Genomic DNA, 128,110 nt, shown 5'->3' with positions numbered 1-128,110 from the left:
AAAAAATCCTTGAGATCAACCAGGCCGTAGGTGAAGAGTTCAAGTTAGCCTGGGTATAACTCCATTTTGAGATAAAAAGCCATCTTGACTGGAGCTGAACTCAGGTACCAGGAAATATCATAGAATGTACCCTTGGCAGACAACAAAGTTAACTCTACTAGCAACAGCCTTCAGGACATATAACAGAATAAATGCTTCATAGAAAATAGAGACAATCTCCCTGGCAATAATCAATGAGAATTGGTTGGGAATCGCCTGGGAAAATTCTCCCCAATGTTTCAGATATAGTTTAGAAGAATAGCAATTGTGATCATATGCCTTAGGCAATTGTGATTATGTGCCTTAGAGAAGGTCACCTCGCCCCTCTAACTTTTACCTAATCCTGTAAAGTCAAGGCATGTGCCCTCATCCCCGCTTGCTGTCATGGAAACACATGCCCCTGCTTGCTGTCATGGAAACCCCCTGCTCGCAGACTTTCCCTTTAAAAACCCTGCTCACTCAGGGCTTGAGGTCCCACTTCTCTACTGCTGTGTCAGTGAAACTTGGGTTCCGAGTTCGACTGCTCTCATAATAAAGCTCTCTTGCTATTGCATCGAGTTGTCTCCTGGTGGTCTCTGAGGGTCCCATGATCCTGGCATTACATAGGCAAGTCTGTAGGACATTTTCTCACTAAGTGATTGATATGGAAGGGTCAGACAATGTGGTTTGGGACAACCCCTGGGCTGATGGTCTTAGGTGCTATAAAAAAACAGGCTGAGCAAGTCATAGGAACAGGCCAGTAGGCAGCATGGCCTCTTCATCAGTTCCTGCCCTCAGGTTCCTGCCCTGTTTGAGTTTCTGCTCTGACTTCCTTCAGCAACAGTGTGAACTGACAGCTGTATGCTGAAATAAGCCCTTTTCTCCTCAAGTTGTTCATGGTCCTATTGCTTCACCACAGCACCAGAAACCTCAAGACCCCCTCTGTCCAAGCCGGCTCCATGGCTGTCATTATGGATGCAGCCTGGTTGTTGCCTGCCTCAGCCACACATGCCTGCTGTGATAGCCTGAGATAAGTGAGAAATTTTCACTCCCAGTATACATTAATAAAACAACAATAGAAATAAACAAACAAACAGGGGAGATGTGCACAGTTTGCTCTGAAGGGCAAATTGCCTACCCCTGAGACAAGCTTAATCTTTTTTAAATCTGTGTTGTTTTTATAATTTATAACATCTATGAACTGTTCTTAAGGCTTCAAAGCCTTCCAGAAGCCCATTAGCACAGCATTTGTCTTTTTGTCAACTTTTTTTCCCCTTGGGAACTCTGACTCAATACAAATCTTGCCACATTTGCCTTGAGTGACCCTGAAAGACCCCTGTGTCTGCTCTGCCCTTGCTCCATCTCCTCTAGATTGCTATAGCACTTTGCTGATGTGATTTATATTCTGGAACTGATTTATCTGTTGGTTGGTCTAAGTCATCGGATCACCAAAGCCTCCCCTACCTTCTGAAGATCAAGCCTCTCAACACCCAGCTGAGCAAAGGCACTAATGCCTCACACCCGACCTGAAGTCCCTGCTAAATTAACTCCCTTCTCAGCTCTCCTGTGAACACAGTTGCAAAGGTTGGTTTTAAATGTCAGCATGCTACAATGAAGCATCATCTGAGCAGGAAGCCTCCATATTGTCTGCATACTTCTTAGCACTCTGATCCCATCTCTTCCCATGTCCTAAAGCCTCACAAACCAGGTTATCAGAGGCTGCTTTGGGGCTCATTTAAAGTATACTTTTGCAATTCAGACAATTTAGATGTTGAGAACCTTTTAAAATTACCTTAGTTTCTTGTACTGGGTCATTATTAAGGACCCTGTTTGCAGTTGAGTCACAGACCCTCCCTTCTTCTCTGTTAAAGGTCAAGGGAGATCTACTCTCTGTTTCCTATCTGGCCATTCCTGTGGTTTCCATGTACTTCAGCTACAGCAAAGGCTCTTTAACAAGGTCTAAGGTCTAACTTGTACCTTTTCAGTCCCACATCTTGGTAAGCCAACAGTTCTCCCTCCCCCTCTCTTTTATCCAACTTACATCATGCATTAATTACTTTTCTGTAGCTCAGATAAAAGTCCAGTATATATAACTTCAAAAAGGAGCTTTCTCAACTGAAACTTTAAATGCCAGGAGACTTTGAAATGCTGTTTTTAAGTTCTTAAAGACACTCAGACTACTATGCTAAATAAAATAAATTATAGAAAAATAAAAACATTTTATGTTTAAAAAAACAACAACAACAGGCTAAAGGACCATTAAGCCAGCTCTACAAAAGATACTTGAAGGAATCCTTCAGTCTGAAAACAAAAACACATTCCTGATGCTACAGGAAAGAATAAACCACACTAGAGGAGCAAATAAGGGCCAGAAAAACACCAAAGAATACAAAATGAACAAAATTACAGGCACTGATGCATACCTTTCAATAATATTTATGACTATCAATGGTTCTTAGCTCCCCAATAACAACAGACAGACAGATTTGTTGCCTGCATCACCTCATCACCAGAGACAGATGCCACCTGAGAGTGCAAGCATGGCAAAGGCTTTACAAGCAGATGGAAGAGGGATACAAGCAGGTGTCACTTTGCTAACATATGACAAAACAGACATCAAACCAAAACCAGTCAGACTTCATGCTGATTAAGGGAATAATGCATCAAGAGGAGATAACAATTCTAAACATATCACACCCAGGTGTGCCCAATTTCACAAAACAAATACTTCTACACAAAAAGTCTAAATCTTGCCCCAACATAATAAAAACAGTACATGACTTCAGTACTGCATTCTCACAGGTCATTCCATCATCATCATCAACAACAAAGAAGCATCTGAGTTAAATGATATTCTAGGTCAAATGGACCTAAGAGAAAACTACAGAACATTTCCGTACAAACACTGCAGAACACACACACTTCTGAGCAGCCCATAGGTCTTTCTCTAGGAAAAAAAATCATATGATAGGATACAAAGAAAGTCTTAACAAACATGGATGAATTGAAATATCCCCTGGTATTTTATTTGACTACAGTGGAATAAAACTATATCAATAGCAAGAGGATCTACAGAAGACACATAGCTCATGGATATTAAGTCATGCACTGTGGTCACTGAAACAAACCAAGGAAGTGTATTAGTCAGGGTTCTCCAGAGCAACAGAACTGACTGAATGAGGGACTTATCAGAGCATCTTACAGACTGGTCTAGCTAGTCCAACAACAGGAGTCTACCAACAGACATTCCAAGGACCCAATAGTTGTTCAGTCCAGGAGCTGACTGAAATTCCAAAGAACCAGGCCCTAATACCAGTGAAGGGATGGAGTTGCCAGCAAGAGAGAGGGCAAGAAGGCAAGGAGCAAGTACTTCCTTCTTTCATGGTCTTTGTACATGGGCTGCCAGCAGGTGTACCCAGACTAAAGGTGCATCTTGTCACCTCAAGAGATGGGATTAAAAAGGGTGGGGGGGTCTTCCCACTTCAAGCAATATAATTAAATCACAGGTATACCCAGAGGCTTGGACTTCAGTTAATTAAAGATATAGTCAAGTTGGCAACCAAGAATAACTATCACAAAAAGTATTTGTTAAAAATTCCTAGAAAATGAAAACCGCATACTCCAAACAGTCTTTAGAGGGGGTTTACAGCTACCAGTGTTTATATTAAAATGTCAGAGAGATCTAAATAACACAGTGATGCACACAGTTAATATCCTAGAAAACCACAAGCAAAGACTATGGAAAGACAGTGAGATCAGGGTGGAAACTCCCGAAATGAAAATTAAAACAAAACAAAACAAAGAGCCAATGAGAGAAAGAAGCTGATTCTTTGAAAAGATAAACAAGGTCACATTGCACCACCTGGCCTCTTGGGAAGCTACGAGGTCACTGCAGTCCTGGAATAATCCAGGCAGGAGATAATGGAATCTGTGAACAGTCTCAAGAAGCAATACAGAACAGACAGGGGCGAGTCTGATTTTTGGCAGATGTGATGTATGTATCTAGCAGCAATAACAGACGTGAGGAAGGGGGAGGTCCTAAAATGTTGGACAGATTTGATTTGATCCCATGGGTGTAGAGTGGGGTCATTTACTACGAAAACAGGAAACCAGCAGGTACTGGAGGAAGAAAAAGATTCTGTTTTGTCCCTGCTCAATGTGAACCGCCTACATATTAAGCAGAGGTAACCTGAATGGGCAGTGGAATTCAAATTCTAGAGAAAGACCTTTTGGGGGACATAAGCACAAAAAGGGCATTAGAATATTTTAAACAGCTCAATTTGTCCACAGATCACATGTAAAAAGAAAGGGAAAAGGTAGAAGCAGAAACCTATGCTACTGGGAGTCACACAGCTAAGATAAGGGTGAGTGAGGTTTGTAATCTCAGGACCAGCGACAGGAGAGGAAGGGCTGCACAGCATTGCTCTGGGCACTGTTTTCCCACTCTTCGCCCATTTGGGCAGCATCAATGGTTAGAAGGAAGCAACTGACTTTTGGAGAGGAGTATCACCAGGGTAAGAGGACAAGGACACCAGTGGGGAAAGTTCAAGAACAGTGTCAAACACCTCACAGACATTACATAAAGTGGAACTGAAAGAGCTTCATAACTTCTGTAGTTAACCATATTGATGACCTTGGAAAGACTTTGTGCAAGTTATGGAAGCAGGAGTGAGAGCTAGCCCTGGACTGAGACACAAAGGAGAATACAGATCGTTTGTGGGTGGAATCTTTAAAAACAAACAAACAAAAAATCAGTTTCTCTAAAATATGATGATATTTGTGGTCATGTGACCTAGTAGACTATGGGTGTGTGTAAAGAATGGGGGCCAAGGGCAGCTTTTAGCAAAAAAAAAAATGAGGCTTGCACTGGGCATTTTAAAACAATAATCCTAATCACAGTGGTTGATGTTAGATTTCTACGGCAGCATGAAAAGCAAGAGGCAGTAAAGAGAGGACAGTCAGACCTCTGCAGAGGAGACTGTATCTGTTAGCACATGCCTTGAGGGCAGCTTCTTTCCTGTGGGAAATGGAGGAGTCTGTAAATGGAAAGGCTTTCTGGAACCCTTCATGGTGGTAATGAAGGAAGCTGATGCAGCTGTAGGGAATGTGTGCTCTGTGGTCCCTCTTTCCAGGAGCTGCTTCAGGCAAGACAGGCTGTTTCTGCAAGTACCCTTTGTGGGCAGAGCAAGGCTCCTGCAATCTCATAGGAATTCTTTTTCTTTCTTTCTTTCTTTCTTTCTTTCTTTCTTTCTTTCTTTCTTTCTTTCTTTCTTTCTTTCTTTCTCTTTCTTTCTTTCTCTTTCTTTCTTTCTTTCTCTCTTTCTTTCTTTCTTTCCCTTCCTTCCTTCCTTCCTTCCTTCCTTCCTTCCTTCCTTCCTTCCTTCCTTCCTTCCTTCCTTCCTTCCTTCCTTTTTCTTTGAACAATAGAGGCACTCTATCAGTAATAACAAGGATGATGTCAGTCCAAGGTTGACTGAGCAGGTAGACAGATAATTTTGAAGGATTTTGGTTTTGGAAGATTGTGGTTCTGTTCTGATAGACCTTAGTTAAAAACCCTTTCGTCATAATGTAGCTTGCCTTGCCTTTGTTTACTGATTAAGGTTGGCGGCAAAGTGACTCCATTTTTATTCTAATTTCCCATTTTGTCTGCATTGGTATGGAAGTCCTGGTAAGTGATCCTGGGTGTTTGGTAGCAGAGTCACCTGCTAGAAGCTGAAGGCACCGGGGCTCCTTCCCCGAGTACAGAAGATGGCAGGGTGAGCAGTGGGCAGGCTGGAGAGTGAGAGCACGCACACCCATGTGTTTGCCTGCAGGAGGAGCCTCTGAAAATGGCCTCTCTGCACTGAAAATGGCAAACTCCTTTTAGAAAGACTTTTGGTAGTAAAGTCACATCTGTTGCCCACTCATCTGACAAAAACTTAAGTGTGGGGACTTTACCTGTGACTGTCAAGAAAAAGAGAATGTCCCCAAAGGGTTCCAGCATTTGATGGTTATGTATTAAAACTATACTCCTGTTATCAAAATCAGGTTTTGTGGTCTTAGTCAAGAGTCATGCTCCAAGATATATAGCCCCAGAAAAGCCTAATTTTGTTGTGGGACCTGACCAATGCACTAGGACCTAGAAATCATATGTAAATGTCAACCAAACAGGAATGGCCATAGTTGGTTTTCCTCATTTACATATAAAACACCAATCATGACTGACCTCTTGTGCCCTCTCAGATTATGCTCAAGTGGGGGTGTGCAGGAGGAAGGAAGAATTGGGAAAGAGGGAAGGGAGTTGAGGGGTGAACTGGGTTTGTATAAGCAGCCAGTAACAGGAGCCTGGGTGGGAACTTTCTCTAGCAGCCAGCCTTTCTCTTTGGCCCATGGCCCTTCTTTATGCAAGGAAGGCTCTATCTCCATGGTTTGCAAACTATTTTCTTTCTTTCTATTTTAAATAAAGCTTCTACTTCTCCTGAATTCTGTTCTGGTGAATCTTGTTGACATACCCTAAGGATAAGTGGAAAAAGCATCTATATGAATATGCTTGTGGCTCATTATTTACAGTATTATTTTAAAAAGCGCATGTGGCTAATGGTATGGAAACTAGTTAAGTAAATTATGGAACATATGCTCGATGGATAGAATATTATGAGGTCATTAAAATTATAATTATGAAGCTTATAGCACCACAGAAAGATGGTGATGACTATAAATGGAAGATCAGTTTTCAAATTGTGTGTGCTCTAATGGCAACTATGAGAACATCCTTTCATGCTAGCATCCTGCAGGAGAAGCCCTAATAATTACCAGCTGTTGGCTGGGGATAGCACTTACATCACAGGCAATTTTTGTTTTCTTTCTCCAGTTGGTAATCTTGTTTTGAATCCCAATGTTACAGCTCTGGATCACCAAGAGCAGAGTAGCCTCGGTCTGCTGTTACTGCCTATCCTACCTATGACATCACTGATTTTCCCTGCTCTACTCTGATGGTACAGAGTAAGGATTCCAGTAGAATCCATTTACAGCCTATACTCCGATTTGAGGGTCACCAGGAACGGGTGCTTCCAGCGGGTACAGGATCCTTCTGAAAGAAGCAATATGCTTAAAACAGTGGTTCCCAACCTTCCTAATGCTTCAACCCTTTAATACACTTCCTCATGTTGTGGTCAGTCCCAACCGTAAAATTATTTTTATGGCTACTTCATAACTGTAATTTTGTTACTGCTATCAATTGTAATGTAAATATCTGATATGCAGGTATCTGATGTGCAACCCCTGTGAAATGGTCATTTGACTCCCGAAGATGTTGTAACCCATGGGCTGAGGCTACTGGAGGATATTAGAGTAAGTGAAGTGAGCCAGCATCAGAATGTCAAGCACTGCACATTGTTCTCCTATCTGGGATAAGAGAGAATGCTGAGCTCAGCAGCTGACAGTAGGACTGCAGTGCTCAGAGGCTGAAGGAGTGAAGGGAGAGCTGGGCAGGGTTGGCCAATATGCACGAAGTTACAGACACAGAGGCTTAAGCCCTGGGGTTCTTTTGTGCAACATGGTGACAATTAAACAGTAATGAATTGTACATTTCAAAATAGCTAGACGAGTTTTTTTTTTTTTAATGTTTTCATCATAACAATAATAGAAGTTTAACTCAGAGGCAAGGATTTATTAAGAAAATAAGGAGAAGCAAAGTAGAAACTATGCTTGATTCATAAAAGGACAGAGAGAGGTAGGAGAGCAGGAGAGGGAAAGGAAGAAAAAAAGAAAAGCCACACCGGCAGCCCAGGCAGCAGGACAGGCTGGGTAGTGGGTGAAGAGCAGGGCAGTCGGGTGTGGTGGCACACACCTTTAATCCCGGCACTTGGGAAGCAGGGGTGGGTGGATTTTTCAGTTCCAGGCTGGCCTGGCCTACAAAGTGAGTTCCAAGGCAGCTAGGGCTACATAGAAAATCCCTGTCTTGACAACCTCCCACCCCCAACCACCCGGAAAAAAAAGGAAGACCTCGAGGCCCATCTCCATCCCCCATGCCTCTCTCTCATCATTCATGCTGCTCTGAAAGGGTAGTCTTAGGCTCTCAGCATTTGTCTTCATCTAATCTGAATCAAATGCCTTCCATGTTTCTTCTCTACCCTGCTTTTTGGAATGTTAGCATTGATCAAACACATTTTGAAAGGACAACCAGTGTCTAGTGGTTGTCATGCAGTTCCGGGGACTGCATTTGTTGGAGATGGAAGCAGTGGAACCGGTCTCACTGGCTCTTCAGCAGGAGTGGCCACTGCGCCTCAAAAGTTTGGCTGCAAGTCTTTTCTAACCATTTGCATCTCTCATTGGGACCTGACTTAACAGTGAGATAATTGTAAGTTCAAATATAAGAATAAAGGAATAAATGAGAATTTAAAAATGTGTCTGAAATGGGTGTATCTGGAAAGATGAGTCATCTACCTGACATTGTTAGAAGGCAGAAAGGCACAGGAATCATCACGGAGCTTAAATCTAGGAGGCTGGAATTCCTGCCTCACATCTAGGGCATTTCAGTTGCTTATTCTGTTGTACACTACTCCATCTTGTGGTTAAACAAGGGTACTAATTAGGATGCTACTGTTTCTCACATAGAAAGCCAGTACAGGGTAGCTGTACATCCATCTGTGGAGATAGATTCTGAGACCCCAGTGGATACCTAAATATGGAAAGCAACCAACCACATATGCTTCCCACCCAAAAAACTAGTTATATGATAAAACACTTACAATGTTCCATAATTAAAGACCTATGAATATGTCCTTTCTGTCTACCTGTCTCTCTGTCTCCCCCATCCTCCCTCTCTCCCTTCATCTTCTTATGTGTTGCCTATCTGAATAGCCTGAATAGCCTACACTCTTGGACTTTGGAGCCACTGTTAAGATACATGTTACTTGGATAGCAGCCCTGTGATATCAGTCTAGTTGGCTTGGTAACTAACATGGCTACTTAGAAATTAACAGGCAGTTATTGCACACATCATGAGTATGCTGGACATAGGGATGGTTCATTCCAACCAGAACACAGTGATTCAATATGACATTTCATCGGGCTACTCAGAAAGGAATGAATTTAAAAATGTGTGAATTGATGTGTTTTGTTTTTTTTTTTTAATTTCCCACTTAACATTTTAGATCACAATTTCTCTCAGATAACTGACACAATGAAATGAAGAATCTCAGATGAGGGGAACTAACATATTCCATATGCTTGTATATTCTTTAAAGAATTCAAACCAAGGGCTCAGTTGGTTCAACCCCCAGCACTGCATAAAACCAGGACTGATGATGCACACCTATAATCTGAAAACGCAGGGCAGTCAGGAAGAACAGGCATTTAAGGTCAGCTATGGCTACACACTGAGTCTGAGGCCAGCCTGGGATTTATGAGACCCTCTCACAAAAATACAGCTCACCAATTTAAACTGTATAAGAACTATGAGCAAGGGCTGGAGAGATGGCTTGGAAGTTAAGAGCACTGGCTGCTCTTCCAGAGGTCCTGAGTTCAATTCCCAGCAATCTCATGGAGGCTCATAACCATCTATAGTGAGATCATGCCTCTTGTGGCATGCAGGTATACATGCAGGCAGAACCGTGTATACATAATAAATAAAATCTTAAAAAAACCTATGAACAAGATTTATAAACTTCTAAACATATATGAAGGGGAAAGGCTTTAAAATATTTCACAACCCCATAGTCTGGAGACACCTGCACACATGTGTCTTAGAAGTCAAACACATAAACATGCATATTTTATTAAAAAAGAATTTATCTAAGATTAAGAATGGTAACTGGCCAGAAGAGGGCATCAAATCCTCTGGAACTAGAGTTGGTCTCTATATATTAGTCTCTATGTGAGTTCTTGGAATAGAACCCAGGTCTTCTGGAAGACCTGCCAGTGCTAAGACATTTCTCTGGCCCCCACCCCACACCCACTTCAAATGAATCACTATCAAAACCCAATTCACAGAGGAGAGCTGGTCAATAGGTGAGCTAACAACGGAATATTTTCATGGTAATTAGGTTAAGTAGCCACTGGTTAGACAGGAACCTCTTGGTGGTTAAATACAGTTATGGGGAAATAACAATGGAATGCCATATCCAAATTCAACATTTTCATAACATTTTAGGCTTTATGTGCGGATAATGTTTTTTCTTTCATCTCCACCCTTTGGCCTTGCACTGGTCCATTTGTTTATGTTGCTTGCCTGGGAATGGATTTGGCTGGCAACAGTTGGCTCAAATGATCCTTTAACTCCCCTCTACCTGAGACATTTAACAATGTAGTTCCTATCCTTAAGACTGTTTTGTTTGTTCAAGACAAGCCATTATGGTGCCTGGTTTGGTCTTGGAATCCCAAGTTGCTTTCTCCTCTCCCCATCCACACACCCTCACCAGTGCTGGGAGCTACAGGCCCTACACCTGCCTTCCCAAGAATACTTCTATAAGGAAAGAAGTGGCCCTCACGAATTCATGGGGAAGAACCACAACTTGCCTTAGAAAGCCTCCAGGTAACACTGGTGGATGTTGACACTAACTCTGAAGTTCACTGATAGAGAGCACCAATAAAAACAAAACCCAACTCTCTCTTTCCCTCCCTCCCTCCAAGACAGGGATTCTCTGTGTAGCCTTGGCTGTCCTGGGCTCACTTTGTAGACCAGGCTGGCCTTGAACTCAAAGATCCGCCTGCATCTGCCTCCCTGAGTGCTGGGATTACAAGTGTGCACCCCCGTGGCCAGCTCTACTCTTACTGGCCTTTCTCCATTCTTAATTCTCCCAGTTTCCTCATCACTCAGGAGTAGGCTACAGTTCGGCTGTGATCACAATATGAGTTACGTAACTTATCAAGTTGGTTGTTATTGGCAGTCTCTCTCCATCAACTTACAAGGTGTGGTAAGTTTTAGATAAATCAAGAATTACTTCCAATTGACTTAAGAAATTGGCCTTCAAACCAATCTGTCCCCTTTTCTCTGCCTCCACTAAAAGCACTGGTCCAAGCCACCATCAGCGGTCACCTGACTTGGTACTTATCTATTGTGTGAGCTTCCAGATTCTGTTAGCCTTCCTGTTCCCTAAAACATGCAAAAGCAGGCTAATCTGTATTCTAGTCACACCAATGAGTCCCCTGTCACCGTGAAATATCAGAGCCTTAAATGACTTGCTGAGCTTTTGATGAACCGAGATCCTACTGTGTGCAGGCTTGGTCTTCCTAGAATAAAATCAAGGTGTGGGCTGAAGACCAGAATGCTAGTGGTGTAGAGGGCAGCCACCTAATTGATCAAATCAAGTTGAAAGGGAAATTAAGTTGTGCAGGATCCCCACAAATCCCCAACACCAGCATGGACCCTAAGCATGGAGCAGGATTCATATCCAGTGAAAAACTGTTAGTTTGGGCTTCCAATTGATTCTTACCGCAGAAAAAAGAAATCCAGGTAGTTGAGGAAGGAACACTGAGTCATCGGACAGGTGATGCTCACTTTCTCCTTAGGGTGGTTTTGAAGGTTTCAGTCAGTGCCGATATCTGGTTGGAAAAGTCTGTCCAGTATCAACAGTGTAGGGGTTTCAGTTAGGTCTTCTGCGTGGTCCTCAGAATTTTGAACAAGGATTCTGCCTCCATTTTACAGCAAGGAAGGAAAGGAGCAGGAAGGCCCAAAGACTGGCTTCTTGAACATGTACTGTGTCACATATTTTGCCAGCCCTTTCTCAGCTTGTTTACTACCAGCCTCGTGTGACAGGTGAGGTCATGTCCCTATCACCTACCACACAGGTGGAACACTCCTGTTCCCACTTACAGTCAGGACTTAATTGCCTTCTGTTTTCTCTGTGCTTGTGTTTCTCTAATTAGACTGTAAGCCCTGAGGAGAAAAACTATTTTGTAACAGTCTTGCTACTACTGACCCAAAGGTTGGAGATATATGTCAACTCAGAGAAGAGTGCAGCAGTGTAAGGTAGGGAGACTGGTCATGCTAGCAATCTGGAGACATCCGTTCATCAGCAATGTGGCCCTTTCATCAGCAGGCAACTTGTTTGCTTTCTATGTACAGGTTCTGGGACAGAATAAAGGGGAGTGGAGGCCTACCTGTATTTTGGCTGGGCTTCTAGACACACCCATGGTTTGTACTTCATACAAGCTATAGCAAATGCATTGTCTGAGGAGAGGCAAGTGAGCATAGGGCCAGTGAATAAGGCAGGCACATCTGGTCTCAGCCCTGCAGATGGGCTGCTGGTAGGGCATAGTAGGGAGGGGACAATAAGCCTGGGAGAGCAGGTAACTTGTTTAAGTTGGTCAAGAACACTCAACAGCTATGGCTTCCAGAAAGTTTAGAGCATGCTCCACAGGCTGGAACTTCTGTATTAGGATATTGCACGAACACCCCGGGGGCAGGGCTATCTGTGCAATGTGCCGCCTTCTGGGAAGATGAAGGGCTGTATTCTGGGAACTGTATTCCGCTCAGTACAAACTTTCAATGTGAACCGAAGGCAGCACTTCTGTAAAGGGGAAGGAAGTGGCGGGAGAGGCACTGGGCACTCCAGGGACACTCTGTCGCCCTCCCAGTAGGAGCCTTTCCCAATAAATGCCCCTTCAGACAGTTCAAACTGGATTTTTTTTTTAAATTTAATTTATTTTTATTTTTTTTAAGCCTATACCAGAGTCCCAAGCTTTTCTATTGTAGCCAGAGACTGCAATGCAGAACTCAGGCCTCCGGACGGACTTTATCTACTGAACGTCGCCATAAAAACAACTGCTGATGCAACTCTCTTCAAACAAGTGACACTGTGAGACAGCAAAGAAGTACCTCAACTGAATAATGGGGCTCACGGGGGGTGGTCACTTACTCCAGCGAGAGCACCATCCTTGACGGAGAAGGTAGGGCTAGGCGTGACTGGGGATGGTTCCAGGGCAGCTTCCATTTGTCTCACAGAGAGACCTCACACTGGGAGGCCAGCTCCCCTGGAGGTTTCAATCATTTTTAGGAGGGCAACTAAGAGCTGGGGAAATGAAAAAAGGCAAAAATCAGATATTCTCCTGCAGTTTTCATTTAGGAGCAGTGATTTAGGGGAAAGTGGTGTTAAGACCGAGTCCTGCCTGGATAGCACCCTGATCTCATGGGCACAAGAAGGGCTGACAATGGTCAGTACGCATTCTTCCAGGGGCCTAGGAGCCACTCCTAGGAACCATCAGAAGAGTGAGGTCTTTGTCCTTTTTACTTCTATTCTAGATCCCGTTCTCTCCTTCTCTTCACATTCAAAACTAACAAGGACTCTGCCAGGCAGGAATGCAAACCTCGGCCCTGGTAGAACATTAGTAGGACAGAGAGGCCAGAGTGTAACTTTTTATTCTTCTCGCTTTGTTATTGGATTTTTGTCTGTCATTTCTTTACCACTAAAAGGAGCATGCCCTGAATTAACACAAAATGTTCATTCTGGTACCAAACTGGGCATGAAGAATGTCAGTCACTAAATGACAAGTTTTTCGAAGGGGAAATTTTAGGTTCAAGGTGGCCCAATGTGGAGATAAAATATCAGGTCTCAGACTTATTTCCCTGAGGATAGAGATAGTTTTTTTGTTTGTTTGTTTTGTTTTTTGAGACAGCTTCTCTGTGTGTAGCTCTGGATGCCCTGGAATCACTTGGTAGAATAGGCTGGCCTTGAACTTGCAGAGATCCACCTGCCTCTGCCTCCCGAGAGCTGGGATTAAAGGCGTGTGACACCACACTCGGCTGAGGGTAGAGTTTTATAGCTGATGGGGTTTTGCCAAAGTAGGTGGCGATAATTTTTTTTTATTAACATTAGTAATTAGCAACAATATTAATAACTATATTAAACCTTGTTTCTTTCTGTAAACATCAGTATTTATAAAACAATATAATAGTCTTTCTTATAAATATCTGTATGTTCCTAATTGAGAGCTCTCTAATATGGTTCTAATGGCTGCCAGGCTAAAAAACTTTTTGTCTATGGGTTTTTTGGGGCTAGGACTAGCCTACTAGGAGAGCCATGCACATGTGACCTAAAACATCAAATTGCCCCACTGTTTACATCATTCATTTTTTTTCTGCTGTAGTCAAGTAAACCTAAGACTTGACTGGGATAAAGGGATAAAGGTCTTAAATGACTGCCATTCCACCAGCTCACTCCACCTTCTCCCTCATTCATCTCTTTCAAACGATTACTAGACAACCGTGGCCTTCTATTTAGCTTAAACATGAGACTTGACATTGAACACCAGCATTTACAGACAACTTCCCGGGGGCCAAGTGTTCACACATACATACTGAGTCCTAGCAATACTTGGGGTTGTGCTTTCTCTCCATCTCACAAGCCACTGAGGCATCAGGTCAGCCAGCCTGGCGTCATTCCATGTTACCAGCTCGGGAGCCGGGACTCTGATCTCAGCTTGGCTTGTACTAACTGCCTGGCTTGGGGGAGGTTCCTTGACTTTGCTGAGTGTCCAACTAAAATACTGTGGACAATCAAGCTAAAGAAGTCAAGAAATAGGGACTCCCAAAAGCCTCTTCGACAGCACCTGCCCACGATTCCTGGGCCCGACTTTCCCTCTGTGTTATTCTGCTCCCTCTCTTAGGCTTTATGTTTGAGCTTTTTGGGCTTCCCACTGCACCTCTTTCTGCCCATCTTTCAAATCCCCACTGGAAGAGCCTCCCTGGTCCTCAGCAGCACTCACTCCTTCTAAGTCCTGGTCTCTTGCTTTTAAATGTGGCCCAAACATTTTAGGTGCTGTAGACAGACACACAAACCCAAGCTGACCTCACTGTTTCCCTTATATTTTACCTCCCTCCCCCAACTTTTCTCAAAGTTCTATCCAATGGCCAGCCTGACTTTATTCTTAAGGTCTGCATCACCGATTACAATGGCATTATCACATCTGCCCAGATGAACTGAGAAACCATTTCTCCCTCTGAATTCTACCTCTGTGCTTGGGCAGTTTCCCCCTCCTGCAGACAGTCCCTCAACAGCATGAAGTTTTTCTGTGAACATGTTTACTCTGGGGCTGCCTAGGAAGGTCGGATTTAGTAAGACTCAGGTGCTTTCACTGTCCTATGGTGGCTCCACTTCATGTATCTTGTTAAAATCACAGGGTTGAAACTGCTGCTCTACTCAATCAGGAAGTGGACGGGGAAATTCTGCCAGTCCACTCACTTTCTCCTTTTTAGTCCTTGCGGAGCTCTGACCACATAGAGAGATGTTGTCTGTACTATGAGACCCATTTAACAAACATTTCTAGAAGTTTCCTCACAGACAAGCTCAGGAGTCTATCTCCCATGTGACATCAGTTGCATCAAGTTGACACAAGGGAAGCATATATTCCAACTTTAAAAAAAATATCTGGTCCATTTGGCTTGGATAAACCTCGAGAACATTACACTAAGTTTAATAAGAAGATACAGAAAGACGCTGTATACAATTTCACTTGGGTGTGGAGTATGAAGTCAGCGCCACAGGAAGAGTAACTCCAGCACAGCATGCACCTTAGGGGCCTGCTTGTCCTTCCACGCACACAGGAGGGAGCCATTTGAGATGATGGATGTATCATTTCTCTTGACTGCATTAAACATTTCATTATGTACATCAAAATACCCTATTGTAGACCTTAAATACATGATGACAAATTTATAAAACCCTAACCTCAAACTAACCCAAAATGGACTCAGCCTCTTTCCCCTTCTGTCCAGCAACTAAAGGCTGAACTGTGCCCCTCACTGGCTATAGCCTCGACAGCCACCCAACACTGGAAACTCAGAGCGCGCTACCTCTGCTGGGCTCCTGCTGTAACCGGCTCCCTCTACTCTTTGAATGCTTAGCTCTCAATTCCAAAAGCACACGGCAAGAACTACCGCGTGGGGCAACAAGCCTGGTGCACTGAGTTCAACTCTGCATCTGGCACCAGTGAGCACCTCATCTTTAAAATACAAGAGCTAGCGACAGCTTTCAAGTCAAATACGCAAGGTTTTGTGAACTACATTCTTGTAGTTTAGAAAAATAGAGGAGAATGAAACTAACATTCGTTTTATTATTTTTAATGGTAATCAAAGCAACACCTAACAATAAATCATGTCCTAATTCAAAACAATGCCTGCATGCGCTGCCTCTGTTGGTCAGTGTCCGAGCGTGCTCCACCGCAATCCAGGCACACAGACAGTGCTCCTCACTCTGCGTGAAAGCCTCAGCGCTTCTTCCAGGTGAACTTTCTCCGGGCGCCCTCCTGGCCTGGCTTCTTCCGTTCTCTGATGCGAGGGTCAGGAGTAAGTAGCCCAGCTGCAGAGTAAACAGAGAAGCCTGTGTGAACCACGGGAATTGCAGGCTGCCTAGACGCGTGCACTGCACACTTACAACTGCTTCTAGAAAAATCTGGAGGCACACAACCAAACCAAACCACGAGTTCACGTCACGATGCTGGCTGTTTTCTATTTTTGGAGGTACCTACCCAATTTCAGAAGCAAACACCAGCAACCCTTCATGAGTCTTTCTTTGGTTTAATACTGTTCAACTTAGGCTGAAGCCATTCTTCCATGGCCAGCCATTGTTTACTAGGCTGACATGTATTCTTCCTCATCTTCTGAGGATGAGCCTGAACTTCTGATTCTCATGCCTTTGTCTCCCAGGTGCTGGGGTTACAAGTCTACGTCACTGTGCCTGATCAGTGAGGAAGTACACTGACACCTGTTAACAGCACAGGCGAAAGCTCATACAGAAACAAACAGGGTTTGCTGAAAAAAGAAGTATCTTGCTATAATTTCTGTGAAAATTACATTCCTTATGTTTTATTTCAGAAGCTAAGTAAGTTCAGAGTTATTCTTTGGATATAATCCGTTTGTTCTAGAAGAATAAAGTTACCTTCAGCTGGAAGCTGTTGCTTGTCTAATCACCAGGAACAATCATACTTTGAGGCAGCTCCTGAGTTACTTTACTTTTGGCATATAGTCCAAAGAGAATGTTAGTCACTATCACAGACACCAGAAAAATGCAAGTGCTTACATAACACACAGTGCCACCTTTACCTCTCCTTTTGTTGTTGTGGCAGGGGCTCACTCTGAAGCTCTGGTTCATCTGGAACTCTCCATGGAGAGCAGGCTGACCTTAGGCTCACAGAGAGCCGCCTGCTCCTGCCTCACTAGTGCTGGGGTTAATGGTGTGCACTCCTGAACCTGGCCTTTTCACTTTTGCCTGGCATACCTTACAGTGCTATTTAGTAGGGATTCATGGAATAAAATAATTACTATGAATGGAATACAGATATGTCCAACATTCAATTCTAAACCAGATGCACAAAGCTTCAAAACACAGTGGTTATGTGAAACCTACCCAAGTCTCCTTCACTAGCTACCTATTTTCACAAGTTGGTGAATTTGATAAAAAGTCAAATTACTTATAAGCAAGCAATATTCCAAGAGATTTAAAAAAATTAAGTAGCTTAAGCCACACACTCCATTTCTATCAAGTCCCATTGCTGGGCCACAGGCAGAGAGTTGGGTGCCCACTTTATAAGGACTAAAAAGGATGATGTTCGAAGCGCCACATGACTGCGGAGGCTCCCGAATCTGCTGCACACACACAGCTTTTTTCCTGCACACGCTACAAAGACCCAAGACCACCTATGGCTTGAATGGTCCCTACGTGTTTAAGCAATATCCAGCAAAATCAAGTATGCTCTTTACCCTACCATATAGAGACTTTTCCATTTACTGTCCAGGTGACAGGATCACAAGGTGGAATGAAAAAAAATCAAAACTGTAATCTCAAAAAGAAAAAAAAAAAAAAGAAAATCCCTAATAATGCTGGAAAAAAATCTATTGTTTGAATATAGTTGCGCTGTATGCTGGTCCAGCTGCACAAAAGATTATGCCTCTAGGCCAAAATAACTTCCGTGGCCTTGGACTACAATTTTAGCAGAGACAAATGTCAGTGGCTGGGAGAGAGGACCTTTTGTTGTTCACTTTGTAGAAATCCAGCCTGAAAGTGACAGTTGTGGTTCTGCAAAACAGAAGGAGCTAGAGGTGTGCTCAGACCCCAAGAGGAAGTTTTCTCACACCAGTGTAAGGTAACATCAACAGGGCAGCAGCAGGGCCTGTTCGTGTGAGCATGGGCACACATACGCATACGCATACACGCGCACACTCTCGCGGGCAGATATACACACACACACACACACACACATGCACACACACACGCACACCCACACTCGCACACCTACCTTGTCTCAGCCACTCAACCTCGTCCTCGGTGATGAAGCTGCACAGAGCTTTGGACATTGCCAAGCGTATGGCTCCTGCCTGCGCTGATCTCCCTCCTCCAGAGACTGTGCAGCTTACATCGTGTTTTTCCAGCCGGTCCAGGAAGTGGAAAGGGAACATCAGCTGTTCTCTACGGCACAGCACAATACATGGGTTAAGGCTCCTATGAAGGCAGGACTTTGTGAATGGTTACACAAACCACATGATGCCTGCTGTGGTTACACTACTCACAGAAACACGGATCCTCCTGAGGTTTGGAATGCTTTGCTTATGCATGGTTCAAAGATTTTTTTTTGGGGGGGGGTATGTTTGGGACAGGGTAGAGTAATGTGCTTACAGAAACTCCTGCTGTTTATTGATTATCTCACCAGAACCTTGAAAGTTGTGAAAATCACCCTGTAAGGAGCCTTACAGCTGGGGAGCACCATTAACCTGATGAATCCACCTTTAGATTCAATAATCGGGTATAAATTAATAGGCCTTCTCAAGAAATACATACCCAATACCATTTGGCTTTCCTAAATGTTCTGTTCCTGCATAAAGTGCGATGCTGTTTTCAGTGACCGCACCACAGTGAACATGCCTCCCTTTCTCTCACCCCAAGTTACCTCCTCCCATCCTTCTCTCAGATGCCCACACAGGCAGGGCTACTCCTTCAGGACCAGCGAGCAAACCAAAGGTAGGTACCCAGGAGCAGCCCCACAAGCACGGTCCTGAGCCTCAGGTGAACAAGCACCCGCTGAACACCATTTTGTCAGTATGATGCTCACTGCCATCTCTGCAAAAGAGCTGGGTTCTGCTACTTTGCCTTTACCTCTGCTAAGTTCTTAAATTATTTATTACCCAAGGCCTCGTGTGCACTGGGCTAGCACTCTCCCTGAGCTACACTTCTGGAACTTTTACTTAGAAGAGTCCATTACATCTCTTGCTCTGTCTGCCACTGTAGCTTCTAGAAGCCCAAATGAAACTGACTTTACATTTAGCTGAGAGCTGAAGCAGCTGGAGAGTCAAATGCAACTTTCACACTATGTGAGAAAAGCTGTGGTCCTGCAAGGAACCCACAGAAGTACTTCCAGGCAATGGCAAACTGTATTTGTAATAGCACATCCAAGGATGGGCCAATCCTACAGTACATAAACCTGCCCTGCTCTGACAGAATACCTAAGCCAGCCAAACAAAACTAGCCATACCACTGCAAGCAGTAGCCATATTATGAAAACTAAGAAAACCAGAGACTGATAACCAAATTTTGCCACTGCAGGACAAGTGGGGTTGTCCCCCACATACACTGAGGAAGTCCCTGCATCACCTGACAGGAAGTGAAGTGCAAAGAAATGAAGCTATAAAAGAGGTGTAGACAACCATTTGTTTGGACCATCAACATTTATCTGTCTCAATTTTTTTAATTATTTATTTTCACTTTTATGTGCACTGGTGTTGTGCATGCATGTAAAACTGTGTGAGGGTATCCGATCTTGGAGTTACAGACAGCTGTGAACTGCCATGTGGATGCTGGGAATTGAACCCGGGTCCTCTGGAAGAGCAGTCAGTGCTCTTAACCATTGAGCCATCTCTCTAGGCCCCAATAACTTTTTTCTTTTTTAAAAAGTATTTAATTATTTATTATTTTGTATATGAATGCTCTGTTTTCATGCCAGAAGAGGGTGCCAGATCTCAGTACAGATGGTTGTGAGCCAGCATGTGGTTGCTGGAAATTGAACTCAGGACCTCTGGAAGAGCAGCCAGTGCTCTGAACCACTGAGCTATATTGCTCCAGGCCCCTCTGTCTCAATTCTTAAGGTTTTAATATTCCCAAACATATGCTTTATATAAGCACTAGACCAAAATTCAGAGAAAACAAATTACATAATAAAATTTCTGGAGCTACATTAGAGTAATGGAGGCAGACTGGTTAAGGTAAAAAAGATGACCAAGAGTCTGCAGAAGCTGGAAGTTGGGATACTACGTGGAAAAGACAATCTACGAACCTCACCCAAAACTTTAAGAATTGGAAATAATGGTTCCACTGTTGCCAATTTTAAGGAAACGGGATTGTAAACCAGCACATACTACCAGATCCATCAAAGGAAATGACTTCACAGCTCTGCCTCTTCTCTCGGGAGCATCTATGAGCTCCTTAATTACAAGAAGCACACTTTGTTTTGGCTGTACGAACTGGCATACTTCAAACAGTTATAAATAAACGGTTTCTTCTGAATGCTACTCCTCTGGTACCAAACACAGACACTTATTTTTGTGTAGCTGCTTTAAATGCAAGCCTGTTCCTTCCGCTACATGGTTAGCACATATATCAGAGTACTGCTTTCCAGAAAGGTTATCAACTTTTCTTTATCCCAAAGTACCTCACACACATATCAATCCATGTTTGAGCAAATAAGAATTTTTAAAAATCTGATGACACTAGGAAGGAAAATTAGTTTCCTCATAATCCACTTTCTGTCTGTAAAAACAGCAGCCCTTACAGAAATAGCCCTGGAAGGATGAAGGGTCCAGTGACTTTAAGATGAGCAGCTCAGCGCCCTCTGCCCAGCTGGAGGCTCCCTGACTGAAGCTGCACAGCTAAGAAACAGGCCCTGATCCTTGCTTCTGTTGTCTCCATTGCTTAGCGGTCTTTCCACTGCTGACTAGTAATGACCAGCTCTCCTTCTCTAAAAAGAGGCTATTTCATGGCTAACAGGGTGTCCCTTAGTCCCCACAGCTACTTCAAGTCAATCAGAGGGTCTGAATGTCCTTCCCCACTAAGAGCAGCGCCAGACTTCCCAAACAGAAATCCTTTCAGATGGCACTGAGGTCTAGTCCATATCTAGGACAAGACAGAGACACTGCTGCTGGCTGACTTCAGACTAAAAGCTGAAGCTGCCAGGAGTGGTGGATGTGCCTTTAATCACACAGTGTTTGAGAAGTAGAGGCAGGAGGATCTTTCTGAGTCTGAGGCTTATCTGGGTCTCAGAGCAAGTTCCAGGCCAACCAGAGCTATGCAATATCTCAAAAGCACGAGATATGAGGGAAGCATGAGTGGGTGTGAGTGCGTGTGTAAAAGATGCACGCTGTAACTGAAGCACGCTGAGCCTTGCTGTGAAACCATCAGGAACTGTATCTGAACACCAAGTAACAGACAGGCCACCCATCAACTGCCACTCCTTGCTGTTGCTAGTGAAGTCACCATTCTGCGGCGTGGGCCCCCGGCCTTCCCTAAGCTTCTTCCATCTATTCCAGTGTGGATGATCACAGAGTAAAGAACAAAGTCCTTCTTGACATAGGAACATACAAATACAAGAAACGCACATTTCCTGAGGTAGCTACTCTGTCACTTCAGGAGAACCTTTGCCCTTATGCATCAGCACTCCCCGGAAACAAGAGTAGAAGCAAGGAAACAGGCCTTAGCTCCTGCTACACAAACCCACTCCTGGAGTGATAACCATCATCAGGAAGAGCTCTACATGGCGGCTCCCTCAGAGCTCCAAGGGGAGGAGAACGAGCGGACCAAAGATGTCCAGTGCCTATTAGGACAATGTCAACCTCTCTGGGATAACACACGCAGCATCATCAATGGAGCAAAACTTGTATTTTGACTTTACACACCTCAGGTTTCTTTGCTTCCTCTATACATGTACAATTAACTCCCCCAGCAGGAGAAAGCGGAAAGGGACACAGCAGACATTTCATAATGTTTTCTTTGCAGTGTAAGCCACAGAGACCTGCTCTTACTTCCCCTTGCTTTGCGGCCTCGTCAATTAAGGTGCCAGAGTTGGTTGCTGCTTTCTGTGAACACCTGTCTTCTCGTCAGAAGGTGTGCTTTCCTTATGTTTTGGCATACTCTGCATTTTAGAACGTGAGATAAGCCTCACAATATTCAAATTCCAGTGGGATCCGACAAAATGAGTCAATTAATAGGGGCTTCTAGGAATGTTTTTCTAAAAATCTGAAAAACGACCTAGAAAAATAGCAATAGTTTCTGTTTAGCTGGTTTTTTAGTACAGAGAAATAATCCTTCAGATAAACATTCAGAAAACTGCGGGTCTTCTTAATTACGATGATGAATTATAAAGCATGCTTTTCTTAAAAAGCAGGAATCAAACCCACACCTGTCCTGTGTGACGGGAAAGTAAAGCAGATAATCAACTCCGTTCACGTGGATCTTCCCACTTCCATGCTCATAGACAACGGCCTCTGCTGTGGCGCTCTTCCTCCTGCCTGCAGGGATGGAAAAGCATGAGTGGTTCAGGGTCCTGCCTCAGAGGGCCAGAGTAAGACCACTTTCCCTACCATGTGAACCTGCAGAGAGAGAGTTCTAGGTAACAAAACCGACTATGAGGCGACTATGTTCTTCAGCTCCATTTCAGAAACGCAAATGATTTAAAATTTGTTTCAAAAAACCAAGTCATTTGCATTCATTTGTCTTGCTACAGAAACAGCAATCACCTCATATTACGTTTCTTATGATAAAAATGAATCAAGCGGGGAACAGTGATGTATGCCTGTAATCCCAGCACTCTCGGAGACAGAGGCAGGTGGATTTCTGTGAGTTAAAAGCTGGCCTGGTCTACAAACTTAGTCCAGGACAACCAAGGCTACACAGAGAAACCCTGTCTCGGGGGGGGGGGGGGGGAAGAATCAAGACAAATTTTTAAAAATATGTGACCTCTAGAATGCAACACAACTGGAAGAGTGGAAAGGAATCCTTAAGAGAGGTGACATTCAAAGGTAACTTGAAAAATAAATGAGGTTAAATTTTTAAGAAAATTTCAAAAGAAGGATCATGTCTACTACCATCCTCACACCCTCCTAATCCAGGAGAGTGGGAGCTGAGGCCTCGAGCGTTCATGTTAAATGTCTAAATCTGAAACGCAGATTCACCGAGCATTTGCAGTTTTGAGAACAATCCCTTATCACAAATATTCTGTTGATTCTACCAGTTGAGAACATGAAGTAGTTTAATGATTGCACAGCTGTGGGTCCACTCTTTCTCTTGCAACATTCTAAGTTTAGTTTAAAAAACAGCCCCCACCCATAGGATCTTAAAATTAGGAAACCAAATGTAGCAGTAGCAATGACCAACAAAGCAAATCGGTCCTGGAGAGCAACAGCATAAGAACGAGCAGCGTGTGAGTCCTGACTGGAGAGCCGAAGCCTTGCTGTGGAGTGTCATTACCTGTGCTGGTGCTGAAGGCCATGCCTCGCCCGTCATATTGCACGGGTTCAATCAGTTGCTTTTTTGATTGAATAGTTATACTTCTGCGGAACTTCTGCACAAATTCTTCTTCGGCAGGACCACATGGCAATGTCAATAACTTTTCCAGCAGTCGAATGAACTGCGCATACTGCAGACAATAGAATTCATTAGAAGCAGCAAGTGTAATTGCATTTGCTAAAGTTTTGCTATTTTTGTATACTTGATCTTTCCAATGCTGCTTGTCTTGATGAATTTTGACAGGATGACACTTCTGCATCTTCATGCTGCTTTAAAACAGCGTGCGGATGCATCCCTTTCTCCATGGGTCTTTAGTACTTAAGCTTTCCTCTCAAAAAACAAAGGGATTTATCATTCAAAAATCTTTTTCTCTGCATTAGGAAATTATGAAATTGATATTTAAATTTATTTTAAAAAATATTTAGATTATCTTCAAAAGAATAACTTCTATTCAGTCAATAAAAATGCTTCAAAAGGAACATTAGAAATATTTTCCAGTCAGTTATAAATAGCAAAAGTCTGATTTTGAGAAAATGTTCTCCTTAAGTTATATTTCATAATACATTTGGCAAATATATTTTTGGCTGTTCAAGCTGTGTTACTTTAATGTTTATGATTTCCTTTAAAACCGAACAATCAAGCTATTTAAAAATTCAAGAGATACTTGACTTAAAGGGCAACCTCTTGAAATAAATTATCCTTGCTACTCTGTGCATTTTTTTTTAATAGTTCTTGAACATGTGATTAGAAAGTAAACAACTTGGTATTAACCCTTAAAATTAGAAGTCAGAATAATCACTCTGGAGTGTCTGTGGAGAAGGAACAACTACACTTAAGAGCCTTAGTTAATATGGATCGTGGAGCCCAGATTTTGATGACTTATTTGTTCCTTGCCAACCCCAAAGTCACACCCAACTTTGCCACACTCGCCTTTCAAAAGCCATCAATGACAACATGAAATATTTAAGAATCTCACCATTCTGATGAGAATTTAAACAGCTGTTGATATACAGCGTCCTGGAGACAGGAATAAAAGGGAAGGCATGTACATTCCAAGCCAGGGTCCAGGGTCCATGCTGCTAGGCTTTCCAGCTTCCCCAGTTACACAGCTGTGTCTTTGCAGTAAGCTGTTCTCAAAGTTCCTTCTCAAGGACCTTAAAAAAACCTTCAGTGGGTCACTGCGTATGACACAGCTTTGCTCATGAACTAGGCTACGGTTTAGGAAGCCACAGTCTACTCCCACTACCCTCAGCTCTATCACAGACACTCATTCCAGGACTTCTGTTAATACGTTAATACCAGACACTCTGAAAGCATAGAGGGTTACCACCTAAGCTGTGGTTTGTTCTCATAGCTATATGCTTAAAGAACTCCTTAGAGAACTTCCAAAATGAAAAAAGCAGACTAAAATCACAAATTTTACAAAAATCAAAGTGGTGGCTGAAAAACAGGAAGAAAACGAAACGATGCGTTCACTGAAGAAGCAGATCTTTCCAATTCAGTTCCTGCACAGCAGGGCTCCGCAGTCAAGACCCTACCAATCACTTCCAGAACTGCCACCAGCAAAGTCCCTGACACCTTGTCTAAGCAAACTGCAACTTTCCCAGCCACTGACATCTCCAGTATTAAATGAGAACAAGCACTGGACACAACTTAAACCCTGTAGGTTGGCAAGGCACCATCAGTACTAGCCACTGGCACAGCAGGGCCTGTTGGGTATAAATTTACATCTAAATATGTAACACGTCCAACCTCCTCTGATAATGCTGAGCGACACTAGAAAACTCAACACAACAAACACAATTAAGTGTTCGTTGCCCCTAAAGTGGGGCCACGAACTTTACAGGGCACAGTCACTGAGGGAGTTTTTTCACCTTGGATTCCTGGGTGGCTCTCCAAGGATTCTATGTCAGATCTGGGGTGAGTTTTAGAAAGATGCAGCCATGAGCCAGCATTCTAAGTGTCTGTGAAACAGCTGATGTGTAGCTCCCAAGATAAAAACCACTGCCCGTGTAGACCAGGCATAAGAATGAGGTAAGCCAGGAGGTTACAGATGACCGAATCCTTTTCTACTTGATGGCTCCTTGTATTCATTATTAGCTTATAAATAACTACTGGCCTTACGGAAAAGACCAAAAACCAACATCTGCTTTGCTCCCTAAAACAACTGGTAGAAGACATGAGAGCACTTTCAGAAGGAAGAGGAGGATCTGGAGACGCGATGTGACACTTTCCTGACTGCAGAATCAACAAGGGCTGTATAAGAACAAGGGTAAGTGTCTGGGGACACCTGGCTCTGAGGAGCATCACTATTAGGATCTTAATACAGCAATTGTCTGCATTCTCATGACACAGGTCCCCTTAAATTAAAAAGATTAATTACTCACATCTTGATCTGACAGTTTTTCCACTAACATTTCTTCTAGTTCCTCCTTAATCAGCCATCTGCTGCCAATCAGGTCTCTGTTAAAATATCACATATATTTTTAATTAAGCATGCAATTAGAGTTCTATCACAAAAGATTCTACACACAGTAGCAATTTATGATGCGGAGACAAATTTTCATGTTATTCAGGAGTACTCCTGCATACACCACTTTGGAGAAGTACTCCATTTCCTCAGTCTACTTTAGAAAAGACACTGAGCAAACATTTTATTTTAAGCGTTTCATGTGTTATTACAAAACTTCAGTTAAAAGTTACCAGACTCCCTAAAGCTTGAAACTGTGCCTATGTAATTTACTCAGAAGACATACACAGTACAGTGCTTTCCTATCAACTGAGGTAGTAATAAAGTCCCAATTAAAACAAAACAAATAATAACAACAAAACCCCAAAGCCACAGCCACAAGCTGAACAAGTCAACTAAGACATCTTCTGTACAACAAATATGTGAGTAGGTCCGTCCAAAGCTGGATGCACGGGTCGATGGAGCTGACTGATCAGCTATATACAAAACACTGAGTACATCATAATCCAAAAGAATGATTAAATATAATTTAATCCACATATTTGTAATGAGGTAACATAAAAAATAAGCTCTGCATGCTTCCTCTTAAATAAAAATCACACATTTAGAAGCTTAACTTTAGTGACTAATGCTGAAATACTGTGCAAACTTCAGGCCTCATGTTACTAATGGAAGACAAGAGCTTACCTGAACTCAGTTTTTTCTGAAAGTGGATCTCTGCGCTTTTCTAGCTGGAGGACCTTTCCATATACTTCCTAAGGCAAACAAGATACACAGCTAACATGAGAGGGATGGTACAATGTTCTTGATAATATATTTTGTCATTTTTGAGTACCCCTTATGCTAGTGCCCCCTCCTCAATCTAGTTTCAGAGTATATATGATGAAAACGTGTTTTAGTAAAACTAGTTCTCCTCTGAACAAAGGGAAGTAATTTCAAATGAGAGTTTACAAGTTACTTTAACTAACTTAAAAATGTCTATAACAGCTTCCACATTTCACCTCCCCGAGTACGGTTAAAATAACAAAACTCCTGAAAACTATGTCTTTTCCTGCAGTTTCACAAATAGGATACAAATTTTTCTTAAGAAAAAAGTCCTAACTTATGTAGCTATATGCCCTTTATACTTAGACCCAGTGAATTTATGACACCTATAGCTTAGGGACTAAACTCAGAGCTGATCATGCCAAGCAAATGCTGTCCCTGGGCTTCTCCACAGTAACACAACATGCTAAAACAGTGTTTCTCAGCCTGTGAGTCACAAGCCCACAGGGACTGCTGAACAACCCGTTCACCATCAGAAAGCACAGGTATTTACATTACAATTCATAACAGCAATGAATTTACAGTTAGGAAGTGGCAATGAAGACAATTTTATGGTTGGGGACGGCATTAAAGAGTCACAGCATCAGGAAGGTTGAGAAAAACTGCATTAGGGTAAAACTCCATGTAGGTAGCAGACCGAAATGTTTTCAGCCCACTAATTTCTAAAAAGCAGTTCTCAAGACTTCAACACTCTCAATAGGTTAAGCCTTCCATGACAGGAAGTTCCTCACGTTTACCAAGTGGACAGACAGCATGTCAGTGTGCGAGTGGCACTGCCTGAGCTGGTGCTTCAGGCAAAGAAGGAGTCGGCTAGTTTTGGACTTGAGACTGCAACGGCTGGAGACATGACCTTCAAAGGTAGACAGGGATATGTGACTTATGAGAACACTAGGTCAGAACACACCTTTCTCCCCGAAGGGGTTTCTTTAACTTTCTAGATTAAGCAAGACAATTACTCTAACACTAGCTGTAAGACTGCAACACTGTAACACGGTAGCAAATGTAACATTGAAAGCAGTGCAACACCGTAACAACTGTAAACACAGCAACTACTGCAACACTGTAACTACTGTAACACAGCAACTACTGCAACACTGTAACAGCAACTACTGCAACACTCTACTGTAACAACACAACTACTGTAACTATGGTAATAATACTGTGACCACGGCAACACTATAACTACTGTGACACTGTAACACTATACCAACTGTAACACTGAAACTACGGTACCACAACTACTGTAACACTAACTACTGTAATAGGCAACACTGTAACATGGTAACACTGTAACTACCGTGACACCTGAACTACTGTGACGCTGCAACTACTGTAACACTGCAACTATGGTAACACTAGCTGTAATTACTATAATCACTGCAACACTAACCACTGTAACACTGTAACTACTGTAAGACACCTCACAGCTGAGTTTCAACTCAAAATTCAGGCTGGTGAATTCACCATTTTCAATGGCTTTCAAGCAGTTTTCACTAATTTTTTTTTTTCAGATTTCTATGCATTATTGTGTAAGCATGTGTGTGGCTGGTATGTGACTCCATGTGGGGAGGCCAGGGGATGCCTCTGCAGAGCCTGCTCTCCCTTTCCATTTCCACGTGGGTTTTAGAGATTGAACTCAGCAAGTGCCTTCACTCCAAGCCATCCTGTCAGCCTAATTTTCACTTTAAGTCTATATTTTTCTATGACCATTCTTTCATGACACCATTTCCTTCTGGTGATGTTTATACCCATAACTACTCACACATGATTTTGTAAAGAAATGTAAAAGAAAACATGGCAAGTGTGCATTAAATGTCAACCACAGTGAGTTCTGCTCACTGATGACCAATGTCTGGACTGGGCAAAACCCAGTAACTTTCTGCTCCTTGGGCTTCCTAAGCAAGAGGTTCTGGGACATGATTCCAGAGCCTCTAGCACACAGGCACATCTACCCTGACCTACTCTCCCAGCTGCATACACTCTTTTCACAAGAAAAAGAATGCAAAGAACTTAGCACAGTGCCCAGCCTATAGCAATGGCCAAAAATGCTTCCAACAGTCAAATCAGTGAAAGCACTGTTGATGTTCTACTTCCATGGATTCTCTTAGTGTTTGAAACGGTTCTTCAGAGTCTGCCTTGTGGTTAGCTAAAAACATCGGTTCTCTGGGAAGTAAATTCTATAGCTTCAATTCCCTGAAGAAACGTGTTCCAATTTGCATAGAAAAATCATTGGGGGCATAAAATATGCCAGGAACTGTCAACATCACATATTATCACTGGTAGCTTTTGGTATATTATTACATTTCCACTTAATTTTTAAGGGACACTAGAGAATTAGAATGACCCCACCTAACTAAGCTTATATACTGTACTTAATAGTGTAATTTCAAATATGACAGGAATAACCCAGATGTGAAATGCTGAATCATTAATCACAGCTATGATTAATATTTCATAAAATCAAAGCAAGCCTATCCACCCCTTGTGCCACCAGATTTCCATAATGTATGAGTCAAATTTGGAAGGTGCCTTAATTTGAAAATACCAGATGCTCAGGGTGAGAAAAGAAATTCTTAAACCAAAAACCCTTCCTGGAGCCTGAGCAGTATGACTCTCAGTATCCTTCCACAATTTGTTTGGGTTATACTAATCATGTGGAAATTCCAATTTTAGGAAGGGGAACAAATACCAGTCCACTGGAAGGGCATCGTCGGAAAAGTCAGTTGTCTCTGGCATACAAAAGAGTAAGAACAGTAATTGCCACTGCAGACTGCTCAATCACTGACAGTTCATACTCTGTTAAAGAATCACAGAGAATTAATATTTCAGTAATAATCACTTCAAGTGTTTTGACCGCTGGTGTAAACAAAAATTACACAAAATAAGCACCAATGTAATTCAGAGAGGTTTTGAGGTACCTCAAGTTGCAATCGACTCACAGACCTGTGCCACCCTCTGTGAAAGGTCCACCTATCCAAAAGACCATTCAAAACGAAACCACAAGAGTCCTCGCCACATGTGTCGCTCTGCGAAGTCCACTGCCAGCAGCGAGGACACCAATGCTTACAACTAGCATCCCACAGACTTTTACTTCTCAAATTAAAGCCATTCATTATAATATCTGTACCACTCCAAAAGAAATAATCCCATCAAATTAACAGAGGCAGCAAGTTAAATCCTATTTTTAAAACATTATTTTCCTATATGCACACTTTGAGTATATAAGCGATACAATAGAAATTATTCATATACTAAGAAAATGTACATTAAAGGTACCTCTGAGTACTGAACACACACACACACACACACACACACACACACACACACCCAAAATGATATACAGCTTTTTAAAAACAATCCCTCCATGCAGTTGTTAAACAGTTACTTGGTCACGGCTGTTTTTAATTCCATTTTTAAAGACAGCAGCACAAGATCCAAGAGGTTTAAACATTCACCAAATGGTCACAAGGAACATCTAGAAACATTTAAGCCAAGTACAAAAGCCGTAGCACCTTGTCCTAGGACGCTGGCTTGCTGTCTATAGTGGCCCAATCAAGCAGCCCACTCTAGAGGCAGAAGAACTGGGGTAACTTAAGTTGTCAGAAAAAAACCCTGCAGAATCTCTGAAATGCCAGTAACTTTTTCACAAGGCAAATGGACCCTGTTTATGTAAAACGTATACAGATCAGAATGACAGCTTTTCATTCTTCCTTTGTACTTCTTTTTTAAATTTAGCCCAACAGTATAAGTATATATACTGTAGACATTCTGCAGCAGCCCCATATAATATCTTTCATTTCCCGTGTGTGTGTGTGTGTGTGTGTGTGTGTGTATGGGGGCAGGGGTGGTCAGGAGCCACGAAGTTCCTTCAATTTAAAGTAGCATTCTGAAAATATTCCATTATTTCTATAAAATTAGCTGCAAAATATAGGTGAAGTTTCTACATGATACTAAGTTTCTACTCTGGTTTTCACAGTTTTATGTCTGGTCTCCCCTAAAGGTCTGAGTGAGCTCTGCTTATGTAAAGATTCCTGAATGCTGAGTTATAGCAGGCCTAAAACCAAGGGTTTATCTCCATGCTTTGGAGAAAGTGTATCTGAGTAATGATGGCAAGCACAATTTACAGATTTCACTATTTTGCATAACCTGTCCTAGCATAGGTTTCATGAGATATCAAAAGCGTATGGGTACAAAGGACTGCAGGCCATAGCTCTCGAGGTTTAAGACGTACAGATCCCTTTATTCACAGTCTTTCCTGAGGTACTTACTAGCACCCTCTTAGTAGACGTCCCCGGCGTACAACATGCAACACTTCCAAAGTCTACTAAGTCTCAAGTTCTTTCTTGACAGCATTTCAGGGAAAGGGCACTCCAGCCATGTCTTAGTAAATAAATCTGACAAAGGGGCCCCGTAGTGAGAATTTTGGTTTCTTTGAAATCACAGAAATGTTGTATGAACATGTTTTTGTTTTAATCCCAGGTGTGGGATATGGGGCTGCTGCAGAATGTCTACAGCAGCCATGATTTGTCTTGTGCTCTGGCAGGGGTGTGATCCTGCCAGCTGAAAACAAGTTTACATTTGGAATTCTGGGGACCCCGCAGAGGCCTATCAATGCCAGAGACCCAAGAGCAGCTACTGCCACCCCTGTTGCTCTTGCTGGCTGCTATAGTGCTTGTTGCTGGGTAGGGATAGCCTGAATACAAAGATCAAACTTGCCCCAAGGAGCAGGAAGTAACCTCTTTTCTCTCTACTCTTCTTTCTCTCCTATCTTGTGTTAGGAGGTTGGAAGGAATTGGGGTGGAGAAGGGTAGTAGGAAAAGGAACCCAATAAAGTAGCCAAAAATAATTCCTGCAGGGTCCCCATGTCAGTCAGATAACCATCTCCCATAGTGAGTAAAATGACTTTGTTACAGTCTGGATACTATTTTCTCCGGCAACCCAGGGCCCATGTATGAAGGTATTGTTTCCAGGGTGGAAGGTGACACCTAACGGAAGCTACGGAATCGACTCTGAAAGGGACCATAGCTCCTGGTCCTCTTTATTTTTCACTTCTCTATTGCAAGATGAACAGTCCTTTTGCACATGTCCAAAAGAATAGTGGTCAGCTTACCATTGACTAAAATTCACAAAATTGTGCCAAAGAAACATCTTCTTGTTATCATAGCTAAGTTAAACACACAAACAAAAAACAAAACCCCAAAAACCTAACACAACTCTCAACTTCTAGTAAGTGCTCTCCAAAACACAGTCCATTACCACATCTGCCACCAAGACAGTAATCCTGGGCAGGCTTACGCTGTTCCGGGAAAGCAGGGCGGAGGCGACAGGCCACAGCAGCCTACACTCCTGGTCCAGCCCTCTGACCATCTCACTGAGTCATACATACAGGGTCTCTCGTACAGATATGCCATGGCTTGCATATCTGCTCTATAGCAATTCCATTTCGCAGTGTTAGGGAGAGAGCCCAGAGCCTCACATTTATTAGGTAAGTGGTGTGCCACCAAGCCATGCCCTACTTTCTTTTTTCAAACAAACACATAAAACATCCTTAGAAATTCTTCTCTGTCCTATAACTTTGCTCAGCTTTTTCAGGAAAATTCTTTTATTTTCTCTCTTTCCTTCTGTTCTTGAAATCTAGGCTGCAGCTTCTCATGCCTGAGGAGTATACATGTCTTACTGTTTAAATGGCTGCTGAGGGAACGGAAACCATAAATTTTCAGTAAAGAAGGCAGGTCCAGGCAATGCTAGGCCCTTTCAGCTATTCAATGCCACTCTGCAAAACCCAGAAAGTCTCTTACCTTTTGAAACCACTTTTTGTTGTTTAAGAAGTTGTGTCAAGATTGTTTTATACTTCTTTATTAAATATGTACATCTTGCTAACTGGAGAAGTCCAATTGACCTATAAATGAACCCTCAGAGTATGACACAAAGTAGGAGCATCCCACAGATCAGAAAGATTTCCTTCACTTTACATGTTTCCATCATGTTTCATTTACTGATAGGAACAAATAAGCTACATGCTTCTTTTCATTGTCACATTTTCTCAAAAATTTCACTACTTCCTAAAAAATTGATGAGCCAACTGTACATGAACTGGAAACAGTATCCACTAAAGAATCATATACTAGCCCCCTCTTTTAGATTTGAGACAGGGTCTTGCTAAATTTCTCTGATGGCAGACAGACCAGACTGACCTTGAGTTTGCAGCAATCCTCTTGCCCCTGCCGTATAAATGCCGAGGTTATATGCATGTGTCATGCATGCCAAGATATATACTGCTTTTACTCTTTTTTTTTTAAAAGGCAGCATCTTTCTATATAGTCCTGTCTAGTCTAGAACTCACTATGTAAACCAGGTTGGCTTCAAACTCAGAGATCCACCTGCCTCTGCCTTCCCAGTGTTGGGATTAAGATATGTCTCACCATGCCTAGCTTATACTCTGTTCTTAAATGCAGTGTGCATCAGGGCTGTCTTAGACTGGTTATAAAGAGGTATACATACTTACTATGCAAACAGCCTTCTATACTAAAAAGACTCAGCTCGACTGCAGGCAATAAGAAAGGTTAATGGAACTCAGAAAGGTCTCCTCACATAGCTGCACAGAGGCATGAGATCAGTTTCCTTGTCAAAAGTCTGACCATGGACTGCCCTGCCTCACACAATAACAGCCAGTCACAGACATGAATAAGAAAGGCTGTTTGGCTGAGTGTCTTTTTCCCTGTCATCCTCACAGAAAAATTGTACTGGCAAAACCAAATGGTAGCAACACAGCTTCATTCCTGAGGCTTTGCAGTCAGCCAGTCTACAGAGGCTGTTTCCCGTGCTGCCTGGGGACAGAGGGAAAATATCCCCATGCAGGACGTTAGAGAACAAAGGAGAGCAAGCCTGCGAACTGGTCTGTTTCAGTTGGCTGTGGTGTGCAGTGCTCACTTCAGCATGAAAGTGTTTCTGCAGGCTGAGCCGTGAACATGCAGCTGTGATTGCAAAGTCCGAGTACCTCAGACGCTGCTGATTTGTATGCTTTAAGAGACGACATGGGTGTGACTGCAGCTCTAATTAATGGCATCTGCTGTAAGTAATGCTGATGTACCTGGCCAACATTTAGAATTTCCTGAGTTAACAATATTTAAATGCCCAAAGAATTCTTCTATGAGGAATAAAACCCAGCCCGGTCCAGGGGAAGAGCTCTTATTAGTCATATATAATTTGACATTTTGGTCAAAGTATGGTAAAATTCTATCTCATCAGTTTCTAGAGCAATACCTTTTAAAGCACACAAGCAAACTAAAAATAAAGCCACCTCTTACACAATGTGTAATTTCTTCATTATGATGGAATGCAACAGAATATCTTGCCCTTGGGTTGCTCCATTTCAGCCAAAACAAATGCAAATGGCTTGCCAGATGACAGCTGTTTGATAAGGCTCCTCTGTGAGACCTGTGTGCTTTACTTTTTTCCGTGAAACTTGGGATGAAGGCAGAAGGCAGGAAGAGAATTAATGTAGCATACAGTCTAAAGGCAATGCTACAACCGTGATTAAGTAGAAAAGTTAAAAGGCACAGATTTTCCACAGCTTCGCTGCGTGCAACCCATCCGTGTAACAAGTTGACAGGCCTAGCGCGTCAGCTCCATCATCCCCTCCGACAGCTAAAGCGCAGCACTGCATCCCTTTTCAGGGAAATTTGCGTCTGCACCATGAAGCGTTGTACATTATTTCTTAGCACTGCAGGGGGCTCAAGTCCATATGGAACCTTCACAAATATTACCACAGATCAAACCAGCAGCGTTTGGAGGCAGATTTGACATACCTATTTAAATGAGCAGCAGGGGTCCTTGGGCAGCCGCAGGCTGTGCGCGGAGACTCCATGGAAGCTGGAGCACAGCCCCATTACTCAGCAAAGACACACTCTACATTTGTCATTCATTTCATTTCTGCCAGGGCAAGAAGCTCATTTGCCCAAGGTCAACAAAAAGTGAAAAGAAGGTTTTCTTTTTTCCCTCAGAAATAAATGTACCCGACAAGTGGGATTTTGTCCTTTGGGTTTGTGAAGCACAAGTAAACAGCAGATAGTCCAAAGGCTGAGGAGTAAGTGCAGCGGCTACAGCCTCTGACCGAGGATGGGGAAAGCCCCATAAATATTTCTATAGCTTTAAAAATCACATTATGGATAAAACAGAACTTGACATTATGTTCTAAAAATAAAATGGTTCTGTCTTTTAAAAAATGGATACTGGCATCCAACTTTTTTCTCAGTTTTGGGGACTGCCCTCAAATTCGCACACTATCAAACAACTCTCTCTGATGGCAGTAAACAAGTTTCCTAGTATACTCGAAGCACGGCAGGACATCAGCACCTGGCCTGCTGTGGCCCAGACTCTGGCGCACACTGCACTGGCCAATGGAAGGCCCAACTTTAACAGGGGTAGCAGGAGTGAAGCAGGGCCTGTCTGGAAGCAGACAGGCCCGGCTGCACCAGGCTCAGAGAGGACTTGAACCTGTGCACATTCGACTTTCTCTTACGGATGAACATTCTGATGCAGTAGCAGAGGCAGCACAGGGGCCTCTCCTAGCAGTCTCACTCCAACAAGCCCATTTTGAGATCGCTGACACAGAAGAAGCCTCCAGAAGAGCCGTATAGCTTATAACGAAGATACTCACATGCATCAATGAATAGTATGACTGTCTGCCAGTATAGAAGAGGAAATGAAACGGACGGCCATCTTCTCCCCACTGGATTGCTAATAAAAACAAACATGCAGAGATAAAGCAAACTTTGAGTCTAACTACAATATGGGATACACTTGTGATTCAGATTAGCATATCAAAAGTGTCTAAAATATCAAAAGTATTCATACTCAAAATTCATTATTTAGCATATTTTATATGTAAATGTTTAGGAGTTACTGTTTCTTATCAATTAGCATAAAACGATATATTTATTAAATATTTTTATTTAAAAATAAAATAGATTTTATTAAAAAATAGATTTTTCATTTGTTTAAAATAAAATCTTATAAGAAAACTCAAATCACTTTATTAGAATAAAATACTCAGGTCCCACATCTTCCAGGTGAAAACTGGCAGTGATTACATCCGGACTCCAAAGGAGGTCCACTGCAGCTCATCTGCTTGTCCTGTCATTTATTCCAACGCCATCATCACCAACCACTCAGAGCTTAAAGCAGCCACCAACAGAAGGGGCCTCGAAGGAGTCATAGCTGATTCCTTTCATAACCACCGGACAAATTGAGACACCAAATCCCAGTCTTTTGTCTGCTCGCTGCTGAGGTACTTCTGAACCTTACCTGGGTGTAATCCCAGCACTTGAAGCACTGAAAGGAGGATCTGAGTTTTTGTGGCCAGCCTAGGTCGCACAGGAAAACTCTGCCTCAGGACTTGGTTCTCAGCACTCACACGGCAGCTCTTAACTGTATATAACTCTAGTACCAGAGGGGCTGATGCCCTCTTCCAGCCTCCATGGCACTGCATGAATGTGGCACACATACACACAGGCACATTCAGACTTATAAAATAAAATATTACTAGCTGTATCATCTGTCTATGGTTCTAAAGAGTACATTTTCTTTGATTGCCTTTTTTTTTTTTTTTTTTTAAGGTGGGAGATGGTTAAGGTTGATATAGTACCTCTTTCTGTGGCCTAGGCTGACTTCAGATTCCTGGTAATCTTCCGGCCTCAACCTTCTGAGTTTTGGGACTGTAAGAGTGAATCGCCAGTTTTGGCTTCAGAATTTGGCATATGTTAATGTCTTAATTTAGATTTCATTGTCTGGAAACATCATGGCCAATATTTTTTTAAATGGATTAAAAACCACAAAATTTCCCACATCTACACGCATATATAAACATGCACTACCATAGTTTTTCTAAGATGGTTTGTATCTCCCCAAATAAAAAAAAAGCAAACTCATGGGCTAGCACCATATCAAACCCCATGATTTTTTTCCCTTGTATGATTTTGGCCACTATAACGTTACTGTGTCACTGGGTGGCCATATCCTCACATAATTTCCCTGTTTTACATTTCAGTCTCAGCTCCTCTGAGGCATAAGCACTTTTATAAAGAACATGACTTAAAATTTTCAGAACAATTCCATTTTAATGTTGTGAATTCAGACATCCAAATAATAACTTAACAGTAATGCTCCAATACAGGTTTTTGCTTACACTTTATCAGTTTTTCTCGGCAAGCAACCATAATCTATGAACAGTAACTGGACTTCCTGGCATTCCTGTAGTTTGTTCTGCTGCTAAGGACCGGGCCCAGAGCCTTGCACATGCTAGGTGTGCTCCTCATCATTGATCTACATCCGTAGCTTTTGTCTCCTGTGGCTTTGAATTTGCCACATGGTCCTGTGTGCCATTAATTTCCCTAATTATTTGGTTTTGACCTATTCTTTTAATACAGTTATTGTGTACATGGTGCTGGGGATGCTAGGCATCTACAGCTGAGCTGCATAAACACCCAGGCCTGTGTGTTTCCTCTAAAATTATAATGGTTAAGCTGCCAAAGAACTGTTGATAACTGATGTATGCTGTATCTGAATGCAATGGGATTTAATGACATATTTAAAGATTTGATGTTTCTATTTTGTCATGAAAAGTCCTACTCAAACCAAGAAGGCTTCTTTACATTTGTAGTTGAAACCTTTTTACCAAAAATAAATGGCTTCATTTTATTAATTGTTTTCTCTATGTAAATGTTTTCTCCTTGAATCAAAAGAGAATTACATTAATACATCAACTGGTGTTAAGCCATACTTAAAATTCTGAGAGAAATGCTCTCTGGTAGTCTCTTAAAGTGTTCTACTTGTGCACTCAGGAGGCAGAGGCAAATCTCTAAATTTCAGGCTAGCTGGTCTACATAGTAGGTTCTACGTTAGCTAAGAATATACAATGAGACCCTGTTTTTCCAGGGGTTGCAATGAGGGGTAAGGAGTTTTACTTACTTTTTATCTAATTCCTGTCACTACTTGAGCTAAGCTACATGCCCAGCCACTTCCTGTCTAGGCAAATGGGGCAAATAATTGTACCTAAAAAAGCTGTTATGAAAGTTTTGAGATAAAACATGAAGCACTTAGAATTGTGCCTGGCTTACTCTAAGGTTCAATAAATGCTGTTGTTATATGTTAGAAGAGTTTTCCAATTTGCATGACGTTACTGTTTTATATTCAGACGGTTTAGCTAGCTTATGTTCTTAGAGCAGCCTGTGAAGGCTGCCACTTAAAAATGTTATAGTGGACCACAGACAGCTTCATGGTAAAGCATTTGTCTGCCTGGCATACAGGAGACCAAGGTTCACTCACACATTCTCTCTCTCTCTCTCTCCCTCTCTCTCTCTCTCTCTCTCTCCATTTCCCCCCTCTCAATGAGCATATTCTACAGAACTTGATGGGAACTGTGAAATACTTCCAAAGAGTGTGTAACTGCAACTTTGATTCTTTAATCCAACAGTGATAGAGTTCTATTGATTTTAAATCAGAAAACTTAACTGATAAAACTTCTACTCTTGGGACTTTATTTTTTCTCAATGTTTTATTTCACTATGCAAAATTATATTACTATTCAGTAGCCATCTGCATAGAAACCATATTCTTTGGGTTTGTGTCTACAACTACAAAACCATGACACATTATTTGAATTCTTTAGCCTTATTTAACAGCACTGCTTTCTAACCTTTCAAGGCTAAGTGCTTGGAACAGAAAGGCTCAAGGTCATCAAAGCCACTACTGAGCAACAGGTTTTAACAATACAAACTAACACTCGTGTCTCACTAAACCATCCACAGCCTCCTCCAATTCCAGGTTGTCTAGTATCAGTGCCCCTTCTTGGTTCTGTCATCAACCTGGTATGTATCTTTATTCTCCCCTATATTTTTACCACTTTACAAGAAAGGTGCTTTACGTTAACTCAACCTAGATTCTTCCATCTTTCAATAAACCAAGTGGTACAACTACCATAATCTATCTAAATCTAAAGTTCATTGTTACTTTTCTAAATGCCTACAAACTGACTTATTGTATAAAAACTACAATAAATTGACAGCAGAAAGCAGAACTTCTGCTATTTCTAAAGGAAGACTGTTAAATACACTTAGCTGCAATGTCAGACAGGTCTAGCAATATTGGTGTGCTTTCAAAAAACACACATGGGCATTTTGCAAGGGTGGCCTGAAGCTTCTGTGTCATATTCCAGCTGCTAGTAATAATGAGAACATAATACCGAGAAACTGGTATGATTTCAAGGATCCAAGAGACCTCAGAGGGCAGAAGAGACACAACTCTTAGAGACATGCTAAGAGAACTAAGAGATGGAGAGAAATAGGTGGGAAGCCTAAAGAATGGGAGCAAAGAGAAGACAGCAAGAAAGGGAAGAGTAAATTGCCGCTAGTCCAAACATTAGTCCGAATAGCCACGAGGTACGAGTTACTGTGTTTCATACAGATTTTGCACTATAAATGACAGCACATCTTCAAACTTCATGTACACAACATTCACTCATTTCCCAAAGCTACTGTGAAACAAATGTTAAATATGTTGTAATCAGTCACATCTAAGAAATGAGAAATAGGAAATATAGGACATTTAGAAAGAGATTTAAAATACTTATAACAAATCCGATATAAAAGTTACTTGAAAGAGCAAAGAGAGGGCTCAGTGAGTAAAGCATCTGCCCTCAAGTCTGATGACCCAGGTTTGAGCCCAGGAACCTACTTGGTGCAAGCAGAGAACCAATTATTCCAAGTTGTCTGCAGATATCCATGTGTGCATGCCTGTATGCTTATGCAGATGCCTAAACACACACACACACACACACACAGACACACACACACGTTTAAAGCTACTTTAAAAGAATAAATGAAGCACTAGGACAGAAAGAGTGTAAGTAGAGTGGAGCCAACAGAACAGGCCTGTGACCCCTCTCTACACAAAAGGCTAAGGCAAGGAGCTAGAAGAACAAAAAGGATTAACACTATATTCAGTAAAATTATGTCTCTAAAAAAGAAGAACAGGAAGATTTCACAGAAATGAGAGATGAATGAGTCATCAGCAGATCTACACCCCCAAAAGCTTTCTTACAGATGCCGAGTGGGATGCAGAAGGCAAGTAATTAGTGTGTCATTAACACACACACAAGCTTTAACTTGATCTAACTTTCCTATCCTACGCAGAATCTGCAAACGCAGGCCACTAATTATTATACAGATTATTTCTGACCTATGTCACATCCACTGTGAGAAACTGCTGATGTGTAACCCAAAACTGTAGTAAACAAAAAACAAGACGAATCATCTCAGTCTTGAGCAAACTTACCTCTTTGTTTTGGAAAAATTTGCTCAGGATGCTGTAAAATAAATGTAAAGTGTTATTAGGCAGCCTGTATAACACATAAAAGACATTCTTTAATAAGTATTTCGGATTACCTTCATTATTGGCCTGGCTCGCTTCTCAAACAAACCACTTGGGAAAAGGTAAGCAATAGCTCTCTGAAAACATATACAAATGTTAATTAACAACTGTTATGAAAACACAGTCAATTTATACCAAGTTATGAAATGCTTACTGTATACCATACATTGGACTAGGATTTCATATATGTTTTATCAGTTCAAATGGCAAAGCAAAATTACTAAACATCCCAAAACAGGTAATTATTAACCTGGCTACTGACAGTTTTCAAGTGCCAACATCAAGGGTACCACTCCTAGGATGGGCTATCACAAGAAGTCCGCCTTTGCAAGTGCGAACTAGAGGTGCTGCTATCCAACCCTGCGGCCTGCGCTCAAGGGTCGTCATTCCAACTCCAGGCCAGGGCAGAACACTGCAACAAGCAGGCTTGCGTTTCATCATTCACTGACACTGGAAAGAAACAGTTTAAAGGACAGATTTATCTTGGTTCATCCTTTCAGTAAGGTGTGCCAAATCCACTGTTTTGGCTCTAAGCAGAAGCAGAATATCATGCTGGAAAGTGGGGCAGAGACTTTTACCTTATGGTGGCCAGGAAGCAGAGAGAAACAACTAAAGGGCTGGGGACAAGGCTTGCCAGCCTCACAGCCTGTAGGACCTACTTCTTCTAGCAGGGCCCTGCCTCTAAGAGTCCTACCATCTCCTTCAACAGCCCTCAGCTGGGACAGAGCTCCCAACACATACATCTGGGGTCAGTTCCACTCAAGCAGGCGGCCACCATGGCTCCCTTGGTGTTTTACCCTGAGATTTTACCTTGATCCTGAGGACTGAACATGGGCCTTCATTCACACTGGACATGCACTCTAAACTGACCAACCCTGGTCCTGCTGAGACTTTAACCTGCATTTTTCAAACGAGTCCTCCACTGCAGATGTGCTCTCCCACCACACAAGTCTCCGGAGACTCCTGGCTCATTCCCATTTACACCAGAGCTTGGACAAATGACACCAGCCCCACCCCCAGGACAATCTGAACAAAGAATGACAATGCCCTACAGCACACTCAATAAGCAGGAGTACAAATATGTAAGTCTAGTAGGCAGGTACACATACACACTAGAGGCAGGGTAGAGAGAAAGAGAAAACTGCTTAACAAGCAGTACCAAGTATAAAAGTAGAAGAGATGGCACAGGTAGAAAGCCCATTACTTTACAATTTCCAGGTCAGTCATAATTCAGGAAAAGATCACCAAGTCCCTTGCTGACAGGTCATCAAGGACCAGAAAACTCAGGCTGAAATATTACCCTACTTTGTTAGTTGCTTTCCCATTGCTGTGACAAAACACTATGACAAAGTTCCAAAGGGATAAAAGTCCATCACCACCATCATTAGGGGGAATCATGGCAGTAGTAAGGCATGGCAACTAGTACAACAGCTCAGAGTTCATATCTGAAATCACAAGCATGAAGCAAGATCAAACTAGCAATGGCACAAGTCTTTTAACTCTTGAAGCCCACCTCCAGGGACACACTTTCTTCAACAAGGCCAGATCTCCTAAGCTTCTGAAAGTGTGCCACCAACTGGGCATCAAGTATTCAAATGCCAGACACTATGACAACATTTCATTCAAACCTCCATACCTCCAGATTACGTGCTAGGGAAAAAGAGAAAAGTTAATTTCACAAGAGTTCTAATGGAACTACTAAGGAAGTAAAGGACAGTCACATCATCAACAGTGGAGAATCTGCGCACTTTCCAGGGTGAAGATGAAAGGGTATCCCAGCTAAGGATTTCTTTCATGCATTCTACATCTGAGTGTGAGGAAGCAAGCTCAACTGCACAACTCCAGAGTATCTAACAACTGAGCAGGGGGTCTAGAATCTAAAACACTAGACAACTAAGGACAATCTGGAAAATTTAAATATAGACCATTTACATAAATGACATTATAGAATTGTTATATTAGAAGTGAAAATTGTACTGTAGGAGACATTGGCATAAAAGGTATATCTACTTCAGTGTTGAGGAGTTCAGCTTGTAAAACCTGATTTTCCAAGGGTAACTCAAAATTATTCTACACAGAGGCAAAGAAAATGTGAAAAACACTGTCAGATTTAGCTATATGAATAGCATGTATTCAATAAACATATCTCATGGAAATTTGAAACATTTCAAAGTTAAAAGGTAGAAAAAAAATGTCAAAAACTTAAGATTTCCCCACACCCAACCTGTCTGAAGAAAGCCATGGCTGGCCTGAAGTATCTGTGAGGCCTTGTCCTCACATCCACAACGCGGCTCCAAGGCTCTCGGCATTGCGGCAAGGCCCAGGCTACAACGGCACAGGCACAGAAGATTAAGTACGCCTGTCAGCTTACACGCCATTCATCCTCCAATGAGCAGCAGGCTATCGCTGGCATCACCTTAAAGCACAACACTGACTAAATCACGTGATCACTGAATACCCCTAAAGGGAAACGGAAACGCAAGAATTCCATCACACTTTTATACTGCTCAAGCATAGTAAGAAGTGGAAAAATCATGAGAAAGTGAGAGACTGAAAAGATTAAAAATTAGCAGCCATTATTAAGGCCTGAACTATGCGGGTGGAGAAGTCTAGCCTTGAGGGGAAGGACCGCCTTACTGCATTCTTTCCCCACCCACTAAGATACAGTTGCTAGGAAACTGGCCCATTCCCCTTGGGAGGGACACCAGCTCATTAAGGTCTGCAGACCTTCCTATAGCCAATCAATTCAAAATGTAGCATCTTGACCAATAGATGCTTGCCAGGCAGGAATTGCCCCTGCCTTGGGCATGCTGGGATGGACCAGAATCTTTAAATCACCCAACTAACCTGGGCACGGGATTCTCGGCTCCCACCGCTTTGGCAGTGGGGGGTGTGGACCCAAGCTGCAGCTTGTAATTCGTAATAAAAAGAACCTCATGTATTTACAGCGGAGTCTAGTTACTCCTGGTCTTTTGGGGTTCGTGAACTGGTCAGAAAAAAAAGTTAACTGATAGAGGGCAGTTTAAAAACACCTCTTCAAACATAAGAACAAGTGAACAAAGAGCATGATGGAAGTATTCTGAAATTCAAGTGAAAAGTGGCTCTACCTTAAAGAGAGAAACCCAGTATATAATCTAGCTAAAAGATAAAAAAAGGTGGGTAATAGATAATAAATAGAATGAGAGAGAACGGTAAATAAAACAAGCCAATTGTTTGTAAATCAAGTTAGCAACATCCCAAATATTAAAGAAAGTTCTCAGCATGCTGCCTGCATGTGCTTAGCATGCAGAGGACAGTCCTGACATGACCTAACCTATTATGCCCATTTGGCTCCTATGGGTATTCTATGCAGATTTCCCCCCACAAATTCTGAAGCAAACAAAGGACCCACTGGCTTTACTGAGAAAATAATTTTGTTGCTTTCTGGGTTCACTTAACTACCACTTAGCACACAGTTGTTAAAATGTAAGTGAATTCATTTTTTAAATAAATAATGAATAAGAACAAGATTTTTCGTTAGTGTGGTGTTTGGAACAGTTTTGGGCAGAACAGTACGTGCTATAAATGGGAAAACCTTGACTTTCATTATACTGCAGAGAAAGGAAGCAATGAACAAGAACAGGATGGAGAAAGAAAAGCACAGAACCTGTGTGTTTCAGACGCCATCACTAGTGATCTGGCTGCTGGTTGTAGGGCTAAAATACCTTTAAAAGGCAGTGCCAACTATGCACTCAATGTTACATAAATACAAAATCTCCAGTTTATAGAAACCATCGTATTCCTCATATTACTTTAAGGATACCTCATGTATTTATTAACTCTGTTTTACAGATGAATCCTCAGTTAAGTAACAATACACAGTCCAAAACCACTTGAGTCAGAGCTGATACCTGAGTTAATCCTGACATATGCTCTTCCAGCATGCTCAGAGTACAGACTTCATCTTCACTGGCTTTAAAGGCACACAGCCATTAACCAGTAAAATTAACAAGAAAATTCCCAAAGAAATGAACTATTTACCTTGGTAAGGTGTATTCAAGAAAAATTTACTCCAACCTGGTTCTAGGCAGTTGACAGTTTAGAAATAGGAGTTAAGATATGGCCTCCAATTTCATTCTGTCAGGAGACAAAAGAATCTGTACTGTCATATACAGGAGCTGCCATCACATAGAACATTGAGGTAGCCAAACGGTCAGTTTGCTGCTACAGCAGCACTTCCCACCTGGCTCTCTTTCCACTCAGTTCCTCCATTCTAGCCAGGGCCTGTGCTTACAGCCTACCACACTGCAGTTCCACTCCCCCTTTTACACAGCCATGCAGCGCTCCAGAACTGAAGCAGGTGCGCCCCTGTAAACCTCCGGCTCAAGTTACTTTTCCTTACATGGAGTGTCATGTGCTCCATTCTCCATGCTCTGTCATTTCTGTCAAAGAAACATCCTCTTCCCCACCCTGTCACTGTTGTCTCCACAAGACTTACGGCTACACAAGGGTTCCTTAACTTACCAATTGCTGTGACCTTTGTGAGCAAACTAATGTGAACAAGCCATCTAAATAGACTGCACAAATTATGGCAGCACCTAGACCAATATACAATTCTCATGTCCCAACCCAAGCCTGTCCTTAGGCAATGCTACTTCCCATAACAGCCCTCTTTCCAGAGGTTTCTGTCCAGCCTCACCACTCTCTCAATCCTTCAACTGCTTCCATGCCACGAGCCAAGACAACTTATACAAGGAGTTTATTTGATTTTTAGTTCCAAAGAGATAAGGGTCTGTCGTGGCAGGGAAATGTGGCAGCAAGGGGCAGACCTGGCAACGGCAGCGGGAAGCTGAGGGTGCGCATCTTGAGCCACAAGCATAAAGCAGAGGGTGAACTTGAAATGGTGAGTTTTTCAAATGTCAAAGCCTTTCTCCAGCGACACACTTCCTCCAGCAGGCACACCTCCCAAAATTTTATCTAAGCAACCTACACTGAAGATAATTATTTAAATTTACAAATAATGGGCCCAAGTGAGTACCACACCCAGGTAGTTATTTCAAATAAAGTAATTGTTACAAAGAATAATAAATATGGTTGAGGACAGAAAGCTGTTATCAAACATTTATTACAGTTTATTCACTTTGTATCCCAGCTGTAGCCCCCCTTTAGCCCCTCCCAACCCCTCCTTCCCTCCCTCTTCTTCTCCCATGCCCCTCTCTAAGTCCACTGATAGAGGAGGTCCTCCTCTCCTTCCTTCTGACCCTAGCCTATCAGGACTGTCTGCTTTGTGTCTTCCTCTGTGGCTTTGTGAGGTGCCCCCTCAGGGGGCGGGGAGAGCTAATCAAACAGCCAGCTACTGAGTTCATGTCAGAAACAGTCCCTGTTCCCCTTACTAGGGCACCCAATTAGAGGCTGAACTGCCATGGGCTACATCTGTGCAGGGGTTCTAGGTTATCCCCATGAATGGTCCTTGGTTGGAGTGTCAGTCTCAGAAAAGACCCCTGGGCCCAGGTTTTTTTGGTTCTGTTGCTCTCCTTGTGGAGCTCCAGTCCCATCCAGGTCTTTCTGTCTCTTCCTTCTTTCATAAGATTCCCTGCACTCTGCCCAAAGTTTGGCCATGAGTCTCAGCTTCTGCTTTAATACACTGCTGCTTTAATACACTGTAGAGTCTTTCAGAGTCCCTCTGTGGTAGGTTCTTGTTCTATTCCCTGTTTTCTCCATCTTCCAAGGTCTATCCCTTTTGCCTTTCTGAATGAGGATTGAGCATCTTATCCAGGGTCCTCCTTCTTGATTAGCTTCTTTAGGTGTACAGATTTTAGCATGATAATCCTATGTTATATGTCTACTATCCACTTATAAGTGAGTACATACCATGTGTGTCTTTCTGTTTCTGGGTTTCCTCACTCAGGACAATCTTTTCTAGTTCCCACCATTTGCCTGCAATGTTTTCCTTTTTTTTTTCCCATTTTTTAAATAATTTTTATTTTTTTTATATTAATCACAGGTTATTTACTTGTATCCCAGCCATAGCCCCCTCCCTCATTCCCTCCTAATCCCACCCTCCCTCCCTCATCTCCTCCCTGCTCCTTTCCAAGTACACTGATAGGGAAGGTCCTCCTCCCCTTCCATCTGACCCTAGCTTAATCAGGTCTCTTCAGGACTGGTTGCAATGCCCTCCTCTGTGGCCTAGCAAGAAGATAAAGAAGAAAGAGGGCATTGGAAGTAGCAGGGTTTCCTTGTTTTTAATTGCTGAGTAGTATTCCACTGGGTAAATGTACCACAATTTCTGTATCTATTCCTCAACTGAGGGACATCTGGGTTGTTTCCAGATTCTGGGTATTATGTATAAAGCTGCTACAAACATGGTTGAACAAATGTCCTTGTGTACTTGAGCATATTTTGGAGATATGCCTAGGAGTGGTATAGCTGGATCCTGAGGTAGAACTATTCCTAATTTCTGAGAAAGCACCAGATAGATTTCTAAAGTGGTTGTACAAGTTTACATTCCCAAAGCAACGGATGGGGCTTCCTCTTTCTCCACATCCTCTACAGCATATGTAGACCTCAACATAAAACCAGACACACTAAACCTGTTAGAAGAAAGAGTGGGGAAGAGCCTTGAACCCATTGGCACAAGAGACAACTTCCTGACCCCACCTACAGCACAAGCTCTTAAGATCAACAATCAATAAATGGGACCTCATGAAACTGAAAAGCTTCTGTAAAGTAAAGGACACTGTTCAGAACAAAACAACAGGCTATAGACTGGGAAAGGATCTTCACAAACCCTATATCTGACAGAGGGATAATATCCAGAATATATAACAAATCAAGTAATCCAATTAAAAAATGGGGTACAGAGTTAAACAGATTTCTTGATAGAGGAATATCAAATGGCAGTGAAATACTTAAAGATGTACTTAAAGATGAAATATTTAAAAATGCTCAACATCCTTAGTCATCAAGGAAATAAAAATCAAAATGACCCTGAGATTTTCTTATACCCATCTAAATGGCTAAGATCAAAAACTCAAGTGACAACACAAATAAAAATTTTAACTAGGATAAAGATTATGTTCCTCCGAAACATCTATATTGGCATAACAAATACTATAAAATTTCACTATCATGATAGGTAAGTCTGGCCAGCCCGAAGCCCATCCAGGACAGTGAGGAAGAAAATGCTCTGCTCATGAGCACTTCCACTGCACAATGGCTCCCAGAGCTGGTGGAGTTAGCAGTCATGACAGAGTAAGTCCCTCAAGTGTCTTAAAAAAGGGGTAGGTACTTCATTTCTAAATTGTGATTTAAGTCTAACTGGATCACGTTCATCAACTACTACAGAACTAACCAAAATGTCGTAATTTTCCTAAGCAATCTACATTCAAGATACTTACTTAAACTAGGAAATAACAAATCTTCCACGCAAAGAAAACTGGGATTGTCAGCTGGAACTCTGCTAATGATTCTTCAAGAAGCCTCTAATGGCACTGCTGGCCAAACACCTGTCTGTTTCTGACTTCTAACGGGCATTTTAAGGGACTCCATGTAAGAATCAGACTCTGGGCATGGTCTTCATTACATCCACCGCTGTTCAACAAACTCCACTACATATGTACATATACCAAAACAGTACAAAACCTCTATCTATTCTACAATTACGGCTGCCAGTTTTAAATTCATCCAAAGAAAGCATTAGCTAGAGAAACAGGAAACAAAGGGTGTTTTCTTGTGCGTTCTAAATAGTTCTTACCTGAAGTTCCAATTTGTATAAATTTAAACTGGCAAAATTCTTTGATGTTTTAAACTAATGTCACATGTTAAGAAATTGTTACATATAAAGTTTAGGTTCAATGTCTGGCTGCCCTCCCCTTCCCAACACACACACACACACACACACACACACACACACACACACACACAGAACAGATATTTAGTTTAAGCACACAAAAACCCTTTTCATATTTAGTACACTATAGTATGACATGGATGTCTAATCCAACTCCCCCAAAAAAGGGCCGATCAAAAAGACAAAGAATGTAAACTGCAATAATTTAAGTGATAAGGTTAACATCATTAGTAAACATCCCTTTTCAAATGTGTAATTTTTGTTTTAACCATAATATTGGTAATTCTGCAGTTTCCTAAAATGAAGGCACTCTATCTGACCACACTCCCAGGCTTCAGTCAAAAGTACAAACGAACTGCAAGCTTAGCCCAGGAGAAGCACCGGGTCAGGAATGCAATCTCTATTAATTAGATATCCCAGCTGGGCAGTGGGTCTGCAGCTGTTAACTTGATCAATGACTTACCTAAATGTCATCTCTACTGATTCGCTTATAAATTACCAGCAAGTGAGACTAATGTACAGGTGCTAATTTATTTAAACTGTTCTCCACAGTTCTACATAGCTTTATAAACTGCATCTGGCACCTAATGTTAGCTGTCAGTTGCACTTAGACATGCCTGTCCTAACGACTCTGTTCATTAGAAGTGAGCACAAATTATGAAATATTGTGAAAAATGATACATCAAACGGAATGGGCACAGCAAATCAATTAGAGAAACTTCATACAGCACATTCACACTGAGGAAAATAAAACACTCTGGTTTTAGAATGAGGTCTATAATACCAATTAAAAAGTAATTGGTAGACTTCAGCAGTGCTATACATCAGTTTGCTGGCTTTCTTCCTCAAATCTACAGTAATGCAGAGCTTAACTCTTCACTCCCAAATAAAGGCATCAGTAAATAGGAACACACATCTGTATTCACCATAGCTAATATTAACTGTCTCCTACCATAAATTCATCACTGGTATGTGTTTAGTGTAAAGGCACACAGAGCATTCGAGCAGGGCTGTAACACAACAGTGTCTGATGCAGATGAAGATGAAGAAGCTCACCAACACACGGCAGCCTGGAGACAGCAGCCCCTGCTACTCGGGTCTGCTCTAGCAGGACAGGGCGTCCCAGCGTCCAGAAGATCTACAGGTCTTGGACCCACCACTCACCACTTCCTGCCCTGGGTTCAGGAAGGAAGCCGGACCTGCGCTGTCAGGTGTTCCATCCTCCCATGTTGCTAGTTCCCACTCAGCTCCCTGCTCCACCTGATATACTCCTGCTAAAATCATGAACTGCTGTAGACAAAAATAATTTTACACACCCATCAAAATGTGGCAGTAGCCTGTGGTTTACATCGTGAGTTCTAGAACAGACAGGACAATACCACACACCCCACTAACTGTTTGCACATATCTAGACTTCTGCTTTAGCTTCTGAGGGTTCTCAGCAGCCCAGACCCACTCAGTGGGTGAGAGCCAAAGGTTGTTATACTTCTTTTCAATGCACCACTGAAAGTTAGTAGGCAACAATTAAATTACTATATTGAAGTAAGGGGAAATCTCTGTCAATCACTAACTTCATTTTAACTTGCTATTATACTAAGATGATGGCTGAAAGATAGCTCAGTAGTTAAGAGCACTGGATGCTCTTTCAGAGGACCCAACTTTGATTCCCAGCACCCACATGGTAGCTCACAACCTTCTGTAACTCCAGTCACAAGGGGATCTTCATCCTCAGTTAGCTTTCACAGGCACCAAATGTACAAATATACATGCAGGCAAATCACTCATACACATAAAGCAAAAACAAATAAGCCTAAAAAATTAAAGGATACATTTCTCACATAAATTTAATACAAAAATTAAGAATAATTGTAGCAAAGTTTTTTAAACTTTTGTTGTTTCAGGCAGGGTCTCCTGTAGCTCAAGCTAGCCTCACACCTGGAACAAAGGAATCCCTTTGGTTTTCTCTCCCAAATTCTGGGATTTGCAGGTTTGTAGCAGCATAGTTAGAAATTGCAAGTAATTAATAAGAAATTCCAGACATATACTACTGTAGCCTTAAAAATAACACATCTTCCAAATGGTATAATTCTAAAGTTAATACTACTAGTGTCAAGAATTTTTTTTTAATTCATCAGATTTCATTTTTACTAAGACACTTAGTATTCTTTAAAATGTCTTGCAAGAAACACTAGTGAGTATTGGCTGAAAATAATTTTCACACATATACTTATATGTGACATGCAGTAAAGCCATATTTCTATTCAAATTAAATTCTCTACAGTAACTTTGTAAACTAGAAATCAATTGCTCTCTTATGTAATTCACATTCCTAACAAATCCAGTTACGCCTGAACCTTAGCCAGCAGACACAGCTAGACCTGGGTACACAGACAGATGCTCTACAGGAAAGAGAGGGCAAGAATCACTAACAGAGAGCAAAGCCTGACCACTCACAACAGGGACAGCCCTGCACCACAGGCCGCGCAGCCAGGAGTCAGCAGCCAGAGCGGAAAGGCAAACACTACGCTCACTCTGCAATTGACTTCAGAAGCCATCAGTATTTGCTAACCCCAAATACTGATCTTGAAAAGTGTACAAGCACAGCCTTCAGATAAAGGCTACTCACAACTGAAGACACTTTAGGGCTGTTTGTGAAGATTAAAATGTGAGAGTGAGTCAAGGTCTTGACAGCACCTCACACACAGGTTTTTGTTATGTGGCAGTTCTTTCCCTTCACAAAACTCCATTTTGTGAAATATTAAACTCCTGATCATAGTAAAAAAGGGAAAATTTACAGTATTTACTTTTAATTAATATATTAGAAATAAAAACATATTAGAGAAATGTACTAAATGTCTACATAACAGTAAAGGCAGTGGCTGATTTTTATTTTTATTAATTGTTCTGTCTTGGAAATACCTAGGCAGCTTTTCACGTGAAATTTGCCAAATATAGCCCATCACCTACACGGTGTCCCTTCCAGGTAATGCCTCTTATAAAGATAAGAGGAAACCAGAAACCGTACTGAGTAGATAACAGCAATGCTTTGACGGAATGGTTGTCACTGTTTCTGCTTTTACGTCTCCTTCTAAAATGTCAAAGCGAATCCACTAAAATTAGTAAAAGGCCGAGTTAATTGTAATAAAATGTGAGACCCAGTGAAGCACACACAGCACAATTATATCAACACTATCAAGGAAATGGCAGACACTCTCTTCCATGTGGGCTTTTGGATTTGGAGCCAGGCAGGCCTCATCAGCCTACACAGGAGACCAGGCGCTCTCCCTTTAAATCCATCAACAGTAATCACGGTACTCAACAGTGTCTCAGGTACTCTGTCAAACACAGTCCTGAGGAAGGCACAGTGTTGCAAAGGCAACTGGGGCATATGTCATGGTTCTAGCTGCAGCAGACTATTTCTTACTACTGATAGTGATAAGAACAGTAACACCGTGTTGCTTATGTTCCTTACATTCTCAGGAGGAAAGCAACGTGACCTGTTCAGCATCACAGCACTAGAGACACTGCAAGGAACCTCCCCAACCCAGGTTCTACAGCTTCCTGTACTGATCAACTCTAATGAGTTTATCACAAAGACAACATTAATGTAACATTTACATTCTACCTGCTGTACATTTATATTCCTTACAGAAATCCAACTCCATTTTCAAAGAGTCTATTTTTTAAAGCAATGGGATGTTTTTTCATATTAATTCATGATTTCATTGCTTAATTCGATAAAGCTAAATGTTAGTAAAACAACAGACTAAATGGTCTTCAAATGTGTATCTATCATTGACACCTCAACAAAAACATCTTGTGATTCTTTATTCCATAAAAATTGTTTTAAGTCTTAAGTATATTTGCCTAACTATATAACATAATGTTTGGGTTCCTGCTATTTTACCACTGGCAAAGTAGTATGAAAAATAATTTCAAAGAAAATATATAAAATAACTAGTAGTAGTCTCAATGTCACTTAATTTACGTATGTTAAAATTACAGTTAACCTAAACTTTTAATGAGGCAATTGAATGAAGTTATAGGACATGTCTACAATAAAGTAACCATTCACAAAAAAGTTTTAATTTCCCAAACTAATATTCAGAGTAGACATTTAAGCAATGAACTAGCAACTCCAGAAAACATAATTAATTTTTAATATAGTATGAAAATGTTTCTCTCCCCCTATGGATAAACCCTCTGTTCATTTAATTAAACAAAGTCCAAGGAGACATTGGCTTTGGTTTGCGGCCACAGTAGCTGGCACAGCACCTCCTTGCTGCTGCTCTGAGGACCCCGGGCACATCTGGAATGATGTTCCACTGTTCCTCACTGTCTGCCAACCTTCCAGAAAATGCTTATTCTTTAAACAGAACAATGAAACTATGGAGTGATTTCTTCCTTTCAAAAGGCTACTTATGTTCCATGTACAGCAGAAGGTAATCAACATGGACAGGTTAGCACATTATCTATAATCTGCCAGTGGGGAGGCTGAGGCACGTGGATCTTGAGCTACATATAGAAACCCTGTCTCAAAAAAGACCCCAAATCCAAAGAGCTATGAACTAGCATCAGACACAAATATACTCAACAAAATGCTCACAAACCAAATCCATTAAATACATAAAATTACACAAACTGATGGAGTGGAATTATCTCATGAACACAGAAGTTATTTTAATATCTGAATACTAATTAGCATGATATACTAGGTGGATTAATAGAAGAAAAGACAACATATGGTCAGAGAAAAAGTGTTAAGCAATATTCATCATGTTAACAACAAAAAGACTCAACAAACTAGGTATGAAAAGTAACTTGCTGAATGTGATAAGCACTTGTGGCTAGCTTCCTGCATAAGTGCAGAATAATGAACACTTCTGAGCCCCATCACAAGATGGGCATGTCTGCCCTCACATTCTGTTCTGCTAGAAAAAAGCAGATAAGAAAAAGAAATCAAAAGGCATCAGATAGAAAAGAAATAAAACTATGTACTTCCTGAAGGTGATACAACAGAAATGCTAGGAAATCAATTAAACCATCTCAGCAATACTGCAGATTTAAGATCAATTTACACAACAGGTAACTCTGTTAAAAAAAAAAAGCAATTACACATACTTGAAGAACAGAGAAAGAAAATAATTATATTTACAAAAAAAAAAAACACACAGAAAGAAAGAAAAAGAAATAAGCTTAACAAGCTTCAAGCTTAGACTGTGGAAACTACAAAACACTACTAAGAGATGCTAAAAGTTTAAGCTAGCCAGACATGCTGTTCTCAGAATTTAACCTTCAGGTGGCAATAGTTCCAAAACTGATCCAGCCATTCATCAGAGTTTCAAACTACAACCCTAGGGGGCTTTTTGCAGAAAGCGAGAAACTACAAAGATTCAGAGGCACACAATAACCAGAATTATCTTAGGGGAAGAGAGGCAGAGTTACAACAATCAAAACAGACTTGCACTGGCAACAGAATAAAAATATAGATAATGAGCAGGGCTGTAGTAGCTTTAATCCCCACAGAGGCAGGCAGAGCTCTATGAGTTTAAGGCCAGCCTGGGAGGACTACACAGAGAAACCTTGTCCTGAAAAACAAAAGAAAACAACAGACAGACAGACAGAATCAAGGATTCAGAAGTAAAACCTTCACATGTATGTATACATGTTAATTTTTGATAAAATGACAAAAGAATTCAATGGATAAAAACAATTTCTGACAACAAATGATGCTGGAATAACTAAATATCAGATGTAAAAGAAGAAGCTGGACCCCTTATTCAACAACTTAAATGTAAGTAGTAAAATCATAATAAAAACCCCAAAGTCAAAACAGGAGGGCAAATCTTCATGACCCTGGGACATCAATGACGTAAGTTGATATCCAAAAGAAGTATGACCCATAAAAATATGTACTCACAGCATGCTCACAGCAGCAGTGTTCACAGAGGACAAAAACAGTTCAAATGCCCATCAACTGATGAGCAAGTTATCCATCCCAGCAGCAGAAAAGTAGTAACACAGAGGAACCAAGCTGCTGTTACAAATTCAGCAAATCTTATGCCAAGTGAAAGAAGCCAGTCACAAAATACTGACTGCTGTATGATTCTATTTATATATGTCCAAACAAGGAAATGATAGAAACTTGGGAGTAGGATATATGGCTCAGTGGTTAAGAGCATTTGTTGCTCTTACAGAGGACCTGGGTTCAGTTCCCAGCATCCCAATTGGTAGCTTACAACTATCTGTAATGCCAATTTGGGGGAATTTAATGCCCTCTTCTGGCCTCCACAGATACCAGGCATACACCTGGTCACATAAATAAATGCAGGCAAAACAGTCACACACACACAAAAAAATCTTTCCAATGTACATTTTTAAAAAAGGAAAGGGATGCCTACAACTGGGGGTGTAGAAGTACCTATGGCTGTGAGATGAGGCCTATACAAGGAAAGACTACTAAGTCTGAAGTTCTGAAAGCATCTTCCTTTTTGCATGTGTGCATAATGCCTAGGCATCAGGAAAATGATGCAACAGCTCTATTATCTGAGACAAGTGCAATCACTTCATCTTCTCAGGTACTTTCTAGGTTACTGTAGGACATAACTATAAAAGGTCCCTATCCTGAATCACCTACAAGGCAATGACATCCTTTGGGGCTGGATGTAGCTCTCTCAGGTAGAATGCTTGCCTAGCACACATGAAGCACTAGGTTTGGTCCTCTGCATCTCATAACCAGGCAAGGTGGAACATGCATGTAACCCAACGCTCAAAAAGAGAAACAGAGGATCGGAAGTTGAAGATCATCCTTGGCTACAGGGTGAGTTCGAGGTCAGCCTGCAATATATGAGATCCTACCTCATACAGTCAGTTAAAAGGCAGTCTTTTAATGTCATTTAAAGAATGTCTTTTAACTGAATAAAAAATGCAGGTCTGGAGCTTAATAAGGTACTCTGTACCATTCAAAAATAAAATAAAGATCTTTTTAAAAAGAAATTAAACCAAAACACAAAAATCATAGGTTAAAAATAGCAATCCAGCCAATTCTCTGTTTTAGAGATTCAAGTACCATCACATCTGTGCAAAATGTGCATACTCTTTCCCCCTTAATTATTATCTAAATACAACATACTAAATATGTAAATAACTTTTATGTTAAATAAAGTTGGTAAGTGACCTAGTGATCAATTTAAAGCACTTAGGAAGGTATACAGGCTATATATAAAATGCATAACCATTTTATGTGAGATCTGGGTATCAGTGGGGATTTTGAACCAATTCCCATGGTAACTGTATCAGTCACATGTTGAATAATAACATTTCAGTCAATGGCAGTGACCATATATGAATATGATCCCATAAATTATACTGGCTGATAATATTATAACCTTAGTTTGTATAAAAGCACTTTTTGCAAAATGACAGTTATCTAATGACAAATTTCTCAGACTATATTCATATCACACAGAAAGCTAAATTCAAAAAATGAGCAAGTAAAATGTTACTCTTTAGTTAAAATGTAAAACAAGTTAGATTTTGCTTTTAAAAAATAAGATCCGGCTTTAGAGTTGATAAATTCTCCTACCATCTTTTTTGGGATATCTAGCAAAACTAAAAGTGTTTCCCAGCCGGCCATCCCCACAGTCCATGGCCAGCCAGGGTCTCCCATCTGATGTACCAGCCAGCCTGAAGGAGCTTTCACCCCTCATCAAAGAGGCTTCTTTTTGCAGCAGATGTAGACCATTTTAGAGATCCACAACTGGTTAAAATGTAGGAAACAAGTGGCCATGGACACAATCCCAACTGATGCAATTAAAATATGAGCCCTACCCTTAGTGCTTAGAGAATACTGTGAGACAGACAGTGGAAAGACCCTCAGGGCCACGGGGCCAGGGCACCTGGTGTAACAGTGTCTTCCAGACACGACAGGGAAGTTGCACCTATGAAATCTCAACAGCATCACTGATAAACAAGGTTGGCTAACAATACCACCAGTCAACATGCCAATGGAAGAGGGAGAATTTCACAAGGCCCATGACTATAGGTAGTCAGAGGCTGCTGTGGGGGTAGGCAAAAAGTGGGGAAATGAACAAAGAGGTCAGTTTTTCTTCCAGGGACAAGCCTCTGATAGGTTATTCAATCCCAAATGGTCAGCCCTAAATTAAGTACATAAAAGCAACACTAAACAGACTCAGTAGGGAAGCTGTGTGTGTTTGTGTGTGTGTGTATACACACACCTGTCTGTACACGTGTGTGTATACACACATTTGTGCACATACATGTACATACTCCCCTCTGGGTATGTGTAACAATAAAGAAGTCTTGAATTTGAGAGTAGGGGACATTTGAGGAGTTGACAGGGGAAAGGGAAGGATAGAAATAATTTTAATATAGTACTCACATGCAAAATTCTCAAAAAGAAAGATGGCTCTGCGGTTAAGCGTACTTGTGAGAGGCCCCAAGTGCAGATCCTAGCACTCACATGGCGACTCACAACCACTGTCATTCCAGTTCCAGGGGATCTGATACCTTTTCCTAACATCTGTGGGCACCAATAGTGCACACCAGAAACACGCATACACACGGGCGAAGTGCTCATACAGAGAACACCTGCTCATTTTGAAAATTCAAGTATATACTGGCCAAGACCTATTAATGGGATTTTACTTGACTCTACTTCTATTACCACACATATGATCATCTAAACTACACAACAAAACATTCCCAAATACTGTACAAGTTCTCACAGTGGCTTCTATGACCTTGAATCAAAAAATCAAGAAAACCACTCATTTCCAGATATGATCTAAAACTTAACATACTCTCTGAGGCTTCAAATAGAGTGGCATGTCTCTTTGAAATTATCATTCCAAGTATTATTATTTTTTTCTCTAGCCAAGGAAAAAAGCACAGGGAAGAGAGAAAATAAAAACAAATAGGAAATAAGCCAAAGTAAACTAATCAAAGCTGAAGTAATTTTAAAAATTACTCAAATAATGTTAAGTCTCAGAAAGGAAGAAAAAGAAAAGATATGCTTCCAAAGTGACACAATAGAGGCATCTTCTTGTATTATGATAACCTGATGTAAACATCACAGAGCCAAAGAGTTTATGCTAATAAGAAAAGTGCTGTCCACAGCCCTGCAGAACCACTTTCCCATGGGAGTCAGCTGTACTCACGTCAATATCCTCTTCAGTAAAAGTTTCGGGGTCTTCTCCCATCATGTTGGCTAAGTGCCTCTTCCCTATGTTGAATTCTTCAATCTGCTTCTTAATAAATTCCTGTGTATACGACTGCTGTCTTGAGACGTGGGCATTTTTCTTTGTTGTTACCACTGTGGTATGTATTAGCTTTAATAACTAAAGGACATAAATGGAAAGAAAAGAAAGTATTTGATATTAAACAGTGAATTAACAGGCCACTATCTCTAAATAAAACAAAGTATAATTTGTCATCCTAAGTCAAGAGTCATTCAGAAACAAAGAAAAAAGGTGCAGCACCAACCAAGGTGCCAGAGCTAACCTCTGCCCCAAACCTTCCGAGTATATTAATTCAGTAGCAACTCAACACATCAGAGTCAAAACAGCTACAAGCAGTGTGCTGTGCCTCTTGACTGTAAATATACTCGGTACTGTTTGGTTGCTGACAGTGGGCTGTCATACTGGATGCATAAGAAATAAAGGAAAACTTACCACTTAAAACAAACAAACATACAAAACCAGGCAGCACACCATTAATCAGAACTCAGAAGGTAGAAGGTGTGTGTGTGTGTGTGGGGGGGGTGTCTCTAAGTTTGAGGCCAGCCTGATACGCATATCAAGTTTCCAGACAAGAAACACACCTCAAACAAACAGACAAGTGCATCAATCAAGCAGACAAGAGGGTTGAGGATGGTACTATCACCTTGTGGACACTCCCCTTGTTTGAAAGAGAAACAAAAAGTGTAGGTTTGGTTTAGGACTGAGAACTGACGTAATGAAGAAAATGACCCTATAATGACTCAACACTAAGACTTTTGGTAAACGTGGCTCATGCTGTATAAATGAAGCCCCCCCGCCCCGTCTTTCCTGGGGCAGCAGTAATCGCACACTGGCTACCGTTCGTCCTCCTGTGCTACAGTACAAGGAACTTCCTCCCAAGGCAGTAACACTTGCCCTTCAATAAAGTGTCACATAGTAAAAGAAGACACACCTTTCTAGTCTTTTCTTAAGACCTGGCCTGAACCCTTTTATCTCTGTCCCAGCAACTTTAAACACTACCAATAATAGTCAGACTTCAAAGTCGCAATCTTGGTAATACTCTCATTTCCTGTCTCTCACACACATTAAAAATCTTATAAATTTTACAAAACTGTGTATGTTTCTCAGTTTCTCTCTTAACCTGGCTATCACACAAATAACTGAGACTTTTACATTTGTTTAATAATAAGCTTCACAACAAAATAACTGAGCAGTTATGACTCTACTCTTAACCTTCTAAACTAATCTGGTTTCCTCCCAGCATACATCCCAGAGATACTTGTACTTTGTGTTCCGGTGCTGAGCTCTCTCCTGGTCCCTCCTGGACATCTGCCAGTAGCTGAATCCCCTTCTTCCTCCTCTAACTCCTCCTTCAGCTGGCAAGAAGCCCAGCCCTATTCTCTCCTTTGCGCAGTGATTGGCTGTAAGCTGCTTTATTGGCATATCAGGGGACAATTGGGGAGCAGTCTTTACACAAAACTGTGACAGGAGATTCTTAGAACAAAGACTGCAACCAGACCGGGGTGTGTGTGTGTGTACAGAAATCAGCATCTAAATTACACAATAACCTTATGCCTACAATCGCCTTCACACAAACAAGCCCATCCCTCCTACATTTTTCTCCTTCACTTCTGAGAATCCTAAATTCAGAACATTCTACAGTAATTTGCCACTACAGTTGCAACAAAAATGAAAGAAAAAATTGAGAAAACATTATAATAACCAATTAACAGTAAAACTTACGTTCTGAACAGCCTCTGAATAAATTGAGTGAAAACTATTTTAACCCAGTCTTTAATGGGTAAGAAAGAACATTTAAAATTCCATAAGAACCTTAGTTTATTTTTGCTTATAAGAAGAGAGCTTCTTCTTTGAGAAATAAGTACTCAACAATGATAGTCTCATACAATGCTTTACCAAGTGTTACTACTAAGTAAAAGCAAGACCACCAGTGGCTTAGGTTCACAGCAGTCCCTCTTGTGTAGTTTTGCCTTTCTTGGTTTCAGTTATCTGAGGATAAAGGATGAGTGTGACACAATTATTCTGAGATGGAGAGAGACATATCCACCTAACTTGCATAATGCTACAACTGCTGTATTTTGTTATTAGCTATGGTTGTAAAGCTCTTACTGTCCCTAATTCGTAGGGTAAACCTTATCGCAGGTATGTAATGGGAAAACTACAGCATATGTAGAGCTGGGCACCGACCGAGGTTTAGAGCATCCAGTGAACTCAAGGCATCCCTGTGGAAAGGGAGGGCGACCATGGTCAACCTGTGTTAGAGACAGCCTTTCTGAATACCATGGCTCTTAGTCTAGTGCACCCATGTCTCCACTCTGGGAATTCTATTATACAATGTGTTTAATATTTCACATACTATTTTAGCTGGTTGTTTTTACGATTCCAAGTCTAATTTCAGCAATGAAGAATCTTACTTCCTATGTAGGCAATTTAAGAAAAAAAAAAAGAAAAGCTTTTTATCCAGGAAAAGGCATAAACTTGGGGGCAAAAGCAATATAGTAGATTATTCTTTCAATTGTCTCAGTACCAAAAGGATTCATACACAGTACAAACAGATGTTCTGACTATGGTGAGGACAGTGCACTCAAATGTCTTGAGGGTCAAAGCAATCAAAAAGACAATCTCTTGGGTAACCACCACTACCCTTCCCAGCATCCAGCATCCATAGGCACCAGATCTGAGCCTCAGCTGAAGTGGAGCCACAATCAGGGTATTCTACAGTCCAACTACAGGACAGCTGAGGCTGGATGTCTGATGAGCATCCCAGAAAGCAGATAGTTCTGTGAATGTGCGAAGGAGATCTGTGATGGGGGTATGTACCTGTTGAAACCTACTTGAAGTTGGGCGTGGCAACACACACCTTTAATTCCTATATGTAAGAGGATGCTGTATAGTGAGAATCTGTCTCAAACAAAAAAACAAAAACAACAGCAACACACACACAAGAAACAACTTGGGTTGGAGAGATGATTCAGTTATCCAGAGTGCTGAGGGCTAGGCTGATCCTATGCTTTCCCTGAGGCCCTGATGTATGGAGAAGGATGTAATTCCTCCTCTAAAACCAGGAAAACACTTGGCAGAGCCAGTAATGGCCAGAATCCAGGGCCTTAAGGTAGCTATGGCTTCAGATCTGAGATGGCGACTCTTCCTAAGGGACTGATTATCAGTTCCAGGGCCCTGTGCTCCTCTCTGAAGTCCTTGAGACAGCCTGTGCTCCCCTAGTAAAACACCTTTCAACTGGCTTCCTGCTGACTTTTAGCCCACTGTCAGCTTTTTGCTGACTCTGTCCTATTTCCCCTGCAATATAATGAGAAGATGTTCTTAATAAGGTTGCCTGGCATAAGATATAGTTTATTCAAGATCTCCTGATCTCAAACTTTTCTACTCCCTTATCTTCTGGTCCCCTGGCTCTCTCAGGACCCCGTAACTGAAGAACAACTATTGGTCCATATCAGAGTCCCAGAGTTTAGTTCCTAACACCACATCAAGCAGCACACAGCACCTGTAACTCTGGTTCCAGGTGATCTGACACCCTCTCTGGCTTCCTCAGGTACCCACATACACGACATATACTCAGACAGACACATAAACAAAAGTGAATCTTAAATAAAGTGTCATAACTGCTTGACAGACAGATGATGCTCACACCTTGGAATATGAAAAATGGCAGGCATGAATTAACGTTACAGCAATATAACTATACCATTAAAAAACAGCTTGTATGTACTACAGAGCAACAGTAATAAAAACTGCATGGTACTGGCATAGAAACAGAATGGTGGATCAATGGAATGGAATAGAAGACCCAGAAATAAGCCCACACATTTATGGACACCTGATCTTTAACAAAGATGCCAAAACCATACAATGGGGAAAAAATAGCATCTTCAACAAATGATGCTGGACTAACTGGATATCTACATGTAGAAAAATGCAAATAGATCCACACTTATCACCCTGCACAAAACTAAAGTCCAAGTGGATCAAAGACCTCAATATAAAAACAGACACTCTAAACCTCTTAGAAGAAAAAGTGGGGAAGAGCCTTTAACTCATTGGCACAGGAGACAACTTCCTGAACAGAACACCAACAGCACAGGCTCTAAGATCAACAATTAATAAATGGGACCTCATGAAACTGAAAAGCTTCTGTAAAGCAAAGGACACTGTCATCAGAACAAAACGACAACCTAGAGATTGGGAAAGGATCTTCACCAACCCTATGTCTGACAGAGGGCTAATATTCAGAATATATACAGAACTTAAGAAGTTAAACAGCAACAAATCAAGTAACCCAATTTAAAAAAAAATGGGGTAGAGAGCTAAACAGAGAATTCTCATTAGGGGAACATCGAATGGCAGAGAAACACTTAAACAAATGCTCAACATCCTTAGTAATCAGGGAAATGCAAATCAAAATGACCTGAGATTTCACCTTACATCCATCAGAATGGCTAAGATAAAAAAACTCAAGTGACAGCACATGCTGGAGAGGTTGTGGAGAAAGGGGAACCCTTCTCCATTGCTGGTGGGAATGTAAACTTGTACAACCACTTTGGAAATCAATCGGGTGCTTTCTTAGAAAATTAGGAATATTGCTACCTCAAGATCCAACTATACCACTCCTGGGCATATACTCTAAAGATGCTCCACCATTCAACAAGGACATTTGCTCAACTATGTTCATAGCAGCTTTATTCGTAATATCCAGAAGCTGGAAAAAAAACCTAGATGTCTCTCAGCCGAGCAATGAATACAAAAATTGTGGTACATTTATACAATGGAATAGTACTCAGCAATTAAAAACAAAGAAATCATGAAATTTGCAGGCAAATGGTGGGATCTAGAAAAGATCATCCTGAGTGAGGTATCCAGAAGCAGAAAGACACACATGGTATATACTCACTTATAAGTGGATATTAGATATATAACATAGGATAATCATGCTAAAATTTGTACACCTATGGAAGCTAAGCAAGAAGGAGGACCCTGGGTAAGATTCTCAATCTTCATTCAGAAAGGTAAATGAGATGGACATTGGAAAAGGGAGAAAACAGGGAACAGGACAGGAATCTACCATAGAGGGCTACTAAAAGATTTCACCCAGCAGGGTACCAAAACCTATGCCGAGATGCATAGTCCAACTTTGGACAGAGTGCAGGGAGACATAGGAAAGAAGGGGGAGACAGACCTGTAGGGAACAGGTGCTCCACAAAGGGAGCACCAGAACCAAGAAATCTGGGCACAGGGGTCTTTTCTGAGACTGATACTCCAACCAAGGACCATGCATGGAGATAACCTAGAACCCCTGCACAGAAGTAGCCCAAGGTAGCTCAGTATCCAGGAAGTTCTCCAATAATAGGACCAGGGACCATCTCTGACATGAACTCATGGGCGGCTCTTTGATCACCTCCACCTGAATGGGGAGAAGCCTTGCCAAGCCATAGAGGAAGACAAAGAAGCCAGTCCTGATGAGACCTGATAGACTATGGTCAGATGGAAGGGGAGGAAGACCTCCCCTATCATTGGACTGGGGGAGGAGCATAGGAAAAGAAGAGGGAGGGATGGTGGGATTGGGAGGGCATGAGGGAGGGGCTACAGCTAGGATACAAAGTGAATAAACTGTAATTAATAAAATGAAATAAAAGTTAAAAAAAAAACAGCTTATAGCCAAGGGATTATAGGCAGACAGGTAAAACTACACCTTAACACTACTGTTTCCTTTGTGAAGTAGATAAGGTGGTCTACGATGATTGAGAGGGAAGAAGTAATGGGCCAAATACTTCCATTCAGAAGGCAGTGATACGGTGTCTAAAGTACAAAGAAAAAAAACTACACGAAAGCATTTATACCGTTGTGAACCAGAGTTCCACCCACACTGTGTAATAATTTCTCTGTAAATGATCTTTTCCCATCAACTTACATGCTGCAGTAGTATACCCCTTGTAACAGCTGAGGAGAGTGGCATGCTAGGGCACATGGTGGCCTTCAGCACTAAAGTTTCCCACTCTGTGAAACATTTCACCTTAGCTGGATCATAATGCCACCCTGTCAGGCTCCTACTTATGCTCGCTTGGAATACCAATGCCTGAATTCTAGGCTTCTAGGGAATGTGAGCGAGTGTATGTGTGTACATATGTGTGTACACACGTGTGTAATCAATGTAATACATGAAAATATCATGCTTACATTATTTTAATAGCTGCTATCTCATCTTTCATCTTTACATTTTTTTATGTTTTCTATCAACTTGGGAAATTAAATAATACCCACTGAGTTTTCCCCTAATATTCTGCATTTCAGTCATGGCAATGATCTTTTCATTCTATATAAAATTTCCTGCTCTGTTTCTGCCTTCTGCACAGTTCTTAAATCATCATTTCTACTGCCCTCCCAGTTTCTGCAGCACCAGTTTTACTTACTGTGGCCACAGTCAATCTTTAGCTTCACAGCTGGTCTTATCTTCAGACTCCATGCCCCACAGCTTCCCTTAAGCACACCTTGTCATGCCTGATTCACAGGCTCTCTCTCCCACCCAAAGGTTCTAAGAATGTCCTTGACAATGTGAAATGGTTGTGGTAAAATAGCAGGGTTTTTCAGTTTGTTTTTTTTTTTTGTTGTTGTTGTTGTTTTTTCCTTCTGTTTTTGTTTTGTTTTGTTCACCTCTTACCTAGAAAGAAACATTCCAAGCCCTAGGGAGTAAATGAAACCCCAGACAGGTAAAAATCCTATCTACTATTTCCATATATGCTTAACTGGTAAACAGGCACAGTAGGCTAGGAATGGTGGTCTGGCTACTGAGAAGGGCTGCTGTAATGCTTCCACTCTGCTGTATGACCATCCCCTTGTAGGCACTGTCTACCTGGGCCACTGTTCCTTTACTTTGGTTCTAAAGTGAAAGAGCGGATTATTGACTTGAAGATTTGTCTCCTCAGTTGATTTGTTTCTTCACTTGTCAACCATAATCTCTGGAGTTTGTGACATGAGATGACAGCTTTCCTAATTTTAACATAAGTGAGGCCTAAATATACTTACAAAAGTTTTTACTGTTTACTTAAAAAAAAAAAAAAGGAACTTTCAGAGATGCTCCCAATTTGATACATTTTCCATAAAAGCTCTTCAGGATCTTTTCTCAAAGACATAAAAATACATAATACTTGTGATAACATAAGAAATAGCCCAAGGAATACCTTTCTGTTGGAAGGTTCTAAACTACTCTAGCAATGAACTTACATAAAAACATGTATACTGAACAGAGCCCACTATTCGTTGGTACAGTCCATTAAGGTGAGGATGAATGAAAAACAGCCCTTTAATATGCTCTAGTACACAACAAGGACATCTGCCCAACCATGTTCGTAGCAGCTTTATTCGTAATAGTCAGAATCTGGAAACAACCCAGATGTCCCTCAATGGAGGAACAGATACAGAAATTGTGGTCTATTTACTCAATGTAATACTACTCAGCAATTAAAAACAAGGAAATAATGAAATATGCAGGCAAGTGGTGGGAACTAGAAAAGATTATCCTGAGTGAGGTATCCCAGAAGCAGAAAACACACATGGTATATACTCACTTACAAGTGGATATTAGACATATAATATAGGATAATCATACTAAAATCTGTACACCTAAAGAAGCTAATCAAGAAAGTGGACTCTGGGTAAGATGCTCAATCCTCATTCCGAAAGACATCTGAAGGGACAGACATCTGAAGAGGGAGAAAACAGGGGAACAGGACAGGAGCCTACCACAGAGGAACTCTGAAAGACCCTACCCAGCAGGGTATTAAAGCAGATGTTGAGACTCATAGCCAAACTTTAGGCAGAGTGCAGGAAATCTTATGAAAGGCGGAGAGAGAAAAACCTGGAGGGGACAGAAGCTCCACAAGAAGAGCAACAGAACCAAAAATCTAAGCCAGGGAGATTTTCTGAGACTGATACTCTAACCAAGGACCATGCATGGAGATAACCTAGAACCCCTGTACAGAACCCCTAGACCATGGCAGCTCATCCCTAGTAAGGGGAACAGGGGCTGTCTCTGACATGAACTCAAGGGTTGGCTCTTTGATCACCTCCCCCGAGGGGGGAGAAGACAGCCTTACCAGGCCATAAAGGAAAACAAATGCAGCCAGTCCTGATGAGACCTGACAGCCTAGGGTCAGAAGGAAGGGGTGGAGGACCTCCACTATCAGTGGACTGGGGGAGGAGCATGGGAGGAGAGGGAGGGTGGAAGTGGGAGATATGAGGGAAGGGACTACAGCTGGGATACAAAGTGAATAAATTGTAATAAATAAAAATATAAATAAAAAAAAGACAAGAAAAACAGCCCTTTAGCCAGACATGTAATTCCGGAAGAGAATTTCTTTGCCACTAAAACAATCCCGACAGAATCACAGAATCGGCTCAGGTTCCATCCCCAACGACAGAGTGGTGATGTCAGAATTTTCATCACTTTTGTACAATGAATATAGACACAATGTGACAAATTTGTTTCTCTTTAAAGATAATCAGTGGGTCAGACAACTATAATTTCAATCAAGCTAGCTGCCAAAGAGGCAGACACATCCTGACAGCTATGATGTCCCAAATTTGGCCAAATGCCAGTGTCAACATTACTTTAATGGTATTATAGCAGTATTAGGCGGTTTCTTTTTAGTTTAATTGGATAAAATGAAACAAAGAAGACAGTGCTGCTAATCTGAAAGGAAAGGCAAAAAAAAAAAAAAAAAAAAACCTTCAAGGAATTTTTAAAAGAGGTAAAAACTGAATTTACCATAGAAAAAAATGTGAATGAAAGAAACTATATAAGGACTCCAAGAGAGAAATTACAGTAACCTCTTTGAATAGATGTATAGTTATATCAATTGGAAGCTTCTGGATATAGGCAAAAGAAAAGGTATCCATGCTCCTATAAACAAACCTAGCCAAACTCCCTGGGACATAAAATCAAAATAAATAAAAAACAACAAAGTATAAAAGGACTGCTAGTTGAGAAAAGGAAGGGATAAGTGGAGGATGTGAGGACAATCAGCATTCATTAATCATGTGTATGAAACTGTGATAACAAAACCTTATCATGCATAATTAATATATACTAACGAGCATTTTGTTTTGTGATTTAATAAAATCGTGTCTTGCTTGTCTGTCTGCTTGCCTGCATATACACACCCATGTGGGTACCCACAGCTAGAAGAGGGCACTGGATCTCCTGGAACTGATGTTATAGGCAGATGTGGTCACCCTGTGTGCTGGCAATTGAACCATTTACTCTGCATCAAATGCTCTTAACCCCTGAGCCATCTTTTCAGCACCATAATAATAATAATAATAATAATAATAATAATAATAATAAATTAAAAAGAGACTACAAAACTACATGTAAAAACAGGAAGGGTCTGAGGCAGATTCCAATGATCCACAACGTTCAATAAGATCAGAATGCAGTCATTCAAATTAAATGAGACACAATCTTGTCTCATGTTCAAGATCTCAAGAGAGGTATTACCTTAGGAGTACTAGGCTAGGTCAGGTGCTCGGGGTCAATTCTTCAGGAACAAAAACAAAAAAAAACAAACAAAAAACCCCAAACACCGGATTCTTCTAGAGGTTCTTCCATGAAAGGGAAATGGATGCTGCTTAATTTTGCTACACTGTACACAAAAAATTCAGCATTCATTTTCATTACACAATCATCTATATTAAGACACTCAAATAAAACATGCAGACCATATCTGAATAATGACTGAAACAACCCAATAACTATAAAAAGTTATGGGTGCAACTGTCAGGGAAATATGACTATGGCAAGCATAAGCAATGCTGTCAGAAAAATCATTACTCACATAAACAACAAGGGCTGCATGGAAACTATGTTTAAGGGAGAAAAGCACCCTAATTCTGTTAGAGATGAAGTATTCAAGTGTAAGTCAGATAACAGAATGTGTGGACTTACTCTAACCACCCCTGGGGGACAGACCCGGTGTGTAAGGGAGAGAAAGAGAAAGACAAACATGATGGGAGGTATGGATGATGGTGACATCTGTTATCAAGCTTTCTTAAAACAAACTTGTAAATTGCTACATAAGGAAAACATAAGTTTTAACGTGCAGATACTTTTTATAATTAAGGCAATGAGGAATGCACTAGAGTTTATCCAACACAGGATGGCATCTTAAAGAGAAAAAAAAAAAAAAAAAAAAAAAAAACAAACAAAAAAACACCTTGCAAAAGAGGCTATTTCTCCTACTACTTAAACAAACAAACAAAAACAACTACAGTTAAAAAAGACAGGGCAGACAGAGTATCTGATTGACTATCATGCACAAGGCCTAGAGTTTGACCTTTAGCATACACACCACAACACAGATACACAACATACATGCATGTATATATGTACTTGTGGCATAAATACACAATATATACATATGTATATATATGTATACACACATATACTTGTGTGTATGAATAATAATGACATTCAAAACTTTTCTAAGGAAGATAACTTACAAAACTGAATACAATTAATCGTTAAGATGCAAGTCAATTTTAAAATGAATCATTCAAAGTTCTGGGCACTTGACTAAATGTAATTTTTTAACAAAGTCCTTACTGTAGACCAACATGGTAATATGTTAAATATAGAATGTTACAATTGTTGGGAGTTCATGAGAAATAAAATGAGCAGCTATTTTACATAGAGACAAGAACAAATTTACTATGAAACCATAACATACAAGGATCAAGCTGTCAAATACCAGTGATTATTCTTCTCTGACAGACCATCCATCAGCAAGGGCATCAGGTTGGGTTCGGTGAAAATTAAAGATTTAGGTACTAATAAAATTCTTAGTAGAAAACAAAAACCAAAAAGGAATCTCACCAAAGTAACAATGGGTTTTACCACTTTCATTTAAAAAGACATAAATATATACAAATCAAAAAATAGCATGCCCACTCTATTAAAACTACAATCGAAGACAGTTTTAAAATTCATAGGCAATGTTCCAGGAAGTTATCAACTGTCCACATTAATGCCAACACTATTTTGGTTACTTGTGAAAAGTTAAAAAACAAACAAACAAACAACAAACCTTCGCTACCTAAACGAGCAGCACACGCTGACAGGCACCATTTCCAATCCCTCTGATACAATGGGGACTAAAGGGAAACTAACCCCCTCACCCCATGTGCCTTCCGCTACTTGCTTTAACCACCAATTTAAGAGACTAGCTAAGCAGGGTACTTTTCTTGCTTACATATTACCATATAACTACAGGTCACAAGATTAATGCTGCTTTTCAAGAGCTGGGAAAAAACTCAAATCTGCTGTAAATAGCATCTTTTTCTTTGTCTAATAACAAGTGACCTTTTGACTTCTTGCTAATATGGCTAATGTGCTGATTAGTTTTTGTCAACTTGTCACAAACTGCAGTCATCTGGAAAAAGGGACCCTCAGATGAGGAACTGCTTCCACCAGAGTGGCCTGTGGGACATTTTCTTGATTAATGATTGATGTGGTAAGGCCCAGATCATTAGGGGTGGTGTTACCCTCAGGCAGATGGTTCTGGGTTGTGTGAAACTGAACAAGCCATAAGTGAGCCAGTGAGCAGTGTCCCTCTGTGGTCTTCAGTGCCTGCATCAAGCTCCTGGCCTAGCTTTCCTTGAAGGTGGACTGCCACTTCTCCTCTCCTCCCCAGTTCCCTTTTGGTCATGGGTTTTATCACAGCACACAAAGAAGACACAGCTACTTTCTGCAACGAGGCAGGAAGTGGATCAGACATGACAGACCATCATCACCTATGCACTTTAGCCACCTCCAGTTACCTTTCCTACATCCCAGAAAACCATATCCTTGATCTGAGGTGAAACTTGCTCTCTCTCTCATGACCAGGGGTTTGAAAAGTAAACAATCTTTCTCAAACGCATTGTTTCAGTGAATCAACACAAAAAGTAGTGGCCATAATGTGCCTGGTTTGGTAACTCCAATCTCTGACTCAGTCCCTAAGCTCTAACCAATCGTTTGTTGTTGCCAGAACTTACTCTGATTAAAAGTACGCTTTATGCCTTTGTAGAGGACAGTAAGTACAGAATATTTATAGATAATACATCAATAGCTCACACAAGTACATTCTTAGATATGAAATACCAGTCACTGCTCCAGCTTCCACTTTCCTATCACGTCCCCTGGGAGCTGCCTGCAATAACCTCTGTAACTCTCTACTGACTCTAGACCAAATCAGGAAATGTTTCTATGGCTCCTCTCTATTCCTTTCTGTAAATCTCTCACAGCACATTACAGATTCCTAATATGTGTGGGTGACATTTATGAAAAGTTTGGTCACTCACATATACAACTGCTGTCCTTAACCAAATTTAGGACATGCAGAGATTTAATTGTATAATGTGAAATAATGCAAGAACAAATGAGGAGGAAGCCAGCCAGCAAGGGCCCCAACTGAGAACTAGGAGTCACAGAGAAGTAAAACTTCCTTCCTTTTCTTCATTGCATTAGTGTTTCTCAGAATGTTTTACTGTCACCCACAGTTTGCTTATATCACTACCTAGTATTCACTTACCAGTATAAACAAAATGCAAAAGACCACTTTATGAAATGCATTTTATTATTCTATTACTTCTATTCCTTTCAAGCTGTATATGACCTATGAAGAGGTTCCATAATTAATGGTACATGACCCATATGAACTGGGGAGGGAAGTTGGTTGGATAGTGTTTTATTTGCTCATGAAGTCATTAAAGTTTTTTGTTTTATAAAACACGGGCCCCAAGAGAAATATAGGTATTAATGCTGTATGCAAAAGTGGGTGTTTTTTAATATGAACATTAAGAAACATTAATATTTCAGATAGGCACTATAAAAAAAAGCTTTCTAATGTCTTTTGTGTGTATATACATACATAGTGTATATGATTGTGTGTGTTGTTGGAGCTTTGTCACAGGGCAATAAGCTTTGAGGTTCAAAAGCTCATGTCAAGGCCCAGCTCCCTCCTCTCCTGCTTATCCTCCTCCTCCCTCCTCTACTGCTCTTTCTCTCTCTGCTGCTGCTGAGGCTTGTGGATCGGGTGTAAACTCTTAGCTACTACCCACAGTCAAGACTGCCTCTCTCTATGACAATCATGACTAACCTGAAAGTGTAAGCAAGACCCCAATTAAATGCTCTCTCTTATAAGTTGCCTTGTTCATGTCTTTTCATAGCAATAGAAAAGTAACTAAGACTGTGTGTGTGCATGTGGCGTATGGAATGATTAAAGATCTAAAGTAGTTAAATTTTTCAATTATGATTTAAGATATACTTCATGTGGCAAACCATATGCTGTGATAATATTAAGGAATATGAGGATCAGCCCCAAGAGAATCATTCCTTGAGAATGCTACGGGTCAATTTCATAGGTAACTGTCTACCTTAGAGTATTTGGCTCAAGAGAAGTACTCAGTAAACACTGGCATATTGGGGTGGATGGGTCATTTCAACAGTAGACAAAGAAATAAATATATTTGCCATCTTACACCATTAACAAGAAAATCCTAATGAAGGTAAAAAAAAAAAAAAGGAGCACATCTTAATGATGAAATGAGAATTGTACATAGCCTTTGGGGACAGTGATATGAAATACTGAAATTTAATGGCAAATAACCAGAGCAAGATGTTTCCTTTGCTAGTACTAGTGGAAAGAAAGTAGTATGCTGCAGAATGTGCTTTGGAGGTAACAAAAGACTGGCGTAGATTTCCCATATAAGTTAAAAAAGTAAGAGGGAGCTGGGCAGTGCTGACACATGCCTTTAATCCTAGCATTTGGGAGGCAGAGGCAGGCAGATTTCTGATTTCAAGGCAAGCATGGTCTATATAGTGAGTTCCAATACAGTCAGGACTACACAGAGAAACCCTATCTCAAAAACCATTAAAAAAAAAAAAAGTAAAGGGGATGTGACCCAACAAGGGCCATATTTTTTATTGTGCATGTTTACACACAACTATACCAAAAAACAAGTAATCCAACTTAAAAAAAAATGGGGTACAGACCTAAACAGAGAATTCTCAACGGAGGAATATAGAATGGCAGAGAAACACTTAAACAAATGCTCAATATCTTTAGTAATCAGGGAAATGCAAATCAAAATGACCTGAGATTTCACTTTACATCCATCAGAATGGCTAAGATAAAAAACTCAAGTGACAACACATGCTGGAGAGGTTGTGGAGAAAGGGGAACCCTCCTCCATTGCTGGTGGGAATGTAAACTTGTACAACCACTTTGGAAATCAATCTGGTGCTTTCTTAGAAAATTAGGAATATTGTTACCTCAAGATTCAATATACCACTCCTGGGCATATACTCTAAAGATGCTCCACCATTCAACAAGGACATTTGCTCAACTATGTTCATAGCAGCTTTATTCGTAATATCCAGAAGCTGGAAAAAAAACCTAGATGTCCCTCAGCCGAGCAATGAATACAAAAATTGTGGTGCATTTTACACAATGGAATATTACTCAGCAATTAAAAACAAAGAAATCATGAAATTTGCAGGCAAATGGTGGGAACTAGAAAAGATTATCCTGAGTGAGGAAACCCAGAAGCAGAAAGACACACATGGTATATACTTGCTCATAAGTGGATATTAGACATATAATATAGGATAATCATACTAAAATATGTATACCTAAAGAAACTAATCAAGAAAGTGGACCCTGGGTAAGATAATCAATTCTCATTCAGAAAGGCAAAAGATATACCTCGGAAGATGGAGAAAACAGGGAATAGGACAGGAGCCTACCACAGAGGGACTCTGAAAGACTCTACCAGCAGTGTATTAAAGCAGATGCTGAGGTGTATAGCCAAACTTTGGGCAGAGTGCAGGGAATCTCATGGAAAAAGGGGGAGAGAGAAAGACCTGGAGGGGACAGGAGCTCCACAAGGAAACCAACAGAGTCAAAAAAATCTAGGTCCTGGGGACTGTGCAGAGACTGATGAATTCAGTTAAGGACTATGCATGGAGAGGACCTAGACACCCTGCTCAGATGTAGCTTATGGGCAGCTCAGTCTCCATGGGTGGTCCTAGTAAGGGGGACAGAAGCAGTCTCTGGCATGAACTTGGTTGCTTGCTCTTTGATCACCTCCCTCTGGTGAGGCAGTCTTACTAGGCCACAGAGAAAGAGGATCCAAACAGTCCTGATGAGACCTGATCGGCCAGGGGCAGACAGTAGGGGAGGAGAACGTCCCCTATCAGTGGACTAGGAGAGGGACCTGAGGGGGACAGAGGGTAGGGCCAGCAGGAGATGAGGGAGGGGGCTACAGCTAGGATACAAAGTGAATAAACTGTAATAACTAATAGTTATAAATAAAAAAGAATATGGAGAAAGACTGAAGGGTAGACACTAGTTTCAGAATGTATGAGATGGAGAGAAAGCAACCTGCCCCATATAAATATTACTACGAACAAAAATATTTTGTATGCTATAGTTCCTCTCATATGCAATTATGTTTATCAATACATATTCAAAGAGATGTATAGAAGTAAACACATCAGCATATTTGCAATTTACAACAACAAAAATCCCCAGATGTCTGATGAATCAATGGACAGATCGGTTTATTGTAAAACATCAAATAACACAGAAAATGATAGCCCCAGTTGTTTTGCAAAAATAGGTTAAGATTCAGTATTTAACTTCTCTGCTATATCTAGTGCTAGTATTTCTTTACCAATATTTGGTACTCTTACCCTCACTTCTTTGGCAGCATATTCTCAATCTCCTGAGGTCTCTCTTTTGGCTGTTTGTCCTTCAAGGCCCTGTTTCCCCGACTACTGCGCTATCTTCTGAGTTTCAGTTATCACCTACAAAAAAGTCAGGTCGACCCCCTGTGTCACAAATACACCTACCAAAGGGTCTGCTGGCAGTCTCCGCTAGCCAAAACTACCCGCATAAGCGGGTAACATGCAAAGCCTCCAGCTGGAAATCACAGCTTCACATTGGCCTCGGGACTGAGTGAAGCACACAATGCCCTCCAAATGTCTGCTGACAAAGTTTTGGGGAAAATTACGAAAACTGGAATTCCAGAAATGCAAGGCCCTTGTAAAAACTCTCCGATCACTCCATAGGGTAGTCTTGCCCCACGACGTCTTCAGGGTCGTGGCAGAGCTCAGCTCCCCTTGTCCCCTGGGACGACGGATCACCACACCTAGGCAATCACCCAGCTCCATAAGCGGAACAACTCTCCTAGCCACACTCCTCAACGCCCAGGAAGAAGCTGCAGAGGATCGGCCCGCACGCGAACCCATCCCCCGACTCCCAAGCGTGACCCCCGACCTCTAAACACCTCAGGCCGGGGACCGGTAGGAACACCCAGCAAAGTCGGCCGGCCTCACATCACCTTACCCTAAGAACCGTCATCTCCAGCTCTCAAGGCCGTACCTGGGATCTGGGCCCCGTCTGCCAGTCAAAGGCCGAGGTTGTCCAGTAGCCGGGCCTCTGGCAGAGGCTGGCTCTAACCGCGTGAGAGAGCCGACGGGAAAGCACTCGGCCGCAGGCCACACAGGGAGCAGCCATGTTGGCCGGGAGAAAGACGCGGGCGGGAGGGGAGGGGGCGGTGCCTAGAGGCTGCGCAGGCGCGGACCGCCCAGGCGGAAGCGCTTCCCTAGCAATTGGAACTCACGGGCGCGTCCTGAAGCCCGGCCTCTAGCCGCTGAGTGGGTGTGCCGGGCTTTGGCTGCAGGTTGGCTTGCACGTGGCTTTTCAGCCTACAACTAGCTGTAGTAGGAAGTATTGCGCCCTCGCCCCTCCTTCCAGTTCCTAGCTGAGTTCGTGGTACCCACCCTCAGACAAGCCTTCCACAGTCCGAACATGCTTTCTAGTCCGGACTCCTGCCTTCCCAGAACAGCATCCTCCTCCTCTCGAACTTGCCCATTTTCAGGAACCATGTCAAGACCTTCCTTCAGCTACTGACTTAAGCTCTGTAGCTTTCAACTCACCCCTGTGTTGACTCTTAGCTGTATAATAAAGCATGTTTCTGCTTCACAGCTCTCCCTGTGGCATTGCCTCAGGGCCTTGAACCCATAAGAGTGGCTGCATAGACATGAATTGGCTTTGCCTTCCGAAACTTGTAACTCCTGGCAGTAATTCCCAGCGTGATTTCAACCAAATACAAGCCAAGTGATGGAATAAGCCACTCTTAAAAGGGTTTCCATCCTGTTGAAAGGATCACTAGAAACATACACAGAAGACCAAGGTCAAGATGAATAAGTGAGAGGCGGAAGAGGTGGCTCAGCAGTTAAGAGCACTTGATGTTCCCGTAGAGGAGCTGGGTTAGAGGACCTGGGTTTGGTCCCCAGCCCTACTCTAGCGAATCACATCTGTCTGTAATTCCAGCTCTAGGCATCCGACATTTCTGTTTTTCAAGGGCATCGGTCACATCTGTGGTGTACAAACATACATGCATAATACGTGTAAAACAGCAATCTTTTTTAGGTGATGAAGTAAGTGCTGGCATCGTGCTATAGTCATCTCACAAAACAGAGTTCGAGGGAAATAGATACAGTTTCTGAAGGAAAAAAAGAAAGTAACTTTAAATGGGATGCTTGTAGTTAAGGAGAGAAAAAAAAAATCACTATTTCACCCTTTGTTGCTACCCTTTACATTAATGAATGTGGGGAAGAAGCAAAAGAAACTTATTCTAAGTGCTACCATTTCATCTTCAGACCCCATTTAATCAAAGGCAGAAACTAAGTTCAAGCTCTTGGGCCCTAGAGGAGCTGGGGACTCCCCAAAAGCAAAACAGGTTTTGTTGTAACACACAAACACACACATACAATTGTCCAAAGTCCAGCTGTCTCAGGGACAACTTGTAAGGAAACAGTTGTCTGAGTCCAAATGTCTCAAAGACAACAATTTCATCTTGCTGGCAGGGTCAAACTAAGGTCACGTTCCCAGGCAAAGGAATCTGCTCCTATCCTGACTGATGGAAACTCCATTGCTCAACCCCTTATGTCAAAATATGATTGAACAAGGTTAAGTTCATCCCTACTCCCCACTGCTTTATGGTTTCATCCTTGAAATTTGCAACCCTAGCTCCTGAGTCTGTTCTGCGGCCCTGATCAATCAGTAGGGGATTAATTACAATAAATTTTTGTCATTTGCATTGACCTGGTATGTGAGTTATGTTAGATTTAAGTGCACCCCACAACAGAGAAAATCTCTTTAGTCAGTGGCAGAGGTCCAGGACTAGTATTTGGAGAACAGGACTGATTAGACATTGTGATGCTGTCCAGGGAAGCAGGTAGGCTAATTGCACATCTTTACCTGTCCCTCTGTTCCTCCAAATCCAATCCCCTAGTCTCATCTCCAGCTCTGTAGCAGACCTGCCCTGACTTCTCCTCACTGTCTGACCCCATTCCCAGGTCACTAAACAGGTACTGGTGGAAGACCCTGCTTCCCTCCTTCTGTAGACCCTCCTCATCACACTCTTATTACATTCTCATTTCTAAAAGTCAGCTTCCAATACTTAGAAACATATTTTATCTGGAATCCCCAGTGGCCACCACTGGCAGGATCTCAGAAACACTCCCCACCAGGCAGCATGAAGCCACCACACTCTCCTAAGAGACGGAAAGGTCAACAGAAACCAAGGAAGAACAGCCACCCAAACAAAGACCAGAAAAAAATGAAACAGCATAATATAGCAAGAGGAATAAATATTGTGAAGGACATTATGCTGGTTTACAAGGTCAAATCCAGTCTGATATTGTCATACTTGAACAATGTCGTACTGCAGCTTTAGGAGCAGGGGACATGGTTGAGGAGCCAGAGGTGGGGGGAACACCTCCCTTACTAAGATAATACAAGGCGCTTGGAGAAGCCTTCACTGAATCCTTACAGAGATTGACTTCAGATGTCAATAGGGCTTATAGGCTTTTACTTTTTACCTAACCTACTTCACAGATAGAAATGTTTCAGAGAACCTCTCGGGGCAACCTAACTGAGTTTTGCTGCTTTCACTGACTTGTCCCGCTCTTCCGATTGCTGCTCTTCTATTGATTTATGTTGCTGCTTGGTATTGGCATTTGGCCTGGACTGCTGGTATCTGGACAACAAAGAGTGTACTCATCCCAAAGAACTACTTCAAAGAAGGTCTACAACTCCCTTTACTTAATAATCTTTTTTGCCTACATCTTGTTAGTAGGTGGAAGAGAGGTATAAGCTTCGTCCCTTCACCATGATAATCATTGTAGCTGTTGACCAGCTTCTAGAACAGCTCACACCAAACTCTTCCAATCTTGGTAAATAAGTCCATTTTGCATAGCCCAATTATTTATTAATTGTTTAAAAAGTGGTGAATGTGTCCCATACCTTAAAATAGACTCTTTAAAATGTTTTAAGTCAAGCCACGTCATCTCATTATAAGCTTCATCATCATCACTAGCAGGCATATGCTACACAAAGACCGTAAAGGCTGATGGTGCCTGTGCAGCCCTAGGCAACTCCTCCGGCAGCGCACTTAGCTGGACAGGAACCCAACTACCCTACTCTTCCCTGCCCCTTGCCTCATGGAGGTGATCTGGGCACCTAGTAGCAAAAATGCGTGGAGCAGGGTGGGGTGGCAGCCTGCCTTCCAGCCTAGTTTGCTTCCTGCATTTATCATGAGGAAATTCCCTGTGTCAGACTCCAAGACGGAACCCTGTCGTTCTCCTCCCACTGCCTCCTTTTGCTTTCCAAGCACCTCAACCTCTATGCAACTCTCTAGGTGCATAGCCAACTCTGCAATTCTTTCTAACACCAAAGAATCGAGTGAACCTTCTGAGTTTTCAGCTTTCCCCCCAATCTTTTTCAAAATGGAATATATGAAGACTGCAAAGCAAAACCAGAAAACTTCCTCTGGGAGCAAGACAGGAGACCACCCAGCAGCAATGGCTGTTATTTTGCCAACTGCCTTAAACAACATCGCCAAACATAAAAACCCGACAATTGCTCCACTACATTAGAACTGAAGTTACCCACTGTGCCTAAACCCACCTTGGGTGCCACCTGTTCATGTTTTTCACCTGCTTTATTTAAGGTTCTTAAACACTTAATACCTCCCTTCTACCCACTAATCAGAGGGAAGGGAGAAAGAGAGTTATTAGGTAAAGGGGGTTGTAGACGTTCTTAGAAGTAGTTCCTTGGCATGAGTCCACTCTTCATTGTCCAGATATCAGCAGTCCACTCCAAAGGCCAACGGCAAGGAGCAAAACAAATCAACAGAACAGTGGGATCCAGAATATTGGGACAAGTCAGTGAAAGCAACAAAACTCAGCTGGATTGCTCCGAAAAGTTCTCTGGAATGTTTCTCTCTGAGAGGCCAAGTGTCGAAGCACAACGCTGATCCAAAAATCAATATCTCACTGTCCGTGTGCTTCTCTATATCTCCTCTCTTCAGAGGCCACCCACAGATGTTCTCGGCTGGCCAAAGTCACACCCCTCACACGAGACAGCTCACAGAAAAACATCACAGGCCCTCTCACAAGACAGCTTCTAGCAAAACATCACATGACTCAACTGAGTCCTCAAAGAAACCAGAAATTTCCACTTCATGTACTTTGGCTTCCCATCTCCTCTTTTTCTCCTCAGGGATCTTTTGGGGAGAACCTGGAGGTCATATCCTGAGGTAGCTTCCTGCTCTCAGAGATCCAACTAGTGAGAAACTGGAGATTTCTGCTAAAATCCATCCCAGAAGTGACCCCTCCAACCAAACCTTCCTAATGGCCAAAGCCCCTAGCCACATCTAGATCTGCCACTTTTGGGGCCATCCTGAGTCACCTTAGGTACTTGAGTAACATCACTGTGAGATGATATTTTAAACCACAAAAATAGCAAGTAATTTTTATTGATAACTCATCAACCATGGATCTGGATTAAGATGCAAGTCCTTCAGTCTTCCCTACAAAACTCAGAACTGGTTTATGCATTTATAGTGTACTGTGAGATTCCACTACACCTTTTATTATTAATTATTCTCATAAAACATAACACAGACATTATTTTAATCATTCTAAGCATATAATTCAGAGGCATTCGGTATAGTCTCCCTATCATGAATCTGGCACCATCATCATGTTCACAATTTTTTCACATTCCCAGACTGAAACTGTCCCATCAAGCACTGACTTTCATTCATTACATCCCGGGGCCCCTTGAAACTACCATTCTTTGGTTTGTATGAGTCTGGCCATTCTGGGGACCTTATATAAATGGAATCATGTAGTGGTTGTCAGTTTATGATGGTTCCACTTCACTTAAAACAAGAACAGTGGGCTGGCACTTCAGCCACAGTGTAGCATATACCAGAATTTCCCTGCTTTTAAGGCTGAATAATGTTCCCTTGTGTAGATGTACTGTATTTTGCTTGCCTAATGGTCAACTGATAGGCCATTTAAATTCTTGTTAGCCTTTGAATATTGAAAATAATTCTGCTGTGCACATGGGAATATATTAACAAATATCTATTTCAGCTCTAGATTTTAATTCTTTGGGGTATACACATAGTAATACAATTGAAGAATTTTTGTTTTTAATTTGAGGAATTTTTTTTTTTTTTACTTCTATCAACATAGGCAACACCTACAAAGGAGACTATTTAAATTCTATTTAAATCTACAGTGTGAAAAGTCTCTCATTATTTCATTCCCCAATAATCCCTAAATTCCTAAATAATCCCTAAGTCATTACCATCCAGCTAAATAAACAGTATATGTAAAATAAGAAAATGTGCAGTGTAAATTTTTCTTAAATGTAAAATATTTAGGAAACAATTTCAGTTTAGAAAGACTGTATGCCAAGTTTCTATAATAGTTTAAAAGTGAAATCTTGTCTGAACCTACAAATATGTTCTCACAAGATGCATGCATATTGCCATGTTAATTAAATTTTGATAAATTGAAAATAGATACTTGTTCTATTTTTATTGTTATTTATATTCTATGGTTTTATTCACAGTGTGGCCCACATCCATCCTCTTGTGCTCCTTACCTATGAGCTGTCAATTCTGTTTGCTCTGAAAGACACAACACACACAGGGAGCTGTCAGTCAGTGCTGTTGTGATGCTTCCAGCATCATTTCTCCAGACATAGTTATCCAAAATAAAAAGATAATGTGCAAACCCAAGGAAAAGTAAACATGCCACTTTGCTATGTGATGAAAATAACTTCAGTATGTACAAGTTCAGAGTTGATGTGCTTAAGCCCAATGATTCCTTAACCATGTCTATGTTTCCTTTGCATAGGTTTTGTCACTTAGAAAGATGCGTTTTGGGTGTTTACCTAGCATGTGCAAGGACTAGAGTTTGGGATTCCTGCATTATATCTCCTCCCGCCCCCACACAAAGCGTGAAAGAAGTTATGACAACCAGGGGACCAGTTTTAAAGTAGTTCCAGAGCTGGGGCGGGGCAGGTGATAGATCATTAAGTGCTTGACCCACAAGCGTGAGGCTCTGAGTTTGGTCCCAGCACTCACGTAGATGGCCAGCCATGTGCACACATATTCAAGTGTGCATAATGGTGCATATTTGCAATCCTAGTGTTGGGGAGGTGAAGACAGGAGGAACCCTGGCCTCACGTCAGCTTAGCTGACATGGTGAGACACAAGTCCTAATAAGAGATCCTGTAATAAAATCAAAACTAGATGGTTTCAAAGGTGTGATATCCAAGATACTCCTCAGCCTCCTAAGCACACGCGTGAGTAATTCCTCTACTGTGTTAAAATGCATCCTATCATGGCTCTCTCTCTCTCTCCCTCGCCCTCTCCTTCTGTCTGTCTCCCTTTCTCTCTCTCACTCCCTGACTCTCCCTCTCCCTCTCTCCTTCTCCCTTTCTTTTTTCTCTCCCTCTCTCTCTCCCTCTCCCTCCCTTCCTCTCTCTCTCTCACACACGCTGGGGATTGAACTCAGAACCCCGCTCCTTCTAGGCAAGTGCTCTATCACTGACCTATACCCCAGCCTCAATAGATATATCTTTATTGGGTCCCTGAGATGAACTGGATACTCAACTCCAATGTGACTGTGGTTGATGTTGAGTGGATGTAAAGATGATCCAGTAGAAGAGTGCTATGTACCAAGACTGCAGACCAGAAATACTTAGGATATGGGGACTTTACAAATCAAAAGAGAAATTGATATAATTGAAATCAGTAAAATTACCAAAGACTTGGCAAAATAGACTTAATAGTAAAATTCCAGAAAACTGTAACCTAAATTAAAACCCCTTGAGGCCTAAAAGTCTATTTTAGGACAAATGGAGGAGGTACCACTTTACACAGCAGGGAAGGTGACTGAAGATGGACGTTGCTCAGAAGACATCATGGCACCTTAAGATGTAAACAAGTAGGAGGCAGCAGTCCAGACCTGCACAGTGAGAACCAGTCTCAAGTACGACTTTTGTCTCAGCCCTTAAAGGAAGTATAGATAAGAGCAAGAGGGATCTGTGTCTCCTTTAGAAACAGGATAGGGATTTTAAAAGACCGTAGGAACAGGACTAAGACATGCAAAAAAGAAATATTCATAACCACACATGATATATATACTTATATGTCTATATATGTCCGAAATATCTATGCCTATATATACCTGTTATATAGTTATCTGATATATATGTGTGTGCATATCAGTACAAACAGAAAGAACATTGGCTAGGGCTTAGAGAGATGAGGCAATAATTACGAGCACTTGCTGTTCTTGCAGAGGTTCAGCTCCCAAACCCTACATTAAGGTTATGGCATCTGTAACTCAAGTCCCAGGGAATCTGACACCATCTTCTAGCCTCAGTGGATGCCAGGCATGTACATGATGTATGTACCTACATAGATACATACATACATGCATACGCACACATGCATGCAGAGGAAACACTAACACATATAAAAATAAATATTTTTAAAAGTGTTTTATAGCATTTATTGAACACTATCCTAAGTTCCTTAAAAGTTTATTTCCTGTAGTTCTATAATGTTTTCCTTCTAGGGAAAGTTCTATGCATATCTTATCTAGAAGTCGAGGCATGGGAATGTTCAGGTTAGAAGGGAAGAGGCCAAATGACATGTCCAGGATTTGGAGCACACATAACCAAACCAATACTGCCTGTTGCCAAGTATGACCAATGAGCCCTCCTTCCTCCCAGCAACTGCACACCAGCACCTTTCTTTGCAGGGACCAAGTTCACCACCCTTCTGTCTATGTAGCTGCTCTTGCTCTCCTGTGTCAACTACTGTCAGAGTCCTCTCTGCTGCCTAGTCAGGCCATTATAATTTTCTGGCTTGCTCTGCAGTGGTCAAAACTGGCCTCCTATTTTATACCTTCTTTGTCTGAGAGAGAGAAGGGGGTTTCAAACATGAGTGCTCTCAGCTGATTACACACCACCTCTACCACGGCGCCCTCATCTTCCTCCTTAGTGTCCTTTATCAGGCTGGTCTCAAGTTCAGGTTACACCATGTTTTCTGTGGCCTGTCCTGAGTGGCTCGCACTCATTTCACATACCTCCAGGGACAGACATGAACCTCAGAACTTCTCAGACTTTGCTTATCCAGAAAGAATTAGAATTCTGAAGTCCAAAGGATTCTTCTGGAGAGGCCCTCCAAGAAAACGATTATTTCATGATTGGACACATGGAATATCCTGACCAACATTTCTGCTGACCTGGCTGCCCAGCTGGCAAATGCAAGTTGGTTGTTTCAGAAACTGAAGTAAGAGGTTAATCTACAAAAGGTCTATGTAATCTTTATCAATATGAATGGAAACATATTTTTGCAAGACTCCTGTGACAGGAACCATCTGGGTAGTGAGATGAAACCTGCCTTTCAGAGGCTTATAACCTTATAGGGGAAAAATATATTCACACAAATATAATTCTAGAGAGACCGTGATAGAATCACGAAAGAATTGCAAAGTAATTTAAGAAAGCCAGAAGGAAAACATTGCTTCCTGCCAAATGGATCAAGATGGCTTTGTTTCCTAAACGTTTTACAGAGCTGCAAATCAAAATAAAGAAACTGTCTAATTCATTTCTCTACTTTGGTGCAGAACTACTTCTCAACTTTCCAAGAGTGATCCAACTATCCCATTTTGATGCCTACAAGGTAGAATTTTCTGTCTCAATTCATCAAATCATGTGATTAAAAATTATCCTTCAATATCCTGAAATGACTCTTCAGCATTTGCATGCCACCTTTCCTATTTCCACTGAATTCCCATCCATTTTCCAAGTGTTTTTCCAAAATCAAGAATCAGATCTGATGTCTGAAATTGTGTCCAATTTCAAAGATGGTATCACTGCCTAGCATGTGATTAAACTCTTTATGAATAGGCTTTGCTGTGATTAAGTTGTAAACACCTGCATGATGCTATTTTGACTGTAGACTGTCTTAAAGGAACACTTTATCCTGAGAAATATACATTTCTTGAAATAAGCATATCATTTTTCAGCCAAGATGTTAGGAATACATTCTTAATGACCCTTGAAGCTTAGACATACTTACATTTATATGATAACTCCATGTTTTCATGTCATCCTAATTATATGTTGAACATACTATAGATATACATGGCTGACCTCGGGGACAGCAGCTGTCAAATAGTCATTACTTTATCATTTATTTTCCATTCAGAACAGTATGTTTGTGTTCTTAAAACCAGAAATTCAATTTAGAAATTGACATGCCAGTACTGTTTATAGGGTGATCAAACTGATAACATGAATTTGTATAACTTCTACACTTTAAAACAAATGTGCACACATTTGGCCCTTTGTTGAAAAGAGAGGTCTTGAGAAACACAATGGAAATCTAGCTTTTGACATTCCATTTGTGAATATGGTAATAACAAGAATGGTAATGAGGGCTGTGGGATGGCTCAGTACGTAAAGGTCCTTGCTTCTAAGCCTGATGACCTGAGTTCAGTCCCTGGAACCAATATTTTTAGAAAAAGGAAACTGACTCCCAAATTTTGTCCTCTGACTTTCATATACACGTGGTGGCACACACACACACACACACACACACACACACACACACACACACTTAATAGAAATGGAAGCAAATGTAGATGCATGCTTGCTGGTGGCAGAGAGGGGCTCTTGCTGAATGATGGGTGTGCGCATGTCTTTAACCACCTTGTATCTGTGGCCAGTTGGAGGCAGCAGAAAGGACTCCACGTGCTTGCAGTAGAAAGGGATAGTCTACCACCCACGTGTCCATTAGCTTGCATGAGCTCTGAAAAGGAAGGTGGCCCTGGTCACAGCTGAACCTTGGGAGCACCTCCAGTCCCTGCAGCCTCATTGCCATTCACACTGACAGGGAGAGCTAAGCTGAGCCCCCTGCTCTCAAGCACTGAACTCAGCTACGATTTCCAGTCTCATCTGAGCATCTCTGGGAGCAGGCGCGAAGTCACATGTGGAGCTCTGTATTCTCGTGTTAGCTATACAAAAGAAGGAACTGTTGAACTGTTTTGCTTGCTGTTCCAGTACAGACCATTTTCTCAGAAGTATCCAGAACTTGAAACATGTCTGTGTGTGTGCACATGTGTGCATTCATGCTTATGAAAACCAAAGGACAACCTTGTGTGTTCTTCCATAGGAGCTGTTCATGTTGGAATTTCTTTTTTCTTGAGATAGTATCTCTCGCTCTTTGAGCTAGTCTGCCTGCCACCTCTCTGGGCTTCCCATTCCTGCTCCCAGAATGCTGTGGTTGCCAACACATGCAGCCAGGCTTAGATTTTCACACGGATGCTGGGGATGAAATACACGTCCTCACGCCTGCACAGTAAGCATTTTCAACTGAACCACCTCCTCAGTCCCGACCGATACTTGTCAAGGAAGGACGTCGGAATGAAAATTGGAAACTAACCTACAGCTTTTGAGACAACTGCTTAATGAGCACACCGCAGAGAGGCCTCCAAGGATCCACTAAATGAGATGAAACGAATTTGAGGTCCTTGTAAAGACTTTAAGACTATGTTGGCCTAGATATTTCAACAAACCTATTTTACTGAGGGTTCTTACATGCTTCTACCCACTGACCAGAGGTAGGGGAGGAAAAAGGTTATTAGGAAAAGGGGGTTGTAGACCTTTTTTTAGAAGTAGTTCTATCGGGTGAGTCCACTCTTCATTGTACGGATACCAAAACAGTCCAGTTCAAAGGCCAGCACCAAGCAACAGTGTGAATCAGCACGATTCAGCAGACTGGAATGAGTCAGCGAAAGCCGCAAGACTCAGTTGGATTGCCCTGAGAACTTAGTTCTCTGGAACATTTCTCTCTGCAAATTAAGTATCAAAGCACAAAGACCAGTGTAGCAATGTCGGCCCCAAAACTGTTGTCTCACTGTGTGGGCTTCTATATATCTCCTCTCCTCAGTGTCTACCTAAAGTCACACTGCTTGCAGGAGACAGCTCGCAGCAAAACATCACATGCCCTCTCACAAGAAAGCTTCCAGCAAAACATCACATGACACAGCTGAGTCTTCAAAGAAACCAGAAACTTGCACCTCAGTTCTGCATATATGGTATCCCTGATGAGTTCTAGTTCTGCTACTATCTAGGCCGTCGATAAATATTTCTTTAAACAAGAGTTTACATAAAACCTAAGTTGTCCTTTTCTCTTAACTCCACCATCTTTCAGTGACAAATATTCATCTATTGATTATTCTATAGCTTTTGAAGTCCTGTGGATATTAACTTATGATTTTGTCACTTTGTTTCTTTACCTGAATTAAGTGCGTGTACAAATTGAAATTTTACGACTCCATTTGTGTGTGCTTTCTATTGAAACTGAAAAGTAAATTATTGGGCAGTCCTGAGCAGGACTGGCCGTTGCAGTAACAGTGTGGTTACGTGATTAGTTTTTCTCCTGTAAAATTCGTTCATCTATCTACCATCTCTCAATCCATGCATCCATCTCTACAGTACAGTAACGAAACCCTGTGCACGCTACCTATCATTTACTGCTGAGCTGGACCACTAGCTCACTATTTCTATTTTTACTGCTTGAAAAAAATATCAATGAGGATGTGAAAACCTGAGAAAGATGCCTTCCTTTCAACCTTAAATAAAAGTGTCTTACCTCCTGAGGCATGCTGAATGCAGTATGATGATTTAGACAGTGACAGTTATGGCACACTTGATGCCTGTTAGCTTCTGTTGGCATGAACTGGAGGAAAGTGTTTGTTTTAGCCCATGATTTCAACAAGTGGATGCTTGTACCCATTGCTTTGGGCCTAAAGCAGGAAGTACGTGACAGGACCTAGCTGCTTAGCTCATAGTGGTCAGGAACAGAGAGCAAAGAACTGAAAAGGGATCAAAGTTCAGACATTCTCAAGGTTGCAATCCAGCATCTTCATTCCCTTCTTTCAGTCCTACCTCCCCATGGTGCTGTCAGCTGAGGAGACATCGAGATCCACACTCACATGACTCTCTTTGTGTGATGTGGGCTGAAGGATAACAGGAAGTGCTTGTAATGTGGCAAATGTCTCTCTCCTATAACCATCCTCAAAGTACAGGCTTCCTTGTGGATTCCCACACATTCATTGGAGGGTCCCTCTCTATTTAGAGGTTTGTAGAAGCCTTTGATAGAAATAAAACGGAATGAGCTAATGGTGAGACGAAGTTATATTGTATAAATGCAGGTTTGTTTATTGGGAGCAGTGCCAGAGGAAAAGGGGAGGAAGAGGGAGAGGCATGCATACAGAGAGGACAGAGGAGAGATACAGAAAGAGAGAGGAGAGCAGAAAAGAGGAAAAGGAGGGGAGAGAGGAAGGGTGGAAGGCAGAGGAAGAGAACATCTAGATTATTTAGTAGAGGGCCTCTGGGAGAGATGAAGGCCCCATTCTCACAAGAAGAGGGTAAGGTATGCCAGCCACACCCTGCAGTGGGTTGGGACCTAACAGGCCTTCAGTTTGATTTTGTGTGCAAAGACAGCATTTGTGTATTTCTGTCGGTGAATTATTGTGAAAATTATTTAATTGAAGTCCCTGAGTTCAGAACCTTTAGGAATTAAAGTGAATTTATTGTTCTTTATATACAGCATCACATTTTATTTTGGAAATTCCCACTTACTAAGATATTTTTACAAATTAGATTATAAACTATATCTAACACAAAATTTATTTATTTAATAATTTGTGTTTTCAAGGTGGTTTTAATGCATTTCTACTTTTTTTGATTCTCAGACCAAACTAACTATATTTTAAGTATGCCGGATACTATGTTAAATTTGAATATGCAGGACTGTATCTTTTAAACCAAATGCTAACAATGGAATGAATTATTTTAACATCAAAAAAGAAAAGAGAGAAAACAACCACCGTTTAAATACAATCCCTTTAAAGACCTCAAAAGAGAAACAATGTTATCAGGGTAGATTGGCTGTGAAGGCAGAATCAATTGTTACATTTTTTACATGTACTTAACTTCTCTTTACACAGCTCTGTGACTGATTGCATATGTCATGCACACACACACACACACACACACACACACACACACACACACACAGTAAATCAGAAGATCCTACATAGGATGAGATGATCCTTTACTAGTCTTTGACATAATTACATTGCTACAAGCAGTAATTTTTTCTAAGTGTTTACACAAAGTTTCATCTCCTTTGGGAAAAAGTTTAGTCTCCTGGTTTGAAAGAAGAGTTAGGATAAGCAAGGACCTGAGAGGGCAGTGGGTATTGGTCTCCCTTCTGTCTTTCCTTGATATTTTTTCTTTGTTGGATTAGCACCCTCTTTGAATAAACCTTTCTCCCTTAACTAGGTAGTGGTGTCTATATATATTTTTTGATTGTGATAAAATGTACTCGACAGCAGATTCACATATTAACCACTTCAGCACACTGCACTAGAGGTGATAGCACACTCTGCGTGCACGCCATCAACCTCTGTTCACAACCTCTATTCTTGTAAAACCTGAAGTATAAGGTCCCCTTGCTGAAGACAACACCACCACCACACACTGAATGGAGTCAAGTTGGTGCTTATGTAGAGTGTCTTGGTACAGGAAGGTACTCTGCGTGTTGCCAGAGGAGAAAACTAAACACTGAGCCAGCCACAACCCCTTCAGTGGTGTCCTGTCGACAAGATACTCTAGTGCAATGTTGGCAAAAACCTTGTGGGAGTAACCAACCAATATCTGATTTGACCTAAGGCCCACTCCACAAGATGCCAAACCCCAAACTGCTTGGGTGACCAAGGACCTGACAGTAGATAGCCCAGGAACCTAGGGTAAGACCAAATACTACTGGTATTTAAAACAAAACAAAAACAGCAATGATATCCTGCTGTACTCACAAATCAGTACCTTGTTCAACTATCATTAAAGAAGCATCCTTCTGCAACATGTGGGAAGAAATACAGAGACCCACAGCAGTTTTATGGCAAAAATAAATAAATAAATAAAATAATTTAAAAATCTCAAACATTTTATTTTACCAATAAATACTCAGGAGCCAGAAAGACTACGCTGATGTGTCAGAAGGAAAAAAAAAAAAAAAAAAAACTTTCTACTCAGCTCACATCCCAGAAGGAAAAAGGCCTTTCTCCTCCACACTGCCTTAAATACCCTTTCATTCAATATCCTTCCTTCCTATGTTTACTTACGTTTGCTTCCTGTCAGCTAGTTACTTGCTCTGCCTCTTGACCTATAGGTTGACTTTATTTAGCTTTTGGATGGATTAAAGGTGTGTGCTAGGGCTGAGCCACACCACAATTAAAACCTTTTGTTGTTGTTGTTGTTTTGTTTTGTTTTGTTTCAGTTCACAGTCTCAGGGTTCACAATGGAATCAAATATCCTGCAACTCCACAGTCAGGCATTATGCAAAGAGAGAGAAAGACATTTGAACACTCAGCTCTAAGTGGGATGGAATGTCTCCATCAAATCTGTCACCTCAGAGTTCAGGGAACCCTGCTGGAGAGGATCCAGAAAGAGTGTAAGAGCCACAACGAGGGGATGAGGGACACCAAGAAAACAAGGCTTCCTAAATCAACACAAGCAAAGTGCACAAAAGTTGAAGCAGTGTGCACAGGGCCTGTTGAGGAAGCAGCAGGTCCTCTGCATATGTGTTTCTGCTTCCAGTTTAATGTTTTTATGGAATCCTGAGGGAGTGAATGAGTGAGTCCCTGATTCTTAAACCTTTTCTTGGTCTCTTTTTCTTCTGTTAGTTTATTTTGTCCAACTTCGATGTGATGGATTTTGTTTTATCTATTATATTTTATTATTATCTCTTAGAAACCTGTTTTTTAGTGAAAGACAGAAAAAGAGCAGAAGGAAAGGTGGGAGGAACTGGGAGAAGTAAAGGGGGGAATGTAATCTGGGCATACTGTGTGAAAAAAAGAATTTACTTTCAATAAAAGGAAAAACTTCAATTAAAAAACCTGAGACATGAACACAAAATAGTAGCAGTCCATTGCCTCTCCCTGCGCCCCTGGAAACACTCCTCTACTTTCGTTCTTATGAATGTGACTAGGCCCCTTGAGAAAGGAAAACAGGAGCTGGAGAGACAGCTCAGTTGTTAAGGATGTTGGCTGCTCTTGTAGAAGACCCAGGTTTGTTTTCCAACACCCACACTGAGCATCTTACAACTGATTGCAACTGCATTTCAGATCAGTGCATTCTTCAGGCCTCTGCAGGCACTATACATAGGTGCTACACATACAGGCAAGTAGGTACACAAACACATTTTCAAGTAAATAGATGATATACAGACAGATGATAGATAGATAGATAGATAGATAGATAGATAGATAGATAGACAGATAACTTGGAAGGTTTTTTCCCCCTGTTTTGTTGTAGACTAGGCTGGCCTCAAACTCACAGAGATCCACCTGCCTCTGCCTCCTGGAGGGCTGGGAGTACAGGCGTAGGCCACTGCACCTGGCTCTTTTTCATTTTTATTTTGAAAGGTAGAGTTTCTCTGTGTACCTCTGGCTGTCCTGAAACTCTCTGTAGTACAAGCTGGCCTAGAACTCAGAGATCCATTTGTCTCTGCCTCTAGAGTGCTGGAATTAAAGACCCGGGCCACCTCACCTGGCTAAACTATTAGTTTTTCTAATTGCCCACATACACAGGTGGAAATTGTGGCTGTGGGTTATGGGTCCCTGACGCCTCTCTGTAAAGAGGAATGTCTTCATTATTCCGTAGTGCTTTTCTTAACAGCACCTTTCCCTGAGCATACATAGTCACTTCCTAATTTTCTCATACACATTGTGACTTTTAAATGCCCTAGTCTTCAGTATCTGGCTCAAGAACAAACCACAGGAAAAAAAAAAAAAAGAAGAAAAAAGAAGCTAAAAAGTCACTGGGCTTTTGCACTCTCAGAAGCTGCTTCTGAATGAAGGGAGGAGACCTGAGGCAGCCCGCATGGATAGCTGCTGCTTCTGTGCCTGCACCTCCAGGATCAGAAGCCTCTGCATTTGAAGGATACATTCTTATTTCCCACGCTTGCTCTTGGAAACTGCACGTACAGTCAGCATACACATAGCTACAGTCTGAGCTGATATTATTGCAAGCTGAAATTGACTGGAGATAAACCACAATTTTCTGGAAGCTTGAGATCTTCAGTGGACTCCAGGGTTTCAAAATAGCTACATCTGGGAGATCCTGACAGGGTCGATTTAGTTTAGTTCTGTCATGAAGACATGAACAACATGCTCTGATGGACGGTTGTTTGCCACTTAGCGCCGTGCCTAGCCAGGAAGCAAACACTACAGTGAGTTAAAACTGACCTAAGGCTTCTCTAAAGGAGTGATCCCTTCAGGGCAGAAGGCAGATGAACAACATCACAAGAGCCACTCTCTCTAGACGCAGAGGCTAGAAATACACCTATGTCTCCACCACTGTAAAAAATGCCCAAGATAGTAAACTTACAAAAAGAAAGGTTGTTGGGGTAAAACCACCCATCTGATAGCCAGGAAGAAATGCAAGAATCAGGGCCAGGATCTATGACTTCCTTTTAAGTCTGACCCCAATGACCTAAGGATCTCCCTCTAGGCCTTATCTCTCAAAGATTCTACCATCTTCCAATAACTCCACCTGTTTATCAAGTCTTTAACACGTGTGCCTTAGGGGACGTTCAAAACCCAAGCTAGCATACTGAATCAAAGGTTTCATTTTCCGCAGTTGTCAGTCTGATGACTTTCTTGACAATTAAATTTACTGAAGAATTTTATAGGGAAGAGAGAGGGATTTAAACAAAATGTCCAGATGTCATCTGTTAAAAAATGTTTTATTGAGACAATAAAAAATAACATCAACAAGCACTAAAATTTTAATTAAAATATGATTTACAATGCTGTTCTGCCCCAGCACAAGCATTCTTATTGATAGAAAATAGCTTTGCTCATATCCTTAGGACACTCCAACACCTCATTTGACTTTTCCAGTCTTCCCAAGAACCGTGCTCTCCTCTCTTTTCTATGCCCATGAGCACGGAATTCTCTCCAGTGCTTCCAAATCCACTGACACTATCAATTCCTCCCTTTCATTGCTGGGTGCATCACTCAATAGATGTGTATTATGTCCTCTTGCCTTCTGCTCCGAATATTCCAAGTATTGTGTTTCTGTCAATCCATTGATTGAAGAGCTTCCCTCACAGAATGTTGACAGCTGTCTCAGACATTTACTAAATAACTCGGCTAACAGCTGCAAACGGATTGGCTAAAGAAGATTCGGAACCATGTCATTAGCATGGTTAGCATTCATCAAATGCACACATTTGCACTGAACAGCCCCTTCAGCACAGACATTGACTACCAGGAAGCTGTTCTCAGGAAGCTTGCTGAGTGTCCAAACAGACAGTATTTCGCTCTCTACTAGCTGGCTTGAAGTGAGGAGTATTGATGGACTTGCTGTTAAGTAAGTTAGGGTGCTGCCTATAACTAACTTTACTTTCATTTGTCTCCTTTGTCCACGTGAGCAGGAAATGGAGAATTAATGTGTATCACACACACAAATCTAGGGTGCTGGCTCACTGAGCTGGGTGCTGGTTTTGTATAATGCATTGTAAAACCCTTGTACTTGAGCAGATGGAGGGCTCTACATAGAAAGTGAAAATGACCTGGTTGCTTCGCTCATCAGCTTCCTGAATGCACAGAAGTATCTTCATGGGAAACAAAAACTAAGTGTTTTAGTCACCATTATGCTCAAAAGTCTACTAAAATTCTACAAGATAAGCACCCAAGTACTCCTGATAGGTATTTAGTGCGGACAATCTTTCTTTCTTCCTGTATGATGTAAATACTTTATTTGAATGTATAATTCTTTTATAATTGTAAGAATAAATTTTAAATTAAAATTCTTTTAGGACATAAAGGAAACTACAAGTCACCTTCAGAGGTAAAAATCTTTACCTCTGATACTTTAACTATCATAACAGGACCTTCATTTTGAAAGGAACTTTCCTAGGAGCTGATCCCATAGATGTATAAGTAGATGACGTAGTATTTGTTGCATAAACAGTGCAGAGGCTTGAAACAAATTAATAAGCAGTAAGGAGAGAGTATTCTCAAACACAGGTTTGTATTTTTAAAAAATGATATGTGATCAGTAGTGAAGCTGCAAACCTGAATATCTGTGCAGCCAAACTTAAGATGCATAAGGTTCAAGTGTTTTTAACTTGGTCTGTCAGGTTCCAGACATCAGCATTTGTTCAGATGGCTCAGTCAACAAGAATTTATCTATCCTCACCTTTCCACTCAATTTGTTTTAAGCACTGCTCCTCTGCTCAGGTCTTTTCTAATTCCTGTACTGGGTATTGACCTACCCTTTGAATCTTTCTTACTTTTTTTTTACTCCGTTTATACACCAATTTGGATCTGGCTTCATCCTGTCATCTAGCCTGTGAGCCCTTGACATGGACAGCATGACCACACAATGGCATTCATCTTAATTTTTACCTGATACCATTGACTGATAGTTGTCTGCTTCGGTAGCCTTATTGGGGTATGATTGACATAGATAAATTGCATCTAGTTAAAGAATACAACTTGATGCATTTAAAACAATCTCCATACCTATGGAAACCCTCGCAATAGTCATGATAACAAGGATGGCCATCACGCCCCTAAATTTCCTAATGCTGGCTGGTAATCTTTCCATCCAGCCCTGGCCCCAGGCAGCCATTGAGTTGTTCTCACTATGGGAGAACAACTGCATTTTCTCGGATTTTACGTAAATGCACCCATGTTTGGTGACAGTGGGGAGTGGAACTGGTCGTTTTAATAAAATTACTTCTAGCCAAGCATAATGGCACGTACCTTTAATCCCAGCACTGAAGGAGGCAGAGGCAGGCGGACCTTTTTGAATTTGAGGCCAACCTGATCTACAAATCGAGTCCATGACTGCCAAGGCTATACAGAGAAATCATGCTTGGAAAAAACAAAACAAAACAAACAAAAAAATCATTATGAAAACTAACCCATGTACTTTAATACAAACAGTTTATTCCTGTGTAGTACTGAATGGCGTTCCTGGTAGGAGTAATCATAGTTTTTGGTTGATCCACTCATTGGTTAGTAGGCACTTGTGTGTGTGTTTCTCAGGACCTCCTTGCAGGAACTCTGACCTTGCCATGTATTGTCTGTCCTAAGAAGCCTTCGGAAACCTTGGGATAAGCCTCTGTGATCCCTTCACAGCTGTATCTTTCATGTACAACTTTATGGACAATGTTGCCAAGTTCTGCTACTAGCTTGAGATTCAGTGGCTTGGACCACAGTTGCACCATCCTGGCTGTGCTGACCCTGGAGAAATAGCTCCCTCCATGGTGGTTTTGAGCAGGGAATCTCTTCAGTGACGTCTTAGTTCTGGTGTTCTCCTTTTTAACTAGTTTGCATCTACACGAGGTGGAGGCTTGCGTGATCAAGTTCTTATTCTTTGGCACTTTTTCTGATGTTCCAGTATAGAGCACAATATTTCTTTCTAATGATGCTCATCTCTTTAATGATTACAGTGGTTTCCCTCGAGCTTACTTTTTTATAAGACTTTAAACTCATTTCTTTACATTTAACATTTTTTTTTTACGTTTAACATTTACACTTAACATTTTCACAATTTTCTGTTACGCTGTTGCTCTTAGACTTTGGTAGAGGAATAAGCACAGCCTGAAATCTATTCTGTTTTGAGGTTTCCCCTGACAAATACATTAGTCCATTGCCTTTAAATTCATTCCCTATAAAGTTCTCAGGACACAGGCAGAATACAACCAAAGTCTTTGCCAGAATATGACACAAAAGGTTTTCAGCCCCTGTTCTCCAGAGTCCTGGGGTCCTTCTGAAAGGCTCTGAGTTGGCCTTCTACCAGCCACGGTTTTCTCATCAAGCTGCACTTTTGAACTTCACAAGAATCGTTCTTTAAGTTATGTTCAAGTATTCTAGGGATTTCCTAGGCCCAAATTCCAAACACTTTCACATTCCTCCCACAACTCCATTCCAAAGTCTTATTAGGTCCCACAAGGTCAGGTTTACTGTAGCAACCATCCACTCCAGGAACCACGCGTGTCTGTGTGCGCATGTGCACATGCACATCTGTTCATGCATGTTAGTTACTTCTCTTATTGCTATGACAAAATATCAAGGAAAGAAGTGTTTGTTCTGGTCACAGTTTGACGGTATGTCTTGCTGTCAAGAAGTCACAAATCAGTGTATGATTCAATGAACACGGGCAGGAAGTGGCTTCAACATACAATCATAAGGCTCACCTCTAAAGACCTACTTCCTCCAGCAAGGTTGTATTCTGGAAGGTTTCACACTCTTCTAAAACAGCACCACTAGCTGGGGAGCAAGGGTTTAAATACACAACTTTATGGAAGGCATTCCACACTCAAACCACTGCAAATACCCCCTTTCTGCTAAGGTTACCAAGCCTCTATGTTGAATATACATATACATATACATATATTGTGCCTGCTGCAGTTTTGTTCAGATCAACCCAGTTGGAAGTTTATCAGCTTTATGGACTTTGTGAAAGAACCAGCTTTGGTGTCTTGGCTTTTTACAGATTGTACTTGTATAGCTAGTTCCACAGCAATTGATGATACTTTTTCTGAATTTAGAGAGTTAAAGAAATATGATGCCTGAGACGCTGTATATCAACTTCCAACAGTCTATCTCATTATTTTGTTAATGTTTTTTGAGGAATTTGTAACTAATTCTTTACAAGGTGGGCCTGAAATAAATGAGTGTCATGACACAGAAAAACATTCAGCTCACACAAAATTACTTTCTCTCCTGACACCAACTGCAAATTTAGGGGGTTCTTGAAAGTAGCCTGAAGTTCAATATTTGCTGGAAAGGCCACAGAACTGATTTCAAAATGTTAGCACAGTTTATCATGGGGAAGGATGCAGACAAGAACTGGGCACAAAAGAAGCACAACAGGTTGACATGAGGAGGGCACAAGTCACAGAGATTCTGTTATCCTCTCTGTGATATGAGCCAAAATTCCCTGAAAAAGCCCTATCTGTGTTGTAGATTCTACAGATTGACAGTGATTATGAAGAGGTGGAACATTGCAAATTAAGAAAAAATTACCTTAAGCTAACTTTGATCTCCTTAATAGCCATTCATTACTAACTTACGTCTCATACCTATCATCTTTGTGATTATTAGGTAAAAGCTTGGGAAATTTTTAACCTACCAGGCTACTAGTTTTCACAGACTCAGGGCTAAGAAATTTACAAGACAGCATGGGAAAACTATAGAAGAAACTCCTGCATTCTGCTATAATCCACCTGGTTAATACTTCCAGCAATACTTTGGTAAATCCAATTGTTTATGATTTCCTTTTGCTTGAAGACTGTTAGAGTCTGTGTTTTCTCTTCCACAATGGGACATATGTGTCACTCAGGTCAGCCTCCAACCATGTCTCCATCACCTGCCTTTTAGACCTTGTTTCTATTTTCTGTTGCTTGACTCTTTCTGGAGGAAGAGTCATGCATCAACACCTGTCCCTAGATAGGTCACTAACAGACCAAAGGAAACAACTCCATACAAGCCTAGCTTGGTGAGACCAAGGCTTTACTTAGAATTATATGATGAGGAGTTCACTTATAGGAGCTTTGTGACCTCCTGGAACTACAACAATAAGAACTCCACCATAGCAAGGGCTACGATTCATAAAGATCTATATCCCAGGAGCTCTCTGTTCAATTTGCAGGCAGTTCTACAAAAATGCCTCATCTTCACCAGCACTTTTCCTAATTGCTGCCTCTATAAGCTCAGGGAAGAGCCTTTCAGTCTTGTACTATTCCAAGCTTCGAAACTCCTGTGAGTTCACGTAGCTTCCTGAATCTTATGAGCATCCATCCTTGCTCCAGTAGGAATTGTTTCAGTTCAGAGGACACCGCTGTATAGCATTCTCTTTGAAGAGAGAGTTGTGTTTTTTCTTGACAGAGGTCAGGATGCATCTGTCTTCTAGCACTGATGTGTGGCAATAGGCTAGAAGATTGCTGGCCAGAAACATTCCCCCAAGCTCAGGGCCCAAAGTTCCCACTAGAGATCTTCATTACATAAACAGGACTGATGATTGCCCTGGTTCACCTAGAGGAAAGGAGGTAAAAATGTAAGAAGGGAATGGATGAAAGGAATGCTGGTTAAATTCTGAAACTTGTGTATTGCTTGGAATATAGAAAGTAATTAAAGCTCACAGTAGAAAGATGATTCTATTTGTATTTACTTATTTATCTTTTGAGACATAGCCTTGTGTCATCTCAGGTTCACAGTTTTCCTGTTTTAGCTTCTAGAGAACTGGGATGACAGATGCAAATCCAATGCAAAAAGTCTTTTTAACAAAGGAAATGGCTAATGAGAAATTTAAAGTTTTGCCATGTAAATATATGGTAACCCCTGTCTATAAATGGTTTATAAAGATGGATACAGTTGTGGGCTGAGCTGTGTTCCTCTCAGAATCACATTGAAAAGACCACTCCTAAGCACCAGCACTTCAAAGTATGGTGGCACAAGGGACAAGGCTTTAAGGTGGTAGTTGTACTGCTTTGCTATCCATCACTGTGAGAATATATCACTGTCAATAAAAGGAACTTGGGGAGGAAATGATTGATTTCAGTGTACAGCTTAGAGTCATGAAGAGAGCAGGAACTGAGAGCAGGGTCATGGAGGCAGTAACTGAAATGAAGTGTACAGAGGAACACTGCTTACTGGCCTACGCGCCATGAGCCACTCAGCTCAGTCTTTTATACAAACAACCTACCCATGGGTGCCAGCACCCACAGTAGTCTGAACCCTACCACACCAACCACCAACCAAAAGCGTGCTCCCACAGACTTCCCTAACAGTGCACTCTGGTGGAGATATTTTCTCAGTTGAAGGTCCTTCTTTGCAGATGATTCTATCTTGTGTCAAGTTGGGGGTGCTCAATAATTAAAGTGGAGTAATTAGGTGGTCTCTAGTATGATATGTCTGTTGTTCTAAGAAGATTGAGACAAACATGCTTAGTGGGCAACCACCTGAAAACACGTAGAGGACAGATGTCTCTATGCCACAGTGAAGGACCTCGAGAGAACCTGACCCTGATGACACCTTGACTTTCACCTTTCTACGGTTCAAAGAACCAGCTCGTCGTACTTCCTAACGACACATGTAACAAACTCACATATTTATCAAAAATGTAGTTAATGAAGGTGGCTTAGTTAGGGCGTCAGTCACCGAATGAGTTCCACAGCAGAAGCAGGCTGTTCAAAGCAGCACTCTAGAGCTGAACACCACCTTGGGAAATCTCAGAATCTGTAAGAAGCTTTGGGAGAGATTTGCACGAGCATGGGAAGTTGGGGCCATGTTTGAAGACTCAGCTGTTGAGTAGGCCTTCACCGCACTTCCTAACCTAGAAGACAGGAATCTGCTTTGGCAGATGCTTGCTTAGATGAGGAGTTGGAGACATATGAGGCAAACCTTGCTCAATGCTTTTTTGTAAATATATACTATCACTACAGAGGCCTATGGGCATGTGGGTCCATACCCTACTCAATTCTTATAAATACCGTGTCTCTGGTACACAGCCAAGCCTGTTCACATACCTGTTATTGTTGGCTGCTTTCATGCTCTACTGCCAAGGCTGGATAGTGGGAAGAGAGACCCTCTAAAATCTAAAAAACGATGGAGAAGGAGAGAAATCACTTTTATAATAAAGGAACACACACACATTCGGAGGAAGAAACTTCCCTGCTAGGATGTTCTTCTGGCTGCATCTCACCTACAGTCTCAAGCCTTGGACCATCCCTCTCTTCATCATTACCTCATCTTTCACTTCTTTTCAGGCTTCTCCCTTTTCACTTGCTTTACTCAGTTCTTACAGTACTATCAGGGAATCAAAGACACGCTACTTTGTAAAGAATAGGGATTTCCTTAGGCTGGTGATCCTGGAAGTGCACAATCCAAATAGCATGGTGTGGGCTTTTTGAGGCCCTCCAGGCTGTACCATGTCATGGCAGGAGTGTGTGGTTCTATGTGGTGAATTTCTCTCCTTTTATAGACCCGCCAGAATTCGATGGCTCCACCATGGGGGCTACATGCCAATGACTTGGTCTAATTTAATCACTTTCCAGTCAGGTTAGGTTTCTGCCCTCTTAACATCATTAACATGAGATTTTGAGTATCAGACATTTTTGTGAGTTCTGGGGAGAGGACTCATAATCTAACTGTGGTAGCTCATGGAAGCCAGAATTCCCCTCTGGGTTCTATGCTGACCCAGTCAGCTATTCCCCTTGATTTCAAACTTTTCTACTGCCTTGTAGCTACCAACAGCATTGGCAAGAAGGTCACAATCTTTAGGTTCTTTGTGGGTGATTTGCCTTCTTCTGTGCTCATTTTAAGAATTTCCAGTCAGTCTATGTCTCTCAAATGCTCCTAGTGAAGTTTAACCTGATGAGCCACTCATGAAACTTCCTGGGGTAGAAACTATTCTAGAACGTAAGCCACACACTCAAGTTCCTTACTGCAGCAATTGTAATCCTCAAACTTCTTTGTACTTCTACTTGGTTTCTTAAAAAATGTTAAATATAATTTAATGTATTTTCAAGAATGAAGGAAACATGAAATGTTCCATAGGATAGATAATAAAAGTACAAACCTGATACAGTACAGTCAAATCAAAGAACTTCAGGCCTCTTACAGAGATAAGGTTTTTGTAGCAATAGTGCCATGCTTGCGGCACGTAAATTCATTTGGCGGAACTGTTGGGCTAGTTTCATTACCAAATGAGAGTAAGGGATCTGTCTCCTCTCCTTCCTCTCCCTGTCCTTCCCCCCCCTCCCGTTCTTCCCATTCTGCCATGCTGAGTGGTGATGGAGTCAGGGTCCTAATGCGCCCGCAAGTGCTCAGCCACTGAGCTCCAAGCCCAGCCCCCCACCTAGTTTTCATTTTAATCTTGAATAAGTAACGAAAATGTGACTTTTGTTATTGTTTTAAGTTAGATGTTCTTAATCATAGCAAGGAGGTACCATTCAGGTTTGAGTTTTCTACAAGTTGATGCTTTTATTGTGATTAGATATAAGGTTTTAATATCTACTTTCTAAAATTGATGATGTGTGTATATCACTGGCTGATGCTTTTGATATACTGTTGGTTCTGATTGAATGCCACTAAATTTTTTTCAATCCACACCCTTCACTTACTAGTACATGATGCCTTAAATTGTCTTGTGATAAAGGGCCAAGACTCAAAGCCAGCAATTTCCCTTGAATCCTGATTGAGGTTTGACAGTTCTCACACTTATTTCTTAAGAGCAAAACAGATAAAAGATCACCTCTGTCTACTCTAATGATCTGAACAACTTACACAGACTCTCTCTTGTCTCCTAGCTGGCTTTTCCCTTCTGCTCTTTATTTTATTTTATTTTATTTTATTTTATTTTATTCTATTCTATTCTATTACTTCCTTTTTTGAGATTATACTATAATTTTATTATTTCCACTTTCCCCTTTATTCTTTCCCATTTTCTCCCTCCAAATCCTCCAATATACCCCTCCTTGTTCTCTTCCAAATTCATGGCCTCTTTTTTCATTTTGCATATAAATATACATTTATGCATATATATACATCTATATATATTATGCACATATATATTTATATACATTATGCATATACATACATCTAATTCACTTTATATCCCGATTGTAGACCCTCCCTTGTTTCCCCCCAGTCCTATCCTCTCTCCCTCTTCCCCTCATTCCCCTCCCTTAGTCCACTTTGAAAGAGGGAGTCCTCCTCCCCTACCATCTGACCCTAACCTATCAGCAGTGGAAGAGAGGGAACAATACAGGAGCCTATCATAGAGTCCTCTGAAAGACTCCACCCAGCATGGGATTGAAGCAGATGCTGAGACTCATAGCCAAACTTTGGGCAGAGCTCAGGGACCAAGGACCATCCATGGAGGGGACCTAGACCCCCTGCTCAGATGTAGCCCATAGGCAGCTCAGCATCCATGTAGGTTCCCTAGTAAGGGGAGCAGGGTTATCTCTGATATAGTCAGTTGCATGCTCTTTGATTACTTCCCCCTGGCAGGGCGGTCTTGCCAGGCCACAGAGGGAGAGGATCTAAGGCAGTCTTGATGAGACTTGATAGGCTAGGGACAGATGGTAGAGGAGGAGGACTCCCTTCTGTTTTTTTAAGGAAGCTGCTGCAGGCTCAACCCACCTACCTTTCCCCCTCACCCTGTGCTATGGCTTCTGTCTTCTGATGAGTTAACTCTCTCTCATGATATAATGAAAACTAAACTTACCCTGAATTATTTTTCACTTTTGAAAAGAAGATCTTTTCCTGGACTAGTTATCCCTAGGATGTGCAAACTAAGGAACAAAAGGGTGGAAGTTCAGGCTAGCATGGACTCCTTTAATAGAGTTTATGTGTTGTTGGGTATTCACTAGAGAAGACTGCTCAGACATGGGTTTAAGCCAATAGAATGTCTTTATTAGCTGGCAAGAGACTGCATTGGCTTTTCAGGATACCAGGGTAGCTCCAGGGCCTTTCTTAGAGTGAGCTTTTAAGCACAAAAACCATATCTTGGGTTGACTTACTTCATTTAACAAGAACAGTTAGTCAGAAGCAAAAAACTATAGAAGCAAGTTTAATATATTTAGAGACTTTCCCACAACTATAGACTTTGATGGATTATGCCTTTGTTTTAATTTTGGCAGGTGGTACTGTCTACCTGATCAGTTTTACAGCCTGAATGGCACTTTCATGGTGGACTCAGTTGTGATAAGTTCTCAGAGCCTGCTAAGGCCTGGCGCCCTGTTAATGTGAGTGTTCTCTCAGACTTGACGTCTCTCTAGATACACAGAAAGATCTGGCCTCTTTCTTTCCTCCTTTTCTATTTTTATTTTTTTGCATCTGCTGTCTGCATGATGCAGACAGTATCACCTCTAGTATCACCTCTCAGCTTCTAGAAGCTCTCCATCAATCTGAACCCATGGGGGCCAACAATACTTACAGTAATTACATAGACTGTGTAATGCAGGAAGCAGCCTCACCTAGAACTGGAAGAACAGAGTGAAGAGCTGGAGGCTCTTCAGACCTAGACACAGTCCTGTGGGGAGAGGTGCAAGCCAGGGGGTGGTTGACATTTGGGAGGAGATAAAATAAGTGGTTGAGGCTGTGTGCACTTTTCCCTCATCCATTTTGGTCTGTCTATTGTCGTCCTTGTTCAGATCATGTTTAGGCAGTCATGTTGGAGAGACTTTATGGGTGTAGCTTTTGGCATTCCTAGGAGACGCAGTCTCACAGAAAGCTCCCAGTCCTCTGGCTTTCACAGTCTTTCTGCCCTCTCTTCCGCAATGTCCCCAGAGCTTCCCATCACTCCTAGCTCACCTAAGGCTTTTCTGCATGAAGGACCCAAGAAACAGGAATGCAATGCCCCTCTCTTCACGCTACTTCTGGGGCTTCAGAGAGATCAAAGCTGAGTGGAGAGGGAGAGGAGACTTCTGGAGAGCATGTGCTCTCTGCTGCTGGCGGACTTCAAATAGTATTCTTTATTTCGCAGGTGTTTCTGCTTGAGATCTCATCACTGGCTTTTAGTTTGTAGTGTTTTCAACTCACAACTTTTTTTGGTTTCCTGTGGCTAAGGATATTACAGCTCTGAGAAGGAAAGGCTTCCATGATGCAAGAGTTTACAGGTTTGAAGGGAAAGCTATCCTGGCAGTCATGAACCGAGGAACACCACAAAGTGACACACAAAATAAACCTCAAACACATTTTTATTGGCAGAGGCACCAGAGGGTGTCTGCCTCTGCTCAGGTGTTGGTAAGGGACTTTCCAGAGTAGCCTGGAATTGGAATGACTATGTGGGCTGATCTTGGGACAAGCTCAGGGTTTGGTGGGATTTTTTTTTCACTTGGATGTCTTCTTAGATCTTTACCCTACATCGTAGGTGAGAGTTCATTTTCTTTTCTTAGATAGTATACCTTTTCCAAAGAAACTTTTCAGTGTTCACAGTTCAGCTTGTCCCCTTAGGATAGATCAAGCGGTTTCTGACAAAATCAATTGTTATCAGATAAGGAATGGTGTAGGCAGTGTTGCTTTAATGGGAATGAGGAGAAGGAGGCCCTGTTGGCGTTAGGATAGGGCATACATGCCTTTCCACAGGGCACAGTCATTCTCTGTAAGAAATTATCCTCAAACCAGGCAATTGGGGCTGGTCGGGGGAGTGCCTTGGTCTGCTCCTTGTCCAGCTCTCCTGGAAAGGCTGTCTCGTTTGCTTAAGAGGTTGAGGAGGGTGAGGCAGCTGAGGAACCAGGTTCTTACCCAGGTTCTGCTCCTTCTAAAGCAGTGATTCTCAACTGTCCTAATGCTGCAACCCTTTAATGCAGTTAGCCATGTTTTGATGACTCTCAACTATAAAATTATTTTTATTGCTACTTCATAACTGTAATTTTGTTACTGTTATGAATTTTAATGTAAATATCCGTGTTTCTGATGGTTTTAGTTGACTCCTCCAAAAGAATCATTCAACCCCAAGGGGGTCCTGCCCCACAGGTTGAGACCAATGCTATAAAGGCCAGCCTGGGCTTGTTCTTAGGTGACAAGAGGGTTCCCTGCTCCAAGGGTTGTATATACTATCAGGATGGATTCCAATACACACAGCCTCACTTCTGCTGCAGGTAATGAGCACGCCATATTTGAAATTAAGAAAGCAGAGAAATTAAGAGTCACAAATAATGTCTGGATAATTTTAGTAGTTTACACAATGCTTTAACATCCTCAATAGCTTCGTCTCCACTGTACCAGGAGAACTAGCCAAGAAACAGAAAAAAAGGATATAGGCAGGAGCCACACCAGTGTATAAGCCAAACTTCTCACATCATCTCGTGACCCTCCAGTAAGAATGTCCTGAGAATCAGACATCCTTACTCTGGACCAGGGCAGTCAGTGAGATGAAGAAGATTAGCAATTAATGTTAATTATGCTTTGTTTCTTGGCCCATGATATCAAACAAATAGGCTTTTTGTTTTCTTTTATATCTATCCTATTTTAGAACTATTTAATCTGGACTCAAAAGACTCAATCACAGCTCAAGCTATAACTGAAACTATTTTATAGTAGCAGCCGCTGAAGGTTCAAGGTCAAGCCCAGACCCTGTAGAGATGCTCTATGATACCTCACATATATCTGATGTTCTGTGTGCCAGGAGGTTCGTGTGGCATAATTAGCAATTCCCAGTCATGTTCCTCAAAACAATATTGCTCCAAATTGATTGTACTTAAGATTTTAAGATGTTTGAATTTTTCTTGACATGTATCCATTCTAAGTGATACTTTGAAAAGAAAATCTAAATGTATAGAAATGGGCTTTTACCTAGCTCTCATGTGTGCAGGTGAAGGTTCAGCATAAAACAACATGTCATAGCAAAATGTAGTCTAATTATTTAAAACTGTTTATTTTGGAACATTTTTATGGTTTCACTACATAAACAAATTAGTTGGGAACAGTAAATTTTTACCCATTTCCCTCCACCCATTCATGTGGAAGAGCAAGTTTATTTTTATAACTTAAGAAATGAGTTATTTTTCCCAGGAAAATGAATGGGTGGAATTTTTGAGGCATTTTCCAGTGCTACACCTGCATCCTGGACAGCAGAAAGAGGCTCTTTGTGATTCAAGAAGGAGGGAAACACCAACCACCTAATATCCTGTGGCTTTTGCATAGCTATGAGATTAGTATGACATGTATTTAAATTATAGAGCCGAGCCTGCATTTAGGCATGTGGCCAATGCATAGTCACTGACATTATTGCTGAAACAGCAAGATAAAGCAGTAAGATGTGATGGACACTTGATCCAGTCAGTGTTCATTTTGGTACTTTGTTGAACACTTGCTCTGGTGGCATCTCTGGGCCGATTAGAGAATTGTGCATATTGTTCATGAAAAATATAACAAGGACATCCTTTGTTGCTCTGACTGTGACATGGTCACATTTCGTAGTGTTGCTGGGCAAATCCAGTCTAGTGGCAAATGCTGCTTCATTTCCTTGCTGAGATAAAGCATTGTGACTAGAAGCAAGCTGGAGACAAAGGGTTTATTTCCTCTTACAGGTCACAATTCATCACTGAGGGGAGGCAGGCAGGAACTCAAGGCTGAAACTTGAAGGCAAACATACTTGCTATTCTACATGGCATTACCTCTACCAGGAAGTCATGCACAGACAAGAAGTACAGTGGGAGCCATGCAGGATGCTATATGCTTGCTCACAGGCTCCTGGTTAGCTGCCTTCCTTAGATAGCCCAGGGCTACCTGCCAAGGAAATGGTACAGTGGGCTGGGCCCCCCCACATCAACTGAGACAATCAAGACAATCCCTCACAGGTATATCCACAAATGCTCTGATAAAGATTAATGGGGACTGCTTTTTTAAGTGAAAAGGGTTGTGTCAAGTTGGCAGTTTGGTGTTAGCTAGACACCCACCGTCTTACCAGTGGGATTGGTGATATATTTGGATATCATTGCCAATTGTTGGCCAATTGCAATTAACAGACAATTGCTGTTGTGGGGGCTTCTTTTAAGCCTTCTCAAGATCCCTGTTCTGACTTCAACCAGCTCCACGGACCAGGTGGACAATGACCTCCGCTTTGTAACTGATGATGTGAATTTTCACTGTAACAGGTGAGCAGTGTGTGAAGGGACTCTGTCCAGCCCAGCCTGGCAATCACGGCTCTGGCAGGCCTTGCCCTTCTCCCCCATTCCCTCTGCCTTGCTAAAAACAAACAAAAACAAAAACAAAACAAAGCAAAACCCTATCAGATTATATTCCTAATCTAGCCACCAAGGTCTGTTCTCTTATTTGGCCACTCCCTCTTCCTGAGGCTGATTGCCATGGTCCAGCTATCAAAGTATTGAAGTTCAGCAATCAAATGCCTCCTACCTATAACTCACATGCTCAATTAAAATTAAACACCTCATCCCAACACGGGCTTTTCCTTGTACCTTTGTGAACTGCTATGTTCCTGGGTGCCGTGTGGTCTCCCCTCTATCCAGAGGCTGTCCTTGGTCCCACTCCAAACAAAACTCCTCCTCCCTCTTCCTTGCTTCCTTCTCCCTCATTCTCTAAATCCAGCCTTTGTCTATCATTCTCTCCCAACCCTGCTCTGTTCTGCCAGCACTGGCAGCAGCCCTTCAGTGCACAAATGTAAGATCATGGTCCTCTTTCACTTCTCTATTCTAACCCCTGTTCCAACCCATCAGGGAATCCAGTGAGTCTACCTGAAAAACAAAGCTCTCTTGTCACACCTACTATGTGCATCAATTCAATTTAAGCCACTCTTGCTTCACCTGGATTGTGGCCATATCTCCCATGTGAAGTCCTTGCCTGTATTGCTGCCACCTTAAAATGTTAGTAGGATATGACATTCCTCTCCTCAAAATCTGCCAGTGGCTTATCTCTTGCTTAGACTAAATAATAATAATAATGATAATAATAATAATAATGCAGCCACTCCTGATGTGATCTGATAGACTAAGATCAGAAGGAAGGAGAAGAGGACCTCCCCTATCAGTGGACTTGGGGAGGGGCATGTGTGAAGAAGGGGGAGGGAGGGTGGTATCAGGAGGGGAGGAGGGAGGGACTTTTGGGGGGATACGAAGTGAATAAAGTATAATTAATAAAAAATAAAACAAAAACAAAAACAAAAAAATACAAGGAAAAAAACTTTTTAAGCTTGTAAGATTGCTTGATCATTCTGTAACAGTTTCCTTCCAAGAGTAAACAAGTCAAGTGGAGGCCAAGGTGCAAAGACTCTCAGATGATGAAAAGAAGGCTCTGAGATCAAATCATCTGCCTGGGAGGCGCATGGAAGAGATTCAGCTCAACTGTGGAGGCCCTGGAGAAGATGCTCTCTGGCCTGCTGAGTTGCCTACAGGCTGTGCAGTGTGTTTCAGGTTTCCAGCTTTTGTGAGTGTCACTAATGCTGGGGTTGGCTTTTTGATTCAGTTACCTTTGACTCATTTCTTCTCCTGTTGTTGAGAGCAAGCATTGACTTGGTGTTTGAGTTATATTGGATTTTGGCAGACCACACAACACTGTAAGTAAACACTCACCCATATTTCTGTAGGTAACACCAATAAAACTCATGGTTCACCAGGCTGGAATTTGGTGGTATGCCTACTTTTTGCCTGTCATGGGCTCCATAGCTGGTGTGAGTAGACTGCGTGCTGCAGCCTCCTTCGGAAAGTCTCATCAACTCAACAGCCTTTTCTGACATCATCTCCTGTTCTGCCTTTGCTAACCTGTCTCACTCCCCTCCACTGTTTACCCAGATGCTGTTTCTGAATATTCCTGACATGTTGAGCTTTCGCCTTTGCTCCTCCTGCTGGATCTTATTTTTATTATGTGATCAGATAGCCAGGAGGTTCCATTATTCCCTCAAGAACATGCTCAAGACCATGAAATCGGCTTCTAGTACTTATGTCTATGCCCACAGTCAGTGCCTCTGTCAGCCGTGGTCAGGGGAGCGTCTCTCTGCAGTGGTCAGCGGTGACTGTAGAGACTCATAACTGGCTAAAGTACTGAGACTGCGCCACTGCCCAATGCGCACTGTAAGGCGCGTCTGTACTCCTTTCCTCCAAGGCCTGAGGAACATTGCAGAACCAGTGGTGGAAATAACGTAGGAGCCGAGGAAAGGAGCTCAGGGGCCCTTCATTTCTTAGTTGATGGAGAGAGAATAGAGAGATTTTCTTTAGTAGTGTAGACACTGGCAAGATGCTTATGTTCCTATAAGCCTTCACCAGTTCTAATGTGACTTACTGGGTCAAATTTTTAAAAAGCCATGAAAACAGAAGCTAGTTTGGAAGAGGAAGAGAATTAGTGAGGCTGGAGGGGAAGAAGAGAGAAGAATAGGGAGATAAATACGATGAAAGTGTATTATGTACATATATGAAAATGTCATAATAAAGCCTATTGTATATAATTAGTGTACACTAATGAAACATTTAAAAGTATGTTCAAATGTTTCTTTCCCACTGATGCTTTTCTAGACCACCAAGAAAGTGGAAAACATCTGCCCTTCCCTTTTCTACTTTATTATTTATTTATTTATTTTTAATTAAAATGTAGTTGCATCTTGGCAGGTGAGGTGGCACAAGCCTGTAATCCCAGCACTCAGAGAGGCAGAGGCAGGCGGATCTCTATGAGCTTGAGGCCAGTCTGATCTACCAAGTGAGTCCAGGACAGCCAAGGCTACACAGAGAAACCCTGTCTTAAAAAAAAAAAACAACACAAAACAGAACAGAACAAAACAAATATATATACAGTTGCACCATTTATCTCTTCCCTTCCACCTCTCACATGCCACTCTGTCCTGAAACCTATGGTCTCTTTTTCTGTAATTTTTATTGTTATCACACACACACACACACACACACACTCACACAGAATTTGGGGAGCATCTACTTTATTTTTATGCAAGGCATTTACCTCTACTTGTCATAGACATATTGCTTTACTTATTTTTCTCAGCTAAGATGCGGGACATGAGATGTGTGAGTACATGGCTACATTTCCAGTGCAGAGAGCACATGGTAGACCCTCAGGTAATGCACGGATGAATGGATCTGTGAACGAAAGCCTACGTTCCTGTGCTTAACCTGATAGTCTTTCCTCATGCAAATGAGAGCTAAGTGTGCAACTGTGCCCTTGAATACCTTGCCAATGATAAAAAATTAAGTCAAAATCTCTGAAATGATTATTGCTGTAAATATAACCAACATGTTATGCTGCCGTTCCATGAAATGTAACGTAAACATTATTTTCATTGGAGAAAAAGCTGATTATTTGCATTGCATCCTTGCTCACCTAGATGTAGAAGGGTAATTAAGGGGCCAAGCAGTGTGCCTGGAGAACTTGAAAGGCAAGCCAGATCTTAATTTTGAGTCAATGGCTTGATTATATCAGTTTGTCATCCTTTTGCTTTTATTCCCTGCTGAATGAAAAATGAGCTGAAACTTTTTTATTTTACAATTTCCTGCATTAAGAAAGTTTTGAAATTCAGAAAGAAACGTATCTTAATTTTTTTTTTCAATGCAGTTTATTCAGGAACATTGAACAATCCTCGGACCCCGGGGAAAGCCAGCCCACAGCTTAAATAGCCTCTGGGTAGCCAACCCAGGCGTGCCACGGGGGCAATGCAGATAGGTCCACATACATGGAAGCAAGCCAGATCCTCAGCCTTAGCCAAATGTGGAATTGTTCATGACAGAGAGCACTCACCATCGGGAAGGTGGAAGGCGGAAACCAGCTCCATCTTTAAGGCATAGCATTCCGCAGCTCTCTACAGTTCCCCCTTTTTGTTTTAGGCGCATCAGGCAAGAGTAGAGGTCTGATCTCTGATATTAGAAATAAATTTGGACTTTGTACTGATGTTCATTTAGGTGTCATCCACCCAAAGAGCATCAGACCCGTCCGATACCTTTTTCTCAGAGGCGGGACCTGGGGCATCAACCCGCATGCAATCAGACATGCTCTTCTCTGGGTCCAAAGCGGCTGACCCTGAGTGCAGTGCTTAGCCTCGCATCCTGAGCGTATCATTTTAGCTTTTTATGGTAGCTAACCATGCTTGGGGAGAATGTCCTGCTTCAATGGCTGTAAAGGCCTGAATGATCATGGCTGCATCACACTGTTGTGAGACTCTAATCTTGCATATATACCACAGGCAAACCAAGGAGACCAACACCAGAAGGCCTGCTAACGCTCCCATGCCCGCCCATTCCTTCAGATGATTCATGGCTGCAGCAATCCATGTTGATAATCCTGTGGCTAGTCCTGCGTCCACTCTGGTAGAATTTACTGTGACAATGGCCACTCTCAGCTGCTCCATCGTAGTATCGAAATCTCCAGTCCAATTACCTAAAATATAGCTCGACAATTGTTTAGACAGATTTGCAGCACAGGAAAAATTCTCATGTTGTATGCTAGTGACACAAAGTCCAGCATACTTTCATTGACAGCCAGGTTGAGCGATTTGCCATAGGGTATCAATTTGCTCCTGCAAGAGATCAATCCTCTGATTGAAAACCATCAAGCTTCCTTTTAGTTGAGCATTAATTCCTTTATGTACAACTAAGGCATGAGCTACATTGGCTAAATGATTATTCAGGGTCTGAGCAGTCTGCCCAGTATGACTCATGGCTAATGCCCTGGTGGTAGCTCCAACAGCCGTCAATGAGATGATAGTAACAATGGTGGCTGTAGTTCCAAGATCCCTTTTCTGTCTGAAGAGAGTCATAGCGTGAGGGGCATCAATGGGCACAGGCACCCAGTGAGGCATGCAAGTAACCAGGGCATACCTAAATTTACTAGCATTCCAGCATTGGGCAAAAAAGCAAGTATCATTACCACAATTACTTGGCTCTATCTGGCTAATAATGAATAAAAATGGGGGATATAGACAAACAGGTGTGGGCTTATAGGAAATATTATGAGAAGCCTTAACCCCTCGTTGGAACATCCTGCGTCAGTTCTAGAACTAACAGTGGTGGTGTCCGAGGTCTGAGTAGGTTCAGGAGACCATTGCCCCCAGGGGCGAGACGTGCTCCATGCCAATTGACTAACTCCATGTTTTCCTCCAATTTTGAAAGTCATTTAAGGTTCTTAAATTATTTTTTTCCCTTTTTTCTTAAATTTTTCATCAATTACACTTTATTCATTCTGCATCCCCCCATAAGCCCCTCCCTCCTCTCCTCCCAATCCCACCCTCCCTCCTCCCTCTGCTTGCATGCCACTCCCCAAGTCCACTAATAGGGGAGGTTCTCCTCTCCTTTCTGATCTTAGTCTGTCAGTTCACATCAAAAGTGGCTGTACTGTCCTCTACTGTGGCCTGGTAAGGCTGCTCCCCCCCCCCAGAGGGAGGTGATCAAAGAGCAGGCCAATCAGATTATGTCAGAGGCAGTCCCTCTTCACATTACTATGTAACCCAATTGGACTCTGAACTGCCCTGGGCTACATCTGTGCAGGGGTTCTAGGTTATCTCCATGAATAGTCCTTGGTTGGAGTATGAGTCTCTGGGAAGTTCCCTATGTTCAAATTTTCTTGTTCTGTTGCTCTCCTTGTGGAGACCCTGTCCTCTCCAGCTCTTACTATTTCCCAGTTCTTACCTAAAATTCCATTCACCTGCCCAACAGTTGCCCATCAGGCTCAGCATCTGCTTTGATAGTCTGAAGGGCAGAGGCTTTCAGAGGCCCTCTGTGGTAGGTTCCTAGGTTGTTTCCTGTTTTCTTCTTCTTCTGATGTCCATCCTCTTTGCCTTTCTGGATGGGGATTGGACGTTTTAGTTAGGGTCCTCTCTCTTGCTTAGTTTCTTTAGATGCACAGGTTTTAGTGGATTTGTCCTATGTTGTATGTCTATATGAGTGAGTATATACCATGTGTGTCTTTTTGCTTCTGGGACAACTCACTCAGGATGATCCTTTCCAGATCCCACCATTTACCTGCAAATTTCATGATTTCCTTATTTTTCATTGCTGAGTAATATTCCATTGTGTAGATGTACCACAATTTCTGCATCCATTCTTCAGTTGAGGGGCATCTGGGTTGTTTCCAGCTTCTGGCTATTACAAATAAAGCTGCTACAAACATGGTTGAGCAAATGTCCTTTTTGTGTACTTGAGCCTCTTTTGGATATATGCCCAGGAGTGGTATGGCTGGATCTTGAGGAAAGCCCCCTTTAAGTACCAGCTTCTTACCTGTGTGTAGCCTGAGAACAGAAGGGAATTTCGCTGGCATCATTGGAGGTGGTGGGTGATGTGGCTGAGAAAGGGAGGGTGGTTGGTTGGTTGTGCTGCGGTCTCCCCTTCCTCCTTCACCAGGCTGGGCTAGAAAATTTCGGGGAACCTCCAACATTCTTATGTTTTCAGACTGCAAAACACAAAGAAGAAAATTATCACCTTTTCGTAAGAACGTATTATTTTATAGACAGATGCCTATAAGGTTGTTTTGGGTTTTGCTGAGTTATTTTAAAACCCAAGGAAGACATTGCTTGTTTTGATGTGGAGTGCTGTTATGCCTTGAGTGAGTGGAAAGGTGGCTGTTGGAACTGACAGAGGGATTCAGCACTGTGGGAAAGGAATATTATCACGTGCTGTCTGTGTTCATAAAGAGGCCTAGAGGCACCTCTGCGTTTGTATACTCTAAAATAGTTAATCCGCTCAAGGTATTCTATTATTGCAAAATTACACAGTTCTTTACTTTAGAAGGCCTTCATGTCCTACTCTAAGCAATGAAATGAAGACCATACTTTAAACAACGCAGGGGAGACATTTACTTTAATTGTGACCCGAAGAACAGTGGTGTTGGCAATGGCAGTCGTATGAATGTGGTAGCGAAGGTCGTGGTTTTGGTGTCTGGGATGGTGGTATTAGTAGTAATAATAGGGTTAACTTGGTGATAGTGAGATAATGCTGGTAATGTCATTGTAATGACGCCGGTGATGTGTGTGTTGATGGTGGTGATGTTGGTAGCAATGGTGATGGTAACAGCTGGTGGTTGTGGGGTGGTGGAGGTGATGATGGGGGTAATGGTAATGGTGGCGATGGTTGTCGGGGTGGATCTGGAGCTGCTATGTATTCAAATGTTAATTGCTTGCCCCCAAGATCTTTACTGTCCTATGCGCAAATAATCCAAAATGATATTGTGGGGAACTTGCCTCCCAAATTATCCCTGGTTGGCTAATAAAGTTGCCCTCAGTGTGGTGGACTGGGCAGAACAGAAGTAGGTTGAGCAAAGGTTCTCAGGTTTGTGGGTTGTAGAAGGACCACGAGGAGGGAGAGGAAGGAGAAAGAGAGGAGTGGGTTGCCATGGGTTAGCGTATGGAGCACGTGGCCAAGAGCAGCCTGACAGAGCAGAAGCAGCCCAAGCGGAACTGTGCGAGTATTTATAGGGATTTTGGATAGTAAGCTGATGAGATAGCTTAGAGGGTTGATATCTGCCCAGCCCTAGTGATTTAAGGCTTATTAGAAATCTAACAAGTTTCTGTGATTTTATTTATAAATAGTGGGTTAAGCAATAACTGCTGCCATAATAGTTTCCTGCATTTAACTGATATATGCAAAATAATTAATTCATTTTACAAATGGCAGTCATGGTAACAGTGGTGGTAAAGTCTGTGGTGGTGAGGGTGGCAATATTGACATTAAAGTGTTTGTCCTGGCCATAATTTTTCCCCCTCAGGTGATCAGTATGGCTCCATTCTGAAAGGCCGGGCTCAAATTAGTGAGTAATTATCCAAGAGCCAAAACTCTGGATCTCAATATTTTGACATATTTTATAAATGGTTAGAAAATCAAATCATCAGTAAAGAAAGCATAATGACAAAAGTATTTAAATGACTTTTAGCTAAATTAGCTGGAGGTTCCCAAATAATGAGATACATTGTGCATTTGACAGTGATAGGATAGTTTTCACATTCCTACACTCCCATTCCTTTTCTCTCTCGCTCTCTCTCGCTCTCTCCCGCTCTCTCCCGTTCTCTTCCTCATTTACCAAGTAATCAGAAATAAACTGGTGTGATATAATTTGCCACTTATCTCATTTCCGTGATCAGTGTGTGTTCTCGCCTGATCCATGAGTCTTGTGGGCTTTTAGCTGTAAAGGCCCCTTTCCAGGCAGTTTGTTCTCAAATGCTCCATGCTCCCGAGTGTAGCCTGGAATATGGATATTATCTGAGTTTATACAGGCTGAGAAGTAGCTATTATCTCAATATGACAGTAAAACAGTTGATTACTTCCTGAAGCACCACTTTAAATCAAGAACCTCTCTAATAAAATCTTTAAAAAATTCTTTTAAATTATAGAATGTGGAATTAACCAGCCTCCACACACCATGGAGGCCTCTCCCAGGCTCAATTCTGAGATGTCGCCTTTTGCCCTGAATGGTGTGGAATTGGAAAATGCAGATCTAACCCTCACTGGAATTTTTGTGGGAAGTCATGGGTCCTGTGTCTAACTTGACTGATTACCCAATGACCAGGGGCAGCTGCCTTTACAACTGCTTCTTACCTAGGGCTCAAAGCAATAAAGATACCTCTGTTTCATAAAAGTACAAAACACTGAAGGAAACATACTAAAATATGTATACCTAAAGAAGCTAAGCAAGAACAAGGACCCTGGGTAAGATGATCAATTCTCATACAGAAAGGCAAGAGGGATGGACATTGGAAGAGGGAGAAAAAACAGGGAACAGGACAGGAGCCTACCACAGAGGGCCTCTAAAAAAACTACCCAGCAGTTATCAAAGCAGATGCTGAGACTCAGTCAAACTTTAGGCAGAGTGCAGGGAATCTTATGAAAGATGGAAGAGATAGATAGACCTGAAGGGGACAGGAGCTCCACAAGGAGAGCAACAGAACCAAAAAATCTGGGCACAGGGGTCTTTTCTGAGACATACTCCAACCAAGGACCATGCATGGAAATAACCTAGAACCCCTGCACAGATGTAGCCCATGGAACCTCATTGTCCAAGTGGGTTCCCTAGTAATGGGGTCAGGGACTGTCTCTGACATGAGCTCAGTGGCTGGTTCTTTGATCACTTCCCCCTGAGGGGGGGAGCAGCTATACCAGGCCACAGAGGAAGACAATGCAGCCAGTCTTGATGAGACCCAATAGGCTAGGGTCAGAGGGAAGGGGAGGTACCCTATCAATGGACTTGGGGAGGGGCATGAGAGGAAATGAGGGATTGGGATTGGGAGGGGATGAGGGAAGATGCTACAGCTGGGATATAAAGTGAATAAACTGTAAGTAATTAAAAAATAAACTTCAAAAAATACATTAAGACACACACACACAAAGAAAGTTCTAAGTCTGATAGTCCCTTTTAGGTTCTATTTCTTTAGGCTAAGCTTTCAAAAAACAAAACTAAGCCCAATTCCTAATAATTGGCCATAGAGAAAACTACTGGGTCTTTGCAGGGTTACTTGGTCACTCATTTCCATATGACAGTGGCTTAATCACACATATCTTGCCCATGTTTCCAGGTCTGATGAATTCTGTCATTGCAATTGCTGCATTTAGAATCCAGCATCCAGGTGGGCAGTGGTGGAACACACCTTTAATCCTGGCACTCGAGAGGCTGAGGCAGGCAGATCTCTGAATTTGAGGCCAGCCTGGTCTACCAAGGGAGTTCTAGGACAGCCAAGGCTACACAGAGAAACCCTGCCTTGAAAAACAAAACAAAGAATCAAGCACCCACCTCAGCAATCACAGGTGCAGATTTGTCCTGGAAGGGGTTGCTTTCACGACTGTTCAGGACTGCATTCCACCAGAGATGGTAACATCTGATTGTGGTCAGCTCAGAAAAGTGCTTATGCAAGGGACTTTTGCTTGCTGCTAGTTAATACTGAAATGTTAGTTTTAACCCAGCCATTAGTTTGTGGAAACCTCTCCAAGTACTTCTACGCACAGAGCCGGCTTCCTCTGCCTGTTTACAGAGCTGGATAAAGCATTATCCTGGCATGGGTCTTGGGTGCATTTGGTAAATGCACCTCAGGGCTAAATGCTTGTGTTCCCTTTAAGATAATATGTTGAAACCCAAACCTCCAGTGTGCTAGATTTAGGCTTTTGGGAGGTGATGAATCACAAGAGCAGAGGCTTCTGCGTAGAAGTACGAGTTCCCCGAGTGTGCTCTTGTCCCTTTCGCTGAGTGAGGATGAAGAGAGGGCCAGTGGTCGAGGAACTAGGAGGTGGGCAGCAGGCAGCCGAGGTGTCAGCGCCGGGGTCCTGGAGCTGTAGGTTCCAGAGTGCTGAGGAATAATACATCCCTGTTGTTTAAACATCTCCGAGTTTGTGTTGTCTTGTAACAGCTGCCCCCAAACAGACTAAGACAGCGAGTGTGCATGCAAATGAAATCTCTCCTTATCTGGTATAAAATACTCTGCCCAGCATCTATGCTAACTAAAATATCTGAAGATAAGGAATGAAATATTCATGACATAAAGCATAGAGCTCTGAATTTAAAAACACTTTGGCATATTTTGGGGAATCTAACAAGGAGGCGAATTCTTTGCTGAAAATGAGAATTTCCATGTTCATCATGTACATGGGAACGGAAGCCCTTTCCTTTCATCATCATCGGCTGTGCTGCGTGATCTGTGGGGCAATGTGCAGCACAGCACGTGGGTGGTCAGGCGCGCCAGACGCTGATTGACAGAAGCCAGACTCAGCCTTAAAGGCCTTAAGTTTTCTTCAATTCTGGAATGAAATCTGCATCCTGTGACCACATCACATGCAGAAAACATGTGTCATAGGAAGGAAGATATTGTTCATGACTTCAGGAGGTTTTGAAAGCAGCCTTAACGAAGGAAGATAACATTAAATAATCAGCTTTCCCTCCACTTATACAAACAAGTACTGGGGGAACCAGACCAAAGTGCGACATCTCTGTGATGTTGAAGGACGGAGAGCAGATGCAGGGGGCCTTCCTTTGGCAGACTGCCTTGGTAAACTTCGAAATGTGGAGGGGCAGGCATGTTACGTAGTTCAGGGTCTGCTGAGGTGCAGAGCTTATTTGAGGCAGAGGGTAAATTCATGATTTTCAATGTTGGTAGCTGAACATGCCAGTATGTAAAAAAAAAAAAAAAATCTCAGGGATGCATGAAAATGAGCACGTTTTTAAGGTCAGAAACAAGTAGAGTCTCAGGCATAAAGCTGGCTAGTAAAACTTCTCCAAACGAGGCGTGGAGATGCCTCTTCTTATGTGTGGTTCTGGAGTTGACACTTAGGGGTTCATGCACAGTAATCTTTTTTATTAATTACAGTTAATTCACTTTGTATCCCAACTGAAGCCCCCTCCCTCCCAATCCTACCTTCCCTTCCAATTTCCACCCATGCCCCTCCCCAAGGCTACTGATAGGGGAGGTCCTCCTCCCCTGCCATCTGATCCTGGTCTATCAGGTCTCATCGGGACTGGCTGAACTGTCTTCCTTTGTGGCCTGGTAAGGCTGCTCCGCTTACCAGGGGAGGTGATCAAAGAGCCAGCCACTGAGTTTATGATAGAGCCCTGTTCCCATTACCAGGGAACCCACTTGGACACTGAGCTGCCATGGACTACAGTAATCTTGCACTCTACTGCTGAAATATGTCTCTAGTCCTGACTGAGGCTCTTGGAGATAACTATGACTAACAATATGTTTTTGTGCTGATAACTTACTTAACAGATGTTCATTAGATATCCCTTATGTGTCAGGCCTACAGTAGGCACCAGGAATGTATCAACTGATTTTAAACATGAAAAGAAAAGAAAAAATAACATCACGATCCCTACCCTGCTAGAGCTGTCTTTCTGATGGGGAATAGGATATCAACTAGATAAATGCCCATGAGTTATGAATTGTGATTTGTACCTAAGATTGTAAAGGACTAAGAATAAGATTGGAAAGACAAGTATGGTAGTTAAATTTGTTTATCTAGATTTGAGGAGAGGGTAAGGTGTGATAAAGGTAGCTATCTGAAGGAGTGAGTGACTCTTGACCTCAGAGTTAAAGAATGAATAGGAGCTTGGTGTGCAAGGCATGGAAAAGAGAATTCAGAGGTATGAGGCAGGAGAGAGCAGCAGACTACCACAGAGGTGTCAAGAAGGAGAGCAGCACAAAAGGAAGCTATCACCCACACATGGATGAGCCGTGCCAGCTCTTTAAGCTCTGCTCAAGTATTCTGACTCTGTTTTAAGTGAAATGGAAACTTTGAAGAGTTTTCCCAAAGGAAAGGATAAGTTCCAATCTGCATTTCTGAATTCTCCCCCTGGGCACTATACAGAAAACAGATTGGAAAGACTAGTCTGGTGGTTTAACTTACATGTCAGCTTGACAAGGGTAAGGAATGTTCAGAGAGCCTGGAGTGCATCATGCCTGGATGTGTGTGTGATGGTATCTCCAGAAAGAGTAGCATTTGCATCAATATAGTGAAGAGGATCTGTTATCACCAGTGTGGGTGGGTGTCATCCACCTAGCTGTGGACTGAAGTAATGGAAAACCAGAAAAAATGAATTTGCTGTCTTGTCCTGAGCACAAACATCTTTTTCCTCCCTCATACACTGCAGCTACGTGACCTTAGGTCTTTGGACTAGGACCAAGATAGGTTACTCTCATTGTCAAAGCTTAGCTTTAGACTGATATTTTGTAAGCAGCTCTCCTGTTCTCCAGTTTGCTGAAGTAAGGCCCTTCTTAGATTCCATACTTACCTGAATGAATCCCTCATGATCATCTTCTTTCACTCTCCTGTGTGCATATGCATGCTAATATATGTAATTCTGCTTTTTTGTTCTGTTCATTTATTGGGGATTAAAAGATCCTCATCACTCAGTTCATGGGTTCAAATGATAATCTTCTCTGAAAACAACCATCACATGCAGAAAACTAGTATGTCTGAATCTCTGTGTGTGTGTACCTGTCCAAGTGGTTCTGTTTCTTGGGAGGACTCTACTGTGGCCAGGTTCAAGATGATTGCAGAAGTCCAGGTAAGAATGCTCACAGCATGGAGTGATGTGATGCAGGGAAAACCTGGGCCTCCACATTTGTTCCTGTGTGATAAACTGGGAGTAAATCAGAAAAGCACCCCACCGTTTGATAGCTTCTTGCAGTGTATGGTCAGTGAGTTAAGCTTTAAACATGACATGCTGATGGGAGAAAAGAGAAGGGAGAGCCTAGCTGTCTAAGTGGTGATGGTAACATGCCCTTCATTTTGAATGAGTTACTGCCAGGTGGATTCCCTCCTCTCCTAGTTTGTTTCCTCCAAAAGCAGGTGCATACAAACAATGCCTTGTTATCACTCGGCAGCCCCATTTCTAATTGCCTTTATTTGTGGGGTTCTGTTGCCATACTTTGCCCAATGCCTTTTCGAGAACTACCCAATTCACTGTCATTTTCCCGGTAGCCCTTGTGTATGGTTTGCAGCAGCGTCCTCCTCATAATGCTTCAGGATTCCCTTCCAGTATCAACTCCAAGAGATTCAAACAATTCCATGGTTCGAATGTGGAATTAAAAGCAGGGAAAAGATAGAATGGGGCTGTAAAAATACTCCACTAATAGTCAGAAAAATGTAAATGAAAAACACTTACCAAGAGATGCCTTTTATAGCATCTACATTATTACACTAACAGAAGTAAATTGTATTTTGATTGTGGCTGGTTGAAAACCACATCCTACACGTATGAGGTATATAATCAGCTTAATCAGTTGCTGATCCCAGGACAATTTCATCTGAGAATATTGGGAAAGTGCAAATAACACAGAGTTTATTCCATTCTTCTTAGTAATTTAAATGTCACTTTGTTAAATGAACTTGAAGACAGATTTGCATTACTTGAATTCAGGGTTTCCAATAATAATCTTAACACTTTTTCTCATTCTAATACCAAGACAATGACTTAATATACAAAGCAAGTGGTTACATTCAAAACACTTTTTCCCAGATGACTGTTTTTGGTGCCATGGTTTCATTTTTGTTTGGAGGTTTATGGTGTCAAATTTGTTTTCAAAATCTTAATAAATATGTCACTTATTAAATCATTGTCTCTCAACTACATCTTACATAGTCTGATGATGTTAGACCCAGAAGTGCAAAGCATACTTGACCTCTGCTTCCCTGACAGGCAGGCGTTGCCTGTAGGAGCTTTTGGGGTGGGTGGAAGGATGGAGTCCTTTGGAGATGAAAAGGAACTGGCTATTTCCTTGGCTTCCTGTTTCCCACTTGACTGACTCCCTCGCGCAGGCAGCAGCTGCTTCTTGCAGTAATGACAACTGAATTTCGTGTGCAGATTTTCAACACATAACAACCAGCTTTGTTCTGTTCCACGGAGAGGCCAGGACCTCTGTGGGCACCTCTCCTCAGAAGCTCTTTAACCTCTAGTGCAAAAGAGGAAGCTGCTTTCAGCAGCTGCTACCCCTTCAATATTTTAATGTTCCCTTTCTGCTTTTTCAGCTCTTCAATATGTAAGATGTGTGTGTGTGTGTGTGTGTGTGTGTGTGCGCACGTGTGCGTGTGCATGTGCGTGTGCGTGCGGGCATGTGCATGTAGGCACACACATAAAGGTCAGAGAACAATGTCTGGGGTCAGTCCTCCCCTGCCTTGTTTGAGACAGGGTCTCTTCATTATTTTTTTCACTGCTGTTATGCCAGGCTAGCTGGCCTGTGAGTGCCCAGTGATTCTTTTTGTCTGCACCTCCTATCTCTCCCTTCAGGTACTCATCATGCATCATTCAGTTTCTCATTGGGTTTTTGGGGTTCACATTCAGATCCACAACTTGACCAGCAATTGCCTTTATCTACTGACCTATCTGTCCTGCCCTCCACCTAATTTTTGAACATGGGCTCTCATTGAACCTGGAGTTCACCAACTTGGTTAAACTAGCTGGCCAGAAAGACTCCAAGGACCACCAGTTTCCACCCCAACTTCTAAGAGTAAGCTTACAGACATGCACCAGCATGGCCAGCTTCTACATGGGCAGCGAGGATCCAAGCACTCCACACGCTGAGCCGTCTTCCAGCTCTGTCTCTGACTTCTCCCCCAGTTTTTGTCTCTGTGTTAAAGACCAGCTGTAGCACCACACAGCACTCAAAGCCTGAACTACATCTTTCATTTTTTGGGTTTTATTTTTGGAGACAGGGTTTTTATCACAAAACTCCAACTAGCTTTGACATCATTATGCAGTCCAAGCTAGTCTTGAACTTGAGATCCTCTTGTCTGTGTCCTGATTGCTGGCATTAGAAGAGTGCACTACTTTGCCAGTTGTAGTTAGCTGCTGTTGCTGAAAAACAAACAAACAAACAAAACAACAACAACAACAAAAAAAAAAACAGCTCTCACCTCAAAAACTAAAAAAAATATGTGGTTTATTCTGGAGCAAAATATGAGTGGCCATGGCCTGGGAACATAGATTTATGTCCCTCTGGTGTGAAAGCATTGTCATGGTAATGGAACAAAGAAAATTATCAATCAAGGCATTTAAAAAATGGAGACATCAGAGAGGTGAAGTTTGATCCCTAGCTGGAACTAGAATGGCAGTGGCAGCAGGTGGGGCCCTTGCCCAGTGGTCACAGCTAGCACCTCGTCTCTCTGGAGCTGTTGTAAATAGACTGAAAACATTTTTTTGTCTGCTTTTACTTCTGGTATCACTGCAGACAGTCTTTAGCTTGCTGATGTAACAGCTTTCTTTATTTAAAAATTTTGTCAATTTGTTGATTGGGTGGGGAAAATTTTGCCACGGTGCATGTAGGAAAGTGAGGGAAACTTTTACGAGTTGTTTCTGCCCTTCCATTAGGTCTGTCTGAGGGATGGAGCTAGAGAGGAGACCCTGCCATAGGCCATGAATACTGACCGACAACATGAGTAGTAGTTGGTGGAAAACCAGGGTTTTCTTAATAGACTCCAAAACGTTTTTATCTTTTGTCAGGCTGTCAGTTCTTGCTAAGAGCAGGATGTTTGGTTGGGTACAGAGGTTGGGACAAGGAATGGCTATTTAGTAGGCTAAAGATCACCCCCGATAAACCATAATTAGACTCTGAAATTGCAACATTCCAACTTCTGCACATCACTGAAGTTTTAATCAGTCAATCAGCTGATGTAGACAGATTCTTGGCAGGTAATCCTTGTCCACACTACTCTTTATCATTAAATCATCTCTGCTCAAATAGCTTGAGTGTTTTCAGTCCCCTAGTGGGCACTGGGTGACAAAGCCACTATGTGTGACTGACACCTAGAGCCTTTGAGTCTTCAGCCTCTTTTGAAACCCTGAGGCTGCCTGGAGCAGGACTGGTTTCTCTGGACTGTGAGCTGCAGTCCGAGGCATTCAAGGTCATCAAGGCCTCCGTGGCTGAGCTCCTGCAGCACTGTGTTTAACAAGCTGCTGAGATCCACAGAAGGGAAGCATTACAGAAGCTGGAGAGGAGGGTGTCTTAAAAGTAGCCCTCGTCAAGTTTCCCAGCTGAACTACACTAAGAGTCCTTAATAGGGGGATAAGTGTATTTCTTTTCCTAAGGGGAGATGATAAACAGACAAATTGCGGTGGCCATGACCCACAGCCTTGGGGTACCTCTTAGGAGCTGCTGATAGATTTGTGGACACAGGTTTGGGAGTCATCCTCAGCTACCCAGTCCTGCCTGGTGTCCTTTGTAACACTCTGTCCTGCTTTGTTTTTTGTTTCCTTGACACAAACTAGGGTCAGACAGGGAAGAAGATAGTTCAGTTGAGAAAATGTGCTCTACAGCAAGTCTGTAGGGCATTTTCTTGATTAATGAGTGACGTGGGAGGACCCAGCTGACTAGAGGAGGGGCTATTATCACCCCTGGCCAGGTGTTCCTGGCTTGTATATGAAAGCAGGCTAAGCAGGCCTTGAAGAGCCTAATTTGAGTCTCTGCCTTGATTTCCCTCAATGGACTATAACTTATATGTAAATCAAAGAAACCCCTTTCTCCCCAAGTTGCTTTGGTTGTGTTTTTTTTTTCTTCACAGCAATAGAAAGCAAACTAGAATACACTTTGAAAACAAAATATTAAAAAGAAATTAGTGTAACACACACACAGGACCTAGTTTTTAGACATATGTCAAAAAGCCATCATTTCTGCACCTGGCTTCTCCACTTCAGCCTGGGTAATTTGATGGGTACCAGTTCTCAAAACACCTGGTAGTAATTCTGGCCTTGGTTGGCTCTTTTGAGAATGGACTGGGAGTGCTGGGGGCAGCCCACAACTTGCAGCTGATCTGTGACAAATGAGCAGCTTTCCCCACCTGCCCAGAGCTTGCTCTTGTAGCCATAAGCCTGATGGACTGAGCCCTTCTCAAAGGCAAAGTCAGCCAGGCTGTGTGAAGAGGAGGCACAGACAGGACTCAAAGCACCCTTTTGTTTGTTTCTAGTTTAGGTCTCCGTGGTCCCCACTGCCATGTCTGTGTTCTCTTGGGACAACAGAACCAGGATGCTCAGTGTTCGATTTCCAGAGTTGGTTTCCCATCCCACCTTTTTCCAAGCAGGTATCTATTTCTTTCCCTCCTGTAATATCAGGAAGTAGTTTTGTAAAGTGCAAGGGAATTTAGAAACAATACTCAGCTCTTCTGTTCATGTCAAGAGCCCATGCCTTGTCTTCATACTAACCTGTTTGAAGAAAGATCAGTCTGCTGTTTACAAGGAAAGAGACCGCTGCTCTGGGTCCTGAATCAATTCTTAGCATCTGAGATTTCCTTACATCTCCACAGATATCCTCAGTGTCACCCAAAAAAACAAAGGAGTCATTCCTTTCTGATCTGGTACATATATAATTCCTAAAATAACTGTTTTAACCCAAACTGCAATGAAATCCCTCTCCTACTGAAAAGCCTCAATGACTCCCTGTTATTTACAAGATAACAACCAGCTACTGTCCAGTCTTTAGAGACGCCATCTCACCGAGCCGTGCCCTTGCGTAGTTCCTCACTGGACCTGGCCTGACAGCAAGCCTTTTAAGACTAGGGCATGAGAAGAATTTTTCCCATCTTGCTCCTTTGGACAACCATTCTGGGGGAAGTAAGCCACCAAGTAAGGAATCCCATTGCTCTGATATCAGCATTCTGTGAAGAAGGCAAAGGTGGGGCCACATGGATAGGAGCTGGGACTATCTGAAGAAGGGTGAGAGCAACTACCTCCTTGTCCCAGCCGAGCCTTTACCTTACTCCTGTCCCAGGCAGATACTGAGTACATATGTATGAGTCAGCTGCAGAACTTGGTGGAATCCAGTCAGATCATGGTAGAAATTGGCATGAGAGGCTGAGGCAGGGGGAGAGCAGCCAACAGTTCTACCAAGGTACAGTACTCTGGCCTTCCTCCAGGAGTAGTGATGGCTTCCAAGAGCCAGTGACTGCTCACTTCTAGAAACATGGCCTCTGATGTGGCTGTCTCTGATGATGTTATCAAAGTGTTCGATGACATTAAGGTGCACAAATCCTTAGTAGCAGAAGAAGCGAAGAAACACAAGAAGGTAGTACTCTTCTCTCTGAGGTTGGGCAAGAAAAGCACCATCCTGAAGAATGGCAGAGAGGCCCTGGTAGGATATGTGGGGCAGACTGTGGACCACACCAAACCATCTTTGTCAAGATTCTGGCAGGCAAGGATTCTTGCTATGTTCACTATGATGTGACATACCAGACCAAGGAGAACAAGGAGGGAGACCTGGTGTCTTCTGGGCTTGCGACAGTGAATGCCTGAATTGTAAAATAATACGTGGAAGCTCCAAGGATGCCATCAAGAAGGAGCTGACAGGCATCAAGCATGAATTACAGGCTAAGTTTTATGAGGAGGTCAAGGAATGTTGACCCTACCAGAAAAACTAAGTGGGAAAAACTAAGCCATCATCTCCCTGGAGGCCCAGCCTTTGTGAGCTGCTTCCAGGCTCTTCTTTGGAAGAAGAGACCTACTTTGGACAATGCAGGCCACTCTCTTTCCTTCCAGACTGGAGGGGATAAAGAGGGCCCAGCAGCAGGAGGGCAATACCTTCACTCCAGGTGCCAAACATACCCCCTGTTTCCCGAACCATCCTTTTCTCTTCTCCCTCTGTCCCTGATGGTTCTGACCATCTCAAACTTTCTTTTTTTTTTAATCTCTGATCCCCTTGGGGAATCACTTCAGGCCCACAGCGCTGAGGGAACTTGTTTTTTGTTTTATAATGGCATTTCCTGCTCTCCATTCATGCTGTCAAATTCTAACTGCAACAGTAACTTTGTGGTATCGGACGGTCTGATGCTCTTTGGGTGGATGACACCTAAATGAACATCTGTACAAAGTCCCAATTTATTTCTAATATCAGAGATCAGACCTCTACTCTTGCCTGATGCGCCTAAAACAAAAAGGGGGAACTGTAGAGAGCTGCGGAATGCTATGCCTTAAAGATGGAGCTGGTTTCCGCCTTCCACCTTCCCGATGGTGAGTGCTCTCTGTCATGAACAATTCCACATTTGGCTAAGGCTGAGGATCTGGCTTGCTTCCATGTATGTGGACCTATCTGCATTGCCCACGTGGCACGCCTGGGTTGGCTACCCAGAGGCTATTTAAGCTGTGGGCTGGCTATCCCCGGGGTCCGAGGATTGTTCAATGTTCCTGAATAAACTGCATTGAAAAAACAAAAAACACAAAAAAAAAAAAATAAAAAAAAAGAAAAAACAAAAAACAAAAAACAAACAAAAAAAAAAACAAAACAAAAAAAAACAGTAACTTTGTGCTTGTCTGTTTAGCTCTGGGTGTGAATAGAAGGTTGTACAACTCTCCCTATCCACTGGTGGCCCTCTCTTTTCCCCTGCTCTGGAGCACTCAGAGAAGCAGGGCCAGTGAGGAACCTGCAATTAAAAAACAAACAAGCAAACAAACCCAAACAAACAAACAATCTCCCCCCTCCACCTCCCCGCTCTGCCCGTGGATCAGGATGTAGGTTCTCAGCTGCTGCTCCAGCACTTGCCTGCCTTCTTCTGCTGTCCTAGAAGAGTCGCCTTGGTCATGGTGTCTCTTCCCAGCAACGGAACAGTGACAAAGACAGAAAACTCAAATGGTTTGTGGAAGAGTGCACACACAGTTGAGCTACTTTTCTGCTCTCTGAGCATCGAAGTTTTGCATGGAAAGCACTGAGAGACAGGAGTCTCTCACCGAGTCTCAGGGAACTGGGACAGGCTGACCTCCCGCAGAAATTCAGATTGGAAAATGTGAGGAGGAAGGCAGATCTGAGAAAAGTGTTCATCCAACTGGCCTCTGGATTCTTTTATCTGAGTTGATGCCTGAACATTAGTGATGCTAGGAGTAAATAATTCACACCTACCACAGTGCAGGGAGAGGAGCTTTGCCCAACAGTAAGAGCGGCACCAAGTCATGCCTGTGGGTCATGCAGTGCTGGGGTACCAGTGTTCCAGCCATAGCTGACTGAGGGAGATGGCTGGGCAGGCCTGGACCTGCCTGTCCAGGAGAGCAGTGTGACTGCCCCCAGCGAGGCAGCCTGCGGCCTGTCTCGGGGCTGATTTTTCTTGTTATCGAGATAGCATGGTATGGAAGCAGGGGGTCCCAGCTTTCTGTTAAGCTTTCAATCACTTCGACTACTGACTCACCAGGGGTTATCCTGTCCTTTAGTTTCCATCATAAGCTAGGAGATTGCTTGACCTGCTCCTTTTTAAAAATCCACCCTGCACATAAGGAAACACAAAAACAACCTCTCTGTAAGTGTTACTTGCATGTGCATACCTTTCAGAGTGCTGTGGACGGAACTTGCAGAGTTAGTGACTAAGCACAGCTTATTAATGGATCCCACACATGCGTAAAGCACAGAAAAAAGCAGTAAAGGATCGGTTAGGGCCTTTGGTTAATGGCATGTATTTGACAATACCTGAATTTAAGAGGTAAGGGTGACCAGTGTGTGCGTGTGCGTGTGCACGTGTGTGTGTGTGTCTGTGTGTGCGCGCGCGCTTGGAAGTATATGAGACCAGATACATACATGCACAGTAAGTAAAGGAAGGAGAGAGGGAGGGAAGGAGAAAGGAAGAGAGAGGCGGATAAAGGGACCATTAGAGAATCTGCTGAATCGGGTACCATCTAGGAGTTGGACGTTTATTGACACATTGGTTAGCAGGGTCAGTGCTGAGGGAATGAAATCATCTTTTCACTTTTTATCTTCTAGATGACATCCTATAACATCTCAAAGCAACCCTAAGTAGAGAACTGTGCACAGGCCAGCCTTTGTAGCCACCCGCAGTCAGGTAATGGTGAGGTGAGGCCCGAGGACTGAGTGGACACTTTGCCAGCTGGGGCCTAGCCAGATGATTTATACCATTTGCCCATTTTCACAGCCCCCTTTTGTTCATTGCATAATAACGTAGAGGCCAGAATTGCTGTCCTTCTGGAGGCTTGTGCATTTGAAGCTGCTGGAGAAAGGGAACTGGGACAGGGGCCATGCTTGAAGATATTCCTCTTTCTGGTAGACGTCAGCAGCGCTTACCTTTAGACATATATGTCTGATGTAGATGATAACCTTAGCCCTTCACTCTTATGAACACTCATCAACTTTGACCTTAGATTTCCCCTGGAGCAGCAAGGAAGATTATGATATTTCAAGGATTAGCTTCTCATACCTGGTCACTCTAGTTTCTGGTCTTGCCTATGAATCTTCTGCTACTGATCAGTGGTCTGATATGGTTGTTCTCCTCCTTTCAGTCTGGTAGCATCTCAGATTCTCATATTCCCATTTCCATAATGGGCCTTACAGTCTGCACACTTGGGGGGCTTGATGAACCACAGGCTTCACCCATCTCTGCTCATTCCCTTCTCAGAATCGTTCTGGTGCTTAGTTCTTGGAAGGTGAGGTCATTCCCTTAAGACTCAGGATCTTCACATATGCTTAAGGAAATCCTCCTCTTGGCTGCCTCTCTCTCTGCGAATTATTCTAGGTAACCCTGTTGGCCTTGATCTCCCTGCAACAAAAAGGAAGCCTTTCCTCTTTCCTGAGCTATCTGGTATTGTGCGCCTTGGTTTGATTTGTTTAGGGGCTCTGGCACTTGTTTTGATGTCTCACATATGTCCCTCAAGCCTCCAGGCTGGTGCTCTCTGGAGCCAAGTCCTGGTTCTCACTCTTACTGTTCTATTTTTACATTTACGCCCACCATGCTGTTTGGATTTGGCTCTTTGGGCTTTTTATTTGGACTTGGGCTTAATCTGTGTTACCCCTCCCCCCTTGACAAGGTAGTAGATTTTGGTGGGATTTGTTGTTGTTATTATTGTTGCTTATTTTGTTGGTTAGGTAATATGCTGTGGTTTGAATATTGCCAGAATGTCTAAAGACCCACGTATTGAGACCTTGGTCCCCAAGGTGGCACTCTTGGGAGGCAGTGCAGCCTGTGTGACATCTTCAGGAAACTGGGGGCATGTCATTGAGTGTCTTCAGGAAACTGGGGGTGTGTCATTGAGTGTCTCTGTAGCTTTTAGTGTCTCTTTAGCTTTTATGGCTCATTGGGCAAGAGGTTTGCTCCACTGTGCGTTCCTTCTGTGGTGTGTCTCTCTGGCCAGAGACCCAAAACAATAGCCTGAGTTTAGAATGATACCAGCTGATCTATTGAGGCAAAATGTGCCTTTTTCCTTTTAAGATAATTGCCTGTGGTGTGGCTTGTGCATAGTGACATGACAATTGGTAATACGTGGTCTCCGGATCCTCACACTAACCCGGTGCTTACCCATGAGGAATCTCAGCAGCATCGCAGAGGTTAATATTCCTCTTAGTGATTTTCACCACTTTCTTTCATTTCACAAAATCCAAATTTTCATATTGCCATCTTGAAATGAGGAGGGCTTTAAGTGGGCTGTAAGCTTGTGTGTACAGAGAATATTGCTGGGATTTAATATATCTTTGCACTTATATATTAAATGCATCATTTAGAAGGTCTCACATTATTCTGTATTCTGAAAGGAAAATGTCCCTCAGATGTGAAAGACAGCATACATGCTAAGTGCTCTGACAGCGTCTTACAGCATGTGTGGGAAGTCACAATTTGGAGATGTCACCTGGCTCTTCCTGGAGAATGCACCCTGAATTTTGTGATTTCTCTAGTTATATAAATGTTACTACTTTGCAAAATGATTTAGAAATAGCCTCATATAAAACAGGCTATTCATGTTCAAGAGAGACCATGAAATGATCTGAGTATCTTTTCCAGGGTAGAAATCAGAGCTGATAGATCATCCTCCCTCCCTCCCTCCCTCCCTCCCTCCCTCCCTCCCTCCCTTCCTTCCTTCCTTTTAAAGAAAGTTTTCTCTAGGTTTTCACGGCTGGCCTGGAATTTATAGAGATCCACCTGTCTCTGCCTCTTGAATGCTGGGATTAAAAAATACATATCACTATGGCCAGAAGTTGGTGGCTTTTAATGAGAAATCTCCTATAATATACTCCTATACTCAACTGCAAAATGTCATCCATATTTTGCACAGTGCTTTATAAGGAACACAAGTGTAAGAGGTGCTGACTCAAAATGAGTGTTTGGACGCTTGAATCCTGTTCAGCCCCTCAATATTGACTTTCTCCCCAGCCATTTGTTATAATACTACCTTTACCCCTGTACCACCAAAGTCATCCCTGGCATTTCCACTAGATATGAATGATTCCCGTCCGGACTGACGCCCACTTCAAACTGGTTACCAACAATAAACATTGTAACTCTTTTTAAATTTTTTTTTCTTTTCGAGACATAGTTTCTCTGTGAACCTTGTACTCGGGGACCAGGCTGGCCTCAGAGATCTACCTGCCTCTGCCTCCCCAAGAGCTAGGATTACAGGCGTGGGATGCTGTGCCAGCATACATTGTCATTCTTTTTTTTTTTTTTACTT

General features: G+C 42.0%; 1 protein-coding gene and 1 pseudogene across 3 annotated transcripts; one reads left to right on the top strand and one right to left on the bottom strand.

Moving 5' to 3' along the window:
• Positions 1-16,041: 16,041 nt before the first annotated feature.
• Mrps9 (mitochondrial ribosomal protein S9) lies at positions 16,042-73,920 on the bottom strand. Of its 3 annotated transcripts, none has more exons than XM_060369969.1 (11): positions 73,728-73,920; positions 57,214-57,393; positions 40,221-40,283; positions 40,111-40,141; positions 35,438-35,517; positions 26,641-26,708; positions 25,871-25,946; positions 23,445-23,613; positions 22,378-22,486; positions 18,232-18,401; positions 16,042-16,295 (listed from the first exon to the last, which is right to left on the bottom strand). In XM_060369969.1, exons 1-11 carry the CDS (start codon positions 73,860-73,862, stop codon positions 16,204-16,206), a joined length of 1,173 nt encoding a protein of 390 aa, XP_060225952.1. In that variant the 5' UTR covers positions 73,863-73,920; the 3' UTR covers positions 16,042-16,203. The 3 variants fall into 3 exon arrangements, with proteins under 3 accessions (XP_060225952.1, XP_060225953.1, XP_060225954.1); XM_060369970.1 differs by having other exon boundaries at positions 73,692-73,862; XM_060369971.1 differs by lacking the exons at positions 57,214-57,393; positions 73,728-73,920 and adding an exon at positions 42,431-42,463.
• A 48,722-nt stretch (positions 73,921-122,642) lies between these two features.
• On the top strand, positions 122,643-123,143 carry LOC110564044 (cofilin-1-like; annotated as a pseudogene).
• The last annotated feature ends 4,967 nt before the right edge of the window (positions 123,144-128,110 follow it).

The sequence above is a fragment of the Meriones unguiculatus genome, chromosome 16 (genome assembly GCF_030254825.1).
Source record: "Meriones unguiculatus strain TT.TT164.6M chromosome 16, Bangor_MerUng_6.1, whole genome shotgun sequence".
Classification (NCBI taxonomy): domain Eukaryota; kingdom Metazoa; phylum Chordata; class Mammalia; order Rodentia; family Muridae; genus Meriones; species Meriones unguiculatus.
This window is presented reverse-complemented; position numbering and strand designations above follow the sequence as displayed.

What these genes read in the sequence shown, in the direction of transcription:
- Mrps9 (XM_060369969.1), bottom strand. Translation starts at nt 73,862, where the DNA reads ATGGCTGCTCCCTGTGTGGCCTGCGGCCGAGTGCTTTCCCGTCGGCTC. An exon ending in TTTCCCGTCACACAGGACAG is followed by an intron (nt 18,402 to 22,377) that starts GTGTGGGTTTGA and finishes GCTGTGCCGTAG; the next exon opens with AGAACAGCTGATGTTCCCTT. An exon ending in GGTTGAGTGGCTGAGACAAG is followed by an intron (nt 16,296 to 18,231) that starts GTAGGTGTGCGA and finishes TTTACTCTGCAG; the next exon opens with CTGGGCTACTTACTCCTGAC.